Source organism: Ovis aries, chromosome 8 (assembly GCF_016772045.2).
Source record: "Ovis aries strain OAR_USU_Benz2616 breed Rambouillet chromosome 8, ARS-UI_Ramb_v3.0, whole genome shotgun sequence".
Classification (NCBI taxonomy): Eukaryota; Metazoa; Chordata; class Mammalia; order Artiodactyla; family Bovidae; genus Ovis; species Ovis aries.
Window position 1 is genome coordinate 82166288 of NC_056061.1, and position 109132 is coordinate 82275419.

The 109132-nt window shown below is 44.2% G+C and overlaps 1 protein-coding gene and 1 pseudogene across 2 annotated transcripts; one reads left to right on the plus strand and one right to left on the minus strand.

Annotated features, from left to right (window-relative positions):
- Positions 1–2861: 2861 nt before the first annotated feature.
- SNX9 (sorting nexin 9) lies at positions 2862–100054 on the plus strand. 2 transcript variants are annotated; one of them, XR_009601538.1, is made up of 22 exons: positions 2862–3176; positions 41227–41313; positions 45416–45490; positions 46769–46894; positions 62188–62353; positions 64344–64491; positions 65770–65854; positions 67838–67963; positions 68081–68198; positions 74587–74717; positions 78854–78957; positions 80208–80311; positions 82501–82578; positions 85222–85298; positions 86405–86494; positions 88637–88751; positions 90567–90658; positions 92500–93220; positions 94840–95456; positions 96341–96456; positions 97597–97727; positions 98507–100054. XR_009601538.1 is itself a non-coding variant. In XM_015097503.4 (18 exons), exons 1-18 carry the CDS (start codon positions 2910–2912, stop codon positions 92545–92547), a joined length of 2037 nt encoding a protein of 678 aa, XP_014952989.2. In that variant the 5' UTR covers positions 2862–2909; the 3' UTR covers positions 92548–94141. The 2 variants fall into 2 exon arrangements, 1 of the variants encoding a protein (XP_014952989.2); XM_015097503.4 differs by lacking the exons at positions 94840–95456; positions 96341–96456; positions 97597–97727; positions 98507–100054 and having other exon boundaries at positions 92500–94141.
- LOC105609005 (stathmin-like) lies at positions 72227–72769 on the minus strand (annotated as a pseudogene).
- Positions 100055–109132: the final 9078 nt, after the last annotated feature.

Below are 109132 nucleotides of genomic sequence, written 5' to 3' on the forward strand. Positions count from 1 at the left end.
ACAGGGGCACAGGGCTTCCTCTCCTGAACTAACAGTCTGGTGGGAAAGGCAGGCAAATGAATGACAAGCTGTTGTTTCCAAAGGCAAGGAAACCAGTACATGAAATTCTGTATCAACAGAACTTGACTTAGACTGGGGACAGGGAAGATATCCCCAACAAACTCTGTCTGTTGCAAGGGTTCTGGGCAGCTCTGAAGGATGAGTGGGAGGTTAGTGGGTGTTGGTGTGGAGGAGGAGGAGGGGTGATTGGTGGGTATTTCAAAGAAACAACATCAACAAGGTAACCTGAGAGTCCCAGCACGAAATGAAAAAGTGAAGCCCCTTGTTCAAAACTATTAAAAATTTAAAGATGGCGAGAACAGAACATTAAAGCAAGGATGAGGCCCTGTGAGACGACAGAGGTCACACGCCCCATAGCCAGTCCTGGCCTTCTCCATGGAACAGAATGTAAAGATCAGGATTCAGGAGGATGTGGGAGGCCAGGATGGTTGAAGCAGAGCCTGGGGAGGGCAGTGTGAGATGGAGCTGAACATCAGGTTCGCATGAGGATTATGTCAGTGACTACTCTTCCAGGCTCTATAAATTAATGCCCATCTCAATAACATAAGTAGTGACTTCACCTTTATTTAAACATTTATGCTAATTTGCATTGGTCATTCTGAGTTTGGTGTCAACTGGTTTTCTAAAAATGAGCCAGGCTTACAGAACTTGTCCAAGTAGGGAAAGCCTGGACTCTGATCTGCTTGCTTTCTTGGTGCCCAGGATGACTGGGTATCCAGAACTTGCCAAATAAGCATACAGAAAGGCACAGTCACAGGAGGGATCCTCACTTTGCATCTTCTTATCAAAATATGCATTGCTAAACTGCTACAGGGTGCTGCAGCCAGTTTTCAAATAGAAAATAAGGAAAATTCATTACTTACAGTATTATCCAAGTTCAAATCCTGACTTCTCTACATATTACTGTGTGCTTAGCCAAGGGATTTATTTAGTTGTTTGTTAAAATGTAAACTTGCTTTGGGACTTCCCTGGTTGGCTGAGTGGTTAAGACTCCACGCTCCCAATGCAGGGCACTCAGGTTCAATCCCTGGTCAGGGAACTAGATCCCAAATGCTGCAACTAAGACTTTACATGGTGCAACTAAAGATCCCACATCTCACAATACAAGTAGCCCCGGCACAGACAAATAAATAAAAATGAATATTTAAAATGTAAATTTTTTTTAAAGATAAAGCAACACACACACATATTCAAAAATTCTGACAGTAGCCTCTAGTGAATCTTCTCAGCAATTTCTTAGGTATATACTACCTATTTTCATTTTGTTCTTTTACACAAATGGATTGTACTGTACAGAATGTTCCTTTTATCATTACCTCTTTTTTTTTTTTTGGCAAAGCTGTGCATGGCATGTGGGGTCTTAGTTGCTTGTGTTAGTTTCACAGTCGTGCCTGAGTCTTTGAGACCCCATGGACTGTAGCCCACCAGGCGCCTCTGTCCATGAAACTCTCCAGGCAAGAATACTGGGGTGGTTTGTCATTCCCTCCTTCGTGGGATCTTCCCACCCAGGGATGGAACCCATGTCTCTCACCTCTCCTGCACTGGTAGGCAGGTTCTTTCTCACTTGGGCCACCTGGGCTTCCCTGGTGGTTCAGGTGGTAAAGAATTTGCCAGCAATGCGGGAGACGTTGGTTCGATCCCTGGGTTGGGACGATTCCCTGGAGGAGGAAATGGCACCCTGCTCCAGTAAGGACAGAGGAGCCTGGTGGGATACAGTCCACGGGGTCCCAAAGAGTCGGACACGATTGAGCGACTAACAAACAGCATGATTGATAATAGCCGTAGCTCCCGAACTCAACAAACACAAAAATTCACCGAAAATGCTTTAGTACCATATCCATTTAAAACCTCTTTGTAGAAGGTAACCAGTTAAATTTCTGGAGATCAAATAGAATATTTTCGAGAGGACAAAATTTGACATTAATTGTACCGCTTTCCTCGCTTAAAGATGAATTTTGATAGTTGCCTCTTTTACGAGGTACATATCCCCGTGATAAAATAGAATGTACTGTAATAATATTTCCATCAAGAGATGTCTTTCAGTCACATCTTTCGTACTTGAGCGAAAATCTTGCTATTCAACTCATTCATGTATTATTGATAACAAAGGACACACATCCAACTCTGAAGAAAAATGGAAATTTTTAAGACTTCTAAAATTTCCATTTCGGGAAACCTGTTGGGTCTCCCCCTAACCTCCGGGGCCCGGAGGCGTTTTTTAAATTTATCAGGAGTCCAGAAGGAGGTTAACGGGACGCCTCAGAACGAAAGCCCCAAGCGTCGGGGCCCTGAAGCTCCGGGCCGGGGACCACAGCCCGCGGGCAACTCCAGGCGGGCGGCGGGTCTTCCGCGAAGGGCCAGCGGACCTGGAAGCCATTGCTGCGCTCCGTGCCGGCTGCGTTCTCCACACTCATTTCACTCAGCCCCGAGCACGACCGGCCCCACAGCCATGCCGACGCGGGACAAAGACCCCGTCCGCGACTCGAGCCCGTCGTGCTGGGGGGCCCCGTTGTATCTCCACAGCGAAACACTTCAGTCGCGGTGACCGGCTGAAGGGCCGCTCGGGACTCGGCTCCCCGGCAGGCGCTCCCTCATAAGCGTGTCCCTCACTCCCGTCCACCGTCCCCACGGCGGGGCAGCCAGGCGGGACGCGGTCGGTGGGGGGACCATGATCCGGCCCGACCCCGGCCGCCGCTCGGGGGACGCGGCCCCGAGCCCTGCGACAAAGGGCGCCGGCGGCGCGGCCCGAGGCGGAGGCTCCGGGCGGGGGCGGAAAGTGGGAGAGGAGGCCGGGCCGGCCCAGGGCACCGGGCGCGCTTCCGCCGGCCGCGCCGCGCACGCCGCGGTAGATGGGAGGCTCGGCCGGCGGGGGCGGGGGCCGCGCAGCCGGGGAGTTTCAGGAACTGGAGGAGCGGGGCGGCGGCTGGAGTCGCCCAGAGCCGAGACTCGGGGCCGGGGCGGAGCCGCCGCCGCGCCGGGGCCCAGCCGTAGCTGCCGCCGCCGCCGCCGCCCTCGCTTTCGTCCGGCCGCCTGGGGCCGATAGCCGCGGCGCGGGAGAGGAGCCGACCGTCCCGGGCCGAGGGCGGGGGGGAGATCCGCCCGCCATGGCCACCAAGGTGAGGGGAGCGCGGCCCGGGCCCCGGGCCGGCCGCTCGGCCCTGCGGCGGCGCGGGGGAGGGTCGCGGCCGGGGGCGGGGGCGCGGGCGGCGGCGCCGCCGGGGAGGCCGAGGGGTCGCGCCGGGGCCCACCCAGCTCGGGCCGGGCTCGGGGCACGCAGGGCGGACGAGGGGCCGGGGCCGGGGCGCTCGGGGTCTCGGCTGGGGGGCGCGGGGCGGGACCCCGGCCGCTCGCGGCGCCGTCTGCAAAGTTTGCGCCTGAGCGTGTGGGCCGCGGCCGGGCACGGAGGGAGGGAAAGTTCCCGCAGCTGCCCGGCGCCCGCCCTGAGGAGCTGCCCGCCCGCCGGGAGCCCCCGACTCGGTCCCGAGTGGAGTCCACTCTCCGCCGCTCCGCGCGTCCGGCCGCCGCCGCCGCGGGAGCCGCGTTCTCTCCTCCCTCCGCAGAGGGTGGGACCCCCCGGCGCCGCGGGCAGCTTTCGGGGGTCCGACCCGCGCCCGGCCGGACTGGGAATTTAAAATGCAGGCCGGAGAGTCAAGGCTCCTGAGGAGGGAAAAAAACCCCAGTGAAACGTCCCGCGCGCTTCCACTTCCCTCAATTTTCTTGTGTTGTGTTTTTTTTTTTTTCCTCTTTTGTTTTGCTACCTTTTCGATTTGAATGTTATTTCCAGCATGAATAAAATACCAAGAGGGAAATGACTCTGCTTTCAATTACGTTGTTTGCTTTAAAAAAAAAAAAAAAAAAGGTCCAGGCCCAAATTACGTGGTGGAACTTTGAGTCGCGCTTAGTTAATTGGCCAGGAGCGGTGGTTTGCTTATTTTACAGTATTGTCGGCGAAATTAGCGTTCACCCTTCGCTACCTTCCTCCCCCAGCTCCTTGGGGCTGGGGCGTTTAGTTCTCGACGGCCACTGACTAGGGAAAGCCACGCTCCCCTCCAGGAGCCAGGGGTGGGGTTTGAGTTGACTTTCTTTTTGATTTTGGAAGTAGTTTTAGTAATGCCCCTTTTATTAACATCAGAACCCTCTACCGTGTTTATTTTTTAAACCTCACTTCTTGGGTTGGTGAAAGCCTTAGATTTGTTGCTGTTGGGTTTTTGGTTTTGGTAGAGAGAGAAAACTTAGAAAACTGGTAAGTTTAAAACCCCTTTCGAAGATCATATTGATATTTCAGCCTGTGAAATTTTGTGTTCTGTTTCTGTCTAGGTGCAGTGTGTTTTTTGCCTTTTTTTTTTTTTTTTTTTTTTGATGGAGATTCTTATCCGGGGAACCTGTTGCCTGCTGTTACTGAAATAATTGTGAAGTGAAGTTGCTCAGTCGTGTCCGACTCTTTGCGACCCCATGGACTATAGCCTACCAGGTTCCACCGTCCATGGGATTTTCCAGGCAAGAATACTGGAGTGGGTTGCCATTTCCTTCTCCAGGAGATCTTCCCAACCCAGGGATTGAACCTGGGTCTAAGGCATTGTAGGCAGACACTTTACCGTCTGAGCCACCAGGGAAGTGGTACTGAAATAATTACTTTCTTGTTATTATTGGCTAAGCTCTATCTTCCCTGGTGGGCTCAGCTGGTAAAGAATCCGCCTGCAGTGCGGAGGAACTGGGTTCGATCCCTGGGTCGGGAAGATCCCTGGAGAAGGGAAAGATTACCCACTCCAATATTCTGGCCTGGAAAATCCCATGGACGGTGGAACCTGGTAGGCTGCAGTCCATGGAGTTGCAAAGAGCTGGACACGACTGAGAGACTTTAAATTCACTTGAGACTCTGTCTTGGTTTTCTTAGATGTGATAGAACTTTGCTACCTTTTTAACATGTATCATTTCATGTTGATCTTTTTAGAAACAAAACTTTAGATCAAATATTTCTAAGGAAATTTGACTTTGAGGTTTGTTGCCAAACATTTAAATTACCAATTACACGTCGTATTTTGCACTCATCTTACAACCTTGAAAGCTGTTTATGGTAGATAGCTATTCCTTTGATGGTCAGCGTTTGATACTTTGCACCCTGATCTACTGGCCCATGTTAGACTGTCCATTCAGTGGGACTCAGCTTAGCAACTAGTGCTGGTATATATAACGAAAATTTTATCTGATACTTAAACCTGAACTTGTATGCTCAGTTGCGTCCTGCTCTTTGCAACCCCAGGACTGTAGCCCATCAGACTCCTCTGACCATGGAATTTTCCAGGCAAGAATACTGGAGTGGGTGTTTTTCCATAAAATTAGAAAGAATAGTTTTTGTACTAAACTTGAATTGTGTTTATCCACACTAAGCACAAGCCTTAAAGCATGGATAAACACTTCCTACTTTATTGTCTTCTCCACAGAAGGCAGGTAACAGTCATTCTTTCACCTTTCTAATCACTATTCCACATGGTACTCCTTTCCATGTTTACATTGTGACAAGCCACTTCTGGTTTCAAAAACAAAGGAGAAGCACTTACATAGGAGTCTTCCTCAGTTTTCCCACTTCCTGGTGATTCTTACATCAAACCGAAGTTTCATTTTTTTAATTGTTCCCAGAGAGTAAATTTGTCCTTGTTTTGTTTCATACTCCCTTCCATCCATACCATTACCAGCATCTGAGTAGTTTGAGGGTTTTCCTTTCCTTTCTTTAATTTTAATTGGTTAGGTTAACTTTTTAGTAAGAGCGAATAAGAATATATTTTTTAGTAAGTAATACTGTCTGACTTTTAAAAAATTGGATCAAATGGCATTCAGGCTCCTGCCACAAGCATTAAGTGATGAGAAATAAACAGAATTTGTGGATATTTTAGGTAGTGTCAGAAAATGCCTTCAGTTGTCTTCAGATATAATATTCTGATGTAATGCTCTTACATGTTTTCGTGAAGATAACAGTTATCTTTGAACTATCATGCTTTTTAGAAAACTACACTGGTATATTCACAATAAAAGAAATTATCTTTTAGGAGAAAAACTTGAATTGGCTAGTTCTTTGCTGCCAAAGAAAATTAATCAGTAACTGCACACTTGAAAGAAATGATCTGTTCTTGTTTCTAATCATTACTGAGAATGCTGAATTCACCTTGAGTCCCCGTCTTGTCGCATTTAATAAATACAACAAAAGGCTAATGTGAGTGTGTAGCCTGGACTTCTAGGAACTCCAGGTTATATTTTTACATAGTCATATGGTGGACTTAGGAGTAAATTACTTAAGGGAAAGAAATTCTTTTTCTCTCTTTTTCTTCTGCCAGGATATAGCAAGAGAGACCTGAAATAGTTAATGGAAATTAGTCCGTAGCTGTGTAATTTAGCTGTAATTTCCATGTCACAATTAACCTTTGGAACTAATCTGAATCCTTTTGTGCTTATGTAGACACCTTTTATGTTGTTACATGTGTAGTTGCTAAGTTGTGTCCAACTCTTTGCAACCCTGTAGACTGTAGCCCCAGAGAAGGCAATGGCAACCCACTCCAGTACTCTTGCCTGGAAAATCCCATGGATGGAGGAGCCTGGTAGGCTGCAGTCCATGGGGTCTCGAAGTCGGACACGACTGAGTGACTTCACTTTCACTTTTCTCTTTCATGCATTGGAGAAGGAAATGGCAACCCACTCCAGTACTCTTGCCTGGAGAATCCCAGGGAGGGGGGACCCTGGTGGGCTGCTGTCTATGGGGTTGCACAGAGTCAGACACGACTGAAGCGAGTTAGCGGCAGCAGCAGACTGTAGCCTGCCAGACTCCTCTCTGTCCATGGGATTCTCCAGGCTAGAGTACTGGAGTGAGTTGCCATTTCCTTCTCCAGGGGACCTTCCTGACCCAGGGATCAAACTTGCCTCTCCTGTACTGGCACGGGTTCTTTACTGCTGAGCTACACTTTTAGGAGTAATCATTAGAACCAAATTTTAAGAATCCCTGTTTTTGGTTTTGTTTTTTGAATTTTTCTTTCCGTCTCCAGTATCTGAAGTTGTATATTTGTTACAGTGCTTGTTTGGTTGAATGGAGTGAGGGTGTAATATTGAAAATACCAGTATTGCTCAAGACTGTTACATGATATATATTAGTGAGAAGAGTTTAGAAAGCATACTTTGTAGTCTCTCCCGAGCAAAAACCTGTTTACTGTAGAATTTTATTGAAGAAGAGAGTAGAAATAGCTTTCTAAAGGGTCTTAAAGATTTAGTTGTTTTTGATAGTTTCTTTTTTGAACAGTATGGAAAATGGTAACCGTTCAGTTTTGCATGATAGTACTATATGCTTCCCTGGTGGCTCAGATGGTGAAGCGTCTGCCTGCAGTGCAGGAGACCTGGGTTCAATCCCTGGGTTGGGAAGATCCCCTGGAGAAGGAAATGGCAACCCATTCCAGTATTCTTGCCTGGAAAATTCCATGGACTGAGGAGCCTGGTAGGCTGCAGTCCATGGGGTCGCAAAGCTGTTGGACACGACTGAGCAGCTTCACTTTCACTGTATTTTGAAGTGTCTTCATAAATAGAATATCTAGACAGTATTTATATAGTCACAGAAAAATTCTATGACAGTAGGAACGTCAACCAGTTTCTTATTAAAGAAGAAACAGATGAGAAAGCATAAAAATTTTGCAGAATTTATGCTGTACCCTGCTTTTATATTGACCATCCATCTGAAATTTTAATTACAGTTTTAGTTTGATTGCCCACCGGAACTTTGTACCTTTGCGCACACTGTTGCTCTTTTCTGGAATGCTATTCTCTGGCCTTTTCACTTATGTGCCTTCTTTTACACATTTGTATCTCAGCTCGAGGCATTACTACAGAAAGCTTTCTGATCTCCCCAACCCATTACCAGGGTCACCTCCTTCGTCCAGACGGGCATCTTACGTGTGTTTCTCTGCCCACTGCTCCTTTAGGGTGCTGTCCGCCCCTGGAGGCTGAACTGTGTGTCCTCATCTGTGTATCTTCTGTATCAGACACAGACCAGGCTCTTAGTAAACTGTTATTCCACAAATCAATGTTGAGTTTTCTTGTCTCCATTCCTCCCTCTCCAACTTGAAAGAGCAAAAAGATTTTCCAGTGAGATAAGTGGCTGTTAAAATGATTTATCTTCACCTGTAAGCTTTTATGCTTTTAATTGTGCATTTTAGTAAAAAAAAATTTTAAGTATGCATGCACAATGGAGAATATTTACCTACAGCTTACGTATTGGCCATGTCTTTTAAATAAATCAGTTTTTACTAGTTATTACATGAGAAATTTATTCTTACATTTTAAGGTAATTGAAACCTCACAACTTTTGAGATTTTAAAAAGAGATATCTTTAACCTGTGAATTGTTAGAAATGTCTACTTTCCAAAAGTATAAGATTTTTCTATTTATCTTTGTGTTAATGATTTCAAACTTAATTTCATTATGATCAGGGAATCTGATTGATACTAATAACACACCTGAAAATTTGCTGATGCTAACTTTATACCTAGGGTATAATCGGGTTTTGTAAATGTTATACCTGTGCGTAAAAAGTATACATTCCCTAATCAATGTATATACATGTATTCTCTATATATGTCCATAAAGACTTATTAACTATGCTGTTCCCATCTGTATCCTAATTCTACTTAATCTGTTGTATCTAATGTCTTTTGTGTACTTGACAGAGATGTTAAAATGGTGGATTTAAAATCTTCTCTAAGGTTAGGATTAATACTATCTTCCAGGTGAATTGGACCTTTTATTATTATGAAGTGACCCTTTTTATAATGCATTTTTTCTTAAAGGTAATTTTGTCTGAAGTTAATGATTTCACTGGGTTTCTTTTGATAAGAATTTATCTTTTTTTTGATAAGAAATTATCTTTTCTTTTGATAAATATTTTCCTGATATATAAAAGCTCACAGCTGAATCTTACCTTTTCATCTTGTTTGGCAATCTTTGTGGCTAGAGGGTTTTGTTTGCCTTATTTGTGTTTATTCTGTGTTTGGATTTCTGGATACCATATACAGATTGACGCACAGCCCCTCAACTTTTTACAAGGTTTGTTCCTTACCTTCAGAAGGTTTGCTCCCATACCTTGGATATGTTGTGGGTTCAGTTCAGTCCAGCCCCTCAGTCTTTGTGACCCCGTGGACTGCAGAATGCCAGGCTTCCCTGTCCATCACCAACTCCCGGAATTTTCTCAAACTCATGTCCATTGACTCAGTGATGCCATCCAACCATCTCATCCTCTGTCATCACCTTCTCCTGCTGCCTTCAATCTTTCCCAGCATCAGGGTCTTTTCCAATGAGTCAGTTCTTCCCATCAGGTGGCCAGAGTATTGGAGTTTCAGCTTCAGCATCAGTCCTTCCAAAGAATATTCAGGACTAATTTCCTTTAGGATTGACTGGTTGAATCTTCTTGCAGTCCAAGGGACTCTCAAGAGTCTTCTCCAACACCACAGTTCAAAAGCATCAATTCTTCAGTGCTCAGCTTTCTTTATAGTCCAACTCTCAACACCCATACATGACTACTGGAAAAACCATAGCCTTGACTAGTCGGACCTTTGTTGGCAAAGTAATATCTCTGCATTTTAATATGCTGTCTAGGTTGATCATAACTTTTCTTCCAAGGAGCAAGCGTCTTTTAATTTCAATGCTGCAGTCACCATCTGCAGTGACTTTGGAGCCCAAAAAAATAAAGTCTGAAACTGTTTCTGCTGTTTCTCCCATCTATTTGCCATGAAGTGATGGGACTGAATGCCATGATCTTTGTTTTCTGAATGTTGAGCTTTAAGCCAGCTTTTTCACTCTCCTCTTTGACTTTCATCAAGAGGCTCTTTAGTTCTTCCTCACTTTGTGCTATAAGGGTGGTGTCATCTGCATATCTGAGGTTATTGATATTTCTCCCGGCAATCTTGATTCCAGCTTGTGCTTACTCCAGCGTTTCTCATGATGTATTCTGCATATAAGTTAAATAAGTAGGGTGACAATATACAGCCTTGACGTACTCCTTTCCCGATTTGAAACCAGTCTGTTGTTCCATGTCCAGTTCTAACTGCTGCTTCTTGACCTGCATACAGATTTCTCAAGAGGCAAGTCAGGTGGTCTGGTATTCCCATCTCTTGAAGAATTTTCCACAGTTTGTTGTGATCCACACAGTCAAAGGCTTTGGCGTAGTCAATAAAGCAGAAGTAGATGTCTTTCTGGAACTCTCTTACTTTTTCGATGATCCAGCGGATGTTGACAATTTGATCTCTGGCTCCTCTGCCTTTTCTAAATCCAGGTTGAACATCTAGAAGTTAATGGTTCATGTACTGTTGAAGCCTGGCTTGGAGAATTTTGAGCATTACTTTGCTAGCGTGTGAGATGAGTGCAATTGTGCGGTAGTTTGAGCATTCTTTGGCATTGCCTTTCTTTGGAATTGGAATGAAAACTGACCTTTTCCTGTCCCTTGGCCACTGCTGCGTTTTCCCAATTTTCTGGCATATTGAGTGCAGCACTTTCACAGCATCGTCTTTTAGGATTTGAAATAACTCAACTGGAATTCCATCACCTTCACTAGCTTTGTTCGTAGTGATGCTTCCTAAGGCGCACTTGAGGTCACATTCCAGGATGTCTGGCTCTAGGTTGGTGATCACACCATCGTGATTATCTGGGTCGTGAAGATCTTTTTTGTATAGTTCTTCTGTGTCTTCTTGCCACCTCTTCTTAACATCTTCTGCTTCTGTTAGGTCCATACCATTTCTGTCTTTTATTGTGCCCATCTTTGTATGAGAAGTTCCCTTGGTATGTCTAATTTTCTTAAAGAGATCTCTAGTCTTTCCCATTCTATTGTTTTCCTCTATTTCTTTGCACTGATCACTGAGGAAGGCTTTCTTATCTCTCCTTGCTATTCTTTGGAACTCTGCCTTCAAATGGGTATATCTTTCTTTTTCTCCTTTTCTTTTCGCTTCTCTTTTCACAGCTATGTGTAAGGCCTCCTTAGACAGCCAGTTTGCCTTTTTGCATTTCTTTTTCTTGGGGATGGTCGTGATCCCTGCCTCCTATACAATGTTACGAACCTCCGTCCATAGTTCTTTAGGCACTCTGTCTATCAAAACTAATCCCTTGAATCTGTTTCTCACTTCCACTGTATAATCATACGGGATTTGATTTAGGTCATACCCATTGTGGGTTGGTTCCAGACTAATGCCACAGACCTTCAATTGGTAAAAAACAAAATATCTGAAAACTGCAATAATGCAAAACAAATAAAAGGAGGTATGCTTGTATGTCACTTTTTTTCATATGTGTATGTCATAAACATTTATGTTACTATTTCTGCCTTAAAGTAGTGCTCAATTTCATGACCCTCCAGAATTACAGAGACCTGAAGCTGCCTGGCTGCAGTCATCTCTCCCAACACACCTGGTTGCTGCCTAGTGGTTTGGTTGTCTTATGTGCCACAAATTAGACGTTAGTTGGTTTTTTTTTTTTTTAATACAGTTGATGCTTACTTAGATTTAATCAACTTTTACCATATCTTTGCTTACTATTCCTTTTTACATTTCAGTTGTTTCTGGGATATTTTTCCTTTTTCCTAAAGTGAATTCTTTGAAGTTTCCATTAGGGAGAGTTTGTTGTCGGTAAAATCTCTTATGTGTGAAAATGTGTTTTGCCTTGTTCTTGAAAAATAGTTTTCTAGGTACAGAGTTCTGTTATTTCCAGTTTCTTACTAGATTTCAAAGATACTGCTCAGAAGTCAGCATTTAATATTGTTCCTGAATAGATGGTCCGACTCTTCCCTCTGCCCATTTTTAAGACTTCTGTATCTTCAGTATTTTGTGGTACCACCTAAGCGGGTTCACGTGTGGATTTTATTTCTATAGCTTGGGATTTATTGGGTAGCTTGAATCTGAGGATGTGTGTTTCAGTAGTTCTGCAACGGTGCAGCTCTGTAGAACTTTCTGTGATGATGGAAATGTTCTACATTGGTGCAGTCCCATGTGGTAGCCTCCTGCCATGCAAAGCTAAGGAGAACTTAAAGTGTGGTTAGTGTGACCTAGGAACTGTATTTAAAATTTTCATTTAAATAGTCACATGTGGCTACTAGCTAGCACAGTGGGGAGTGCAGCTAAAAATGCACAGTGACTATATTTCAGGAATGTTGCCTCTTCTGTTCTCTCTTTCTGGAACCCTAATTAGCATGAAAAGGTCCAACAGATGTCTAACTTCCTAACTTTCAGCCTGTCGTGTTTTCTTAGCGCTCATCTAGATAATTTCTGTGACTCCCACCTTCAGTTTACTATTCTTTCTTTGTTGTTGTTCAGTGGCTAAGTCGTGTCCGACTCTCTGCGACTCCATGGATTGCAGCCCGCCAGGCTCCTCCGTCCATGGGATTCTGCAGGCAGGAATCTTGGAGTGGGTTGCCATGCCCTCCTCCACAGGATCTTCCCGACCCAGGAATTGAACCCTTGTCTCTTGTGTTTCCTGCACTGGCAGGTGGATTCTTTACCACTGGTGCAGACCCAAACTCTGGCTCTCCAGGGCTTGGAGGAGCCTCCTGGGGCGGAACCCTGTCTCAACGTGTTTTCCTCCCAGAGTTTCTGCTCTCACTTCCTCTCACCTTTCTAGAGCCTTTCCTTTTGTGCTGACTCAGCATTGTGTTTTAAATGGTATTTATTTGTGTGTATGGGGGGGTGTGTCTTTTGCTATTAATATTTTATTCAGCACTTCAGAGCTTCACTCTGGTGGCAGTTCAGGGAATCAGCCTGCCCTGCATGCCCGAACAAAATCCAAGTCAGAACATCTTTATAACAGGCTGTAAAGTGAAGGGATGGAATATCTGCACACAAAGTGTTAATCTGTTATTTGGAGGGAGAATGGTGGAAAAGCAGAGTTGTTAAGCATTTTACTTGAAACCAAACCTTAAAACATCAAAATAACAGACTGGGCATTTCACTTCTCAATTGGTATTTTCTTTTTTTTTTTCCTCCCCTTCTGATTATCAAAAACACATGATAGATTTAGCCCATCTTGTTCATTTTTAGGTGTCGTAAATACAGTGCTTGAGGATGTTATTCAGTATGACTCAGTTTTTCCAAGCTATTTTTAGTATCTGAAAACTAAGTCATATAGTAAGTAGTGTTACCTGCAGAGGCAGGATTCAAAAGTCACCTGTTTGTGTCAGGTGGGACATTTAAGTCAAGGGGACACAGAATTTTAGACATCAGTTAATGAAGCAAAAAATGCACTTAATCCTGGAAACGGTCGTCATTCACTGACTGCTTCCTCGGGGCGGAGAGTGAGCTCCATGCCGAGTCCTGTGCTCCACCTGGGGCCTCAGTCTAGAAGGCCTGGCCTCGCTTGGAAGCGATATTGTTTGCACATGGGGCTCCTGCTGCAGCCTCTCAAGCCAGCAAGGCTTCCTTCCCAGGTGGTGTTAATGGTGAAGAACCCACCTACCAATGCAGGAGACATAAGAGACATGAGTTCAATCCTTGGGAGGATCCCCTGGAGTCAGAAATGGCAGCCAGCTCCAGTATTCTTGCCTGGAAAATTCCATGGACAGAGGAACCTGGCGGGCTGCAGTCCATGGGATTGCAAAGAGTCCACCACAACTGAGCACACATCCATGCAACTCTCCCTTAAGAACTTCTTTTTCATCTTGTTTGTATTCTCACAATTTTGAGTAATGAATATTTATCGTTTTTGAAATAACGAAGAAAACAAGTTAATTTTTTTAAACTTAAGAACTTACTGTCATTAACCAGAACCTCTGAAGCTGACTTCCAAATTTATCCACCTTCTGTTAATTTGTTTTCAATTATGCTAAGATAAAAAAAATTGTTTTTCAGTTAATGCTTATACATAGTAAGGGGCACTTCAGTAGGAAAATGCTAATATATTCAGTATTACAAATAGAAACTTAAAATTTATTTTTCTTCCTTAAGCACCATATTTTCTTATTCCAAAGGAGAAAAAGTAGGTTTCTTAAGCTTTTAAAAATGGCTAAAAACTTACTGACTAACCAGTATTGAACCTGAAGTTTTTGGAAAATTGCTCTTCTTGGTTTACCTGCCTCTCTGAACTCTTTCCCTCAGGAGCTCAAAGGACTCCTTTGTGAGTCAGCAGCAGTTTCTTCACTCCCCACCTTTGCAAGATTTGAGAGTGAAGAGTTGAATTTAAAATTTTAGTCCTTTTGTTGATATGTCAGGCATCCTTTGTCTCATGATTGCCATTTGTGTGCAGCCACTCAGTCATGTCTGATCTTTGTGACCCCATGGACTGTAGCCCACCAGGCTCCTCTGTCCATGGGATTTTCCAGGCAAGAATACTAGAGTGGGTTGCCATTTCCTCTTCCAACTATTCAGTAAAGTGTATTCAGTTTCTTGAAACCAGAAAACCTAGGAAACCAATAGACTTTAGACTATGAAATCTGTAGTTACATAAGATTGATCCATTTTAATCATTTAAGCCATGATAGCAAAAAAAATATGGGGATTGTTTTGAAAATTCTGATATTAAAGATGGTTCTAATCTTTACTATGGTATCTATAGTATTTAAAAACCCATTCCCCTATACTCTTCTTATAGTTTATATTACAAAAGTGATAGAAGATTGTTCTCTAACATTTGAGTATTAATTATTTTCCCCAAAACTCCCTTCTCTGACTCGGTAGGAATCTCTCCTGCAAAGAAGATGATGGCAATGGTAATAAACTTCCATCTAAGAAAGAAACGGACTCCCACTAAAGTGCATACATATTTTATGAGTGGTGCTAATGTTTAGGCATTAATGGTAGAGCTGTGGTACCTGAACTGCATCGCAGCCCCCCACCTGTAATGTGAAAGTAAACGTATTAGTCACTCAGTCATGTCCGACTCTTCATGACCCCGTGGACTGTAGCCCGCCAGGCTCCTCTGTCCGTGGGATTTCCCAGGCCAGAATACTGGAGTGGGTTGTCCTTTCCTTCTCCAGGGGATCTTCCCACCCCAGGGATCGAACCTGGGTCTCCTGCATCGCAGGTGGTTTCTTTACCATCTGAGCCACATGGTTCAACAAATGTCCCCCACCTGGAGAGCCCCTTAAATCGAAAATTGCTGTTTGATTTCTGAGTTTTCCTGATTCAGGAGGTGGGACCAGAACATGCATTTCCACCAGTTCCAAGGTGATGCTGCTGCTGCTGGTCTGGGGACCACACTTAGAGAAGCAATGTTGCAGAAGATGGAAAAAGCAAGTAAGAACCCGGGTGGGTTCTGTCCTGGGTTCATCTCTAGAACTGTGGACTGTAAAGTAGGTGGGCTCTAGTATGCTGTGTGCAGTAAGTATTTGTTTCTTGTTTAAAGTATTCTAATCTGATGAGTTCAAGTGAGGCTGAAAATTTTTAGATTGGTATTCTCAAAAACTGTTCTGCTTCTTATCAATTTGTGGTTTTCAATAACTTTTTTCAGCGTTGTACTGATTGGTTATTTGTATTATGTGCAAAATAGCTTCATCTGTTAGAGTCTCTGATTATTATGGCGGTGAAGTGACTGTGACTGATTGTTACTTTTCTTGTTGCTTTTTAGTTAGCCAGAAAACATGCCATACAGTTTTGAATATCATTATAGTTCACAGAAATCAGTCCAGATTTATTTGCTTTGTATCATATGTTCCCGAAGTGGTTGTATAGTCATAGTGATTTTTAATTCACTAGGGAAGATTACTGTGTAAAAGGATCCTGTGTTTTAATTATTTTGTAATCGAAATTATATTTATGTAAATCCAGTTTTTTGAATCTTGTGTGCACCTATACTTAATTTTGATGAATTTAAATTTCACCACATTAGACTTTCCTGTTTGCCCACGTTGATGCCTCAAATAAGTAAAATGGCAGATGTTTTTAAAGCCAGAGAAAACAAAGAATATCGTCCCTAACTAGAAAAACCTATGTTTGATAATTAAGTTGGTCTAGGACTCATACGCATGAATGCAAGTTTGCTTCAGATCTGCAACTTGCCTATGCACTATCAACAGGAATCCATGTATGTATATGAATGGTGCAGAAAAATGCTGTGAAATCCTTGTATTTCCAGATGATGTGAAATGGCATTTATACCATTCAGTCTTCTTGCTGGTCCATAAACAGCATACACTATTAGTTATGTTAGTTATGGAAGGAATACATTTTATTTTCGTGTTCTGTGGTTAACATTAGAATATTATTGTACATAAATATCAGGGGGTATCTCTGGGATATATTAAGTATGCTACCAGACATCAAAAGCATGTTATTCATTCAACACTTTTTCTCCAGAACTTGTAAATTCTGTAAGTGAACAGTGCATCCATTTTTCTACTCAAAGAATTTATAATCTAGTGGGGAAAGCAGACACGTGAATCTCTTGGATTCAGAGTTCTCGTTGTTGTGGTAGAAGCGCGTGCAGTGCCCAGTGATGGCATAAGAATCGGGTTGGAAGTGAGACCTTCCCTCTGTTTTGCTGCATTTACTGTCATTGGAAACGTAAAACTTGAGTTTATATCAGTAAAGAGGCTACAGTGTGAAAAAGTTTATGAGAAAATAAAAACTAGTGAATTACTCCAACATACATCAGTCGTAATACAGATCATTTCTCTGCTTGAGATGAGGGCATAGTGTTAAATAAGTGAAAGTGAATTCCCTCAGTCGTGTCTGACTCTGTGTGACCCCATGGACTGTAGCCTACCAGGCTCCTCTGTCCATGGGATTTTCCAGGCAATAGTACGGAGTGGATTGCCATTTCCTTCTCCAGGGGATCTTCCCGACCCAGGGATCGAACCCGGGTCTCCCACGTTGTAGACAGACGCTTTACCATCTAACCACCAGGGAAGCTTTAAATAAGTGAGGACACGTTTAGTTTGAGGTCCTTTAAACAGTGCCTTATTAGAGCGACTGCTTTTGCAGGACAGAGAATACTTGTCAAAGAAGGCCTGCATTTCCAACATGCCTAGTTGTGACCTCAGTTTTTATCTGGAACTAGACAATAAGCCACTTTTGTGGTCCAGTGAACAACATGTGTCCTGCAGATAATCTGTTTCTGTGACTCGGCCCCTTCTAAATCCCTAATGGCCTTGGACACAGCATCTCCCAACGGTTGAAATGGATCTGCTCCCTTTGATTTCCACGCCAGCAGATCAGTTAAAATACTTGGAGTGTTCCTGTGCCTGCTTTGCAGCACCTAGAGTTTATTCTAGATTAGAGATTCTCAGCTGGTGAGTTTTCAGGAAAGTGAAGAAGGTGTTAGTCGCTCAGTCATGTCCAGCTCTTTGTGACCCCATGAACTGTAGCCCTCCAGGCTCATCTGTCCATAGCATTCTTCAGGCAGGAATACTGGAGTGGGTTGCCATTCCCTTCTCCAGGGGATCTTCCCAGCCCAGGGGTTGAACCTAGATCTCCTGCATTGCAGGCGGATTCTTTACCATCTAAACCACCAGGGAAGCCCGTATGTATGTATGTATATATGTAATGAATTGATCTTGCGGTTGTTTGCGTTTCTCTATGATTGAAGTTACCTATTACATAAAAAGGTGATTGCTAAGAGCTTACTGCCATTTGAGTTCCCTTGAATCTTATCTTTAGAAGAGACATTGTGTCATGTCTCCTATAGAGATGCAGTGAATGAAAAATGAGTTCTGTGTGATCATGAAATTTATGTATTTCACTGTAGTATGGGTGGAACAGCAGAGAGATTGGGAGGCTGGGTTCAAATCCCAGTCACATCCACCTGTATTACTTTGGAAAGTTCCTTAATGTTCCATTTTCCTCATCTGTAACATACAAGTAATAATAGGAACTCAGGTGTGCGTTCCATGCACAATCCAGGTAGGGGGGAAAAACAGAACTTAATTTTTCTGTAACCGTTTACAGCCATTTCTGTCCTCATCCTCCTGGGAGATTCAGCTGTGTGATCTGTAGCTCAAATTCTTCTCCTCGTACCCAGGGTTGGGTGTAATTTGAAGGCAGGGATCTTCCGGTATTCTTGGGCTTCCCTGGGGGCTGAGTCAGTAGAGTCTGCCTGCAAGGCAGACCTGTGTTCATTCCCTGGGTCGGGAAGATCTCCTGGAGAAGGGAAATGGCAACCCACTCCAGTATTCTTGCCTAGAGAATTCCATGGACAGAGGGGCTGGTGATTCTTTTTGCCATTGCCTTGGTGTGCCTTGTTATTTCTAGTCAGTTACCTTGCATACATGAAAATAAGATAAAAACAAGGCAGAATGTTAGAGGCTTAGAGAACAAGTGTGAATGAGATTGGCCTTGCTGGGAAGTCTGTTATAAAACCACTGCATGTGTTTAGCAGATCTGTTTACAAAGTTCACAGATAGTACATCTCATTGGATGTACTACCACATTGGATGTGGTAGACCATTGGGTTATTTTATTACCTTCAGTAAATCGTTGAGCACCAGCCATGGGCCAGAAACGGTTGGAGCATTAGGAATACAACATTAGAGAGAATAATTTTAAGTCAATTTAAATTATCTGAGTGTCTGCACTCAGACAAAAAAAATCCCTGCTCTCCTGGGCCTTGCATGCTAATGGAGGAGATGGCAGTAAAAAAGAAATCAGAAAAATTCAACTGGGAGAAGAGAACTTGGTGAGGGCTGAGAACAGGTGTGTGTTTATGCACACAGTGCGGGGTGGGGTGGCCAAGGAAGCCTCTGGGAAGGTGACCCTCAAGTCCAGATCCCAGGGAAGGCTCGAAATTTCCATCTCTAAAGGAAAAGGCATTACCCTTGGGGAGAGTGTACCCAGAGGTCCGGGAGGTCACGTGGCCAGCTGGGCCGTGGACGTGGCCGGACCCACAGGTCCGCTGAGTGAGTGTGAGTGATGAGGAGGGCTTTGGCATTCATTCTGCGAGGTGAAACCACAGAAGGGCTTTTGGCACTCCAGGAACAGCTAGCTGACTTTTCTCTTTTCCTCTCTCTCCCTCCTTCCCTCTATTTCTCTCTCTTTTCTTTCCTTCTCTCTCTTTCAGTTGAGCTTGCCTTTATTAGGGCTTCCCATGCAGCTCAGGTAAAGAGTCTGCCTGCCAATGCAGGAGACGCAGGTTTGATCCCTGAGTTGGGAAGATCCCCTGGAGGAGGAAATGGCAACCCGCTCGAGTATTCTTGCCTGGGAAATCCCATGGACAGAGGAGGCTGGCGGGCTAAGTCCATGGGGTCACCAAGAGTCAGACGTGACTGAGCATGCATGCCGCATGCCGTTATTAAGCCCAAAGCATACTGCAGGGAGTTAATGCCTTGTTCACTTTTATATTGGACTTAGGTCTTACTTGATCCCCTCTCTAAACTGTTTGATTTTATCTAATTAAAGTCGCACTAGGAAAATCCTGTGCTCCACTTAAGCCAATCAGTGCACAGGAGGATCCGTGGATTATCCTTTTATATATGTATGTGGACTACCCCAATCCAGTCGCTTGAAAATAATTTTCAAATAAGAATTAAAGATATTAAAATTTAAAAAATTAAAAAAAAAATTTAAAGCATCTCTAACATACTGAATTTTCCGTTCTGTCTTTTCTCCTGGATATGCTGAAAGTAAGTGCATCCCCTTCTCAGACCACTTCCCCCTTTGGGCTATAAAACAGTGGGTTTGGCTGTCACCCTCCTGTCGACTTGACCGGTGTTCACCCAGAGAGTAAGTAAGATAGCTCCAGACTGGCAGATTACAAGCAGATGTAGAAATGTTTGTAACCAATGACAGCCGACTTCATTCCTTTTCTAATTGGAATCACTGCTTGCTAAAGCAGTTTCTTATGTAAACTTCCCGAAGCCTCAGCAGTTTTGAGCACAGTAGTGTAAGAAAGCAACTGGTACAGTGAGAATTGGGTCAGAATGTTCTCACGGGCTTGGACGAAGCAGCATCAGCCCGGCGTAGGAGTTTGAGATTCAATAAATCTTAATTCTTTCTCTGGTTCCATTATGTGTTTTTGTTTCTTGTGATTTTTTTTCTTTCTGGTGTGCAATATATTAATGAAATTTCATATTATTTGGGCTTAAAAACTCCACATCTGGCTGAGTCATGTCAATGTATGACAATAAAATTTAAGTTAAAAAAAAAGACTCCACATCTGAGAGTTTTTAAGATATTATCTAGTTTGGTATAATTCTTTATTTTTATATTTTTATTTATGAAAATTCCAAACATAGGCAAAAGAAGGAGAGTACAGTAAACCCCCTATGTGTGCATGGGCAGATGCAGCAACTACCAGCTCCTGGCCAATTTTGTTTCCTTTAACCTTCCTCTCCCATTCTCCCTTTCCTTGATTATTTATTTTTTTAATTGGAGAATGATTGCGTCCCTGATTATTTTGAAGCAGTTCCAGACATGTTGTCTCATGATAAATATTTCAGTGTATACCTCCAAAATAAGATTTTAAAAACATATAACAATTCCTAGTATCCTATTTAAAAATTCATAATAAATCTTTAACATCTTGAGATATCCAGTCTGATGGTGTGTGGTGTGAACACGTTCATAAATTGTCTGCTGGCTGGTAAGCATTAAGGTGAGGACAATGCCATCTAGTTTAGCTAGACGCTTAGGTGATGATATTTAAAGCTATAACTGATTGGCATTTGTGTGAATCTGCCAGTGTTAATTTAAAATGGATTTTGCCGTAGGCAGTGTGACTACCCCTAATGCAAAGGTTTTAGGATAGGTATGTTGCTTTCCTCTTGTCAGCTCCACACGTCACAAAATCCTCAGCAGACAGGCCCTCCTACAGCCTGTGTGTCCAGTGGTTGGTGCAGGCCCCAGGAGGCTGCCCAGGACTAGAGCTGAGAACAGTGGGGTTATACATGCATTTTCAGGGGGGAGAAAGACAGGCCTGGCCTTCAGCCTCCGGATGGTACCTGTAGTTGATTGAAAAGTGGATGAAAATGAAGATTTAAAAGGAAATACTAACCATCTTACTGTAACAAAATATTTAAATATCCATTTATTTACCAGTCCTTTGATAGAAAGCCAGGGTCTTTTCTTGGGAGTATGTGCCTCTGATTATAGTTCCAAGTGATCCATCTTGAATAAGTAGTCCATCTTCTTTTAAAGAACTTAAAGAGTTCCAAAGCAATTTCATGTATTGTGAATTCAAAAATTTTAGATTTTTTAAAATTGTTACCTCCCATTTAACTGTTGTTTCTGATGTGCTTGGTTTGACAGAAAGCTTTCTAACAAGTTTTTTTTTTTTTTTTTTAATCAAGGCTTCTCCTTCAACTTCATTTTCTTAGAAATACTTTTTTTTCTTGTTTCATTAGCTTATGTAATAATTCAATTGCTTATATACAAGAACAGCTTCAGCTGGTGGGATCAGAACGGCCCCTGTATATTAGGGAGTAGCCTCTCAGGGCAGGAGTTCATTCAGCTTGCCCTGTATTTTGGGCTTCCCACGTGGTGCTAGTGGTAAAGAACCCACCTATCAATACAGGGGACCTGAGAGACGGTTTGATCCCTGGGTCAGGAAGATCCCCTGGAGGAGGGCCTGGCAACCCACTCCAGTCTTCTTGCCTAGAGAATCCCATGGACACAGGCAGCTGGTGGTGTCTCCATGGGAGTCACAGAGTCAGACACGACTGAAGGGACTTAGCATGCACACACATCCTGTGTTTTATATAGAACACAGAGCACCTCAGTAACCCTGACAGATCGGCCCCATGGAACACAGGCTGCGTGGCACTCTTATTAATAAGCCAGCCGTGGTACTCTAATAAGTCTTATTAATAAGTTAAGATTTGTGGCTGGTTACCTGGGATTGCTTAGGTTAGACTGTGGATCTCATGGACCCATCAGACTTTGAGGAGGATTGATGGTAGTAGTAAGTTCAGTATTTTTTTGATACTGCTTTAACGTGATCAGCTGCCTTTAGTCAGTCAGTATCCTAGTGCCATATCAGGATTTAAGCGATTATCAGAAGTGCTTTTCAGTATCATTTGCAAAGAAAATGAATTTTAGACAATTATCTAATGAATAACAAAAGTGTAGTTTACTTGAGTAAATGTACCATTTTCTGTTTTACTAAGAAAATGGTATCATAACTCTTTAAATTTAGAGGATCTTACAACTGTGGGGAACTCAGTAATTACAGTTTGTGTGTTAGTCTTTCCTTCTACTTGAAAAGTAGGGAAGACTTAATCCTTTGGAAAAAAATATTCTGCTGCTGCTGATGGGACAGGCTCTTTCTTGGCACTTCAGTTTAGCCAGTGTTCAGTACTTAATAATTTGCAACTGAGGTAGTTAGGTTTACCACAGAGCATATAAAATAAGTAAAGACATACAGCTGCTGTTCTTGAGGCCCTCGTGCCTTCATGGATCACAGCTTCGTCGAGGTGAAGGGGCTTGAGTAGCTCAGTGAAGCTGTGAGCCATGCCACTCAGGGCCACACAACATCGACGGGTCATAGCGAAGAGTTCGGACAAAACATGGTCCATTGGAGGGGGAAATGGCAAACCACTCTAGTACTCTTGCCACGAGAACCTCATGAACAGGATACAAGACCATACTCAATGGAGAAATGAAAGATCCTGGCCAAATGACAAACTCCACATCCTCTCTGATTCTGCTGTAATCTTCTGTCTTTCCCACTAGCCTCTGAGGGCGGCGGCTTGTTTCTATAGTCTCTCGGAACGATCTGTTGTGGATATTCAGTGGATGACTTCCTGAGTGAGAGCTGGGAGCCTGCTGGGTGTCCTGGAGAGGACAGTCCTGGGTTGCACTTCCAGCTTTGCTACTTTCTAGCTCACTAACCATAAGCAAATTAGTCACTCTGGGCTGTTGGTTCCCTGTCTGTAATTATGCCTTCCTATCCCTTACAGGGACATTAAGCTTTTTATGACTTCCAGGATCATCACAGTATAAAGAATTGTCCTCCTCTTGGCCAGCGTTAACTGCACCACTATTAAGAAATACTGGGGCCTTGGCTCATCAGGCCTAGATCAGTACCTGGAATCAGACATGGGGTTACCTTACCTGACTCACGAGAGGGAGGGATGAAAACTTGAACAAAATGGGGGCGGATTTTACCCCCCCAGTGAAGAGGGTAGAGGAGGGCATGAATGTTGTGAGCACTCCGCAGTGCTGATTCTGCGTGAGAGAAGAAAGGTGATTGGAGAGGGCCTGGTGTTGTGGAGTGGGGGGCAGGGCTAGATTTTTAGGGTGGTGTTAGATGTTGGAGGATGGTGAACACCAGGGAAATGGATCTGAGCTTGATCGCAGGGAACAAGGTGTTTGTTATTAAGACTTTTTGATATGTGACGCGATGCTGGTTTTACCGAGAGGGCCTCTGGCAGCAGTGTGCTGGGTTAACTGGCTGAGAGGAAAGATGGGGGTAGGAAGAGCCCACCCGCTCCAGGGCAACTGACATCATTTACTGCAGGGCAGAGAGCTGGTCAGAACTCCAGCTCATTGGCCAGGCGTTCTGCCCCAAAACAGGTTACTTGATGTATGTAATTGATATGAGCTGCTGTTTCTCCTGCAGAACTGAGTAATACCACCACTGGGGGTTGTTTTGAACATTAAGGAAGGACACATGTGAAGTGCGTCCCACCTAGAAACACTTGGTCCCACTTCACCTTTCCTCATCTGCTTGGTTTCCTCTTTTTGTAGGGGCTTTTGGTTTCAGGAAGAACCAACTAGAAAGAGAAGAGAGGATGCTGGCAAAAACCTGGTTGGAGGCCCATTTCCTGTGTTGTAGGAGGCATCTGGTTAGGACCCACCAGGGAGTTTTTCTGGCTTCTCCATCTTTGCATGTAATGACTCCCTCATTCTGAATTTTTCCATCTCTTGGTGCCTGTTTGGTCTAAATCTCTTCGTTTGACTAAGTATGATTCATTCTTCCGTTTTTTGGTGGGTTTTTTTGGAGGGGGGGAGTGTAATAAACATTGTCAGCTCTTCAAATTATATTGTATTTCCCTAACTTAATTCTCTCTGGTAATCTTACTTTACTGTATCTTTAACTTTATACTTCTGATACAATAAACAGCAGCTGTATTTCTGTGATGAGTTATAGTAACTATATGAATTTAGAAGAGAAAGTGTCCTAAAGAGGAACCGCTGATAAAAATAAATCGTCGTTAAGAGTACTGGCCTTCATCCAAGTGTCAGTTTAAAACAGCTATCCCTGCTGGTCCTGTAACCCCGCTGTGTGTGTATTTATGTAGATGGCTTTAAGGAGAAACATCGTTTTGAGTAAAGATTATGCATTTCACTTAAGTATAGTGCTTGTGTGCGTACTCAGTGACTCAGTCGTGTCCGACTCTGCGACCCCATGGACTGCAGCCCACCAGGTTCCTCTGTCCATGAGATCTCCCAGGCAAGAATACTGGAGTGGGCAGGCATTCCCTTCTCCAGGACATCTTCCCAACCCAGAGGTCGAACCCACCTCCCCTGCGGATTCTTTACCACCGAGTCACCTTAAGGAAGTCCATCCTTAGGTATAGTAGCATCCATTCGCATCATTTAAATAGATTAATGTAAGATACGACAAACCTAGACAGTATATTAAAAAGCCAAGATACCACTTTGCTGACACATCTCCATATAGTCAAAGCTCTGGTTTTTCTGGAAATCATGTACCAGTGTGAGAGTTGGACCATAAGGAAGGCTGAGCGCCAAAGAATCGATGCTTTCAAATTGGAGAAACCAGTCAGTCCTAAAGGAAATCAGCCCCTAATACTCATTGGAAGGACTGATGCTGAAGCTCCAATACTTTGGTCACCTGATTCAAAGAACTGACTTATTGGAAAAGACCATGTTGCTGGGAAAGATTGGGAGCAGGAGATGGAGACAGCAGAAGACAAGATGGTTGGATGGCATCATTGACATAATGGACATGAGTTTGAGCAAACTCCAGGGATAGTGAAGGACAGGAAAGCCTGGTGTGCTGCAGTCCATGGGGTTGCAAAGAGTCGGACACTGCCTAGTGACTGAACAACAACAACAGTGTAAGATGGTTAATTTAAATTCTTTAAACAGGTCCAGAGGGACTTGAGGGTCATCCTGTCATTTTTTCATGTGTGACTGATGTGGTCTAGAAATCAAGTATCCGATGTCTTTTCCGATATCCGATGTATCCAGTAATACATGGTTATGATGGAATTGTACTGTTAGGGCAGTCTTTTTGAAACCAGGAAAATGTGTCATATTTATTAAAGCAGGACTGTGAGGCATATATTCTTTAGGAGTTTTCTAACAAAAAGTATTTTAAAAAATTTTATCCATTTTGGGACTTCCCTGGTGGTCCAGTGGTTTTTCATGCCTCCACTATAGGAGACATGGGTTCAATCCCTGGTCAGGGAACTAAGATCCTGCAAACGTAGCCTGCCCACGCACCCCTCCCCCCCAAAAAATTATCCATTTTGATTACTGCACTTTTAGGACAGAGATGATAAGCAGAGGCTGCTAGGAGGGCACTGCTGGAGGGACTGCGGCTGTGCACAGACTGTGCTGGCCAATTAGTCATTTCTACCACTGGCCCAGGAAGGAGGCGGGAGGCCTGCATAATACACAACACAGCTTCTGCTCTGGTTTTGCTGCTGCTGGTAAGTCGCTTCAGTCGTGTCCAACTCTGTGCGACCCCATAGATGGAAGCCTACCAAATTCCCCCGTCCCTGGGATTCTCCAGGCAAGAACACTGGATTGGGTTGCCATTTCCTTCTCCAATGCATGAAAGTGAAAAGCAAAATGCTCTGGTTTTAGTAGTGCTTAATTCCTGTAGCTCATTTTCAGTGTGTTTTATTCATAGGCTATATAAGTAATATACTTTTTTTCTCTCCTGAATGCTAGTTTATAGACACAGTGGAGAGGCCCTGCTAAAAAGAAAGGCTGATTTTTTAAAACTGTTTTCGTAAACGTAGCTTTGTATTATTTGACCTCCAGTTTGTACTTTTACACTTAGCTTTGCACAGCGCTTCCTCTGGGCCTTTGCACTTGCCCCTCTGCCATAGCTAGCCTTGCGTCCTCCCCCAGACCCTGCTTGTCACACGCTGGCACCCTCATTCATAGGTGTCAGCTCAGATGTTGTTCAGTCGCTCAGTCATGTCCGATTCTGTGCGACCCCGTGGACTGCAGCACACCAGGCCTTCCTGGCCTTTCCTATCTCCCATGTTGCCTCCTCAAAAGTGACCTTCCCCAACAACCCGTTTCAAAGTAGCTGCCACCAGTCTGTTACTCTTGCGTCAACTGACTGAGCTCTTTCCCAGCACCTCCACCACCTGCTTCCCAGGTGGCTCAGTGGTAAAGAACCTTCTGCCTGCCATGCAGGAGAAAAGGGTTTGATCCCTGGTTCCGAAAGATCCCCTGGAGAAGGAAATGGCAGCCCACTCCAGTATTGTTGCCTGGAGAATTCCATGGGCAGAGGAGTCTGGCAGGCTACAGTCCATGGTGTCACAAAAGAGTTGGACATGAATTAGTGACTAAACCACCACCACTTGCATTACCTTGTACACCTCCTAAAACAAACACTTCTGAGGGGAGGTAGCCACCTTGATGCTTTTCACCACTGTGTCCACCTAGGACGGAGCCCTGCAGTAGTAACTGCCTGTTACATATTTGGTTGACAAATGAATGTGTGCCTGCCCCCTAGCTTTGGTCTAGAATCCGATCATCCGCTCTAGTAACCACAGAGGATCCCAGGGGAGTGCAGACTTTAAATATGGTCTCTGATGGCTTTAAGCAGAAAATGCCTAGAATGCTGTGGGGAAATTCTAGCCCCACAGTCACAGTAGAGATTTAGGAAAAGTATAATTAAGAAATGTTCGGGACAAGCGTTGGCACTTTGCAAAACAGAGCTTAGTTTATAAACTTAAGGGATGTATGATTGCCTATTAAATGCTTTTTGATTCTTTAGCTGGGGCAGTAACCCTAGACTAAATGAAGTTTTTCATCTCAAGAAAACTACTTTCTATAACTTCAAAACTGAAATAAGTGAAACTTACTTGGAAATGGCAATGAATTCATTAATTTGAGCATCAAACACCTGTTATGTCATAGATACCAAACTGTGCAGTACATTGATTAATCATTCATTCCTTTAATAAATATGTATTTGAGTGCTTGCTGTGTCAGGCGCTGTGCTGAACACGATCGAGAAGGAACTTACAGTTCAGTAGAAGATGCACCACAGGTCAGCAAGCAGGAATAATACCGTGCAAGCACAGCGCTGGGGAGGTATAGTGTAGGCCCAAAGGCAGCCTGGAGGAGAGACCCAGCAGGTTTTGGCGGTCATAGGATGTCTCCCACAAGTGAAATCTCAGTGAATTAAGGGGCCTGAAAGAAGAGCAGGATTTGATCAAGTCAGGGAAGAGGGGAGGTGTGTTCAGATGTGGGATTCATCAGTATAAAGATGGCAGGCCGAAGTTGTCAGGGTGACTGTCACCTGGGGAGAGTATGTCCAGTGAGAAGAGCACCGGATCCCAGGAACATGAACTTTTTCAGGGTAGCCTGCCTCCAAAAAGAAAGCCTGAGAAAGGAGAGAAGACAGTCAGAAGAGGTCGCACATGGTGATGCAAAGGGAGGAATGTTTCAAGGAGGAGGAAGTGGACGGCGGTGTCCCACACAGCCAGGAGGCGGAGTGAGGTGAGGGCCCCGCAGGTCCACTAGTTTCCCTCCAGGAGGGCCGCTCGTGGCCTTGACAGAGCCATTCCAGTGTCCTTACACGGGCAAAGCTCGGCTACTGTGGGGTGAAGAGTGAGCAGCGAATGGGGTAGACACAGTGACCATGGACAGCTTGTCTTAAAATTCAAGTTTCTTTTGAACGGATGAAGAAGATGTGGTACAGATATGCAGTGGGATACTGCTCAGCCATGGAAAAGCTGGGAACAGCGCCATTCACAGCCGTTTAGATGGACAGAGAGATCACCACACTAAGTCCAGAAGAGACAGGTACTATACTCTATCACTTATATGTGGATCTAAAGTGAGACACGAATGAACTGACCTACGAAACAAAACCCTACTCAGACCTAGAAAGCAGGCTTGTGGTTGCCAGGTTGGGGAGATGGATTGGGAGTTTGGGATTAGCAGATGCCAGCTATTGCATATAGGATGGATAAACAGCAAAGTCCTACTGCGTAGCATGGGGAACAGTATCCTGTGATAAATCATACTGGCAAAGAATATGGAAGAGATTATATATGTAACTGGATCACCTTTCTATGCAGCAGCCATTAACACTAAATCCAGCTATACTCCAGTAAGAAAGTAGTATTAATTAAAGTAATAAATTCATATTTCTTAGAGAAGTTAAGAGAAGGCATTGGTCAGAGGAGTATTTGGGGTTGAGGCTTCCCAGGTGGCACGGTGGTAAAGAAGACCTGGGTTCGATCTCTGGGTTGGGAAGATCCCCTGGAGGAGAAAATGGCAACCCACACCTGTATTCTTGCCTGGAGAATTCCGTGGACAGAGGATCCTGGCAGAATACAGTCCATGAGATCACAAAGAGTCAGACATGACTGAGCGAGCACGCACAATAAATTCAAATTTCTTAGAAATGTTAAGACGTAGGTCCAAGGAGTATTTGGGGTTGAAGTAGGAATTCTTTAAAGAGTGGTTTAAATGCTAAGGAGAAGGAGAGAGCAGAGAAGTTAAATAAAATCATGGAATAGTTAGAAAGTGTAACTGGCTAAGAGCCTCTGAGCATATAGCGTAGGGGGCGGTTATCTTTGTAGTCTGTGAGAGCTTTCTCCTGGCCTCTCTTCTCCTCCCTTCCTTCCTTTCATTTTTTTTTCCCCCCAACACTAGAGCTTGTAGGATCTCGGTTCTCACAGGGACTGAACTCGCCCCCTCAGCAGTGATGGAATCCAAACCAGTGCATCTCCAGGGAAGTCCCTGTTTTTTGAAATTACAGCCGAGGTCATGTGCTTACATGTAAGCCCCCAAAAGTGCCCTAAAGCAAAAAAATTTAAAGTGGTTTTACAGTGTGCAGCTCATCACATCTGCTTTGTATGCTTGGTGTCTACACTGAAAGTATTTTACTTTGTTTAACACTTCTGGCAGGCCACTTTTGAGATTACATCTTTGTTTCTTTGACTTTTAAACCCACATTACTGCTAGTTGCTGGGGGCTGTCCATGTGTTAGGGGGTGTACCATCAGCCACAGAAAGCTAATTCCATAGAAGGAACGCAGTGCAATTAGGGTAACATTAGTTGTGTTCCCCTCCCCCCACCATTGTACTATTTATTTGCATGGACTTTAAAAATCATGGTAAAATATATGTAATGTAAATTTACCGTTTTCTAGGCAAGCATAAATGTCTTGATTTTATAAACTGAAGTCAGTTTTGCAAAATGCTAGCAGCGTATCCTACATATCTCTTAATTACACCCTTGGAGGTTGTCCTGCGTGCTCCTTGGGCGGTTTTCTTGCTGTGCGCGCTGATCAGTTCTCAGCCGGGGACTCTGAGCGATGGTCCCTCTGCAGGTCTCCAGGGCAGCCTGTGTGCGGCCCCTTCCTCTCCCGCACCCTCCCCTGTGAACCCTGGCCTCCAGCGCCTCCCCACTCGCGCATCAACAGCCTCTGCCTGGTCTCCCCTTCCCAGTTCTTGGGCTCATCCTCACTCTCTCCAGGATCACTCTCCAGAGCTGCTGAGCCGATTCTTAGATTTTGGTCAGCGTTTGACTTGTTTGAAGTTGGAGAGTAAATCCAGTACCTGGTGCACCATTTTTTTTTTTTTTTTCTGACGTTGAAGTTTGCCTACTATGTCTTGTGAAATTCTTGTCTACTTTCTGAAATACATATATTCTGTTAAACTGGCCTTTTCCCAGGACCAGTTGTCTTCCTTCCCTGTCTCTCGTGGCAGAAGGAGCTTTGCAGTGCCATCTGCCTGCCTGCTGCTTGCACGCATAGCCAGAGTCAGGTCCACAGGCGGTCAGGGATCCTGCCTCTTGGTTCTTGTCTACCTGGTGACTCAGTCCTGGTGGGAGGTCTGTGTGCGCTTCCTCTGCACCCCGCCCTGGCTCTTTATGTGAGCTAGAGTCCCCGCAGTAGTGCTGCCATCTCTTCTTACCTTCCAAGTTTTCTGTCTCTTAAAGTGCATTTCTCATAAATAGCGTATCTGCAGATCTTTTTTCTTTTATATATTTGCCTCTTGTTGCAGAACATGGGCTCTTGAGCCGTGGGCTCAGTAGTTGCGGTGCATGGACTTAGTTGCTCCACAGTATGTGTGATCTTCGCGGATCAGGGATTGAGCCCATTGTCCCCTGCATTGGCAGACGATTCTTATCCACTATGTGACCAGGGAAGCCCAGGGTCTTACTTTTTATCAAGTTGACAATCTGTCTTTTAATTGGAGTATTTATTTTCTTCCTTCCATCCATCCATCCATGATAGCCCTTAGGTTCACAGTATGCATTGGTATCTTAACACATTTCTAACTTCAGATAACAATACAGCACGTCGCATGCTATGAGAACCCAGTACGTTCCTATGGAGAAGGCGATGGCACCCCATTCCAGTACTCTCGCCTGGAAAATCCCGTGGACTGAGGAGCCTGGTGGGCTGCATTCCATGGGGTCACTAAGAGTTGGACACGACTGAGCGACTTCACTTTCACTTTTCACTTTCATGCATTGGAGAAGGCAATGGCAACCCACTCCAGCGTTCTTGCCTGGAGAATCCCAGGGATGAGGGAGCCTGGTGGGCTGCCGTCTGTCTATGGGGTCGCACAGAGTAGGACACGACTGAAGTGACTTAGCAGCAGCAGCACGCTTCTATATCTGCTTCCTGACCTTTGTGCTGTTTTCTGTTGTACATTTTACACTGTCGTTATTCTTGTTTCAAAAGTCAGTTATCTGACTTTTTAAAGTCAGATATCTTTTACGGAAATTAAACGATGAGGTTTGTGTTTTGTTTTTTTTTTTTTTTTTTTGGCCTACATATTATTTCTGACGCTCTTTCTTTGGTGTAAATTCAGGTGTTTGTCTGATATCATTTTCCTTCTGGTTAAACAGCTTCCTTTAATATTTCTGGTAGTGTTGGTTTGCTGGTGACAAATTTAGCTTTCATCTGGAAATGTCTTTGTGTTATGTTTAGTTTTGAAGGATGTTTTTGATGGGCACAGAATTCTGTTGACAGTTTTGTTATTTTTCACGGCTTTACAGGTGGATTTTGACTGTATTGTTTCTAGTAAGAAACCTGTGGTCATTCTTTGCTCCTTGGTGTGGCATGTGTCTGGCCCTCGCCGCCATCTTTGGCTGCTTTTAAGGTATATCCCTTTATGGGTGATGTTGCATCAGTTCCTTTCTTTCAAGAGTAACTTCTGAGTGTGTTGAGTCCAGGGTAGCCTTTTTTAGCCCTAGCCTGCCTGGGGTTACTACCTTAAATGCTTTGGGTGTATTCAGTGGAATTTCCCTCTCTGGCTAGTCAGAGCTCTAGTATCTTCCAGTTCTGCCTGACCTCTGACAGTTTTTTGACCCTGCGGCTCCCAAGAGTTGACCTTTGCCAGGCCTTAAAGCAGTTTGCCCAGTTGTGTGCAGTTCCATAGTTACCAACTAGCTCAAGGAGACCTTTGCGCAGGTTTCTGGAGCTTTTTCCCTGAGTAACTCCTTTCTGGTAGTTTGTTCTCAGATTTCAGCCGCCTTCAGTTCAGTTCAGTTCAGTCGCTCAGTCGTGTCCAACTCTTTGCGACCCCATGAATTGCAGCACGCCAGGCCTCCCTGTCCATCACCAACTCCCGGAGTTCACGCAAACTCATGTCCATCGAGTCGGTGATGCCATCCAGCCATCTCATCCTTTGTCGTCCCCTTCTCCTCCTGCCCCGAATCCCTCCCAGCATCAGGGTCTTTTCCAATGAGTCAGCTCTTCTCATGAGGTGGCCAAAGTACTGGAGTTTCAGCTTTAGCATCATTCCTTCCAAAGAACACCGAGGGCTGATCTCCTTCAGAATGGACCAGTTGGATCTCCTTGCAGTCCAAGGGACTCTCGAGTCTTCTCCAACACCACAGTTCAAAAGCGTCAATTCTTCAGCACTCAGCCTTCTTCACAGTCCAACTCTCACATCCATACATGACCACTGGAAAAACCATAGCCTTGACTAGCCGCGTTAGCCTCCTGGAATTTTCGTCTCTGTCTTGTCAACTTCGCAGGACCTGTGCTTCCTGCCTGGGGCTCTTGGCTTCTCCCAGCACTTGGTCAGAAAGTCCTGCCTGTCAGAAAGCCAGAGCCTTCACAGAACTCATCTCCCCTCTCCTTTCTCTCCGAGTTTCCTTTCCTGTGCTGTCCTTTTGGGAGTCTCTGGAAACTGTTACTTTGTATACTTTGTCCAGTTTTCTAGCTGTTTTTGTCAGTATGTGGTACCAGCAAATCTAATATCAGTTACTTCTTTGTTGATTGGTTGATTTTCTTTTTTTCTTGGCCCTGCTGTGAGGTTTATAGGATCTTAGTTCTCCTCCCAGGGATCCAACCCCAGGCGGTTGGCAGTGAAAGAGCAGAGTCCTAACCACTGGGCCTCCAGGGAGTTTCCTTGATTAGTTGTTTTCACGACTAGATTTTGATGTATCAGTTATTCACTTTATGTTCTAGTTTTCCTTTTTTTTTTTTTCCTAAATTTTGCTTGGTCTATACTGTAGTTTTTTTAGTCTCTCCTTTTAGTAGCTTTATCCTAAAAGGCCTTGGGTTGAATCGAGTTCTATCAGAAAAATGATGATGTTCTTGGGGACAAGTTTCTTTTTTTGCGATTTTGCGTGTGGGCAGTGTTTCAATTGATCCATGAAGCCTCCAGACAGCAGAGAAGCTGCGCCACAGCTCGGGCGCCCTTTGCTGTGCTTTCCCCAGCACTCAGCGCTCTGACACGCTCTGCATTTGAAAGAAATACGTTTTTAGGGGAAATTTCAGTCCTTGTAAGGAATTTGAAGCACTGAGTATGATAGAATATTTTGATAGAGTCCTTTGTGAGAACTTATTTCTCTTAACTTTTAAGAGATAATTTTTTTTTCCTAAATGGGGTTGTTGGGTATTCAGTACAGAATAATCAGTGTAGTACAGGGCTCAGTGATCCTTGCTGGTGATCACTAGCATTAGGACAAAAGAGACTAACAGCTGAAGCAGGAACTTGTTTTAAGGGACAGTCTCTCAACCTAGGTACTTTGTGCTGTTTTGGAAACTAGGCTGAGTTTATAATAGAGCTGGATGAAAATGTTAAGAGTCTTGAACATATGATCTCTGGCTGTTGATTTTTGTTCGTGGCCTTAAAGTGCTAAAGGTGAAGTTTGCTCATTTTTGGTTTTTCAAGTCATGCTATGTTTCAGGTACCCTTTATAAAGTGAGCAGAGTACTTTGGGACAAGTTCATTCACAGTTTCTCAAAAAGAAATCTTTTTGGAATTTTAGATGAAATGACATTATAGTTACAGCTAGGCGTCTCTATGGTGTTCTACCTTTGTTCTCAGGAGCACAGTGTGATTTATTGAAAAGGCTTTCTTTACTAAGGCTCTTCATGCGTTTGGTTATCGCTTCTGCTTGGTATTTTGTTTTTTGTTGTTGTTGCACTTGGGAATAACCCCCAATTATCTTTGTATACATACATTAAAAACAATCAAGTGATTGTTTACAGAGAAACCTGATTTCTTTTTATTTTAAAATTGGTCTGATTAATTTTCATCATTCTAATATTGTTTCAAATGATCAGGGTTGAGGAATTCCCTGTGGACCACCATCAGCCTTGCTGGGTTACCCCTTACCTTCGTACACAAGGTGGGGGCGGGGGGCTCTTTCTGGTTGACCTCTCAGGTGGTCTGGTTCTCTTTCAATCAGGTGAAGTAACAGACTCTAGAACTACTTTCTGTGTGAGTCAGTAACCTGGCACTGGCTGTTTCCCTTGTGTGGCAGCAAGTTTTTTTAGCACACGCAGAATGTATGTATAACACTCGGGAAGAGCGCTGGAGGTCATGATAGCGAACGTTAATTGAGCCCTTTATGCCAGTCACTGTTCTGAGCACCTTACGTCCATTACTTCCCTGATCATTTGTGTCATGAGGCATAAACTGTTGGCCTTATCACATTCTTGAGGAATTTGAGCCGGAGACTTTGAGGAATTGAGCCAAGTTTACAAGGCTGGTGAAACAGTAGAATGGGAAGTTGGACTCGTGGTCTGGCTCTGAAGCCAGCTCATAATAACTACGTTGACAGTAATTACAGTTCACCCCCGTTTTGTGGGGAGAAATGAAAAACATTGTCAAGACACGCTGGGGGGCAGGGGTGGTATGGACAGACCACTGTTACTGGGAACATATATGTTTTCTGCTTACTGTCTCTGAAGTTTGAGACTTGGGGTACTGTTTGCTGGTAAACTTCTATCTTTTTTTTCTATAATGCACATGTCATTTTATAACCAGGAAACACAGTAAAGCTATTTGAATTTGGAGTGGGGTGCAGTTTTTTCTTAGCCACAGGTAAGCAGGTTTTCCTGTGCTTTGCCCTGAAGGTTGAGTGGTGATTAGTAGACTTGCAACTCAGATAAAGAGCAGGGTAGATGTGCTGATATGAAGAGTCCGAAGACTAGATAAAACGTGAAATGCAGAGGTGCACAGGTGTCATGGTTCTGATTGGGTGTGTGTACGTGTGTGTGTACGCGAGTGCATGCGTGCACATGCTTGTCAAATGCAGACCATTCTGAAGGGAACTTTCAAACCTATTAGCACTTGTGCCCTTTGGGGTGAAGAGGAGCATTTTCTAACTTTTCCTATTTTAGCTTCATTATATTGCTTTTGTTGTTGTTGTAAAAGTACCTTTTTACACACACACACACACACACACACACACACACACACACACAGAAATAGCAGCACACAGAATGAGAACTCCAGGAATGTGTAGACTTTAATACGGATTCTGAGAGCCTTCCGGTCATTGTTTGAGTTAAACTTTGGAGCATTTTGTGTTTTGTCATACCTGGGGAAACATTCCCGACTAGACTGTGGTAGTTTCAGCAAGGTTCTGAGCTTTCTGGGTTAGTGGTGTAAGACAGTGCTTCTGATTTATAATTTTTTGACTGAACAGTAAGTTCATATTAAAAAAAAAAAAAAACCACTTAAAACGTTACATAAAGATAACACTGAAAATTTCTCTCCTATCCGTCCTTCGGCCAGCTGTCTTCTCTTAGAGGCAATGTTACTTCTGTATATCTTTACAGAGATAAGCACATGTGTTTTCTTTCTTTCTTTCTTTCTTTTTTTTTTTTTGACACAGTGGTGTACTTTGCTTTATTTTCTCATTTAATACATATACTTTAGAGATGATTCCACATGTGAAAAATAAGCAAGCCCTCCTGTGTTTTTTTTTTTTTTTTTTTTTGCCTGAAGCACTTGATATTCCCTTCCATGGCAGGGCCCTACTTGACTAACCAATCCCTACTTTCAGGCTGGCCTGGTCCTTTGCTCCTGTAAACAGAGCTACAGTTAATAACCGTTTGCAAATGTGTGAATATTTCTGGAGGAAGACTTCCTGGAGGCTGAGTTGGATTTTGATAGGCTGCCTCTGACTGCCAACAGTTCTACATAACTCCTCTGTCTCTGCCCCTACACCCTCACCCACACGATGTTCTGATCAAAGGTTTTTGTTCTGTTTTGCCAGTCGATAGTGGAAAAATAATATTTGTTTAGTTTTATAAGTGAGGTTTTACATTTTTGAGAGCCTTTTATTTCTTACTTGTAGTTAGCCTTCATAGCGTAGGAGAGCCAACCTTTAGTCTGTGATAAAAGTCACATATTTTTCCTGTCTTGTCTTTTTTTTTTTTTTTAATCTTGTTGATAATGGCTTTTGCCAGGCAAGGTAGGTATGTGTTATTTTGGGAGAAGAGAAATTTTTCTCTCTTCAGGATTTCTGTTCTGTACTTGAAGTCCTCCTCCACTGCAAGATTATTTTAAAAATTCACCTAAGATGTCCTTTGGTGCTTTTCATGGTTTTCTGTAAACTTAATGAGTTAAGACAGCATGTTATTCCTTGTACTTCTGCAGGTTGGCTGTGAGTGGTTCTTGTGGTCTGAAAAGCCTGCCCAGGCCTCGATGGCCGTGGGTGGCCTCGTCCACGTGCCAGGGTCTCACCTTGAGCGGCTGGGATGGCTGGGTTGGGATGGTGGTCCCTCTTCTGCAGAGGCTCATGTGGTCTGGGAGGTGATCCTGGCAACCGGGAGGGCAGGCCCCACCCGGTAGGTGCTTCACGCCCTTTGCTTGTATCACAGTTGCTGTTACCCTGTCGGCCAAAGAAGCGCATGAACAAGTCCAAAGTCAAGAGGTGGAAAAACAGCCTTCACTTCATACTGGGAGGAGTGGCAAAGTCACCTTGCAGAGGGTATTCAGATAGGGATGGGAAGATTTATTTTACAAACAATGTGCCACACTCCTCAGTTTTTCCCATTTTCTGTGTCTTTCAGGAATATTGTAAAGTTTTCCCGTACACATCTCCTTACTTTATTCCTAACTAGTTTATCTTTTGCTGATTCTATAAATGATGTCATACTGCCGCCTCACCACCCCCAACCCCCCCCGCCATCTTCATTTAGAATTCTTGGGCAGGTGATACGTGTACACAGTTAAAATGATAAGAAATAAACTGAGAAATCTCACTATTCTTATCCACTCATTTTCCTCTCCCATCTCTATAGGCAATCAGTGTTAAAAGAATTTCTTTTAATTATCTAGTGCTTCTTTATGGAAGTACTGACAAATATAAGTATTCTTCTGCCTATGAAAGAAGTAGCATACTACATGCCCTATTGTGCAGCTAGCTAGCTGTCCTCAGTTAATGAACCGTAGTTCATGTCAGTACATAGAGATTGTTCCCATGCGTTCATCGCTGCATATTTTCTTGGGATGGTATACCATGGTTTATGTAACGAGTTCCCTTTTAGTAGCTACTAGGGTGGTTGCAGTCTTTTCATATTGCAAACAGTGCCGCCCTAAATGACTTGGTACACACATGCATGTAGGGAACGGATCCTCAAAATGAGACTTCTGGATCTAAAGGTAAATGGATCTTGCAAACTGTATTGAGGCAAAATTTCTCACTTATCAGCTGAGCAGAAATACAAAGGTTGGGTGATTGATTCTGTTTGTGAAGCTGGGGAGAACCATTTCTTTCATATTGCTGGCAGAGGTTTAAATAGTAGAGTCCCCAAAAAAGGGAAATCTGACTACATCTGCCAGATTAACTTGTCTTCCTTTATGTGTGGAATTGAGCATTTTTTTCCCCCACACATAAATAGTATAAGGACCATTTATTTTTTTCTGTGAACCGTGTTTCTCTGCCCATTTTCCTGGTGGGTTGCCAGTCTTTTTCTTGAGTTCTAGATGCTCTTTAAACCTTTTGATGTGAATTGCAGAGTTCTTTCCCTGGTAGCTCATGTTTCATATATTAGTGATTGGGGTAATAGTGATGCTATGTGTGATATGGCTAGTTTGATGCCACCACATCCAAGAACTGTTCAGACGCTTTCTTCTGATTGTTCTGTACACCACATGAAGAAGCTTTGATCTGGGCCAATCTGGGTAGAAAGTGTCTCAGAGTCGTCCCAGCCTCCAGCAGTTTGGTCACAACATGGCCTTAGGATTCCCTTGGTCCAAGTATTTCCAGAACCGTGCATGAGTGGAGTGGAGGCTGGGCGGAGTGACACGGCAGTGGATGGTACAGTTTGATTGGTTTAGTGTAAGTATTCCGAAGGATTTCTTCCTACTTGTGATTGTATAATTGCCTTTTGTTACACGGAGACTTAAGATCATTCTGTTCGTTTCTTGGAAACATATTCCTACGCAATGAATTTATGTTTATGTTTCTCTTTGTCTTGGAGGTTTCTCAAGCCCCAGTGCTTGTCCAGTTGGCCAGTTAGAAATCTCCTCCAAGTGCATCATGTTTCAGGAGAACACACTTCAACCCATTTTTGGAAAAACATTTTTAAAAGCATGTATCAATTTTACTGGTAGTCTATTCTTAAAAAAAATTTACAGAAGAAAATTAATTTTGGAGCCATTCTCAATGGGTGCCACCAATTCTGACTGACCAGGAACTGTGGAAATTTAGCCCTTGAAATGCTTGGAGCTGTTTCTTGAAGAACAGCTACTACTGGAGAGGTAAGGTAAGGTGAAGTCGCTCAGTCGTGTCCGACTCTTTGCGACCCCGCGGACTGTAGCCTACCAGGCTCCTCCGTCCATAGGATTCTCCAGGCAAGAATACTGGAGTGGGTTGCCATTTCCTTCTCCAGGGGATCTTCCCGAGCCAGGGATCAAACCCAGGTCTCCCGCATTGGGGGCAGACGCTTTAACCTCTGTGCCACCAGGGAAGCCCATCCTAACTACTGGAAAAGGGAGTGAGAAAAACAACCTTTTCTTTCAACAACCAGTAGTCGGCGGCTTGGCAGTTGAGGTGGAGGTCAGCATCTTTGCTTGCATAGTTGCTGTAGTGGTGGGGAGGGTGGGAAGGTGAGGCGACCTGGAGGCTGCGATAAGACTGGAGCGGAGTGGGTGTGGGCGGGCTTCCAATCTGCGCTAAACCTGCTCACCTGGAGCAACCGAGTTGCTCTTCTCTGCTCAGTGGCTTTTGTTTTTTTCCTGTTGACATTTATGCTCATTTGGGGATATACTTTTTAAATCTGCCCCAAAGTTAGTCTCAGTTATAATTCTTAAACATCTCTAGGTTTAAAAAAAAAAAAGTCCTAAGTCAGTGTTTAAAATAAACCTACAGTGTTTATAGACATTTTCCGTGGGTACATGTTCAGTAATATTTAAATGTGTAGGGGAGTTTCCATTTTTTTATTTTTGACTTGTTTCACATTCTGTTTCACCAAGTTGTTAAGTTTAGTAAACGAGAGGCTTTTGCGGTTCTGTATCTGAGGGTTGGTTGGATTTAAGTGGATCAAAAAAATTGTTAACGGATCCTCAAGGAGCAGGATCAAAACAGTAGGTTCCTCGTCTGGCTCTTGTCCTGGGGGTGCGTCCTGGCCTGGGGAGCCCCCCACCTCCCTCCTCAGGCCTTTATCTCCTATCTGCCCTCATTGCGTGAGGGATTGAGGTTGGTTTGACATGTTTATAAAAACATGTTTTAGTCCCCAATGGGACAAGCTGAATTCTATCTCCTTTTACAGCTGCGTGAGGAACATACCTCAGCCCAGGGTCGCTGTCCCCGTAGTGACCTCAGGAAAACGGTGGCACTTGCAGAATTCTCTCTCTGCCCGAGCCTGGCTCTCAGTCCCCCTTCCCAGTGTGTAAAAGTAAAGGATCTGATGCCATGCACTACTGTTCGTTTCTTTCCAACATTTTATTATGAAAAATTTCAAGCATGTAGAAAAGTTGAACTCATTTTCCATTGGATACCATGAACCCCCATCAAGATTCCATAAATAAGTTTACTTACTGTACCTGCTTTATCGCTTTCCTCCACCAGTTCATCTTATTATTTTTGACGTATTTCAAAGTACATTAGAATTTGGGGTCTTTTCCCCTGATCTTTTGCCACTGGATGTGAATCCTTGGCCCCTGTTAGAAGCATTTCAGGTGTCCTTAAGCAGGTGTGGAGGAAGCACTGGCCAGCGCAGTTCTCGCCGCGCGGTCGGTGTGCAGCAAACGCGTGTTAAAGGAGTGTAGGCCCGCTAGTCCTGGTTGATGAACCCTGTAGGCAGACGTCGCTTTGCCTCTTAGGACAATTACTTTTTTATATATAATTCTGTTTATTTATTTATATTCATTGTTTGGTCTTCATTGCTGCATGGGCTTTCTGTGGTTACGGAAAGCGAGGGCCACTCTTGGTTGTGGTGCGCAGGCTCCTTGTGGTGGCTTCTCTTGTCATGGAGCTCAGGCTCCAGGCGCAGGGCCTCCAGTAGCTGCTACTCACGGCTCTAGAGCACAGGCCCAGCAGTTGTGCACACGGGCTTAGTTGCTCCGCAGCATGTGGATCCTCCCTGACCAGGGATCGAGCCCACCTCTCCTGCTTTGGCAGGTGGATGCTTTACCGCTGAGCCACCAGGAAGCAGCAGGATAAGTTTAAAACAAACCACATTTCAGAGGTACATGTGGTCTCAATTTGTAAGATGGACTTTCTTCTATAAGACAGTCCATGAAAAGACAATTATTTAGAATTTGAGATGGATTAAATGCACATAACATATTATAAAAGTATATGTATTTTTTACAGCGGTGGTTGTCTCTCTTGGAATACATGCATGGCGGTTAGTTATTCCAAGGAACCCACATCTCAGGGTTGGTGCCTCAAGCATCTGCTTGAGGAAGGGCCTGAAAGAGCAGCCCCACCTCACATCAACCAGAACAGCTTCCCTTTAGCCTATTTTCTATGAGATTCAGATTCCATGGCAAGAAAAATTTTGAAAATCACAACTGCTCAGGTTCCCTGACCCAAGTATACCAGAGCCCTAGGTAAGTCTTCATATGGCTCAGATGGTAAAGCATCCACCTGCAATGCAGGAGACCTGGGTTCGATCCCTGGATCAGGAAGATCCCCTGGAGAAGGGCGTGGCTACCCACTCCAGTATTCTTGCCTGGAGAATCCCATGAACAGAAAAGCCAGGTGGGCTGGAGTCCATGGGGTTGCAGAGAGTCGGACACGATTGAGCAACCAACACTTTCTTCTTCTTAGTAGGAAGGATTCTAGTAGAAGAGTATAAATGTGTCTTGCACAAGGCTCAGATCTCTGTGTTTTTAGTTGGCTGGGGTTGCTGCACTGTCAGAATTTACCCTAGGTGAAGAACAGTGAGAGTCTTAACAGCAGGAGGTTCATCTAAAGACTGTGCATCTCATGTGTGTACATACTTCTGTGGAGATCCCTCAGTCCCTGAGAGTCCGTGTGCCCACAGTGAACAGTGTCTGTATTTCCACTTCTTGCCTCCTGCCAGGAAGGCCACGCATGTTCTTTTCCCCTTGCTGAAATGGGTTTATTCTGAGTTCTTCAGGGCCCAATCTCTAAGTACCGTGTGGGAGGCAACCAGAAACCTCCCTCCTCCCAGAGCAGAGCAGGGGTCTCTCTCTTGGTGTCATTCTTCCTCACAAACAGCACTGATGAATCATTTTGATCCAACGTCTTCCTTTGTTCCAAAACAACCGCAACCGCGGTCATGACATGTTGTTCACAAAGTGAGCGGTATAGATGGTTCTTTTTTTCTTTTTTTTTTACTGTTACGTTTACATTTGTAACTTCCTCTTTTTCTCTTTCCTTCCAATAGGCTCGGGTTATGTATGATTTTTCTGCTGAACCTGGAAATAATGAACTGACGGTTAATGAAGGCGAAATCATCACAATTACAAATCCGGTAAGAGAACTGTTATGTTTAAATTGGTCTCTTAAGGATTTATGTTTAAGATTTTATTTTCTTAACAGGCTGATCTTTCAAACCCACATGAATTCCTTCCCTGTTGCTTGTGCAGTACTGATGGTTAAAAAAGAATTGCTGGTTAGAAAAAAATATATGTAGTTTTATACAGCGTGCCAGGTGTGTATAAGTAAATCGGCTCTATTTTTAATTGTAGAAGACATGAAAGCTTACATTTACTGTTTTTTTTTTTTTTTTTTTAATGAAGAAGCACTCTTAATTTCTTGGTAAAATAGTATTTAAATTGCTGTTGTGGACAAGAAATGGACAAAGTCATTTAAAATGACTTTTTAAAAGAATATATTATCTAGATTCAGGTAGATGTTAACTAATTAGGGTATGGCTTATGAATTTAAGATAGCCCGTATTATTTTAAAGGGAAGCAGTAGGATTTTTCAAAGGTAACATTAAAACTGGGACTCCTGGCATAGAGTACATTACTGTTTAGTTTATTAACATTATTTATCTAGGAGCACTCGGGAAGGTTAGGCCAGTTCAGTTCAGTTCAGTCGCTCAGTCATGTCCGACTCTTTGCAACCCCATGAATCGAAGCACGCCAGGCCTCCCTGTCCATCACCAACTCCCAGAGTTCACTCAGACTCATGTCCATCGAGTCAGTGATGCCATCCAGCCATCTCATCCTCTGTCATCCCCTTCTCTTGCCCCCAATCCCTCCCAGCATCAGAGTCTTTTCCAGTGAGTCAGCTCTTCGCATGAGGTAGCCAAAGTCCTGGAGTTTCAGCTTCAGCATCATTCCCTCCAAAGAAATCCCAGGGCTGCTCTCCTTCAGAATGGACTGGTTGGATCTCCTTGCACTGTTTCCTCTGTTTCCCCATCTATTTCCCATGAAATGATGGGACCAGATGCCATGATCTCATTTTCTGAATGTTGAGCTTTAAGCCAACTTTTTCACTCTCCTCTTTCACTTTCATCAAGAGGCTTTTGAGTTCCTCTTCACTTTCTGCCATAAGAGTGGTGTCATCTGCATATCTGAGGCGATTGATATTTCTCCTGGCAATCTTGATTCCAGCTTGTGCTTCTTCCAGCCCAGCGTTTCTCATGATGTACTCTGCATAGAAGTTAAATAAGCAGGGTGACAATATACAGCCTCGACGTACTCCTTTTCCTATTTGGAACCAGGCTGTTGTTCCATGTCCAGTTCTAACTGTTGCTTCCTAACCTGCATATAGATTTCTCAAGAGGCAGGTCAGGTGGTCTGGTATTTCCATCTCTTTCAGAATTGTCCACAGTTTATTGTGATCCACACAGTTATAGGCTTTGGCATAGTCAATAAAGCAGAAATAGATGTTTTTCTGGAACTCTCTTGCTTTTTCAGTGATCCAGTGGATGTTGGCAATTTGATCTCTGGTTCCTCTGTCTTTTCTAAAACCAGCTTGAACATCTGGAAGTTCACGGTTCACGTATTGCTGAAGCCTGGCTTGGAGAATTTTGAGCATTACTTTACTAGCGTGTGAGATGAGTGCAATTGTGTGGTAGTTTGAGCATTCTTTGGCATTGCCTTTCTTTGGGATTGGAATGAAAACTGACCTTTTCCAGTCCTGTGGCCGCTGCTGAGTTTTCCAAATTTGCTAGCGTATTGAGTGAAGCACTTTCACAGCGTTATCTTTTAGGATTTGAAATAGCTCCACTGGAATTCCATCACCTCCACTGGCTTTGTTCGTAGTGATGATTTCTAAGGCCCATTTGACTTCACATTCCAGGATATCTGGCTCTAGGTGAGTGATCACACCATCGTGATTATCTTGGTCATGATGATCTTTTTTGTATAGTTCTATTATGTATTCTTGCCACCTCTTAATATCTTCTGCTTCTGTTAGGTACATACCGTTTCTGTCCTTTATCGAGCCCATCTTTGCATGAAATGTTCCCTTGGTATCTCTAATTTTCTTGAAGAGATCTCTAGTCTTTTCCATTCTGTTGTTTTCCTCTATTTCTTTGCATTGATCGCTGAGGAAGGCTTTCTGATCTCTTCTTGCTATTCTTTGGAACTCTGCATTCAGATGCTTATATCTTTCCTTTTCTCCTTTGCTTTTGCTTCTCTTCTTTTCACAGCTATTTATAAGGCCTTCTCAGACAGCCATTTTGCTTTTTTGCATTTCCTTTCCATGGGTATGGTCTTGATCCCTATCTCCTGTACAGTGTCACGAACCTCATTCCATAGTTCATCAGGCACTCTATCAGATCTAGTCCTTTAAGTCTATTTCTCACTTCCACTGTATAATCATAAGGGATTTGATTTAGGTCATACCTGAATGGTCTAGTGGTTTTCCCTACTTTCTTCAGTTTCAGTCTGAATGTGGCAATTAGGAGTTCATGATCTGAGCCACAGTCAGCTCCTGGTCTTGTTTTTGTTGACTGTATAGAGCTTCTCCATCTTTGGCTGCAAAGAATATAATCAGTCTGATTTCAGTGTTGACCATCTGGTGATGTCCATGTGTAGAGTCTTCTCTTGTGTTGTTGGAAGAGGGTGTTTGCTATGACCAGTGCATTTTCTTGGCAGAACTCTATTAGTCTTTGCCCTGCTTCATTCTGCATTCCAAGGCCAAATTTGCCTGTTACTCCAGGTGTTTCTTGACTTCCTACTTTTGCATTCCAATCTCCTGTAATGAAAAGGACATCTTTTGGGGGTGTTAGTTCTAAAAGGTCTTGTAGGTCTTCATAGAACCGTTCAACTTCAGCTTCAGAGTTGCTGGTTGGGGCATAGACTTGGATTACTGTGATACTGAATGGTTTGCCTTGGAAACGAACAGAGATCATTCTGTCGTTTTTGAGATTGCATCCCAGTACTGCATTTCGGACTCTTTTGTTGACCATGATGGCTACTCCATTTCTTCTGAGGGATTCCTGCCCTCAGTAGTAGATATAATGGTCATCTGAGTTAAATTCACCCATTCCAGTCCATTTTAGTTCGCTGATTCCTAGAATGTGAACGTTCACTCTTGCCATCTCCTGTTTGACCACTTCCAATTTGCCTTGATGCATGGACCTGCCATTCCAGGTTCCTATGCAATATTGCTCTTTACAGCATCGGACCTTGCTTCTATCACCAGTCACATCCACAACTGGGTGTTGTTTTTTCTTTGGCTCCATCCCTTCATTCTTTCTGGAGTTATTTCTCCACTGATCTCCAGTAGCATATTGGGCACCTACTCACCTGGGGAGTTCCTCTTTCAGTATCCTATCATTTTGCCTTTTCATACTGTTCATGGGGTTCTCAAGGCAAGAAAACTGAAGTGGCTTGCCACTCCCTTCTCCAGTGGGCCCCATTGTGTCAGTTAGTTTTCCTAAATAACAGGCAGTCCCAAAGCTTAGTGGCTTAAACAAATAGTCAGTTGTTGTTGCTTGGGGATCCACAAGCCAGCCAGGTGGTTCTCCTGACCTGGGGTCACCCATGGGCCTGCATCGCCCAGCAGGGCACGAGGGCAGAGCAGGCCATCATGACCTCCTCTGTCTGGCATTTCTCCTGCTGGGGGTCGGCTGGCTTTGGGTCGGCCAACAGGGAGACGGAGCCTTGTCTCTGTCATCATCTGGCAACCCAAATATCCAGCTCTTTTGGGGGAAAAAAACCAGTGAGCTGAAGTGTGCAGAGCCTCTCGAGGCCAGCTCTGTATTCACCCTGTGTTATCTCCACCTCAGTCTGTTGGCTGAAGAGGTCACAAAGGATAGCGCAGGTTCTGGAAATGAGGGTGCATTCTGTCCCTTGACAGTCGGAGCTGCAAACCATTTGTGTAGTCTACCACAGACCAGTCAACAGAAGGAAATTACAAAATCTTGGCATTCTGTTTCTCTCTCTCTGATCAATTATTGTTGAAGTTTGATTTTTCTCATTTTTAAATTATATCCTTTTCTGGCATAAAGAGAAAGCTTAAGAATTTGACATTTTTAACAGCGTTAGCCCCATGGGAATGAAAAGGTTAATGGGTTAATGTTAATAACCTTTTTTATGGATAACAATTCCCAGAGCCAAGTTTCTGCAGGAAATTCCAACTATACTCTTTTTTTTCTTTTTAACCTTTTTGAGGATGTTGGTGGAGGATGGCTGGAAGGAAGAAACAGCAAAGGAGAAAGAGGGCTTGTTCCAACAGACTATGTTGAGGTAAGAATTTATTCTTGTTTATTAATTAAACCTGGTCTTTGTCATATGCGTTTTTACGAATTATCAACTTAAATAACAAGAATGAAAGATAACTTTATGTTTAATGAAAAAATTCCATTGTAAAAATAATACTTGCTGATTATATAAAATGTAGAAAATTCACTGAAGTAGAACCAAGAAGAAATATTACCTACAGACTTACACGCCAAAGAGTGACTCCAAATGCTTAGCTGAAGTTCCTTCCAAGGATAGCAACTTTTAGTTGTTCAGAATAAAAGTCTCTGTTTTCCGTTGCTGACACTGTCGTAGCTGCTGCCTACCATACTGTGTACTGTAGAGTGGACTCACAGAGTTTAGGCAGCAGACTCTAAGGTCACTGTCTCCTCCCTGTGCTAATCTAGGGCCTCTCCGTCAGTTCCTTCTCCCATTCTCCAAGGCCCAGGGTCTGGAGTGAGCTGTTGCGGGGTGTAAGCTCTGTTGTGATAAATGCTGAGGATGCTGTGGGGACACACCCCACCCAGCTGACCAAGGCTCTCTGAGTCAGCCTCGCGGCGCCCCCTGCTGGCTGTCCGTAGGTCACGCAGAACGGAGCCCTGGGTCCATGGTGAGCCTGCTTCTCTCATCCCGGGTGACAGCAAGAAACTGAGGCTGCCTGGTAGCCTGTGAATAAAACTGGAGTGTAGCTCAGGAGCAGAGTTGCCTTGGGTTTCCGTCCAGTAGAGAGAGCACGTGCCCTGGGAGGGTGTGTGCTGGGCGCTGCCTGCAAAATGGGAAGGCTGGCTGTTTTCCTGACTGAGTTCAGTGGGGAATTTTGAGCGCTCTGGAGAATACTGATGATATTGCTGAAATGTTGGGTTGGCCAGAAAGTTTGTTTGGGTTTTTCTAGAACATCTTTTCTGGAAAAACCTGAATGAACTCTTTGGCCAGCCCGACATGTGCACGGGCAGGCACCCCACCTTTCCAGACCCTATCAGAGGATTCACAGATCCCGAACCCACGCATCTCATGTTATGTTCGACCTCTGTACACTGTGCATTTAGGATCCTAAAAACTGACAAGAATGAGAAAAATGTGATAAGCTGATCCTGGTATTAGTTGTGTTTTTCTAAAGAATTCCGCACACTTGCAGAAAGGAATCGTTAGGGCAGTTGTTCTTGAGCTCATACCTTTTAAGAATAGAAACCTTTTGATAGTTCTTACTTGCCATCAGGGGTTCTACCTCAGAAATAACTCTATAGTCTATGAAAGTAAGTAACTGTGGTCCTTCCTTATGTTCAGATTTTGCCGAGTGATGGAAAAGATCAGTTTGCGTGTGGAAATTCAGTGGCTGACCAAGCCTTCCTCGACTCCCTGTCAGCAAGTGCAGCCCACGCCGATGCATCGGCCACCAAGAGCAGCAACCAGGTAAGCCGTACTCTGGCTCGACAGAGCAAAGCACGCGTGCGAGAGCTGGTGACGTGCCGGGCCCTTGCCATTCCCTGAGAGCACGGACAAAATAGCTGTTAGGTGTGTGTGTGGCGTTCTTTTGCTGGGTTCTAACAAAGACCTTGCCTCTTAAGCCTGCTGCAGACTATTTTTATAGCACTGATTATTAGTGAGAAGGCAGGGTGTTCATTGAGAGTTGCTAGTAAAAGTCTGGCATGTTGAACACAGACCCGATAAACTGGGAATATCCTTGCAAGCGAGGGCGAGGAAGGAAAAGGGTCCTCTGGGGTCAGTGTCAGAACTCTGGCTGGAACAGGACACGACTCTGTGGCCGTGGCCCGTGACTTGCGCGTCCGGCGTGAGCCCCCCCTCTTGCAGGTGCAGCGCACGGGAAGGCAGCTGCAGAGCCAGTAGTTGGTACTGTTACTGTACTGCTTCTAGAAAACTTGGAAAAGCGGGATAATTTGAGAAAAATGTACTGAAACTTTAATATTAATTTTAATGAATTTGACCAATTTAGGTGACTACCTGACTCAGTTCAGTTCAGTCACTCAGTCATGTCTGAATGACTCTTTGTGATCCCATGGACTGCAGCACGCCAGGCTTCCCTGTCCATCACCAACTCCTGGAGCTTACTCAAACTCGTGTCCATTGAGTTGGTACTGTCATCCAACCATCTCATCCTCTGTCGTCCCCTTCTCCTCCTGCCTTCAATCTTTCCCAGTATCAAGGCCTTTTCTAATGAATCAGTTCTTCACATCAAGTAGCCAAAGTATTGGAGCTTGGACAGCAAGGAGATCAAACCAGTCAATCCTAAAGGAAATCAACCCTGAATATTTTTTCAAAGGGCTGATACTGAAGCCGAAGCTCCAGTACTTTGGCCTGGTTCAGTTATTGCTAAATGATTATCCAGAGCCAGCGTCAACAAGAAAATTGAGAAGACGGATCTGAAAATGTTACTACTTCCTACCTCTTTAGAAATGAATGGGCTTTAGGAGATATCTCTTGATATTTTTAACTACATAAAAGGCTTTAAATAATGTAAAGGCTAATAATCATCTCACAGTTATCTGCTTATAGGATATTTATATCTTAACCTTTTAAGAGAGTTTTTCAAAGTACTGTTACTAAATGTTAATTGCAGATTTTATACATTTTAAAATAGCTTTTGTGGACATCCTGAATTACAAATTAGTCTGGCTCAGATATTTAAAATTTGGAGGTGAAGTTATCACCATAGTTGAGCATTCTCTTATATTTTGTTAATATATAATACCTGAGAATGTTGGCGAGTTAAAGTTTACTCAAGATAAAATGTGAAGAAATAGTAGTTAAATCTTGTTGTTTAGTCGCTAAATTGTATCCGACCCTTTTGTGACCCCATAGACTGCAGGCTTCTCTGTCCATGGAATCTCCAGGCTAGAGTACTGGAGTGGGTTGCCATTTCCTCCTCCAGGGGATCGTCCCAACCCAGGGATCGAATTCACATCTCCTGCGTCTCCTACATTGGCAGGCGGGTTCTTTATCACTGAGACACCAGGGAAGCCCAGTTAAACGTTACTTGACATTTTACCAGGGATTCTTAGCCTGGGTGCCGTTAACGTTTGGGGCCTGACGCTTCCTCGTTGTGATAACCAGCAGCGTCTCTGGCCTGCCGCACCACCTTCACAGCAGTCACCAAAACTGTCTCCAAATGTTGCCAGATGGGCAAAGTCAGCCCAGCTGAGATTCACTGATTATACAAAAACACCGGTGAAACCGCATTAGTAAGTAAAGGACAGCATTTCAATAACGGGGAATTATATTGAGATCATCATAAAATAAGTGAAGGAAACAAAACATAGAGCTGTTTATCATATTTTAATTCAGGGACCTATTTCAACCATTAGCTCAGGGTCGGCTGAAGCAGTTTAACTTATAAACACAAATTTAAAATCAGTCTCAAACTTTGTTATATTATGAAGAAGATTTCTCACTACGTAAATGTAATATAAACTGGTCAGCGTAAGTATAATTTTTTTCTTCCAGGTTGGTTGAAAGAAAATATAATCAACTTAATGATGGTTGGGTTTTACTAGTCCAATCTGACATTAAATCTAATCAGATCCTTTGAAAGCAAAGACAAACTGAAACCAGGAGTAACAAAATACAGAATACATGACTGTAATTAATTAATCTGAGCATTTGAATTTACTTAAATAGGGTAAAAATACTTTTAACAGCCATCTATGGTCTCAGTTGTCTGGGATGTACGGACAATCTAAACGGGCCAAGACTGTGGTATGCTTTACAAATGCTGTTGTTAATTGGTAGCTTTGGAGAACGTTGCTGTCAGGTTTTTCCATTATTTCATTTTCTGAATGTTGGTTAGAAAATACTATTTTTGTTCCAGGGATATGCCTCTTGGGCTTTTCTAGTGATTCTGGCGTTGCCTTCTCCCCCTGAGAAGAGTTTGTTTGGAAGCAAGTGTGTCAGAGGAGGGCGTCCCTGTGGCTCAGCTGGTAAAGGATCTGCCTGCTGTGCGTCAGAAGGAGCCAACCCTCTCCTCTGCCCGTGGGTCAGGCAGGCCCCCCCCCCCCCCCCCGCTTTCCCCTCCCCCCCACCCTCAGCTCAGCACACCACACTCTTCCTAATCAGTATCCTTTTAGTCTTCTCAGCACCACTTGTTTTGAATTTGGCTTTCTTCCCACGCAGGCAGGGTAAAGCCACACATTCAGCTGCTGCTTATCTATCTTTCTGACTGTCGTGTCTTTCTTTTAAATCATATTTTTAGACAGATCTCTCTAAAAGGTTACATTCCACCTGCAGATGTTCATAAATAACTTACTTTGAGCCTGTTATTTTTTAATTTATCTGAACCCTCCTTGACTTTTGAAGCTATACTGCATTTCAGAATAGTTAGTTCACACATTTTTAACTTAATATGTAAAATAGCACTTCCTTTTGTTTTTCTTAAAATTCCTAATTTCAGATTGTTGAGGCCCCTTCTGGTTCTAGCTTCTTACTGAGCAAGCAGAGGTAGGTGCAGTGACTAGCGTAGTGGTAGATAATGTTCGTGCAGCAGCCCCACAACCCACCGTGACCTTTTTCTTTCTTGTTTAGAACGTGAGGGAACTCCTTACCTGTAAAACACAGACTCACCGCTTGACTGTGGCATAGGCTAGACTGTAAATGTCAAAGGAATACAATGCATTATTCTTTAAATGTGTTGGAACAATTTAATTTGGACAATGATAAAGCTGTTTATTTTTTTTAAATACTTGGAAAAATACAGGCAACATTTTTTTTATAACCTTGGAATATAGAAGGTGTTTCTAAATACAACACAATTTATAGCAACCATAGAGCTGCTACATTTAAATCAAAAAGTAATATTCACCTAGGAAAAGAATTTCTAATGTGCCAGAGGTACCAGGTAATTCTGTTAATAGAGAACTCTCATAAATCTATAGGGACAAGATGAACAGCTCAGAAAAGAAACGGGTGAAGGGGGTGAACAGATTTTTTCATTGGAAAGGAAGTACAAAGAGCCAGTAAATATTGCAAAATGCTCATTTTGAAATTCTTTTTATCAAATTAGCAGAGAATTAAAGTGTTTTAACACCTAATGTGAGGAAAGGGATGTTCAGTAGGCAATTCCGATGTGGAGCTGGTGAAGATAAACCGACGAAGCTTTCTGGAGGACAGTTTGAGAGTCTGTGTTAGTACGTGAAGTGTTTCTGCTCTCTGACCCAGCACCTGTAAGCGGGACCCCCTCTCTGCTGACGGACAGGCGTCTGGGCAGGAAAGGGGGTCCCCTGCAGCACTGTTGCACAGCAGAGCCAGGAATCCGCGTCGTCAGCAGGGGCTGGCCAGGGAGACTGCTGGACAGCTGCCCTGCAGGAAGCCAGGGCTGCTGGTAGAAGAACGAGGGTAGCTTTAGATGTGCAGACATGGATGATTGTGCCTTTACAAAGGCATCTCCCTACGGATAGTGCTACCTTTCTTGTGTTTAAATATATACACAGGATGGGGGAGTTTGATGAAAATGGTAATGATGACTGCACAACATTGACAATGTAATTAATGCCATGAAATGGTGCGCTTAAAAATGGTTACAATGGGAACTTTTATATTACATTTCAGCACAATAAAAATTTTAAAAATAAATATATACATACCACAAAATACAAGCATATATATATACACACCACAGTTGCAAACTGTGTAGAAAACTTATTGCAGGATATTAAAGAAATGAATTAGATTCTTGTTTTTTCTTTTTCTAGTACAGATTTTAAGGTGGATGAGGACAGCTATTACAATACCTTTAAAAAAGAATAGTTTTTAGTGGTTATTGGTGGTTTCATTGTTAGTTATTTATTTGGTATTTTACAGATTCAGGAGCACTTCCTATTAGTAGCTGTGCCTCCAGAATATATTAGCCTGCTGGTGAAAATAAATCTCAGATATCGTTGCAAAACATGTGTTAATAGTTGTCCTCATGTTGGTTTTCGCCCAGTTGTTAGTGTTTAAATTATATAATTATAAAAAGGTTCTCAGTGTAGATCTTTTAAAAAACTCTTCAGTCACTGAATCTTTACTTTTTAGAAATTAATGAGACATTTTTGTTTGCTTACTCTTTGGAAGGAAAGTTATGACCAACCTAGACAGCATATTAAAAAGCAGAGACATTACTTTGTCATGAAAGGTCCGTTCGAGGTTATGGTTTTTCCAGTGGTTATGTATGGATGTGAGAATTGGACTATAAAGAAAACTGAGCACCAAAGAATTGATGCTTTTGAACTGTGGTGTTGGAGAAGACTCTTGAGAGTCCCTTGGACTGCAAGGAGATCCATCCAGTCCATCCTAAAGGAGATCAGTCCTGGGTGTTCATTGGTAGGACTGATGTTGAAGCTGGCCACCTGATGCGAAGAGCTAACTCATTTTAAAAGACCCTGATGCTGGGAAAGATTGAGGGCAGGAGGAGAAGGGGATGACAGAGGATGAGATGGTTGGATGGCATCACCGACTCAATGGACATGAGTTTGAGTGAACTCCGGGAGTTGATGATGGACAGGGAGGCCTGGCGTGCTGTGATTCATGGGGTCGCAAAGAGTCGGACACGACTGAGCGACTGAACTGAACTGAAAGAGCAGTGGTGCTTAAACACTAACTGAAAGGTGTATAAAGCTAGATGTTTTATCTGAAAGCTTTTGACTTGAGGGGTTTTATTTTTCTAAACCCCTTATTTTAATAAATCCCTTTCCAGGGGTTTATTTTTCTATCCTTTTGAAATACTAGAAAGATATACATACTTGGAATAAACTACTTCTCCTTTTGTTAAAATTCTTGCTTTTTATCACACTGAATCCCAGTTCCCCATGGATGTCTGTTCTTCTGTTCCCTGGTTTTCCATCCCATCCTTCCTCCGCTCCACGCAAGTTGGTGTGGTGGGAAAACTGGTGTAAGGTTTGACCTTAGAGCTGGGTTGACAATCTGGCTCCACTTGCAAAAGTCGAGGCTGCTTCCTGAACTGTCTGAGGACCAGGCCGCTGGTGTAAGTGGTGTTGGACTCACAGAAGATGTTTAAGAAATACTCTCCTTTTCTCATCTCTTCCCTCTCCAGGGAACAACCTCATTCTGCTTATCCTTTTTTGTTCCAACCATCTCCTTTTACCCTCTCTAGCTGGGCAGAGGATTCCCCTTATAAATATCCCCCAATCCTGAATTTTCTCTGTAGTTTGCTCAATGTCCAGCTTTTTGTTCAGCATTTCTATCTGCCTGTCTCCTCTGGATCTCAAACTCTGCTTGAACAGAATTGCTCATTATTCCCCCACAAATCTAGTTTCTCCTCCTGACTTTCCCATTTCTCTTTCTCTGAAATGTTGTTTATTTCTATACTCTCTTTTCCATTCTACTTTTAAAGCCCTGAGTGCCTTTGTGAGCTGTAGTTATGACAGGAGTGTCCTGAATCCTTCAGGTGTGTAAGGGCAGGAACACGCTTGGCTTTGATCCCAGACCTTGCCTGGAGTTTATTCCCAGATCCCATCCTTACTGTATGACTCAGGGTGACTGTCTTAGCTTCTGTGTGCCTCAGTTTCCTTCTGTGTAAAGACCTTACAGAATTGTTGCAAAGAGTAAATGGAAAAAAGTTCTAGAGTGTGTATAACTGTATGTGGTACTTAGTGGGGGTTCAGTTATTTTCAATAGTTTGGATATTAAACAAGTCAAACCAGTCAGTCCTAAAGGAAACATCCCTGAATATTCATTGGAGGGACTGATTCTGAAGCTCCAGTACTTCGACCACCTGATGCGAAGAGCCAACTCATTGGAAAAGACCCCTGATGTTGGGAAAGATTGAGGGCAGGAGGAGAAGGGGACGACAGAGGATGAGATGGTTGGATGGCATCACCGACTCAGTGGACATGAGTTTGAGTAAGCTGTGGTGAAGGACAGGGAAGCTTGGTGTTCTGCAGTCCATGGGGTCAGAAAGAACCAGACACGACTTAACGACTGAACAGTGAGCTATTTAAGCTTTGGGGGGTAATTTCCAGTCAGTAGTGCTGCTGTGACCGGCTGCAGATGGATTTAGAATGTTGTTGTGATCTAGCCTTATTTTTAAAAGAATGTGTAAGTTTTTATATTTCTGTAGATGGCTTTTTTAAATCAGTAGAGTTTCATCTGTAGAATTCAGTGATGTCCTTTTAGCAAAAGATCTATAAACAACAAAATGGGAAATTTTACAAGTCCTATCTGTATTTTGAGCTGAAATGATTAGCTTTTTACATAAGACAGTTTATACTTTTGGTGGGCCTTTTTGAGAAAGAGAATTAAACCTTTATCAGAAACTAATTGAAATATTCTTGGCTTATAAAGGAATCACATTATTTACTATCCCTATTTCCTGACACAGCTGGCACATGGTTATTAAACATCTGATGAATGAGAAATGTCAGATAAAGACGTTGTGCCTCATTCAAGCAGATGAGTTACAAAAAGCAAACCAAAACACCATAACCTCGGCTTTCACAAACCCAGTTAATTTCTGTTCATTTTTGTTGTATGCCCCTGGACAAAGTTTTCCTCTGGAAGTTCCTTCCTTCCTTCTTTCCCTCCAAGCAGGAGACCATATATTAGGGTGTAGCAGTGTGAACAGCTGTGACAGCGTAACCAGTAAGGTGTAGACGTGTGTGGCTGAAGCACACACGAGAATTTCCTTGCGTTGTAATAAGGTGGACCTACGAATGCTTTCAAAACCTTTCCCCCAGGGTGATAATACACAAGGTGGTGAGCCCCCTGATTACTGACCCTCCTTACCTGGTAGACTTATCAAACTGAATGACCCGTGTTGACCTGTACTGAACTTTGAGCATCCTCTGTAAGGAACCAGGTGGGCAGCGGGAGCTCTGCTTACTCGTCAGCATCTGTTGAACCTTCCTGTATATTGTTTGTACTCTTGTTTGCTAGTTTGGTAGAAAGCTCTGCAGAAAGCAACCATAATGAAATATAAGTCACCTTTTGCATTGATTCTCAGGCCTCAGTTTTGGCCTCATAGCTGAGGTCTGACCTAGTTTGGATGGACACAGAGAAGGGCGAGCGTCCGTCGCCTGTCTCTCCGTCTTCTCTCTCAGCACTGTCAGTCTCGTGATCTGGGCAGTGAAGAGTGTTCTTCCTAGACTGTGTCTTGAAGAACAGGAAAACCAGTTGAACCAAAAGACCTGATTTCCTCTGAATCCATAAGAACATCCTGGGAAACCAGTGAGTCAAGTCAGTGTTGCTGTGGTTTTCTAAACAGGCCCTTGCCCACGTTCACTGACGCCTGTTGTCAGAAGTGTTTGATTCTTATACGTCCTGGTGGCCCAAGGATGTCATCTAAGAAGCAAAGTACAGCTAAGTAGCAAAATATAACAAAACCAGATCCTATTATTTTTGTGGCCAGCGGTTGCAGACTAGTGGGGTTTTTGTTTTTGTTTTTGTTTTTTTCTTTTTTAAATTTATTTAAAAAGAAAGTTACTTAGGAAACAGTTTAAGCTTCTTAGGGTGGGGCCAGAGCAACGTTCAGCCTAGGGATATTTTTGCCTCTCTCTCCAAGCCAAAAGCCTTTGCGGTTCTGTACCTAATATCACACCCCGTGAATCCTGAATTCTGAGGTTTTCCATGCTGGCTGGTGAGATCCGCCCTGCTGAGAGGTTGATACTTAACCCTTCGTGTGGTCTCTTCTTCGTATGGGTGTGCTGATCAGTATGCTGCCTTAGACCTGGGATCCCATCCCCACCCCTTCACCCAGTCTCTGGGGCCTCTGTGCCGCTCTCTCCTTCTCACTGCTCTGCCCCAGACTCCCAGCTCTGTCTCCTCAATTCACAGAGACGAGTGGTCTTTGTGTGGATCCCCCATCCCTGACCTGAGGCCTGGAAAGTCTCTCTAGGTAGGTGTCAGGTCCCCAATTGCCTGTTGGCCAGTGATTTGAAAACAGCTTCATATATAATGTCTCTTTTAGTTTTAAGTGGATCCCAGTTACTCCATCATGATTGTCTTCTTTGTGTATTATTAGTTGATTTCCAAAACCAAATTTACTTACATTTACAAAATGGAAATCACACCACTACTTTCTTCAGAAGGAAGTTATACCTGGAAAGCATGTTCTCGAGCACTATGTTAATGTTAATAGCCATGACTTCCCTACTAGATAGTTGTGGAGCTGGGATTCGAAGCCTGGAAGTTGGGCTCCAAGGTTGTCCTCCTCAGCGATGCTGACTTGGCCACTGCCTAGCTCCAGGGAGCGTATCAGTTATCTCTTCTCAAGTCAACTCTGCACATCAAGGTGGTCAGCGGGTTCAGGAGCTCGCAGCATTCATGGCCTCGCGGGCTCTTCTGTGGTCTTAGCCGGTCCTGGGTAGGTTCTTTGTGGCTTTCAGGTTCCAGGAAGCTTTGCTCATCTCACATCTGGTGGCTTTGAAAGCACTAGTTCAACATCCTGACATTTTTTAAAGCTTGACATTGTTTTCCCCTGGAGTTCTTTTTCTGTGACTGTATGACTTGCATGATATTTGTTCCATTCCTTCTGTGCTGCATATAATTACTTTTAGTACTTCAGTGATACTGTGTTGTGACAGTAACAGTCTTCAGAATATATATTAATGCACGGAGGATAACCCACAACTATACAGTAAGGGCTTTGGTTTCTGCATGTAATGTTTGTGCATGAGTGGCATGCTGGAATTTTCTGCTGAACTTAGCCCTGCTATGCATTTGCTGTTTTTAGCTTCGGTATACTCTTTTTTTTTTTTTCCCCCACCCTTCATTTACTGAGCACCTTTTTTTATTTTAAGGTGGATATTTTGGCTCAGATTGGTTGTCTTGAAAGTCTCAGCCAATCACCACCTTCTTCATCTTCTCCTTCTCCTTCTCCTTCCATAAAAAAGGTAAAATTCAATTTGAAACCCTTAGAACTAATCCTTTTCCCCTAAGCGAGGTGTTGTTTCCAGTAAAGTATCTAACTAAATAAAGGTCTTCTTGGGAACATGGCAACATAGAAAGTGAAGTCACTCAGTCGTGTCTGACTCTTTGCGACCCTGTGGACTGTAGCCCACCAGGCTCCTCTGTCCATGGGATTCTCCAGGCAAGAATACTGGACTGGGTTGCCATTTCCTTTTCCAGGGGAAGCTTCCCAACCCAGGGATCAAACCGAGGTCTCCCACATTGCAGGCAGACGCTTTAACCTCTGAGCCACCAGGGAAGATAGAAAGTGGGACATATAGGAACTGAAAGAGTGATTGGGATTTATACCTTGGAGACCTTTCAGCTAAGACTTTCAATGAGACTTGATTGATGAATTTATTCCATGGACAGTGAGGTCTAATGAAGGATTTTAAACCATGGAGTTGACAGTCTGGATGGTTTTGATGCTGTAAGGGGGGGCTGGCCCGGAAGAGAGTGATGACTCAGTAGAAAGGAGAGAAAGGGAAGACCTGGGAGCAAAGGAAAGGAGAGGCCCCTCGAGACCTTAGCGAAGGAGCAAAATGCATTATCATGCTGCCAGATGTCTGCAGGTGAGAGACAGAAGGGGTTCTTGGAATTGAGAGCAAAGAAGTCAGAGGCCAAAGGATCATTAAACCGCTTGTTCTATAGCCCAGTTCATTGCAGCTGGGGTAAGGCTTTGAAGAAAAGCAAGATCTCAGCATTCAGCACACAGAAAATGTGCCAAAACCCCCAAGAATCAAGAGTTGCTTTTGATCTTTAGAGGAAAAGACCATCAATTATATTTTCAAAACAATGCCAGATCACATTAATAGAGAAACTTTTATATAAATAGGTGATTACAGGCACTTAAAATACTTTCTATTCTAGCCAAAGATTTGTTTCCTTCAGATACATATAAGAAAGAGAAAGGAGACAGAAATGTTTTGCCATAAAGTGTAAACTAGTGGGGATTTACTCAATGATCACCAGTCGTCAGGCTTTTCTTTATGTTCTAACTGAGCCATGTAGTAAGACGACCTCTGCTGAATTTGTGCCATGTGCTAAATACTCTGTGAGATGTTTCATATGCATTATGTCATTTAATGCTTACAAAAGTCCTGTGAGGAGGTTAATGCTGTCATACCCATTCAGTAAGTATGGAAACTAAGAGAGATGGAGCAAGTGGCCAAGTTCATACAGTTAGTAAGCAGTAAAGCTGGGATTCAAACCCAGATAGACAGCTCTAGAGCTTAAATTCTTAACCACTGCACCCATGAGAAGTTTACTTGAGTCAAATCACAACAGTTTCATGGATTTAACATTCAACCTGTGGGCTGTTTACTTGAGTCAAATTGCTACAGTTTCATAAAGAAAAAGTGAAAGTGGCTCAGTCCTGTGACCCCATGGACTGTGCAGTCCATGGAATTCTCCAGGCCAGAATACTAGAGTGGGTAGCCTTTCCCCGTCTCCAGGGATCTTTCCAACCCAGGGATTGAACCCGAGTCTGCTGCACAGTTTCATAAGGGGATTTAAAATTCAGCCAGTGGGCCAGTGTTCTCATCCTTGCCCCCCCTTTGACATGTATTTGTGAGATGCACAGCTTTCTTGCAGGCTTGGTGCACAGATGGAGAGTAGAGCGTGAACAAAGGGAAGGATGTGGGGAAGTCTGGGAAACTGCAGGTTGACGCATAAAGTGAGGATCAGTGGCGACTAGTGAGGATGGGGAAGTCATGGAAGGAAAAGGTACGATTTTGAACAGTGGACTGATGAGCTTAGAATCCATCCTGTGGTCAGTGAGGTCTAGTGAAAGGTTTTGAAATAATGCAGTTGAGTTGGTCGGGGAGGGGGATGTTGTTACCATGAAGGGAGGGAAAAGAAGAGGATGAAGACCTCGCTGGGTAGAAAGAGGAAGGAGAGCTGGCAGAAAGCAGAGGAGAGGCTTGGACGGTCGTGTGACCAGATGCCTGCAGTCAGGGGACAGCAGGGTTATTGGGGGTGGAGAGCAGAGGAGCCAGAGGCCAAAGTACAGGGAGGGCGGGTTCAGGGGGAGACAGACCCTGGCAGGCTTCGGGAGCTGGTTGTTCAGCTGCTGTTAGAGAAGGGGCCGTAGTGATAGAACCTGGGGAGATTTCTAGTTGGTCAGGTTTGAAAGATTTATCAGCACAAGTCAAGTTGAAACAAGATAGAAGGAATATTCCCGGGGGTGAGTGGGGGTTGGGGTTGGGGAGGCAGGACAAAAGCAAACAGTGATTTGCCAACGAGGATTTCATCACCCAGGCAGAGAGCTAAGATCCTGTGCACGGCCCAGTCGCAATGCACTGATTATAAACAATTTAGTAACGAAGTAGTTTTTCAGAGTATCATGTTATGTGTTTCAGCTTTTTTAGGATACTTGCTGTGAATTTCATGTCCCATTTGTTCCTTGGTGTTGATACAGTGCCTTTCTCTGAGGGTTTGCCAACAGCCTTACTCTCCAGTGGGGCTGGACTTTCTGTTGTTCTAGATTGCAGCTCTTCTGTTCCTTTTGCTCAGCAGTTTCTAGAAATGCCAGATGAATATCTGTACTTACTGTCATGTTACCATCCAGAATTTGCATACCTTTTGAAGTTTTTATTGCGAAAACAAAACCTCCTGGTTTAGAGTCTGGAGAGCACAGAGTATCTGTCCCCCCAACCCCCCAAGAAAGCTATGGAGGAAGGGATTCTCTTAACTGCAGTGTGACTGGCCAGCTCTCAGCGCAACAGCCTTCTTTTCCAGAATCCACTAGAGTTGCTTGAGAGGAGCACCTTGTCAGCCGTGTATTTGAGAAATTGACAGTCATATGGATTGACAGTCACATGTCTTTCTTCTGTTAATATTTGACGTTGAGCAAAATCATTAGTAATGTCATCGTTTTTCTTGAAGGTACAAGAGATGTTATGCAATCACATTTCCTCTTGTAAAACGTGTGCTCTGTTGTTGACGCTTCTGGTAGGTGGCTGGCAGTTATCCCCCCAGGTGTCAAATGGTGAAGAGTGAGAAAAAACCCAACCACAGTGGCATTCTAAAATATCAGAGAGGCATATGAGGCTATTTGGGTAATTGCCTTGCAAACCTTTCCTCTCTCTCTAATATCAGGTTTGTTTCATTTTGTTTTGTTTATGTGAGAAGGAAGACTTTGCTATTCCATGTCCTTGAATTAATAGATTTCAGCGTTGAAAAAAATTTTTAAGGCATTATTTGTTTTCCCTAAATTTATCTACAAATTTAAGGTCCAAGTGAAATCATGTTTTTTAAACTTGACATGTTGTTATTGTTGTTGCTTAGTCACTAAGTTGTGTCCGACTTTTTTGCAACCCCACAGACTAGAGCCCGCCAGGCTCCTCTGTCCGTGGCATTCTCCAGGCAAGAATACTGGAGTGGGTTGCCATTTCCTTCTCCAGGGGATCTTCCTGACCCAGGGATCAAACCTGCATCTCCTGCACTGATGGGTGGATTCTTTACCACTGACATACTAATCCTAAAACTGAAGGTTGTTTTAGGTTTAAAAACAGAAAACTGATGCTGAAGTTCACTGTAAAAATAATAAAAGATGTTATGGTAAAGTACAAACTTTACCATATGGCATTCTGTCTACTGGGCTCCAAAGTAGTTTGGTATTAGAGGAATGCTGCTGCTGCTAAGTTGCTTCAGTCATGTCCGACTCTGTGCGACCCCACGGACGGCAGCCCACCAGGCTCCCCTGTGCCTGGGATTCTCCAGGCAAGAACACTGGAATGGGTTGCCATTTCCTTCTCCAGTATATGAAAGTGAAAAGTGAAAGTGAAGATGCTCAGTCATGTCTGACTCTTAACGACCCCATGGACTGCAGCCCACCAGGCTCCTCTGTCCATAGGATTTTCCAGGCAAGAGTACTGGAGTGGGGTGCCATTGCCTTCTCCAATTAGAAGAATAGACTATAGGAAAGAGTCCCAGAAATAGTCCCAAGTCCAGTGTATGGTAAAGGTGAATCAGTGGGGAGAGAATGGATTATTCATTAAATGATGTTAGGGCAACAGATGACTACAGGAAAAAATTAAGCTGGATTCCTATATTATTTCTTTTACCGAAGTCAATTCCATACAGGTTGAAAATTTAAAATTTAAAAATCTAGCATGAACCTAGAGCCCATTATACAGAGTGAAATAAGTCAGAGAAAAACAGATGTCGTGTACTAATGCATATGTATGGACTCTAGGAAAATGGTACTGATGATCCAATTTGCAGGGCACCAGTGGAGACACAGACGTAGAGAACAGATTTGTGGACTTAATGGGGGAAGGAGGGGGAGGAAAGAAGCAGAGAATAGCATGGAAACTACCATATGTAAAATAGATCACCAGTGGGAATTTGCTGTATGACTCAGAGCTCAAGCTGGGGCTCTGGGACAACCTAGAGAGATGGGGAAGGAGGTTCAAGAGGGAGGGGACATGTGTATACCTATGGCTGATTCGTGTTGATGTATGGCAGAAGTCAACACAATATTGTAAAGCAATTATCCTTCAATTAAAAGTAAATAAATTATTTAAAAAATCAAGGAAACAACAAAAAAAACCTGTGGTTACCTCCGGCTCCTCTTACTGCAGTAGTCCTTGAAATAGGGTGGCATGTATTGCCCATTCAAAAATTTTATTTATAACATTAATAAACTATAAAATTATGCAAAAGAATAATGGGAGAAAATATTTTAAAAATAACTTGGCATGATAGCCCCATTTTATGCAAGACGCCACCCCTTGGCATGTAGTAGGAGTGTAGGAAGGTGACTATACGATCTCTTTCTAAAGCAGTTTGACAAAGTCTTATCAATTTTATTAATAAATGCACACTTTCATTACCCAGTAATTTTCTTTTGGGAATTCCGAATAGATCTATTGGATATGTGAGGAAAGATGTGTAAGGATGTACACTGCAGCGTTATTAGCAGCAGCAAAACACTGCAAACAAGTTAAATGAGCATCAGCACGTGCTGCTTAGATGATGGGAAACAAATACAAAGGAGTCTCGTAAAAGAAGGTCATTGTATTAATATCTAGGAGAATGTTTCAGGCTATAGAAAAACAAGAGAGAAGTGCAGAGTAGAAAGTGCAATTGGGGCTCACTTAGAACATGTTTAAAGCAAAAAGAATCTCACTGCGTGGCATGTGTGAGTATGTACAAAGGACTTTGTTAGGAGTCGTCATCTCTGAAAGAATGACTAGCATCTTAAGGTGGTAGGAATGCTTTTATATATCATATCCTTCTATTCTTTTGATTTTTTTTTTTTAACTGGGAACATAATAACGTTTTGAAGTAAAAATTAAAACAGTTAAAAATACAACTGATTACTATCAAGCAGTTAAGGTCAATAAAGCATATTATTAGCATATATAATCTCAAAAACATAATATTAAGTGGGGGAAAAAGCATGCAAAGAGAAACAGACGGCACAGTGTTGTTCAGGTCAGCTTTGAAAATAGAAAATAGTTGTTATTTATGAGTATGTCACATATTCTGTTACACAGTGGGAGTGTCAGACACACATGAGGATGAGAGCAGGTTCAGAAAAGCCGTTACTTGGGGGAAGGGGAAAAAAGAGAGTTTCTCTGTTAATAGTTGTAAAGTTCCTGAGCAAACACGGCAAACTGCTAGCAGTGAAATTCGATTGATGCTGCTTTTTGTGCTTGCCTACATGTTTCTAAAATTTTATTTTTTAAATTTTTTTACATTCTATCAGTTTTTTTCAGCACCCCTATTCAATTGCTTCCTACTGAATTGAGTAGTGCTTTCTAGAAGTCACAAATATCCTCTCCATTTTTTACCCCTAACAACAGGTCAGCAGTGGCAGTGACCCCTGGTCAGCCTGGAATGCTTCCAAACCTGCAAACTGGGAAAGCTCGGACAGCTGGGGAGCCAAGCCGGAGGGGGCCGCAGCCCAGAGAAGCGCTGCCAACAACTGGGACTCGGCCTTTGGCCATCCCCAGGCCTACCAAGGACCAGGTGAGGGGGCCACCCTTAGAGGGGATCCCAGGACCGGGTGAGGGGGCCACCCTTAGAGGGCATCCCAGGACCAGGTGAGGGGGCCACCCTTAGAGGGCATCCCAGGACCAGGTGAGGGGGCCATCCTTAGAGGGCATCCCAGGACCAGGTGAGGGGGAGGGGCGCTCTTAGAGGGCATCCCGGTAGAAGGGGTTTAATCACAGGAACTGTGGTCTGTCTAATGGCAAACTGACTCTTCTGAATCCTAATGAGGTAATTATACTCTAGTCCGCTCTCGGTTCCCTCAAGGAGAACCTTGTCACACATGCAAGTGCTTTCAGGGACCAGGTTCATAAAGTGAAACAAGAGAGCGACCCTGTGGGGCTGCGGAGGACAGAGGGGGGCAGTGGGTTGATGCCGCCGCAGGAAGACTGAGCTGGTGTTCCTGGTGTTCCACCAGAGAGGCTGGAAATCTCGATTTTTTTGTCATCTTCCCACTTTAAAATCCTCGCTATTAACACACATTTGTTTTTAAATCTCGGGCCAAAAAAAATGAGCACGTGGATTGACTGTGGTTTATCACCTGCCGGTGTGTGACCTCTGACTTAGCTGTTCTATCATTTCCTGAACTACCTGTTGGACTCCCCGGTGCTTAATGGAAACACTGAGGCAAAGGAAGACTGTCTAAAAGCAGAAACAGTTCAGGAATTAAGAAAGGTTATTTATGTCTGTTCTGAAATTAAGAGACCCACCCACTGTTTTGTAATGACCCCTGTCTAAGCTCATTGTGCCCAGAACTGAGTGTGCTGAATGGCAGGAGGCGTGGGTCGGGAGCCTTGAAGGGCGCAGGTGCTGCTTTCTGGCTCCCACCCTGCCCGGGAGTCGGGGGCTGGGTCCAGACCAGACTGCTGATATCGCTTCTGCAGTGATGTGGTGTCGCTGGAATCCTGGCCCAGATCTTTCTGATACCTTCTAGTCTTTTCTTTTTCCTTTTGACATTTGTCTCTGGGCTTCTCATGGTGGCACTCTCAGGGAGGAGATCCCAGGGCACTTCCCTGCCTAGTGCTGAAGGGACACCTCAGGCCTTCAGAGGTGGGAGACGGAGGCAGAGAACAGTGGCGGAGGGCGGGCGGGAGGAAGGCTGGCAACACCCCATCTGACACGGAGAGGATCATTAGAATGTCAGGTCAGGCTCCTGGCGCTGGCTGGCGTACTCAGTGCTTGTCCCTTGCTTCTCTCTTTCTCCTCCACCCCCTCGTCCGTCTCTGGCCTGCGTTAGTGTTAGTGTTACGCGATTCCTTTCCAAAGAGCTGACACCCTTTTGTCCTCCCCAGTCTCTTGGCTTAAAGGGTATTTGACCTGTTTATTTGCAAGTTTATAAAGCTAGGTTTATCAATGTGTAGGTGGCTCAGGGGTAAAGAATCCACCTGCCAATGCAGGAAACACAGGAAACATGGATTCGATCCCTGGGTTGGGAAGATCCCCTGGAGAAAAGAAGGGCTACCCACCCCAGTATTCTTACCAGACATGACTAAGAGCAGGACAGCACAGCCAGGCCTCTAGCAGACCTTCCCTGTGCACCAGCAAGGGTTTGCTTGGCATCTCTTGGCTTCACCACATAGCATGTGGGGTCTTCGTTCCCTGACCAGGGATTGAACCCGAGCCCCCTGCATTGGAAGCACGAAGTCTTAACCACTGGACCACCAGGGAAGGCCCTCCAGAGTGTTTTTATCGTTGACATTTATCTGAAGTTACTTGGACCAACAGCCCTCTTCAGTTGTTTCTGACTTGTCTTTTGTGCCAAAAGGCAGAATCCTCAAGACTCAAAACTGTAACTAACAAGCGTAACAACAGAGCCGGTACTCTTCGCATCTTTATTGTAATCCTGACCATGTACCCTTTTCTTCTTTAAAAAATTGGTTAACCCATTTGGTAGCTGTTACCAGAAAATTAAGTCATCCCGTCTTTATTTGGTTTCTATTTACCGACAATCTTCTGTTCTCACCTCCAGCAACTGGTGATGATGATGACTGGGACGAAGACTGGGATGAGCCCAAGTCATCTCCCTACTTCAAGGATTCAGAGTCAGTAGAAGCAGGAGGTGCTCAGCGAGGAAACAGCCGGGCCACCAGCTCTTCCATGAAGCTGCCACTTAACAAGTAGGTGTAAGAGCTGGGGGAACAGGTTGGTGGTGGGGGGGGCGGTGCTCTCTTATGAGAGGCTGTGATGAGACAGAGAGGCTGTTTCTCTTTCCAGTGATCACAGAGTTTGGGGCGTGATTTGATCATGTCTTATTTGTTTATTTGGCTCTTAGCTTGGAAGCTTTTTTAAGTGAAATATATGTTCCATTTAATGATCTGCCAAATACTCTTTTTTACCTTTTATCAACTCATGACATATTGTTTCATTGCTGACATCACAGGAAAGCTAAAAATAATAATGATAACTTTTTCTTTTAAATGTTTTACCACGTATCGATCTGTTACCATGACCAGGCTTTGTGCAGAGCAGTTTGTGTGTTTTCTCTCATGGTGCTCTCACATCCCTTTGTGGTACATATGATCTCTTTTACTCTTGGAGACACGAAGCCCAGGGAGGTGAAGGAAACGATATGGGTCCCTGTGAGCATCACATTGGCCTTTAGCTTGCTTTAGGAATGAAATCAGATGGAATGCAGCTGGTTTTTGTAGAAATAAGATTTTTTTTCCTATTTTAGGTGTTTTACTTTCTGAGCATTTTTACCCCCTGGTTTTTTTTTTTTGTTTTTTTTTTAAATTCTAAAACTCAATCTTGTCTTCTTTGGAAGTTGTGATTTGGGTGGGTATACATTGATTCCACCTTTTCTTCCATTTAGAACTTTGCCTTGGGTATAGATTTGATTTCTGGAAATAGCCAAGCTTATTATGTTTGAGGTCTCTAAGAAGACAGGTTCTGAAGGCAGTTTCCAAAGAAAAAGGCACAAGTACTTATGAACAGTGGCAGTTTCTTTGGGGTAATTGTGGCCTCCTGAGGGAGAATGTGGACAAGCGCTTTAATTTGGATGTAAAATGCTAGCGTGTGGCCTTCGCCCCATGGAGTCATGTAAACTGATACGCTCAGTACTTTCTTTCCGCCTCTGTACCTGGGGGACAGTTTCTGGTCTGCCCTTCGGCCTCCGAGTGGTGATAGAGTGTCTCAGATCAAGCAAATCGAGCACCCATAAATATCACACCTTCTGGAGTCAAACTGTCCTCTTACCAGAGAAAGCTTAATTAAATGACTAATTGGCTGTTGAACAATCTGATTATGTCAGGTGTCACTTACCTTAGTTTCCGAGTTCCGGTACATCTGAAAGACAGAACAAGTTCAAACTGTTGTATTAAGTAAATGTGGACGAGAGCTATAGAATTCTTACAAGGGAAAGGATAAGACTCACGAGCATTTGTCCTCATGATTAGATTTCCTGGATTTGCAAAACCTGGGATGGAACAGTATTTGTTGGCCAAGCAACTGGCAAAACCCAAAGAGAAAATTCCGATCATTGTAAGTGTGTTTATTTTTTATTTTTTGCTTTGTTTCTAATTAAGCTCTTGTATAGTATCTTAAAAAAGGTTATTAGTCATTTAGAAAGTATTCTTAAACACATTTAATGCTTCAGGTAAGTAACTGACAATATATTAAGAGTATAAAAAATAGCATAAATTAATGCCCATTATTGTCTAGGCATTCTTTATTTTTACCTTTTCAGACTACCAGTACTTGAACATATGACCATAGTATTTCTTTTTCTGAAGTGTCTTGAAGTTACCTCTTACATGTTGTTTTTCTACTAGCCAAACATATTTAGCTACTAAACGCAATTCAGATACTTAGGTTTCTACCTTGGCAGAGTACACCCATGTTATCAGAATAAGTTCCCTTTTCCTCTGTGTTGGTAATAGTTTTCTTTCGTTAAATCAGTTGTCCAGTTCGTGGTAAGGACCTAGCAAATGAAAGCTGGCAGTTAGTGACATCATTCAGAACATCCATCTTTGAACGGCTTGCTCATCAGATGACACAGGCTCCATGGTTTCACCCACATGTTGACTGTGGATAGATTTTCTAAGTGTTACCTAGCTGTATATCTCCAGATAAAATTTTAGAAAAAAAATAGCTGTCTTCTGACCCTGCTGATTTAGTCATGTACCTGTAAGTTGTGAGCAGGGCAGAAGGGCAAGAGGCTTTGAGTGTAGTCACCGTGGACTCAAATAAGGAGGAAATAGTCTAGTCTTATTCTGTACTCTTTGGGTCCTAGGAAGCTCAATGATATTGCAAGAAAAGACATTGTGTTTGCATATTGCTTGTTCCTACTTCTTGGGAATGCTTGAAATCCTGGAAAACTCCAGAGAAAAGGGCTGGGACAAGAGCCCTTTAATCCTTCTTCCCTGAAAGCAGACTTGGGGTCTTCTGAATGGTTAGGTTAAAGATTGCTTTTTTCTTCAGGTGTTTTTGTAAATACTTAACATGTATCCTGTTCTTTTCATTAAATTTAAAACTCCACAGAGTCAAGAGCCCATGGCCCCCCTGCCCCTCAGATTCTCATAAGCGTGGGACTTTGTCATAAGCGTGAGAGTGTTGGAACAGAGCCAAAGGACCCCGGCATTTGAGTTGTCCCACGAATTTTAGGCAGGCCTGCCTGTGTGGGCTTCTTGTGTGGAAAAGGAAGTGAGGAAAGCCATAGAGGCTTCAGAAAACCAAGAAAAAGCAGAGACCTGGTCCTTTGGTTTTAAGGTGTAGCATCCCTACCCACTAGTAGAGTAAATGACCTCATGGATGTTGGGCCCTGGTTGGTCAGAGTCTCCTCTCTTGGGCCCCGTCACTGAGGGAAGTTCCCCAAAGCTCCTGTCAAAGTCTTCTGCCCTGCAGCTTCAGGAGGGTTTTCTGGATCTGGGTCCCTCTTGGAGAATCATAATATTAAGCACTTGTTGTCAGAGACCTTTAGTCCCTTATTAAAGCTCTCTAGGCTCCAGTCACCGTCCTGACCTAGTAGCCTCTGAACTTTCATACCTCACCTCACTTTTTCCTCCTTTCACCTTGAAAAAGAATTAGGGCATACAGAAGATGAGAGTAAGTGTTGAGGAAGTTTGATGCCAGTTTGGCATTGCTGAGACAGCCAAGTGTGTCCTTTTATTTTTCACAGAGCTATTAGTCTGCAGTAGATCTGAAATTTTTAAAAGCTAGCCCTTCATTACATAAAACTGGGACAGCTGGACTGGAGAGAGATTGTGTCCTGCCCAGCATCCTCTCCAGGAAAGGCAGCTCAGCCCCTCTCTGTGGCCTAAGATGCCCACATGGGAGCAGAATGGCCTCTCGATTAAGTGTGTTTTTCAAATAGAACCTTAGTAAGAACAGAGAGCATTTATGTAGATAATTTCTCAAAGAAGAGCAAGAATGACTCTCCTAAGGACTTCCAGCCTTAAAAAGAATCATTTGATGATTTATATCAATCATGTTAACTGATTTTCCACCTCTCCCTGCAATGTGTAGGTTGGAGATTATGGCCCGATGTGGGTTTACCCTGCCTCTACGTTTGACTGTGTGGTAGCAGATCCCAGGAAAGGCTCCAAAATGTACGGTCTGAAGAGCTACATTGAGTATCAGTTAACCCCTACCGTAAGTATCCGAGTTATCAAAACAGAACCGTGCTTACATCGCTAGGAATGGCTTGCTTTTTTCTTCATCTTCTATAGTTGATATTGGTAACTTTTTTTCTCTTTCCTTCCCTTGTAGAACACTAATCGATCAGTAAACCACAGGTATAAACACTTTGACTGGTTATATGAGCGTCTACTGGTTAAGTTTGGGTCAGCCATTCCAATCCCGTCTCTTCCAGATAAGCAAGTCACAGGTGAGTGGGTGTGTGTGACAGAACTCAAGGCAACAAGTGAAAAGGTTCCAATTAGAGTATCCCAACACGGATCAGGAGTGGCGCTTTCTAGCCTCCAGTGGAGCAAGCTGTGGGGGTCTGGAACCAGCAGCTAACTGCAGCCGTAAATACATATAGATACACACACACACACACACACACACACACACACACACAGAGCAGCTAACTGCAGCCATAAATACATATATAGATATACATAAACACAGCAGCTAACTGCAGCTATAAATACATATATAGATACACACACACACACACATACACACACACACACAGCAGCTGCCTGCAGCCATAAATACATATATAGATACACACACACACACACACAGTTCACATATTTGGAAGTTGCCTAGACACCTAACAAAGGGTCTCATAAACTTCTCTGCCGACTCCCTGCGCACGTGGGCATCTTGGATTCTGACGGAGTCACTGTGTCTTTGCTGCTACACCTTTTGCAGTCCCAGTGTCTTTATTGCTAACCCTTTCCTATGAGAGAAATATATGCAGATATATGCCTTTTTTATATGTGAAAAATGACACCTGGGAAAAACAGGAATACTTCTAATAGTCTAAGGTGGAAATTAAAATGGATGACCCAAATAATGTAAACGCATCACACGCTGCAGCTGTGTCATTTTCGTTGGTGGTGCTGTGCTCAGTCCTGTTGGACTCCTTGGAACCGCGTGGACTGTAGCCTGCCGGCTTCTCTGTCCATGGCATTTCCCAGGCAAGAATACTGGAGCAGATTACCATGTCCTCCTCCAGGGGATCTTCCCAATCCAGGGATCAAACCCATGTCTCTTGCATCGCCTGCATTGCCGGATGGGTTCTTTTAACACCACACTACCTGGGAACCCCCTGTCATTTTCGTCACAAGTCTGTAAACACCAGATGTAGACGCCACAGAGCTTCTAAGTGTTAATGTAGAAAGTTACCAAGTTTTCAACTCAGTTATTTCAACTCAGTTATTTTAAATATTTTGAAAATATTTAAATATTTTCATTTATCATTAATAATCACCCTCTCCCTTTTCTTATTTATTTAAATGTCATTTCCACCCCCCCCCGACCCCCACCCCCAAGTAATCTCCTAGTAAATAATCCACAGTGCTACCAGAGTCCCTCGTAAATGTGCAGTCGGAGAGTGTTTTTTCCTATGTCTGATCTGAGAACGAGCAGTGATTTTTTTTTTTTAACCCTTTCACCTAATCTAGAAACTGGAATGTTAGTACTTAGGAGTCAGTGTGTTTGTCTTGGAATAAAAGTTTATAAAGAAGCTGAACTTCACATAGAGATTAGAGTCTCCATGTCTAGCTAGAAAATATTGCAATACATGAAACTCTTAAGTAGAGAGAGAGAGAGAAAAGGATCAAAGATGAGAGTAAGACTTGAAAGCTGGGAGCTGGAATGGTGCAGGAGGAACGGACGGGGGCTCCAGAGGCCTGGGAGTCGGGAGAGGATTTGGTCCCCACTCAGCAGGAGTGAGATAGAGACAGGAGAGGGGCTGGGGGCTGCCCCAGCCCAGGGCAGAGCCCGCTCAGGTGGCAGGGAGGTTGGTCCCAATGTGCCAGGCATCATGTGTGCCCTGGCCCCTCACACACGGGTGCTCTCAGCTCAGACATGCACAGGTACCGCTCAGAAGTGCTGAGAAGGGATGTGATGTGATTCCAGAGCTCACGCTGTGAGATGTGGACTAACTAATCCTCAGCTAGAACCAGTGACCTTGGGATAAGCGTGGTTTTGTGCTTTGCTTTGTGCAGTGTGTATGCTTCTCTGAAATGTTTTGAAGAGATGGAAACCGTTTTTAAAGAAATTTGTTTGATTTTGATTTGGGGGGGAAAACTTTTCAAAATTTTCACATTGTCCTAGCAGAATGGAGGAGTGGGCTTGCCTTGCCGTCCGAGGGCTAACACCCAGGCAGCCCCTCGAGGAGCCCAGGTGGCAGGTTGGGTGCGTGGCTCCTTCCTCCCACTCAGACGTGTCACCCAGCCCCGTCCTGCACCCACTGTGTATCCTCACTGTCCCTCCTTTCTGTCCATATTGTTTTAATCATAGCTCTCTTTCTAAAAATTTAGATTTCTTTCCATGAAAACTTGGGTTCTGCCTTTTTCCAGTTTCAAGTTTGAATTTTAAACTCTCTTTTATCAACTTGGTTAGTATAATATGTTCTCCATGGTGTTGAAATAAATGGATTAATGAACTATCTTAGAGTTGTGGGGGGTTTCTCTTATTTTTTTCAGTTTTAATACACTGTTTATTTGGAATCAGATAACCCATGGCCTATCCTAAAGCATCATGGAGTCATGGTTCTCCCATAGTAAGGTTCTTTTTTAAAAAAAAAAAAATCAGGCCTGAAGCCAGGGGATGTCAGAGAAAAGCACAGAAGCATCAGCCCCTCAGTCCGAAGAAAGTTGGGCTTTGATTCCCTGACTGGGCCGTGTGCCGAGGAAACCGGGAGGCACAGAGCCGCTCTGTTTCCCCTTCTCTCGTCTGCGTCCTGCCTGAGATGCCCACAGCATCATTATTGTATGATCGCCCTTCCCTTAAATCCTGGAGAGGAGAGAAAGGAATACCAAGTAGATGACGTCATGACGTTTCTGTGCACTCGATAATCCATCCATGGAAAGCTTAGAGCTGAGATTTTTCTAATTTGTTTATGGATTTTATTCTTTATGGAATAACATTGAATGAATCTGGTTTTATTTCTGGGGGCCAAACTGGTATATTAACATACTTCATGAAAACCTAGGTCAGGGTCATAGGAAATGGGCAGATGGAAATCCCTCCTCTCCTTTTTCTTAATTCTCTGGAACCTGATAAGCATATCCTCACAAGAACAAGATAATAGCTGAAGTCCCAGTTTGTAAATAGACCAGCTGTGTCAGAAAAAAATTTTAGGAGAAATAAGAATGACTATTTAATTAATTCCAACCGATGAGTAGGTTATAAACTCTTGTGTAGTTGACTTGCTCATAACGTGGAATTCAGTACAGCCCTTAGTTCGGTGCTGACTTCCAGGGTCTCTTCTGTCCATGAGGTGGGTCATTGTCTGCACAGTGTCCACGTTTCTGCAGTACTTATTAGTCTCTGCTCCTAGTACGTGCGGAATTTGAAGTGTTTTAATATACAGGAGGGGGGTCTAGTTTTGTAGTCTTCAGTTTGACATCTAGGTCTAGGGTTTATTTTGAGTTAAGGTTTGTATAAAGTGTGAGGTGGGGGAGGTTTATGTTATAAATCTGGTCATCTAGTGGTTCTTGGACTGTCTATTGAAGAGAGTATCCTTTCTCTGTTGAGTTTCCTTTGCATTTTTGTCAAAAAATCAATTAAGCATATTTGCACAGGTTTATTTCTGGACTCTATTCAGTTCCATTGATTTATGTGTCTGTCCTTTTGCCAATACCACACCATCTTGGTTATTGTAGCCTTATAATATAGAAAGTCTTGAAGTCAGGTATATAAATCCTCCAGCTTGGTTCTGTTTCAAAATTGTTTTTAGCTATTCTTTTTCTTTTGCCTTTCCATGTAAATTTTAAGAGTCAGCATGATTCTTTTATAGTCAGATACCTATAAACAATCATGCTAGGGTTTTTATTGGAATTGCATTAATTCTGTAGACCAATTTTGGGAGAACTGAAATCTTTTTTTTTCCACTGCCACCAACAGCACTGTGCAGTTTTATTAACCATTCAAGTACAGTAGCGTCTGTAAGATCCAGACAGAATTGGGATTTAAAAGTGAGCAGATATTCAGCATCTAACAATTTGAAAGAAGCCACTACATACTCTTCACAGAAATGTTTTCATGGAGCCAATACAGTACTAGCCATTAACGCAGCCCACCAGGTGTACTGAAGTAGGAAAGACGCAACAAGAGACATAGCTGCATTAGAAAGACTTCAGCACTTCAGAAAAAGAGCAAAGCGCTTTTCGGTTCTCCCCGCGTTAGCCGCTAAAACAGCATCAATCCATCTGGATCTACCTATACAGCCCTACGTCAGCTTGTAGAATATTTGTCAGGAGGGCGAAAGTAAAATGACACTGGCCAGGACAGCCTTTGGGTATTTAGGAAGGGGAGGGGGAGGAAGCCAGTTCTCAGAACAGAGGAGTCGGCTTCTGTCTCATCTGCAGGGTCTTCGGGTCCTTTGTCCTTCCGCAGTGTGCTCGTCCTCCTCTCGCAGACGCTCCGGTTTGGCAGCCACTTGCACCTCGGTTCTCTTCGGGGCTTCCGTCCTTCGGGTCAGCTTCTCTTCCGCCATCTTCCTGACGTCGTTCTCCTCTGTCCCTTTTTGAAGCACTTCTTTCTCGTGCTTTCGTTTCTCAGCGAGCTGCTTCAACACCTCAGCTTCATGGGACTTGGATTTTTCTTCTGCAGCTTCTAATCTCTTCTGAATTTCCTCCAGGGAAAGATCCTTCCCCTTAGGAGGGGAAAGGGGATATCCTGGGACAGATTCTTTTGGTCACAGGCTGAGAATCAGCTCAAAAGCTGGCCTGAGGCACGGTTCTCTAGCTCCTTCACCTGGATATCAGAAGCAGCCATGGTGAAGAGAAGACAGCCGACCGGCAGCTTCTCTACAGGGTTCGCTGGCAAGGAAAACCCTGCTCAGTCAGTCCCAGCCGCCTGGCCACCCTCGGAGAATTGAAATCTTAATGTGTAGTGTTCCAATGCAAGAACTTACATGTGTCTTATTTGATTTTCATGTTTTATATGTTTCAGCATACGGATTCTGCACATATTTTCATAGATTAATATGTAAGACTTTCATGGGGTGGATTCTATGGTAAAGGAAATAAAATGGAGTACAGAGATGGGGTGCAGTCCCAGGCCAGAGCACCCAGGAATCCCCTCTTCTGGCCTGAAGGTCAGCAGTTGGGAGCATAAACACTTCTCACAGGCTGTGTGCCTCTGGTTGATTTCCACAGCACTTAGTTTTTGTGGCTTTTGTTTGGCTTTCTAGTTGCTTTTTAGGACTAGGATTCAGTTCAGTTCAGTTGCTCAGTAATGTCTGACTCTTTGTGACCCCATGAATCACAGTACACCAGGCCTCCCTGTTCATCACCATCTCCCGGAGTTCACACAAACTCACGTCCAGCCATCCATCCTGGGTCGTCCCCTTCTCCTCCTGCCCCTAATCCCTACCAGCATCAGAGTCTTTTCCAATGAGTCAGCTGTTCGCATGAGGTGGCCAAAGTACTGGAGTTTCAGCTTTAGCATCATTCCTTCCAAAGAACACCCAGGGCTGATCTCCTTTAGGATGGACTGTTTGGATCTCCTTGTAGTCCAAGGGACTCTCAAGAGTCTTCTCCAACACCATAGTTCAAAAGCATCGATTCTTCGGCTCTCAGATTTCTTCACAGTCCAACTCTTACATCCATACATGACCACCGGAAAAACCATAGCCTTGACTAGATGGACCTTTGTTGGCAAAGTGATGTCCCTGCTTTTGAATATTGCTATCTAGGTTGGTCATAACTTTTCTTCCAAGGAGTAAGCGTCTTTTAATTTCATGGCTGCAATCACCATCTGCAGTGATTTTGGAGCCCAAAAAAATAACCTCTGACACTGTTTCCCCATCTATTTCCCATGAAGTGATGGGACCAGATGCCATGATCTTAGTTTTCTGAATGTTGACCTTTAAGCCAATTTTTTCACTCTCTACTTTCACTTTCATCAAGAGGCTTTTTAGTTCCTCTTCACTTTCTAGGATTAGCTATTGTCAGACTCACGTAGCCAGAATTTCCATCTCCAGAAACCTTTTAACTGATAGTGATTTTATTAGGCTTATAAAAATTCTGTGTCCACTTGATGTTTGTTATGTAAGGTTTGTTAAACTGATTTTCTACTTTTAAAACAGAAATATCACCCATTAAGCTCTTGTTTTATGATGGCCTTAAGTTCTTTGATAGCAGCTTTCATTATTGCATTCATGGAAAAATTGCTTTTTCTATTTTTCATTTAAGTAGTTGAAAAAGCAAAACAGGAAAAAAAAACTAGTTTGTGTTACTTTTCATAATACTGAATTTAATTCTAAATTGCTTATTCCATATTATCACCCCTTTCTTGCCTGTAAGGCTTCATATGTTCATACAGGCACTGGCATGTTAGTTTATAAGAAAGAGAAAGTTTTTCATATTGAGATAAAATTTGCTTTCGGATTTTTGGAGTACCTTTCTTCTTGGCCTTTGAACATCCACTGTGTTGCTTGTTTTTAGGTTGTTGAAAAATTACCATGGTTTACCTTTTACTGAGTAACTCTCTGCTGGTAGCCGTATGAACAGCCTTTCCACTTGGGTAACAGGTAAGAGGTGATTCCTCTCAGGCAGAGTCACACAGCACTCTTGGCGTGTCTCTTGCAGGTCGCTTTGAAGAAGAGTTTATCAAAATGCGCATGGAGCGGCTTCAGGCCTGGATGACCAGGATGTGCCGTCACCCGGTAATCTCAGAGAGTGAGGTCTTCCAACAGTTTCTAAATTTCCGAGATGAGAAGGTAGGACATTTTATTATAATCTTAGAGGATATTGAGAATTGTCACGTTCATACCAAGGAAGTTAAATCATGTTGATTAGTTGGTTATTTCTAAGTAATAGTAAAGTAGTCACAGCATGTGAGTAAGGAGTTTGTCAGAATGGTTTTCTGCAAACCAGGAACCAGTTGCCCCAGTGAGGACGGGGTGAGGGATGTGATAGGATGTGGGGCTTTTTCCTCAGTGCTGTTGAATATAGGATAGATGCCGAGCTGTGTAGGGTATTTTCAGCGTGAGGTGAGGGGAATAGTGTGAATGATTTCTTAGGATCATATCTTGACCTTACAGTGTAAATAGTGTAGTGAAAAGTAGATTCAGAAGTGAAGCTGCTTTCTCAAAGCCACCGTGTTTGTCCAGAACTGTTGTTGTCTGTCCAGGTCTGCCTCTGCCCCGTGGGCAGTCATTCTGTCTGCAGTCACTGTTCTCATTTGAAAATCAAGAAGAATTGGCTGCTTGTCATGTCACTGTCGTTGTCTGCTTTGGAAATAGCTGTGTATCACCTTAGTCTTCCATTGCTTGCAGTCATTTGTTTGGTCATGCTTAGTGTAATTTATAGGTTAGAGATCATTCCATTTAAATATTTGTAGTCTTTTTGCATTTCAGAATGAATGCTTACATGTCAAAATGTGATATATAGCAGTTAAAAAAATTATGTGGAATCCCCTCCAAGTTGGTGCCTTACTGCTGTTGGTGCATAGAACTTTAACAAGGGCTTGTTTGATCTGTCTAGGATTCTGTTGAGGCAACATTTCTAGAGAATTCCCTGGCGGTTCAGTGGTTAGATTCCACGCTCTTACTGCCAAGGGCCTGGGTTCAATTCCTCGTTGGGGAACTGACATACCATCAGCTGCATGGCATGGCCCCAAAACCCCAAAACAAACAAGAAAACAGGAAGCATTTCTAAAGGTTGTGCTTTATACAAATTATAGGCTTTTTTTTTTTTTTAAATTTTTTTGATACAAGAGAAACAACAAAGAACTTGGAGCCAGGGCCCTTGGTTTTAGTCTTGGCTCTGCTTCTGACTACCTCCATGACCTTGACCCAAACATTAATTTCGTTGGGCCACAATTTCCTCACCTGCTAAATGACAGTATAAAATTCAAAAATTATTAAAAATTGTGATTCTCTGGGCAACAGTAGCTCATATAGATGGTTGGACATAGAAAACCCAAAAGAACCTACAGAAAAATGTAAATCTACATTAAAATCCATGAAACACTGCTGAGAGAAATAAAAAGAAGACCTCAGTAAGTGTTCCAGCACTATGTTTTATGAGTTGAAGAACTGAAAAGATGTCCTCCATAGAAAATGTAAGCTCCAAGAATAGCCAAGATACTTTTTAAAATGAAGATGAAATGGGAGGAAAACTTTTCTGGATATTGAGACTCATTGTAAAGCTAAAATATTTTAAAAGCCGATAGTAGAATAGAATGGGCCCTTGATTTATGACAAGAATGGTTCTGAGGACGGGGGGGATGGGCAGTCTTTTCTATCAGTGGTGCTCCGTTGGATGGCATCTCCGTTGGATGGCATCTCCGTTGGATGGCATCTCCGTTGGATGGCATCTCCGTTGGATGGCGTCTCTGGGAAAAATAAACGTGATCACTGCCTTACAACAAGCTGTTGATTTTGTTAGGTTTGATGTTGGTATGTTGATAATGTTTTTAAGACATGGCCCTTATCTGTTAAAGATACATAGTGAAGTATTTATAGGTGAAATGATATTATATCTGAGATTTCCATTAAAATAAACAAATAAAAGTAGGATGGAGGAGACCAGATAAAACAAGTTTGGTGAAAAGTTGATAATTTTTGAAGTTGGATCTATAGGGGTTTATTAAAATATTTTTCTTTCTCCTTCTATCCAGTTGAAAGTTTCCACTGTATTGAGTCTAAAAAAAAATTAATTTCTGATGGTTTACAAGTTTAAATGTGAAAGACAACACAATAACGGTTCTAAAAGGTAACACAGGAGAAAATCTTCATACCCCTAAGGGTAGGGAAGGATTTCTGAAATAAGACACATACAGGAAGAGACTGACCAATTTGACTACCATTAAAAAAAGAACTGTGGTTTATCAGAGTCATTACAAAGGAAAAACAAGTCGAAGATATGAATGTGTATAGCCAACAAAGGGCTGGATTTTAGAACATGGGAAAACCCATACAAATTGATAAGAAAGATAAACCAGTAGACAAATGGGAGATTTGGTAATGTCCCTCACAAAGCTGGCTTAAAACTCAGCATTCAGAAAACTAAGATCATGGCTTAGATGATGCATCTGGTCTCATCACTTCATGGCAGACAGATGGAGAAACAATGGAAACAGACTCTCGGGCTCCAAAATCACCGCAGGTGGTGACTGCAGCCATGAAATTAAAAGATGCTTGCTCCTTGGAAGAAAAGCTACGACAAACCTAGGAAGCATATTAAAAAGCAGAGATATTACTTGGCCTACAAATGTCTGTCTAGTCAAAACTATAGTCTTTCCAGTAATCATGAATAGATGTGAGAACTGGACAGTAGGAAAGGCAGAATGCCGAAGAATTGATGCTTTCAAACTGGAGAAGACTCGAGAGTCCCTTGGACAGCAAGGAGGTCAAACCAGTCAATCCTAAAGAAAATCAACCCTGAATATTCACTGGAAGGACTGATGCTAAAGCTGAAACTACAATACTTTGGCCACCTGATGTGAAGAGCCGACTCATTGGAAAAGACCCTGATGCTGGGAGAGGTTGAGGGCAAGAGGAGAAGGAAGAATAGGATGAGATGGTTGGATGGTATCACCAACTTGATGGACATGAGTTTGAGCAAGCTCTGGGAGTTGGTGATGGACAGGGAAGCCTGGTATGCTGCAGTCAATGGAGTCACGAAGAGTTAGACACAACTGAGCTACTGAACAACAACTCACAAAAAAAAATATCTGAGTCATCAGTGAGTGTAAAGAAAAGTACTTAATCTTAGGAGTAATAAGAAATGCAAATTAAAACCACAACGAATAAACTTACCAGAAGGCTAAAATTAAAGACCAAGGATACCATGTGTCTTCTTGGTGAGATAAGGAGCTTCTGAAACTCACACACTGCTGGTGGGTATGAAAGCTGGTGAGAGCAGTTTGGAAAACAGTTTGGCATTATCTACTTGACTAACTTTCCACGCCTGGTTATATCCCTACAGAAGTGCGTGCACACATGCACCAGGAGGTGTGTACACAGCAGCTTTATCCATACCTCACCAGGGCCGCTGATGGCTGCCTGTAGTAGAGTGGGGTAAACTGGGCAAGAGTCACTCCAGGAATATTATACAGCCATGAAATGGGTGAACTCCAGCTGTAACAACAGTGTGCGTGTAACTTCTCAGCATAGGTTGAGCAACTAAGGCCAGACACAAAAGAATGCCAAGTGTTGGGTTCTTAGCTAGTTCACAGACGTAGCAAAACCATGGTGTAGGGACTTCAGTGGTGAAACTGTATGACGTGAGGAACTGAAAACCATAAAAGAGTCATGGTTACCCCTGGAGGGGAGGGAAGGGGTAGTGACGGGGAAGGGACGAGAAGGGGGCTTCCGGAAGTCCAGCTCCCTCCTCTCTCTTGCCCTTGGAAGTAGTTACACAGGAATTCATTGTTTGAGAATTTGTTGTACTGCGTATTTTTGCTTCGAGCACTTTTCTGCGTGTGTGTATGTGTGTATATATATATAACTTGTAATAACTTTTTAATACTTTATAATATTGGTTCCTATCTTATATTTAGAAAAGCTTTAATATTTTCAAGAGAACAACCTACAATTTTGAGGCGCTTTGTCAGGCTCCCAGGGTGTGTTCATATGGGTGGGTGGGCTTCGGGAAAGGAGAAGTCCTGGCTCACCTCACTCCAAAAGGATTTGGGCTCTTAAGGACCGTTTTGCACAGCAGCACCGTTCACACTATTCACGTGCGGGATGGAGTTGGAGATGCAGGGGTGCAGATGGAGATGGCATGGGCACTGCCCCCCGAAAGTTAGAAGGATAAAGACGGTCAGTGAGCCGACGCTAGGATGGGAGTTTGAAAGAGCTGTTTGGCTCCACTCCCCACCTTAACGTCATAATGTTCCTCTTTATAGGAATGGAAAACCGGGAAGAGGAAGGCTGAGAAAGATGAGCTGGTGGGAGTTATGATATTCTCCACCATGGAGCCAGAGGCACCTGACCTGGACTTAATAGAAATGTAAGAGACCCTGCCAGCCTCCCCTGCTTCCCCAACCAAGCCTGCCTCCTCTGCTCGCAGGCCTTGGCCCATCTGACCACACCTGGAATTCACATCATCAGATGAAAGGGTGTGAAATGAGTGGGGTTTGTAGTCAGAAGTCAAGGAGAGCATCGCTTGTACTTGAAACACTGTCTTTCTAACCATAACATCAGTTAAAGTCCGCTTCCTTTTTACCTTGAAGTCAGTGATTTCATAGTTGACACAGTGGTTAGTAGTTATTAACAATAAAGCGTGATGACACAGCGTGGCACCGAGCCAGCTGACACCCACAGATCAGTCCACGGGCCAGAAATCTCTTTGAACATAGCCTTGAAGAGAGCAATCTCAGGCCTGTCTGTCCAGTGTTTTTTTGACCTCTTGTTTTTAATCTTGTCATCTTTTTAATGTGGGCTTGGTTGAAAGTCTGGAGTAGTTCCTTTTCTGTATAAAGACTCATAAGAAATCTTGTGTGTGTTCATAGTAATAGTTTTAAGCAGCCTTTTTTCTTAATGTATAACCATTGCTTATGTTTTACCCAGTATATAGACAGTCTTCTAACTACGCAGAGAGAAAATCAGTTTTAATATGTTGACTTAGGTCTGTGTTCTTCCAAACCCTACTCTGTACACATGTATCTGAAGGGAAAATGGTTGTGTAAACAAAAGTGACCTCACATTATACAGTCTCAGTTATAACCTCCTCTTTCATTTGAAAGTATATCGTGATAATTTTTTTCAAGTCAGGAAAACCTTTTTAATCCTGAAGGAACTGGTATCTTCTGTGTCACTTCGATGCTGTGTGCGTAGGTTTATTTTCTCTGATTCATTACAGTATTTGTTGGAATGAGTGAACAACTACCATTAGCAACCCATACTATAGAGTCACCAGTACCTGCAGTGATTGAACTTCATTCAGTGAGATATTCAAGAAACGATTTTATTTACTTCAGAACAGTTTTCGTTAGAATTCACAAGGAATTAGAGGGCAAAAGGAAGCAGAGTTAAAATATAAGTGGCAGATGTTGAAGCAGTTCTTTCAAAACCTGAATCCAGCGGGGTTTTAAGACTAATTAAGTTACAGCGCAGTTGCTAGGTGCACAAGTACCTGTGGTCAGGCTTGTTGTGAGCTCCCCTGAGCACACTGGACCTTTTCTCCGCTTACACCTCAGACTGTCTGGACGTAGGGTAGTGAAGTCAGGGACACAACCTCCTCGTGTTTTTGCCCCGCAGAGAGCAGAAGTGTGATGCCGTCGGCAAGTTCACCAAAGCCATGGATGACGGCGTGAAGGAGCTGCTAAACGTGGGGCAGGAGCACTGGAAGCGGTGCACAGGACGTAAGTGCTCCCCAGCGTCCCCCTGGGAGCCAGGCCCCCACAGGCAGAGACACGCTGAGTGAGCACGCTCTGAGGAGCCTCACTTCCCAGCCCTTGTTGCAGCACAGAAAACTGGCTTGAGCAAAGCCAGTTCAAGAACCCCTGTAAAAAAGCATCACGTTCACTTAAATATTGCCAGTTATGTGGGGTTTGTCATCTATGGAAGAGTCATCCTTTCTGCCAGCAGAGAAAGTGCCCATGGTTATTTTTAATCTCAGGATCTTACTTTTAATAGTCATCCCTTTAGTGAGTTGTGTGTTTGACTAAGCTCTAATTTTAGGAAAGCCTGGTGGCGGGTGGTGGTAGAAAGTCCAGGGCCTGGGGCAGCCCCAAGCAGAAGTGCCACCGTCTGCTCTGCTCTCTGCCTACTGTGCTGTGCCCTCCCTGCCCTCTGTCCACTGGGCTGTCTTCCCGTATCTCCCAGACCTGGCCACTCTGCCGTCCAACAGCCAAGGAGAGAAGCACGGTCCAGTGTCAGCTGTGGGGGTCACGCCTTGGCTGCTGTGGTGTGAAGGGTGGCCAAGTTGAGTACTTTCAGCACAAACCTGCAGCCCAACAAAGCCTAAAATGTTTCCTGTCTGGCCCTTTGCAGGAAAAGACAGGCCTTACAATGGCCTTCCACCATTGACGTGATATTTTATATCAACGGAACCGTTGTCATGTACCAGCTGTTTATGCTCGAGGGGCAGACACCAGGAGTAATAACACTGGCTCCTTTCCCATGGCAGAGAAATACTGAAAATAGAACTGAGCCTGAAAACATGACCTATACAGATGCAACATCAGAAAACAATCTGTTTCAGGCCTTTGGTCACAGGGAATAACTCATGAGCAAAAAAGGGAGTGATACTTCTCTAAAATGTAAATGAAATAATTTAATTTTTAAAATAATAACTAAATTCAGCTGTTTCCCCTTTTTAAAGAAAAATTTAAAGGAGTGCAAATCTTAAAGTTTATAAGGATATCACAAAAATCTGGGATCATGGCTTCTGTTAAAGAATCAAATCCCTTATGTCTAACATCTGGTCAACTCCATGTCCTGTAAAATCCACAGACCAAAATTAGGAAATAGTAATAGCATTAGGCTGCTCTATTTTAGGGGACAGGAGGTTGAAGTGTTTTGTTTAGAATTTGATTCAACCATAGTGTCTTTCCTCTCACAAAAGAGTTTTTAATCCCCGGTGTAAAGGCAAAAACTGAGTTACCAAAGGGTGAACAATTTATTAAAGTTAACCAAGCTAATGTAATCTGAATTCATGTTTCTTGTATCTTATCGCTTGTAGACCGTTTGTCAAATTTCTCTGTCCTGGAATTTTTTTAAAAGAAACATTTGAATCATTTTTCTTTATTAATAGCATAGTCTCTTCAAATGCAACTGATGGTTTCTTTTGAAGACAACATATGTGTTTCAGGAAACTATGTACAGATTGCAAATAAAAGTAGCCCAAGATACAAAGACTCTTCTCTGGAGAGTTCTCCAGAGTGATCCTAGAAGCCTAGGATTTAGCACTAGAGGAGCATTGGAGATGATTTAATTAATCATTATTATACAGATGAGAAAGCTAAAATCCCTCCTCCCTGGTCCTGTGAGGTTCCACTGCCGTTTTTCTCCACACCCCATTGCTTTTGGTTGTGTTTTGTTTTGTAAATAATCACTCATAGGTACATGGCAGAGTGGGAGAAGCAGCGGATTAGGAATAACAGGCACCAGATCCACCACTTACTAGCCCCGTGACCCCAGCTTTCCTAACCCAGGAAAGGCAGATGGTGCATCCGCCATAGAGGGGAGGCGCCATAGAGGGTAGAGGGGTGGTTGTGATGATCAAGTTGGTGTTGTACACACGAAAGGACTCAAACCTAGAAATCCTCTTCTGAATGAGCTTTCGGTTCATTTTTATCTCATTCAGTGAATGAGAGTGTGGGTGCTGGTGGTGGTGTTCATAATAATAGTGTCCACTATTTATTGAACAATTGATTAATTAAAAATTGAAGAAAAAATTAATCTCTAACAACAGTTCATCTGTATTGATATTCTGTTAAAGAATATAGACTATTTTGAATCATTTCAGATTTACTATAAAAATACTTTGAGAAAATAGTTGGATCATTTCATTTTGCTCCATTTAGTGAATGACTTTTTTCTCTTTCAGCATTACCCAAGGAATATCAGAAGATAGGGAAGGCCTTGCAGAGCTTAGCCACAGTCTTCAGCTCTAGTGGTTATCAAGGTACATCTTTCTTTATTTGTTCTTTGGGCCCTGGATGTCTTATCCACACAGACCAGCCTCCTCAGGCTCCTGCAAGCAAGTGATAACTGCAGTGAAGCACCACCGTCAGTGACGTTTAAACTGGCTGCACCGCTCCACTGAGGACTTCTGCCACCTCACCTATTAGTTTTGAGAAAAGTGGTAGGTGGTAATAGTTGGATTTCCAGGCTGGTGTCTTTGCCTTTCCTGTGCTCAGATTCAGCTCTTGGGTTTTAGTGAAGCAGGCGGGTATGGTGTGTGACACTCTGCCCTGCTTTCATTTCTCTGCCAAACTCTGAAGCTAAGTCTGACTATCAAGAGCCTGACTATCAGGGACATTTGGAGGGAAAAATCTTGACTGAGTAACAAGTTCATATTGCCTTATGTCTCTTGCTAACTCATTATTGTTTTCGGCATATCCCATATTGTATATCTCACTTGTGGTATTTTGAGTTCATTGTGCATTTCCATGGACAACACTTGCAAGTTAGCAGTTTTCTTTTATATCTTGGTTTGTTTTCTTAATCTGGCATATGGAGCTGGTAGGAAGTAAAAAAAGTATTTGCCAGGTGAGTGGCACCTATTCAATTTGAGGACGTACTATCACTTACAGAAATGATAGGCTTGGTACTGTCACCGTGCCATTATTCTGATATCCAGGGAGGGTAGATCTTTGGAGGTCAATGTCTGAGTATTTCCAGGTATAAGAAATTAGTCTTTTACCAAAACGTAAGACCTGTGACTCCCGTATTTGAATATTTCTTGTTAGCCTGGCTGAATTGTGTCTTTCAGTTAAAACTTTTAGCTTGGGCAGGAGTTTTGAGGATTCGTTGGTCTGGCCCCCATTTTTGTAGATGAGGAATCCAAGGTCTGGGAAGATAAGCATCTTGTGGCCAAGAGACCCGAAAAGGTGCTCAACATCGCCAGTTAGAGAAATGCAAATCAAAACTGCAGTGAGGTATCACACCACTCAGAATGGCCATCATCAAAAAGTATACAAATAATAAATGCTGGAGGAGGTGTGGAGAACAGGGAGCCCTTCTACGCTGTTGGTGGGAATTTAAATTGATGCATCCACTATAGAGAACTGTATGGGGGTTCCTTAAAAAAACTAAATATAGAGCCACCATATGATCCAGCAATCCCATTCCTGGGCATGTATCTGAAAATTATGAAAAGATGAAATTTCTAATTCAAAAAGGCACAGGCACCCCAGTGTTCATAGCAGCCCTTTTTACAATAGCCAAGACATGGAAGCAACTAAATGTCCATCAACAGATGAATGGATAAAGAGGATGTGGTATTTATTTAAATGGAATATTACTCGGCCATACGAAAGAATGAAATGATGCCATTTTCAGCAACATGGATGGCCCTAGAGATTATCTACTACGTGAAGTCAGAGAAAGACAAATATCATATGATCCCATTCACATGTGGAATCTAAAAACACGATAAAAATGAACGTACTTACAAAACAGAAACAGACTCACACACGTAGGGGAAAAAAAAACAAAACTTGTTACCAAAGGGGGAAGGTGGGGAGATAAGCTAGAAATTTGGAATTAACAGATACACACTGGCTCTGTTCACTGAAAAGGCCTAGAAATAGTTATCAAGTCCAAGCACTCCCAGCATCACCCACATAGCGATTTCAAAACATTGTTTCCCTGAAATAAGCCAGAGCTCAGAGGGAAAGAACTCTGATGCCAACCTAAATAACCTTCCGCTGTCCTATGGAGCAAAAATTTGAGCTTAGTGAAGATAATGATTGCTATGAAATGAAGCATATCAACTTTAATCCAGACTTGTGATGATATTCTTAAAAAGTTAATCTTAGTCACCTTTGGAGGATGGAATAGAATCAACTTATAATTCTGAAAACTGTAAAAAGAAGGAAGCATTTAACCTGTTCTTCCTGTCCCTATACCTCAAGGTAACCAAAAAGCTGATAAAATTTGTCTTTATAAATGTATTTCAGCTAATAAAGAAGCAATGACATAAGTAGTATAGCACCGATTTGCAAACCTAAAATACTAAATACTTAGTATACCAAAATGAAAGATCTAGGTGATACAGGAAACAGAGGACTGTGTTGTCACCACCGAGACTCGCTCAACAGAACCCGACTCTGGGACCAAGGCACACAGCCTGGTTCCGTCCACACGTCCCCAAAGGAATTTTGCCAGAAAAACACACAGAGGAGAAAGAACCTCTGTAGGAAACGTGTCAGCTCTGTGCCACGTGGACGGTCTTTGCATCCTGACTCAAGCAGCCAGCTTGGTTGGAGACACCAGCCAGCTGCACACTGGCTGGACGGTTCATATCAGGACCAATGGTCGTTTCTTAGGTGTGAGATTGGGGTTGTCTCTATTTCCTAAAGAGCCCTTGTCTTTTAGGTAGAATGTGTGGATGAAGTGTTAAATGACCAGTAAAAGGGAGAGGAAGGGAGGGGACTGAAAGATTGGACATGGGCTGTTAGTTGGGAAGTCAGGTGATGGGTAGATGAGGATTCATTCTACTGTTGTATAGTTTGCAAAGTTTGAAGTTTGCTATAGTAAAATTTTAGAAGTAATGAAAAGGAAATATAAGTTGTAACACTCATATAACTGTCTTGCTTCTCAGGTGAAACAGATCTCAATGACGCGATAACTGAAGCAGGAAAGACTTATGAAGAAATTGCCAGCCTTGTGGCAGAACAGGTATATTAACATAGGCACATGGTTCCAGTTGAGATTTTATGTTACCTAGTCCACGTTTTATTTAAAACCTGTTTTAAGACAAGCTTTCCAAATGGCTGTTTTCTTCTGTCCTTGTGCATCTTTATTAATTACACTGAGTAGTAGCATTTCTTAGGCCAAGCTAAAGTAAGGGATAATTCATCACCAGGAAGCCTCAATAGCTCCCAGCACCGATGGTCTGGATCCATCTCAGCCACCAGGGGATTAGAACGTCCAGGGAAGAGCTCTGGTCCTTGTTTGGAGTCTTGCTCAGCTTCTCGGAGCAGGGGTTTCCTGATCTGTAAATAGTGATGGAAGCACCTGCCTGGGAGTGGGCTGAGGATCAACAGCCAATAAAGAGAAAGCCCTGGTCAGGTTTCTGGCAGGCAGATTTCACTGTAGCCACCTGGCTTTTATTGGAGTCTTTAGTAGCCTGATTTCAGTTATGTTCATAGATAACAGATGATGTTTCCTTAAGGGGACTAACCATCGAGGTTGTTTCAAACCCTTAAATTAAAAAGAAAATTTTTTTTTTTTTTGCAGATGACAACTTGAAATACATATTTGAATAACCATACGTTCATGTGGTCATTAACTACTCTCTTGATACTTGTAAAAAAAAAAAGATTAATTTTTAGAATTGTGCACACCAAAACTTTAAATATTATCACAGAAAAATGGAAAATTTTATTGCCACTTTAATGATTACCAGATTTTTAGCAATTTTTTAATTTTCTGCTAAAATTTACACATTAAGCTGTAACATCTTATTTGCCTCTGTGTAAACATACGGTGTTAACTAGTTTTTTTTTAATTTTGTTCACAGTGTTGTCTTTTGGGCCAGTTCAAAATAGCTAATTTTACCAACCAACCTAAAAATCCAGTTTTATCATTTTTTCACAGCCTACAATGACAGTATAGCGCTCTTGGGGATTATTTTCTTACAGGAGAACTAGGCTGACTACTTCACACTCGGTAACTTCGTGTCATGCCTGGCAGATTCGGCTGATACAGCCCTTAAATGTAACCGTTTTCTCTGCTCTTGTCTGAATTCTTCCACCAATAATAGCCAGTCTTTCTTGTTACAGCCAAAGAAAGATCTCCATTTCCTGATGGAGTGTAACCATGAATATAAAGGCTTCCTGGGCTGCTTCCCTGACATTCTTGGCGCTCACAAGGTAACTTGATCTGAGGCCTTCACAGACGAGGTCCCCGGCTGAGCCAGGACCCAGGGGCAGGGCCACCTGCGGGAGCTTCGCCCTTTAGCCACACACACGCACAACACACTTGCACGTACACACACACACACACACACACACAGACATACACATACCACCCCCCACACACACACACAACACGCTTGCACACACACACACCCCACACACACAAACCCATACACCCACAGACACACACAAACACATACACACAGACACATGCATACACACCCACACACACATACCCCACACACAAACCCACACACCCACAGACACACAGACACACCACCCCATACATACACACACACACAGACACGCATAGACACACACACACCCCACACACACAAACCCACACTCCCACAGACACACACAGACACGCAGACACACACACAGACACACCACCCCATATACACACACACACCCCACACACACAGACACACACACAGACACACAAACAGACAAACACACAACACCACACAGACACAACATACACATACAGACACACCACACACACACACACACCCCACACATGCACACACACACCCCCCACACATACACACAGCCCCATTCACACCCTACACACACACACCCCACACCCCCCCCCCCAGCCCCCACCCCCCTCCCACCCCCGTTAGGAGCTCCACTCCAAAACCAACGCAGGCTGACATAGTGAGGTCCTGTCACATTTAGATGCCTGAGTGGTTGTTGAGTCTCTTCTATCCTGTAGAAAGATTATTTGGAGGGAACTAAAAGGATGATAGATATTCCTTTATGGACACACTTAGGTCAGGTCACAGACGTAGTTATCATGGTATCTGGTGTTCAATCAGTGTCAGGAATCTTACCCTCATCAGCGAGACCCTCCCTGCACACTGTGTGGGCAAGTCCTCCCAGGGCCTTTCCTGTCCAGGTGAAATCAGGTGTCCTATCCCTGAGCCTGACAAAGTCTCTCCCAATTAAGATCAGAATGGTCAATGTCGATTTTATTTGTTTACGTTAATAGAAAGGAAAACTATATAGTTCCCATCATAAAGGTTCTTTTTTAAAACTAAATAAAGATTGGTTTGGAGTGTCCTCAGATTTTGATCCTGGTTCATTTTTCTCTCTTTCACACCTCATTACTGTGGGTGTTTTATTGGCTGTCGTACCCTAGGGTATTGTGATGTGCTTGGGTTTATTTTGAGACACTGTTTTTGTTTTCTTTGGGTATATACCCACAGGTGGGACTGCTGGGAGAGTAGATCTTAAAAGTTCTCATCACAGGAAAAAAATAGTTTATAACTCACTGAGGTGATGGATCTTAACATACTTATGTAGTAATCACTTTGCATTATACACATGTCTCAAATTCATTATGTTGTACACCTTAAACTAATATAATGTTATCTGTCAGTTACCTTGCTGTAAATGGGGGTGGGTGGGAATAAAAAAATAAAATTAAAATCTCAAAAAAAACCACCTCAGAGCAGTTAGCTTGTTGTAGGAGTTTGTGCCTGCCTTGAGAGTTGTGGGTGGGGAACCTGATTTATACACAGGCGTAGAGTTCTTCCCAGACAGCGCCCATGAGCCGTGCGATGGCACAAGTGTGGGAAGTGTCTGGCAACTTTTACAGCTGTTTCCACCTCAGCATTAATTTGAAGTTAGTCCAGAGCTTCTTAGAGAAATCGAAGTAAAGCTTATGATCAGCACAGCGAGGCACCAGCTTATGAAATACTCTGCAAGAGTGCCCAGGCATATATGCTAGACTGTCCCAGATCAAATGACTTCCTAAAGCTAGTGCCTGTTTTCCAATCATGTACCACTCTCACCTGACAATGACTTACTCATATTACAGATAAAGAGTGCTGTTTAGTTTTCAGCCTTGCTGTAGCATAAAAGTGTAGATTTCAGCTCAGCTATATTTTACAGGAATAGCAGCATTTTTGTTTCCAAGCGACTTACAGGAAGTTACAGTGAGATGTGTTCCTCATGTTCTCATTTTGTGGGGACATATTCCTATTCAGTAGCAAGACAATTATAGAATATGTTGGCTTTGTTACATTGTAAACTAATGACCAATCCTTTTGAATTTGTTTTATTAACACCACCACACTTTGTATTTCACAGGGAGCAATAGAAAAAGTGAAAGAAAGTGATAAACTGGTTGCAACCAGTAAGATCACCCCCCAGGACAAACAGAACATGGTGAAGCGGGTTGGGACAATGTCTTACGCTTTGCAAGGTAAGAACGATAAGGTCTGTGTGTAGCTAGTGGAGATTTTTTTCCAAGAAAATTTTCTATTTTCCTTGCTGGAGAGAAATTCCAGTAGGAATAGCAGTTAAGTTAATAAGAACTGATTCAAAATATCTTCCTAAGACTATTGTTTGTGGGATCCCAGTGTTAAAAGCTGTAATATTTATATTTAGTTTTTCATGCATTTACCTGATGTAACTACAAATGACAACGTGATTAAACCTGTACGTTTTAATTTCTTCTTGGAGACCCTGAAGATTCCTTTCATAAGCTTTAATCTATCCAGACTAGATTCCCAAATCCAGCTCTTAGCAGCATGTAACCTGCAGGCCCCAAGACCATAGAATGCGAAGGGAGTTTGGACATAGCATTTTTGGCATGGTTTGACTGTTACTAAAAAGAAAATACTAATTTTGCCAGCAGATAGGAGCAGTGAATGGATTTTTTGTGTTTTGGAGGATGGATGGGATACATGGGCCAAGGAGGGAGCGGAAGGATGTTCTGGTAGGAACAAAGCACACAAAACACGATGGGACCAGGTGATGTCATTGGCCTTTGGGAATAAAACACAGTTGCAGGTTACGGGGGTAGACTTTGGAGATTCTGGGGGGCCTCAAAAGCGTGGCAGAAGAGTTTAGACTTGCTGTGGACGTTACGAAGCCATGAAAAGGTTTTGATGGAAAAACAAACAGAAAAAAGACTGCTCAAGGAAGAGGATTTGTTCGTGACGGAGGTGGGGGTGCAGGCTGGGGGCTGATGTTTGACAGCCCAGCCAGAGACCTGGCTCCTACCGTCTGAGGTTTTTGAGGACCCAAAGAAGATGAGGTGCTGGGGGAGAGAATGAAGGGTACTTACGGGCTTTTCCAGAGGATCCTCAGGACTAGCGAGGAAGTAGGAGAAGGGAAGAATGTGTGAAAGGTTTCCAGAATGAGGACAGTTCAGGGCAGAAACAGGGAGGCCTGAGTGAAGCTCGGGGCTTGGAAGAGTTTTGAATGGGTAAGTTGGTCCTGACCTTGTGTTTGGAGTTATCCAAACAGTTGAATGAAAGTGTTGTACAACTTCAGATAACAACCTAAAACAACAGTGAGCTTTTTACAGGAATTTATGCCAGCAGCGGTTGGCTTTATAGGTGTGGCGTGTAGGGAAAAGGCAGAGGTGATATGGGGCCTGATAAGGAAGGCCGCTCCGATACTGGTGATGGGATGGGGGTGACACTGAGAGGCAGAGTTGGAGAAGGGGTTAATTTGCTGAGTCGAGACATCCAGCAAACACAAAGGATGGGCGTCTGACCCTCTGCCTGGGAAGAGGCCGAGTTCTGGCAGTCCTGGTGCTTGGCAGCATCAGACATCAGCGGCCCTGAAGAGGGCCTTCCTCAAGTCTCCCCGCCTGCCCAGCCTTTCAGAGGTGCCTGAGGAAGCCTGCAGCCTGGGTAGTCACTGCAGCAGAGGATGTGGCGCCCAGCGGGCAGCTCGCGAGGGCCCCCGTGAACAGACTTGACATTCTGGACTGAGGTCGTCGGTAGCCAGTGGGCCCAAGTCAGTTTCCTACACAAACGAGCTGTCATTTGGGTGATCATGTTGGGCTTTAGAAGATTTAACTTGCAAATCGACAGTAATCGTCCGTTTAGGGAAAAGTGTTTTTGCTGTTACCCGTTCAAATTGTTTTTCTAGCCTCTTATAGCATTTTTGTCAGGAACTGGTACAGGGCAGCCTGGCTGATGATGAGTCATAACTGGACCAGAGACACAGCTGTGTTCGTTTGCAGTCCAGGGGGCACTGACTGATGTCTTGGTCTTGATTGCAGCCGAGATGAATCACTTCCACAGTAACCGGATCTATGACTACAACAGTGTCATCCGCCTGTACCTGGAGCAGCAGGCGCAGTTCTACGAGACGGTGAGTCGGCCCGTCACCCGGACTCCCTGTGCACCACCCGAGCTGTCTGTGAAGCTAGTGTGCCTGTGGTTTTTAACCCTAACTAATGAGCCAACTAACGGGCTTCCCTGGTGGCTCAGAGGGTAAAGTGTCTGCCTGCAATATAGGAGACCCCAGTTCGATCCCTGGGGGAAGGAAATGGCAACCCACTCCTGTGTTCTTGCCTGGAGAATCAAATGGACAGAGGAGCCTGGTAAGCTACAGTCCATGGAATCGCAGAGTCGCACACGACTGAACAACTTCACTTCTCAGTAAGCCAAAGGAGGCTGAATACTGAGCAGGGATTTTTTTTCCAATCTCTTTTAACCGTATCTGCGTTTTCCTCTTGAAGAACACTGGGCTAAAGAGGGGGTTGTTTTTTTCAAGAAGGAAGGGTGCGGGATGCTGGTGGTGAGCCCCCGAGAAGCCCCTATTGTGCGGTCCCCACTGCTCCCTGCACAGGGGACACTGTGAGATGAGGTCACCCTGCCGGTTCAGCTGGGGAAGGCGCCTGGCACCGTGCGGGACCGCACAGGCCGGCTTTGTGTGTGAGGGAGGGTTTCGCAGTGTGCTAGAGGGATTTCAGAAGGAAAACAAAAGCAAGAGGGGGAGTAAAGCCTCAGATGGTCCCATTCAGGAACCAGTAATGAAAATGTAGACCTTCACACCTCTGCAGAGCAATTTTGTTATTTACCAGGGTGTACAGAAAACAAAGATCTAGCCCATAAATGGAAACCCAGACCTCAAAGACAAGTTCTGTAACTTCTTACGACGGACTGCACGTTGGCCGCCATATTTCTTACTAAGTTTCCATGGTGCCATCTCCTGTACGTTCAGGGATTGGCGAGCTCCAGACTCACGTCCGCACACGTGTCCGCTTGTCTGTGGGTGGGCACGCCACTCGCGAATCCGCCGCGTGGGCTCTCGGAGCCGTGGCTCGTGTGCTCTGTGCATACTGTCCATGTGTGGTGGAAACGGAGTTTCAGAGGCAAGCTGAAGGTCAGCCTGTCCCCACACTGCAGCAGCAGGGCCCGTCTCAGGAGGTCCCAGGTGTCCGGGAAGGCAGGGAGTCTGGGCCCAGCATGGAAACCGGATCCTGGGAGGACAGGCCAGTGGTCTAGAAGTGACGCCACGTGGTTGGGAGGAGCTGGGCTTCCTTTGAGCTGTGCGCCGACGCCAGCAGTCCCATCTGGGAATTTAGGAAGGTCTCCACTGCCAGGTGGCGCTGGTGGTAAAGAACCCGCCTGCCGATGCAGGAGACGTAAGAGACGTGAGTTTGACCCCTGTGTCAAGAAGATGCCCTGGAGAAGGAAATGGCAACCCACTCCAGTATTCTTCCCTAGAGAATCTCATGGGCAGAGGAGGCTGGCAGGTTACGGTCCATAAGGTTGTGAAGAGTTGGACACAACTGAAGCGACTTAGCGTGTACCCCACTGCCCGGACACTTTCCCTTTTATAGGGCTTCCCTGGTGGCTCAGACGGTAAAGAATCTGCCTGCAATGCAGGAGACCTGAGTTTGATCCCTGGGTCAGGAAGATCCCCTGGAGAAGGGAATGACAACCCACTCTGGTATTCTTGCCTGAAGAATCCCATGGACAGAGAAGCCTGGCAGGCTACACCCCACGGGGTCACAAAAAGTTGGGCACAACTGAACAACACTTTCCCCTTCCACTGCTCAGAGGCTAAGTTGGGGCTGGGACGGACTAGGAGCATCTAACAGTGCCAGGATTTGAAATGTCTGGAGTGTTTGAGAAGAGATGGAAATAACAGAGAACCACAGGGTCACGATGGGAGACATCTCACGTTGTTCTGTTTCTCACCAGATTGCGGAAAAGCTGAGGCAGGCCCTCAGCCGCTTCCCGGTGATGTAGGACCGGTGGAACAAACGTGGAGAAACGCCGAAGTGCTTCCTTCTGACCTGGGACAACGCAATTTGATTTTTTTCCCCCCATCATCCATAAAGAAACAAAGAAAACCAAAAACAAAGAAAGTTGGAAAAAAACTTCATTTCCGTTATTAAGCACCTAAATGCATCCGATTTTTAGGAATAGTCTTTCGTTCATCTCCAGATCCATTATTTAAACCAATGGAAATGGTCTATTTTTGGAAAGTACTTAAAGTTACCAGAATTTTAATGGAAAATTAGGGATTTGCCCCCCTGATATTTTACATAAAGTTGTAATTTATGAGTCAGCCACCGTTCTGTTGCTGCCCAACGTCAGATAAGTACTAATTGCTTTCTTAAAAAATGCAAAATATGCCAGAGTAAAAAACATAATATGTTTGTATATTTTTATAGCCCCTTTCCACCCTTTGAGAGTCATATCTATTTAGGAAACTCCGCAGGCCTTCCACTGAGATGTTTATAACTCACTCAGTTTTCTCGACAGAGGAAGCAGGCAGGGGCTCCCGCGGCTGCCGCCCCTCACGTGGCCATGCCGCACGCGTCCCTCCAGAGGACCAGCTCGGCGGAACCCCGGGATCAGAGCCCCCGCGCCCACCGCCCTAAAGTGCCGTCTGCCTTGCGTTCCCTCCTGAGCCCGGGTGAGGCTGGAAGGATTCACCTAGAAAGCCCCAGGGTCTGGGGGGGGAGGCGCTCTGGCTTGGCTCCTGGGACAGGAGCAGCCACATCTCTGTGGGCAAGCACTCCTCCCAGGCTCTCTGCTTGGCCTCGCAGTCTCAAGCTGCTCAAAGAGGCATCATGAGAAGTGCTGGGGAAAGCGTGATTTTGCCGCTTGATTTGGATTTTAGACTAGCAGGCCGGTGGGGGTTATTATCTGAAACGATGAAGCACAGGTAAGCAAGCCTCTCCCAGCCCCACCAGATGGGAAGGTTTTAAGGGGCTGACGAGGGTGCTAAGTCATGTAACACGCACACGCAGCCTTCCCCAAGCTTTTACATGCGAGAAGAAAAAGTTAAGGGCGATGCTCTTCCTGACTGTGTCCTAAACTTCAGGCAGAATTTTGTCATCACTAGTACTTCACTTAATGGCATAAAGCAAAACAGGGTCTTGGCGAACCATCAGCTTTAACCTGGGACGCTCGCAGACACGGTCTCAGCCCCACAGACCTCGCCGCCCTCCATGGCTGCCTTACCACGCCCTCGTACCACTCTTCCGTCTTCTGACCTGATAGTCACGTGATAGGAAATGAAAGTTTTGGGCCAGCACAAAGTGAAACCAAAAATAAATAGAAGAGGAAATCAAATGAACATGAATATGAGAACTTCTTGTTCTTCAATATCACGGGTTTTTTTTGTTGTTAATGTTTTATAAGTAATTTTCCCTACTTGATTTTTCTTTTATAAAATCTTATAGAACAGTGTTTATGATACAGCCATTTAATATATGTACAAATTGTAAAGAATATATATAAATGTTTTACACAAATGCAAGAGCATGTAGAAGCCAACATATAAATAAATTGTTAAACTGTACAGTAAATTCTCAAGCACTTTTTCAAAACACTTTCTGGTGTTTTTGTGTGATTTTTATTTATTATTATTATTTTTTAATCATTCTTTCATGTTGCCAGCTGCTGAAGAGCATCTGGTAAATGAGTTTGCCCCAGAACTTATTTCTCCTAACATGAATTAATAATGCTAACTCCTTAAATGAGCATTATCAATCCAGAAGGCATGTCATAGTCACCTGGAGAGGCAGTAAGAACAAATACTGATGCCCAGTGTGTTAGGGTTCTCCAGGGAAACTGAACCTACAGGGAGTGTGTGTGTTCATCCCTTAAGAGAGCTTTCCTCCTCTTGATAGCCCATGTCTTCTCCTACATCCCGTCACCTTGTCCTTCCGGCGTGTCCAGGGAGAGGCTGTGGTGCTGCAGCTGTCCACTGGGGGGCGGTATTGCACGTCGGGCGAGACCCTGGGTAAACCCCGCACAGACTTCTCTTCCGCTGCGGCTCCTGGTGGAGCTCCCCGTGGGCCATAGATGCGGGGGGGAGGAGAAGGCAGTGTCGCGGGAGGGGGGCCGTGGTGTTTGGGCCACGTCCTCATGTAACGTGAGCCTTCAGCACTGTTTCCATTCAGTGAGGGAGCGCCGCTGTGCACACTCGGCCTTACGGCTGGTGGTCAGGTAACACCCAGTCCTGATGGGCAGCTCAGGTCTCGTGTTGTCTTGCTGGCCGGTGCTTAAGCGTTCCGTCCGTTTCAGGCCAAGAGCTGTTTCTCAGAAGGAGAGTCGTCTTCTGTGGAGGATGGCAGGGCTGTGTTCCAAACCCTGAGGCCTGCACCAAGATGCTTCCACCAAAGGTTCCAGACAGCATCCCTTTCTGACACTGAAGCTTTGGGTACCACTGGATCTGCTGGATCATGTGACCCAAGCCACAGAGCAGGTCACACAGTGGCCTGATCCGTGAGGAGCCTTCTCTTGTTCTGGGGCCCAAAAGGATTCTAAGAAAAAGAGATGACATAGGACACTCGAAATAATGTTAGCTGACTGTGACCCAGGAAAGGGAACTTGAAAGGCAGTGAAAAATGTGTCCATTGGATGTTTGTGTTTGGAAGATTCTCCTGGAAGTTGCAAAATTTTAAAAACCTAATGAAACTCCAATACTTGGGCCACCTGATGTGAAGAACTGACTGTATCAGAAAAGACCCTGATGCTGGAAAAGATTGAAGGCGGGAGGAGAAGGGGACAACAGAGGATGAGATGGTTGGATGGCATCACCGAATCAATGGACATAAGTCTGAGTAAACTCCAGGAGTTGGTGATGCAGTCCATGGGGTCGCAAAGAGTCAGACACGACCGAGCAGCTGAAGTGACTGACGGTGTGTTTTTCATCCTCTCTGGGTTCAGACACATTGTGCGGTTCATATAGGATATGTTGATGTTCTGATTTTTAATTACTTGTATCGACCTTTATCGCAAAAGATAGAAAATTTATGATTCTTATAAATCTTGACTGTAAACATTGTAGCTAAGTATCTGGAGAGGAGAGGTCAAGGCATGGAGGAGAAGGTCTGTCTGTCTGTCTAGCGTGTGAATCCTGTTGCCTGTCTCCAGAAGCAGCAGGTGCAGGAAGTTGGCGGCCTGTGAGGTTGGCAGGTGTTGGAGTCCATAAAAGACACAACTCACAAGGCTCTGAATGGAACGAACGTGAAGAGGGAGACCAGCTTCCAAAATGAGTGTTAGTCCTGACAGCCTGTGAGAGGTGGTCTGCACCCACCCCTATTGTGCAGCAGGGAACAGACCCTGAACCTTCTTGCCTGGGAACAGAGGTTGCAGTGGGATTGACCAGGCGCTTAAGCAGAACAAAGAAATACATGTCAAACCCAGAACAGGGCGAGATAGTCCTGAATAAAGAGATAGGCCCACCCAGGCCATGAGAGTAACCCTATATAAAGAGATACCCCAGGCTTGAGACCCCTCTTTTGTGGCTGTGCAGGGGTGGAAAAACTGAGCCCCTGAGACTGCCTTTCCCAGCACTCCTGGTCTACAGCCTCCATGGAGGGATTCAGGTGATCCTGTCTAAAGGTTGGGAATCCAAGCTATTAATGTCCTTTATTTAAAGTAGTAAAAGTACTCAAGTAACTATTTTTATGGTTGAATAACTGCCAGGTGAAACGAATGATAATAATGAGGGAGGAAGGTTTTTTTTTCCAGTGCATGTTTCTTTTTTCAACCTGTTTGATTTTAAAATTCTTTTCTCCAGAGTGAGGAGAATTTGAACTCCTTTCCCAAGGGTCTTGTCAGCTGTGCCAAGAATACGGAGTCCTTACGCTTTTACCCAGGCTGATTGTCAGCCTGTTTACAAATATCCTTGATGAGGTAAGGTCTTCTGATAAGAGCAGGCGTGTTTACTGCTTGCTATAAAATGCAGGTTTCCCAAGCTCCAGTTTCCTTGCTTGTCACACAACCCACTGCAGAGCAGGCGTCCCTCTGGAGCCCCCTACTTGCCACCGATGGACTTGCAAGATAGTGGGTGAAGCTCCCTGCATCCTGTACCATTAAGTTACCCTCTTGCTTCTGACTCAGGAGGCCCTTTCTCCTGCCAGCATCCATGAAACAGCAACAAACTAACTTGCTTGTAAATAGAACAAAATCAAATCCCATACCCAGCAGTTAACGTCTGTAAGGAAACATTTCTTAAAAACTAAGAATAAAAAAATGAATAAAGCCACCAAAAAATATACACACTAGCAAAGACCATCGAAGGATGAGCTGTAATCTTCCACACTCCACCAGCAAGCAGTATAAAAGAACCAGGGGAGAAGTTCCCTGGCGGCCCAGCAGTTAGGACTCAGGGAGCCCAGATTCAATCCCTGTTTGGGGAACTAAGATCCTACAGGCCTCAAAGCGTGGCCAAAAGAGAAAGAACCAGGGCAACAAATTGAAGTTTTAGCAGAGCAGAAAGACTATTTTTTCCCCAGCCTTACTGAGCTATAATTGATGTGCAACCTTGTGTGAATAGAGGATATACACCGTAATGATGTGTATGTATATATTTGCAAAAGATAACCAAGGTTAGTGAACACGTCCATCACCTCACATAGTTATAATTTTGTGTGGATGAGAAGGTAAGTTTTAAGATCTACTCTCATATAGCTTTCGTGTGTACATAGCACAGTATTTTTAGCCGGAGTCTCCGTGCTGTCTAAATGCTGTTGACAGTTCAAAGGCCAACAACAGGCCAGATTGTCGGAAGGCCATTAAACCTCTGTGGAGAAGATTGTTTAGCTTCTGAGTCAAGACTTAAGTTCAAAGGTCTTTAGGAATACACATCCATATCTTAAGTCAAAGAAAGTTGTAAAGTTCAATTAAGCAATCCATTTATAGCTTTCAGAGAACTCTGGCTGGGGCAGAGAAAGAAAAATGTGTATACCAGGAACCTGGGCCAGGCATAAGTTTGAAGCATGTGTGTGTGTGTTTTTCTTAATGGTGAGGGCCTCTCATCTGGCTCATCCCCAGGAGCTGCCCTGATGAATTGGGGAGGCCCAGGAGGTGGGGTTGGTGGTGAATCATCAATTCCAGAGAAAAGCTATGACATCACCAAAAATGGTGTTGGTTCACCAGGAAGCCGCAGTCACACACTTCTCCAGGTATAAGATGGTCTCGGGGCATGTGGTGGTGAGGGAGGGCACGGCGGCCGCCCACGGTCAGATGCCTGAGGTCACAGGACACACACAGCCCTGTCACTTGCCCTGAGAGCACTGGCTCAGCCAGAGGTAACCCTGTCCTCGGGAGACACAGTAGGGACGTTTACGGAGGACGAACTGTCATCTGGTGGGTAGGAGCCGAGAGGTTGCTCAGCATCCTCCAATGCACAGAACAGCCTCCATGAAAAATTATCCACCCTAAGTGTCTCTGTCTCTCTCTCTTTAGTCACTAAGTCGTGTCCAACTCCTGCGACCCCATGGATTGTAGCCTGCCAGGCTCCTCTGTCCATGGGATTCTCCGGGCAAGAATACTGGAGTGGCTTGCCATTTCCTTCTCCAGGGGATCTTCCCGACCCAGGGATCAAACCCGGGTCTCCTGCATTGCAGGCAGACTCTTTACCAACTGAGCTCTGGGTGAACTGTCAATAGCACCCAAACTGACAAACTCTTTGGGACTTTGCTGGTGGTCAGTGGCTAAGACTCCACGCTCCCAATGCAGGGGGCCTGGGTTTGATCCCTGGTCAAGGAAGTAGATCCCACATGCCCCAACTAAAAGATGCTTTGTGCCATACCAGACCACCTGACCTGCTTCTTGAGAAATCTGTATGCAGGTCAGGAAGCAACAGTTAGAACTGGACATGGAACAACAGACTGGTTCCAAATAGGAAAAGGAGTATGTCAAGGCTGTATATTGTCACCCTGCTTATTTAACTTCTATGCAGAGTACATCATGAGAAATGCTGGACTGGAAGAAACACAAGCTGGAATCAAGGTTGCCGGGAGAAATATCAATCACCTCAGATATGCAGATGACACCACCCTTATGGCAGAAAGTGAAGAGGAGCTAAAAAGCCTCTTGATAAAAGTGAAAGAGGAGAGCGAAAAAGTTGGCTTAAAGCTCAACATTCAGAAAACGAAGATCATGGCATCTGGTCCCATCACTTCATGGGAAACAGATGGGGAAACAGTAGAAACAGTGTCAGAGGTTATTTTTTTGGGCTCCAAAATCACTGCAGATGGTGATTGCAGCCATGAAATTAAAAGACGCTTACTCCTTGGAAGAAAAGTTATGAGCAACCTAGATAGCATATTCAAAAGCAGAGACATTACTTTGCCGACTAAGGTCCATCTAGTCAAGGCTATGGTTTTTCCTGTGGTCATGTATGGATGTGAGAGTTGGACTGTGAAGAAGGCCGAGTGCCGAAGAATTGATGCTTTTGAACTGTGGTGTTGGAGAAGACTCTTGAGGGTCCCTTGGACTGCAAGGAGATCCAACCAGTCCATTCTGAAGGAGATCAGCCCTGGGATTTCTTTGGAGGGAATGATGCTAAAGCTGAAACTCCAGTACTTTGGCCACCTCATGCGAAGAGTTAACTCATTGGAAAAGACTCTGATGCTGGGAGGGATTGGGGGCAGGAGGAGAAGGGGACGACCCAGGATGAGATGGCTGGATGGCATCATGGACTCGATGGACGTGAGTCTGAGTGAACTCTGGGAGATGGTGATGGACAGGGAGGCCTGGCGTGCTGCGATTCATGGGGTCACAAAGAGTCGGACATGACTGAGCGACTGAACTGAACTGAACTGTGCCAACTAAGACCTGGACAGCCAAATAAAAACAAATACTAAACTAATAACTTGAAGAAAGAAAAAAAAAGCAAACAGACAATTGCAGTTTGCCTGGGGATCGATAGGTGTTTTCTGGGACATACAGAAGGCATTCAACAAATGCCTGTGGATGAGGATAAAAAGCTGTTATCAGTGAAATCTAGACATGCCCAGGGCAGGGCAGAAATCACGGACAGCCAGAGGCTCTGGGGCTGAAAGCAGCACTTGGACCAGGAAGCAGGACGTGAGCTGAGACCGAGCTCCTCCAGAGGTTCTTTGGGGGTAAGATGTTGAGTGATCTTTATATAAAATTATATTTTTCTGAATTTTTTAACAACGAGCTTGTTCATAACTCAAAAAAATCTAATGTACCAGATGGTGACCGTAGCTAACATTGCGGTATGATGTATAGGAAAGTTTTTAAGAGTAAATCCAGAGGATTTTCATCACAAGGAGAAAATCTTTTTCCTCTTTTCTCCTTTTCTTTTTATTGTATCCATGAGATGATGAATGTTAATTGAACCCATTATAATCATTTCTTTATATGTGTAAATCATGCTGTACACTTTGAACTTATACAGTGATGTATATCAACTATTTTTCTATAAAAATGGGAAAATGTATAAAAATATATTTGACATCACTAAAAAATGTTTTTCAAAGCTGTTGGAATGATCTCGTTTCACAAACCATCTGTTTCCTGGGCGTTATTAGTACCAACCCTGAACTAGGCTGATTCCCTGTGCACATACAGACCTCGGTTCATCTGCTGGTTCAACCCCGTGAAATGGGAATCATCAAAGTCTGAAGACCTTCCCTCCGGTGAAGAAACCCTTGGCAACGTGGAGAGGCCTGAACTGTGAGTGGGAGCCCTGGGCTCTGGCCTCAAGTCTGGTGCCAGCGTCTGCCACCTTGAACCAGCCACGTGAGCTCTCTGGATCTCAGTCCCCTCGGCCCCGGGGTGGCCGGCTGGACAGCAGGTGTGTCCAGAGCCCTGACCAGCCCTGGGGCCTCCCCGAGGTGCTCACACGAGAGCAGGGAGCTGGGTGCACGCCCGCCACCCATGGCTTCAGTGCGGGCAGTGCTGCCTCCCGAGGGACCCCCTAGAGCACCCAGCCCCAGTGCGCTTAAGGGCAGGGCAGTGTGTCGCAGACTGCCTGCATTCCTCACTCCTCAGCCCTGCCGATTCAGAAGCTGGACTGGATCTGACGTCCACCTGCTGCTCCCGGCGTGTCTCAGCCGGCAGGAGACAAAGGCGAGCTCACAAGGAGGTGTGATCCAAGCTGAGTGTCCAGAAACCCTCTTCCTACAAAGCTTCTTGATCTCAGAGTGGTCAGTGGGTGCCAATCGACTCCACAACCACTGGTGAGGGGCAATGCAGACACCAGTCCTCTCTTCCATAATGATCACTGCCGCCCTGCTGGCAAGTGGGGAAACCAGGGCGGGACTGACACCCCCACCCCAGCAGTGACACCCCACCCCAGCAGTGACACCCCCACCCCAGAGTGACAGCCCCACCCCCGGAGTGACACCCCCACTCCCGCTCCACACCCACCAGGCACCAGGTTTGGAGCCTCAGTCAGCACTCACTCTTGCCTTTCAGCTTGACAAGCACTGTTCCTTCACAAAATGATGAGCCTCTAAAGTAACATGGGAGGGACCTCCCTGGTGGTCCAGTGGTTAAGACTGTGGGCTTCCAATGCAGAGGGTGTGGGTTCGATCCCCATTCAGGGAACTAAGATCCCACATGCCCTGGGGCCAAAAAACCAAGACATAAGATAGAAGCAATATTGTAATAAATTCAATAAAGACTTTTAAAAAAACTAGTCTACATTAAAAAAACAACTTTAAAAACAGAATTTAAAAATACAGTCTTAAAAACCAGCAAGTTCTGTGATCTTTCTGCTAACCAGCATGGGTATTAGGAGAAGAGACTCGTCATTTCCAAGGCTCTTGAAGTTACAGCTGGCGCTTTGGCAGGCACCTTCCTTTGGCACAGGCTTGCAGCAAAGGCTGAGATGGCTGAGACTCTGCAAGCTTATTGTTTGAACGTTAAATCCAATATCACCTGATGCAGTTTGTCTGGAAAGTAAAGCATGTGACAGACCGAGAGTGAGGCCCGGGGCCTTGTAGAAACAGCCCTGGTGCTGAGCGCAGGGCCCCCCACCCTCCAAGCTGAGGGGGCAGCCCACCCCCTCCCACCCCTGCTGCCCAAGGAAGATTGTTCCCCAAGTCCCTTCTGTGGTCTGGGTGTGCATGCATGGTCAGTGGCTAAGTCCTTTCAAAGACTCTTTGAAACCTGATGGGCTGCAGCCCACCAGGCTCCTCTGTCCATGGGCTCTCCCAGGCAAGAATAGGGGAGTGGGTTGTCATTTCCTGCTCCAAGGGATCTTCCTGACCCAGGGACCAAACTCGTGTCTTCTTGCATCTCCTGTGTTGGCAGGCGGGTTTCTTTCCCACTAGTGCCACCTGGGAAGCCTTCTCCGAGTGGCACCCAGGTAATTTTGGCTGTCAGATACTAATAGTGGATTTCTGTTTTGTTTCTCAGCCATCAGATGTAGCTGATGAACGAGTGAAGAGGGAAAGGGAGGCTAATAACAGAAGTGTTGAGCTCAGGGCCACACCTAGAGTAGCACGTTGAGTGCTCCCCGCGTCCTTCCCAGCTGGGTACAGAAACCTTAGGCTGCGTTCAGTTCACTCCTTCATTTAATAACGTTGGCTGTGATGATTATTGCTTTACCTGGATTCCAGGGAGATGCCATGACTTAGCTACCGAGGACCTCGCTCAGCCCAGGGCACAGCAGGCAGAAAGGCCAGGGGTGGGAAGAGGGGGCTGGACGCATAGAACGGAAAGGCAGTGAGCAGGAGAGATGGTTCCCTCCAGTCCAGGCAGGAGCCCAGGCTCGTGGGGGGGACATGAGCCCCATCTGCGGGGACACCTTTCTGAGATCCCCCAGTAGCCTGCAGCAGGGTGTCTCCCCATGCTGGCTGGCGGCTCTGTGGCACATTCCCAGGCCTCTGCGGGTCCTGGGAATTGATTTCTGCTGATTCTATCACTGTCCTCCTGCAGTGACCTCATAGGGACGTATGGGACGACTTTCAGCCAAAGCCTTGTCTCTAGGGGACTCAGGTGCCGTTCTCTAGAAGACGGACGCCCCCTTCAGCTCCCTTCTCTCCTGAGCTCTGCCCGTCTCATCCTAGCCGCCTTCATCTCCCCAAACTCTGATCTGTCTCTTCAACTCAGTGAGACCACGAAACTCTATGTGGCTCCCCCTTCCTAGTTCTGGGCCTGGAAGCAGCATCTGTCCCCGAATGGGCAGCATCTGGGGACACCAGAGGGCTCACCTGTTCCTCTTCTCACGATGATCAAGGTCCTGTCTAAAGTCTGAACCCATTTTTCCTATATTCTCCTTTGCTCTTTATGGAAGGAGAGGTAACGTACCCTCTGTTACCCCGTCAAGAATAACAGGAAGTGGAAAGCCTGTCATTTATTTTTAAAGTCTGAAGGGGGTGGCCGTTCCCCATCCACAGAGAACACCCCCGCACACCTTCAACTTGAACTTTGCAGCCATGTTCTCACAGTCCCTCCAGCAGACATTCTAACTTCATCATCATTTGGTTCAACTTCCCTTCTGGCTCAGATGGTAAAGAATCTGCCTATAATGCGGGAGACCTGGGTTCAATCCCTGGGTTGGGAAGATCCCCTAGAGAAGGGAAAGGCTACCCACTCCAGTATTCTGGCCTGGAGAATTCCATGGATGTATTAGTCCATGGGGTCGCAAAGAGTCAGACACAACTGAGCGGCATTCATTTCATCATTATTTGGTTCTCGACCACCTCTGTGCCCACCAGAGGATCATGCATCTCCATCTCCCTAGAATTAGGCATCGCGGTGTGACTTGCTCTAACCAAAGAAATGTCGCTGGGAGCATCCTGTGTGCTTCCTACTGCTCCTCTCTCAGCCTGTCTTTTCCATCATGCAATGAGAGTGTGGACGTAAGGGCGATGGAGAGCTGAAGCAGATAGCGGAGAGATGGGCTGGAGGGGGGCCTTTCAGTGGGATCTGCACGAGCGAGGAGGAAGCTCCTGCCACCTTTAGCCGCTGAGGCCTGAAGTTATTTCTTATGCAGCGCGAACTACGACAGCCTGAGTCTGAATGAGTTCCCCTGACCCTAGACACCCATCTACAAACAGGTTGGTTTAATGAAGCAGGAGTTTTTGAAAATATACCATATCAATCCACCAGAAAAAAATGAGCAGAAAGAAGCAAAACTTTACAGAAGAAAACTAACCATTTTTTTCTGAGATCAAGTTCTTTTGTTGATGTGTTTGCATCACTTCCATGGATCAGTCCATTGTCCTTCAGAAGGGTTTATACTTGCCTTGTCTCAAACCTAAACAGAATGGAAAAGAACTTAGCATCAACGGTAGATATTTGTCTACAACAGGAGGCTTGACCCTCATAAACTGAAATTTTTCTGTGAGGAGCCATCCTCCTTGGTCCTCTTCTATTACATAAGGTTAGCTTTGCTTTTTTTCAGCGCCAAAAAGGAAATGCTTTTGTGGTTAAGATTTACTTTCCAGCCACCTGCAGAGGTACGTTCCCTCCCAGTTTTATTGAGATGTAATTGGCATATGACATTGTATGAGTTTAAGGTATATGGCAGAATGACTGACATACGTGTATATTGTGAAATGGTCACAAAACGTTAACATACATCACCTCACATAGTTACAAATTTCTTTTTTCTTTTTCGTGTGATGAGACATTTTAAGAGGTACTTTGTGGGCTTCCCTGGCAGCTCAGTGGTAAAGAATCCACCTGCCAGTGCAGGGGACACAGGTTTGATCCCTGGTCCAGGAGAATCCCACAGGCCATGGGGCAATTAAATCCATGTACCACAGCTACAAAGCTTGTGGAGGTGATGGAATTCCAGTTGTTCAAATCCTAGAAGATGATGCTGTTGAAGTGCTGCACTCAATATGCCAGCAAATTTGGAAAACTCAGCAGTGGCCACAGGACTGGAAAAGATCAGTTTTCTTTCCAATCCCAAAGAAAGGCAATGCCAAAGAATGCTCAGACTACTGCACAATTGCACTCATCTCACACGCTAGCAAAGTAATGCTCAAAATCCTCCAAGCCAGGCTTCAACAGTACATGAACCATGAACTTCCAGATGGATTTACTTCCAATTTCCAGAAAGAAGTTCCAGATGGAACTTCCAGAACTTCAAGCTGGATTTAGAAAAGGCAGAGGAACCAGAGATCAAATTGCCAACATCCATTAGATCATCGAAAAAGCAAGAGAGTTCTAGAAAAACATCTACTTCTGCTTTATTGACTATGCCAAAGCCGTTGACTGTGTGGATCATGACAAACTGTGGAAAATTCTTAAAGAGATGGGAATACCAGACTACCTGACACGCCTCCTGAGAAATCTGTATGCAGGTCAAGAAGCAGCAGTTAGAACTGGGCATGGAACAACAGATTGGTTCCAAATCGGGAAAGGAGTACGCCAAGGCTGTATATTGTCACCGTGCTTATTTAACTTAAATGCAGAACATCATGAGAAACACCGGACTGGATGAAGCACAAGCTGGAATCAAGATTGCTGGGAGAAATATCAATAATGTCAGATATGCAGAGGACACCACCCTTATGGCAGAAAGTGAAGAACTAAAGAGGCTCTTGAAAGTAAAGAGGAGAGTGAAAAAGTCGGTTTAAAACTCAACATTCAAAAACTGATTTCATGGCTTCCAGTTCCATCACTTCATGGCAAATCGATGGGAAAACAATGGAAACAGAGACTTTATTTTTGGGGGCTCCAAAATCACTGCAGATGGTGATTGTAGTCATGAAATTAAGACACTTGCTCCTTGGAAGAAAAGCTATGACCAACCTAGACAACATATTAAAAAGCAGAGACATTACTTTGCCAGCAAAGGCCCATCTAGTCAAAGCTATGGTTTTTCCAGTAGTCATGTATGGTTGTGAGAGTTGGACTATAAAGAAAGCTGAGCATCAAAGAATTGATGCTTTTGAGCTGTGGTGTTGGAGAAGACTCTTGAGAGTCCCCTGGACTGCAAGGAGATCCAACCAATCCATCCTAAAGGAACTCAGTCCTGAATATTCATTGGAAGGACTGATGCTGAACCTGAAGCTCCAATCCTTTAGCCACCTGATGCAAAGAACTGACTCATTTGAAAAGACCCTGATGCTGCAAAAGATTGAAGGCGGGAGGAGAAGTGGACGATGGAGGATGAGATGGCTGGACGGCATCACCGACTCAATGGACAAGAGTTTGAGTAAGCTCCTGGAGTTGGTGATGGACAGGAAGGCCTGGCGGGCTGCAGTCCATGGGTCGCAAAGAGTCGGACACAACTGAGTGGCTGGACTGAACTGGCCACAACTATCGAGCCTGTGCTCTAGAGCCTGAGAGCTATGGCTACTGAGCCTGCACGCTTACAACCTGCGCTCTGCAACACTAGAAGCCACCACAATGAGAAGTTCATGCACTGCAACTAGAGAGTAGCCCCCGCTCACCGCAAGGTAACAAGAGAAAGCCCATGAAGCGACAAAGACCCAGCACAGCAATAGGCAAATAAACAAAAATAAAACAGCAATGCAAAAAAGAGGTACTTTTGATAGCAGCTTCTAACTTGTTTCCAAAAGAGGAATTCTTAACCTATGGTCTGTGTATCACTAGGGGATGTGTGACAATGAATCACATGGAATTGTAAACAAATTATATGCGTATTTTACTTTTTTTTCTGGGAAAAGGGATTTGCACCTTTCATCAGATTCTTAGACGTCTGGGTGACTCACTTTAAAGACAAAGTCAGTTTCCTCACCTAACAAGACTCTCATCTCACATTTCGTCAGCCGAGTCCTGTTCTTTTTCTTGTAATTTCTTTTCCTTCTTTTTCCTTTTTCTTATAATATGGACACTGAAGGAATGTCCTGAGAGGGAGGACTGCGTAATTTCATAAGTGGATGGGCGGTAGTTTCCACTTAGCCCTGGAGGTTCTGGGTGATCACCCAGGTCAGCGGTCTGAGCCGGATGCCTGAATCTGATCCAGCAGTCTTTATGCCAAATCCCCAGGGGCCCTTCAGGCTCAGCACCAGCTTGTTAAGTGAAGGCAGAGCAAAAACCTACTGCCGTCCTTGGCCAAAGGAGGGAGAAATGGAAAGTCGTCCAGCCTTAAGGAGAAAGGGAAGTCCTTCCTTTCAGAGCTGTTTGACTCAGTGTGGGGTTTTGGGTTTTTGTATAAAGGGTGTTGGGATGGGCAGGACATGTTGTGGCAGAGAGAATGAAAAGTGAGGGGAAAGCAAGCTCTGAGTATATCCTCACTACCTCCTGGGGAGTCCTGGCACCAAGAGGCAGAGAAAGCTTATTTAACTCACTGTGAGCAAACTTCCAGATATAGAGAGACAAACCGACCTGGCTGTCTAGTCAACACTACTGTCTAAAAAAATGCATGTGAGCCCCTGGGGGTCACCTGGGCATTGAGAAGCAAGTCAAGCTGAAAATAGCCACCGTGACTGGAGACCCTCTGCGCCCTAGAGGCCACTTAGGAGCTGGGCATGGAGTCTTGGTTCACGCATCACAAATGTGCCTAAAAATTGAAGGAGGAAACAGAACAGGCTCCATTTCGAGAGCAGGACTCCATCTTAGGCCCGACTGTGGACTTTGAACTATATGCCCAGTATCTATGGAAACGACAGACCAACTGGAAAACCAGGCCCCCTGGATGGAAGAGCCCCAGGGCTCGTACCTAGACTCTCTGTTGCCTTAAAGAATACCCTAATTATCTGTGTAACTGAATAGAATCATAAATTATATTATGCTTATTGGGATATGACCACAGGCCTATTGATAATTGTCCGCTGTTAACTACCTAGGCTTAAGGCATATGAATCACGGGTTAACGTTGGTTGTATCTTTCTTTTCCTTTGTGCAGACTCAGTTCAGTTCAGATCAGTCGCTCAGTCGTGTCCGACTCTTTGCGACCCCATGAATCGCAGCACGCCAGGCCTCCCTGTCCATCACCAACTCCTGGAGTTCACTTAAACTCACATCCATCGAGTCGGTGATGCCATCCAGCCGTCTCATCCTCTGTCGTCCCCTTCTGCCCCAGGTCCCTCCCAGCATCAGAGTCTTTTCCAATGAGTCAACTCTTCGCATGAGATGGCCAAAGTACTGGAGTTTCAGCCTTAGCATCATTCCTTCCAAAGAAATCCCAGGGCTGATCTTCAGAATGGACTGGTTGGATCTCCTTCCAGTCCAAGGGACTCTCAAGACTCTTCTCACTGGTTTCAGGGAATTTTGGGAGGTGGGTTTGGGCACGTACTCTTAGGGTATATAAGGTTTTCAGAAAAACTGGTCGGGGTCCTTGGCTGAGAGGAGACTCTGCCTTGGGCCCGGCGGTGTAATAAACCACACTCCGCTATCTGCATTGTCCTTCTGAGTGAGTTTGTTTCCCAGAACGCGTGGCTACAACATTTGGTGCATGGGCCAGGAAACTCCTCACTTTGAGGAGACAAGTCCCATTTGGGACTACTCTGAGGCCTTGCAGCTCGAATCTTTTAGAGGGGGGAAGGCGCCTCGCCCTTCTGGAAGGATTCTGCTTCTCAATGCCCAGACCTTTCACGTTAGCAGGTGGTAGATGGCAGCAGGGGAACTGAGCGCTGAGGTGAGGAGGAACCTACCCAGCAGGGTGGAAGAGGGTGCCTGATCACCCTCCTGAGAGGGATTAGAAGGGGCACAGACCCACAGGGGCCTGGAATAGGCAAGTGGCAGCGATTCCTTGGTACACAAGTTGACAAGCGTGTTAGGGCTTAGGAAGGAAATTTGTGAAGGTCATTTAGGAGGTGGTGTCCATGCTGTCTTGGGGAAAATTATTACCAAGCAATTGCCAGGGGATTTTTAGGAGAAGAAACTTGGTTTTTGTGTGCTCCTATGCTGCCCTCCCCAAGGAGGTGTCCCATCTGCTATGAAATTCTTGACCCCCTCGGAATTGTTAGGCTAGAAGGAGGGGGATACATAAGTGAGTATGAATTGGCTTTTCCGGAGACGGCCATGGGATATTTAACCCATCTGTATTTTCATCCGCACCTGATCAAGCCCACCAAGGCAGAATGGACTTTAAAAGTTAAGGGAGAAACAGTCTTGGACCACGTGGTGTTCTGGTTCGGCTGTGCTGACCGGCAGGTGAAGACACGCTGATCCCCCTTCTCCCTCTGGGGTCTGGCAGGTAAGGCTCTTCTCACCGCAATTAGGAAGGAGGCTGAATGGCAATTTAAGTGTCATTGAGTGGAAATATCAGAAGTACATAGAGTGCTGAGAACTTCGTAGACAGAACGAAAAGGAAAAGTAGAAGAAGGTCTGAGAAGGGAAGCAAGATGGGAGGAGTGAATCTAAGGCAACTGTATTGGAGTGCAGGATTCAAAATTTTAAGAAGGGATTTGGAGGAGACTATGGGGTGAAGATGAAGCCTAACCGCCTCCACATACTCTGTGAGGTCGAATGGCCCCCTGTGGGAGTAGGACGGCCACCAGAGAGCACCATGAGCTTAAAGATAGTGGGAGCAGGCTATGCAGTAGTCACAGGAGGGCCAGGACACCTGGATCAATATCCACATACTGACTCACGGCTAGGGTTAGCTCAAGAGCCTCCTACCTGGACAAGGTTCTGTATCCAGATGGGAAAGGGAAAAATATTAATGGCATAAAAGTTGACT

Excerpts from the sequence above, each read along its gene's own strand:
- SNX9 (XM_015097503.4), top strand. The coding sequence starts at position 2,910 with ATGGGAGGCTCGGCCGGCGGGGGCGGGGGCCGCGCAGCCGGGGAGTTT. Across the intron at positions 82,579-85,221 it reads CAGCTCTAGTGGTTATCAAG|GTGAAACAGATCTCAATGAC; the intron begins GTACATCTTTCT and ends CTTGCTTCTCAG. Across the intron at positions 88,752-90,566 it reads AATGTCTTACGCTTTGCAAG|CCGAGATGAATCACTTCCAC; the intron begins GTAAGAACGATA and ends TCTTGATTGCAG.